At 43.5% G+C, this 140,726-nt stretch overlaps 12 protein-coding genes across 16 annotated transcripts in view; 3 read left to right on the forward strand and 9 right to left on the reverse strand.

Moving 5' to 3' along the window:
* Window positions 1–889, reverse strand: part of LOC120034083 (tripartite motif-containing protein 35-like) — a 3,145-nt gene extending 2,256 nt beyond the window's left edge. The window contains exon 1 of the mRNA XM_038980509.1: window positions 356–889. Coding sequence (XP_038836437.1) covers window positions 356–889 — 534 coding nt within the window. The remainder of the gene's footprint in view (window positions 1–355) is intronic.
* An 11,591-nt stretch (window positions 890–12,480) lies between these two features.
* On the reverse strand, window positions 12,481–17,322 carry LOC120034521 (PDZ domain-containing protein GIPC1-like). Its single transcript, XM_038981113.1, has 7 exons — window positions 17,146–17,322; window positions 16,244–16,774; window positions 15,963–16,148; window positions 15,492–15,672; window positions 15,150–15,262; window positions 14,980–15,061; window positions 12,481–14,497 (listed from the first exon to the last, which is right to left on the reverse strand). Exons 2-7 carry the CDS (start codon window positions 16,541–16,543, stop codon window positions 14,346–14,348), a joined length of 1,014 nt encoding a protein of 337 aa, XP_038837041.1. The 5' UTR covers window positions 16,544–16,774; window positions 17,146–17,322; the 3' UTR covers window positions 12,481–14,345.
* A 5,568-nt stretch (window positions 17,323–22,890) lies between these two features.
* Window positions 22,891–28,498, reverse strand: LOC120033920 (dnaJ homolog subfamily B member 1-like). 4 transcript variants are annotated; one of them, XM_038980315.1, is made up of 3 exons: window positions 27,939–28,498; window positions 26,724–27,331; window positions 22,891–23,470 (listed from the first exon to the last, which is right to left on the reverse strand). In XM_038980315.1, the coding sequence occupies exons 1-3, from the start codon at window positions 28,147–28,149 to the stop codon at window positions 23,240–23,242; spliced, it is 1,050 nt and encodes a 349-aa protein (XP_038836243.1). In that variant the 5' UTR covers window positions 28,150–28,498; the 3' UTR covers window positions 22,891–23,239. The 4 variants fall into 4 exon arrangements, with proteins under 4 accessions (XP_038836243.1, XP_038836244.1, XP_038836246.1 ...); XM_038980316.1 differs by lacking the exon at window positions 27,939–28,498 and adding an exon at window positions 27,490–27,620; XM_038980318.1 differs by lacking the exon at window positions 27,939–28,498 and adding an exon at window positions 27,498–27,619.
* A 1,696-nt stretch (window positions 28,499–30,194) lies between these two features.
* On the forward strand, window positions 30,195–37,441 carry LOC120034433 (very-long-chain enoyl-CoA reductase-like). The gene is made up of 11 exons (XM_038980993.1): window positions 30,195–31,358; window positions 32,227–32,278; window positions 33,127–33,171; window positions 33,333–33,436; window positions 34,349–34,464; window positions 34,740–34,845; window positions 35,072–35,144; window positions 35,624–35,667; window positions 36,068–36,125; window positions 36,477–36,565; window positions 36,988–37,441. Exons 1-11 carry the CDS (start codon window positions 31,197–31,199, stop codon window positions 37,159–37,161), a joined length of 1,023 nt encoding a protein of 340 aa, XP_038836921.1. The 5' UTR covers window positions 30,195–31,196; the 3' UTR covers window positions 37,162–37,441.
* A 219-nt stretch (window positions 37,442–37,660) lies between these two features.
* On the reverse strand, window positions 37,661–44,821 carry LOC120034400 (atherin-like). Its single transcript, XM_038980936.1, has 6 exons — window positions 44,386–44,821; window positions 41,872–42,223; window positions 41,083–41,274; window positions 40,867–40,951; window positions 40,154–40,268; window positions 37,661–39,517 (listed from the first exon to the last, which is right to left on the reverse strand). Exons 1-6 carry the CDS (start codon window positions 44,737–44,739, stop codon window positions 39,368–39,370), a joined length of 1,248 nt encoding a protein of 415 aa, XP_038836864.1. The 5' UTR covers window positions 44,740–44,821; the 3' UTR covers window positions 37,661–39,367.
* Window positions 44,822–45,545: 724 nt separating this feature from the next.
* Window positions 45,546–67,105, reverse strand: LOC120033914 (cAMP-dependent protein kinase catalytic subunit alpha). Its single transcript, XM_038980305.1, has 10 exons — window positions 66,456–67,105; window positions 56,647–56,708; window positions 55,994–56,122; window positions 55,610–55,708; window positions 52,960–53,042; window positions 52,670–52,796; window positions 51,509–51,604; window positions 51,113–51,235; window positions 49,064–49,228; window positions 45,546–48,723 (listed from the first exon to the last, which is right to left on the reverse strand). Exons 1-10 carry the CDS (start codon window positions 66,499–66,501, stop codon window positions 48,598–48,600), a joined length of 1,056 nt encoding a protein of 351 aa, XP_038836233.1. The 5' UTR covers window positions 66,502–67,105; the 3' UTR covers window positions 45,546–48,597.
* A 1,195-nt stretch (window positions 67,106–68,300) lies between these two features.
* Window positions 68,301–71,629, reverse strand: LOC120034493 (histone chaperone asf1b-B). The gene is made up of 4 exons (XM_038981082.1): window positions 71,113–71,629; window positions 70,223–70,338; window positions 69,615–69,791; window positions 68,301–69,119 (listed from the first exon to the last, which is right to left on the reverse strand). Exons 1-4 carry the CDS (start codon window positions 71,219–71,221, stop codon window positions 68,928–68,930), a joined length of 594 nt encoding a protein of 197 aa, XP_038837010.1. The 5' UTR covers window positions 71,222–71,629; the 3' UTR covers window positions 68,301–68,927.
* A 1,445-nt stretch (window positions 71,630–73,074) lies between these two features.
* Window positions 73,075–78,722, forward strand: LOC120034377 (protein crumbs homolog 3-like). The gene is made up of 4 exons (XM_038980906.1): window positions 73,075–73,393; window positions 74,349–74,575; window positions 76,691–76,734; window positions 76,849–78,722. The coding sequence occupies exons 2-4, from the start codon at window positions 74,476–74,478 to the stop codon at window positions 77,056–77,058; spliced, it is 354 nt and encodes a 117-aa protein (XP_038836834.1). The 5' UTR covers window positions 73,075–73,393; window positions 74,349–74,475; the 3' UTR covers window positions 77,059–78,722.
* Window positions 78,723–79,276: 554 nt separating this feature from the next.
* LOC120034119 (tubulin beta chain) lies at window positions 79,277–80,911 on the reverse strand. The gene is made up of 3 exons (XM_038980559.1): window positions 80,803–80,911; window positions 80,476–80,586; window positions 79,277–80,367 (listed from the first exon to the last, which is right to left on the reverse strand). The coding sequence occupies exons 2-3, from the start codon at window positions 80,534–80,536 to the stop codon at window positions 79,310–79,312; spliced, it is 1,119 nt and encodes a 372-aa protein (XP_038836487.1). The 5' UTR covers window positions 80,537–80,586; window positions 80,803–80,911; the 3' UTR covers window positions 79,277–79,309.
* Window positions 80,912–85,738: 4,827 nt separating this feature from the next.
* LOC120034053 (tubulin beta-4B chain-like) lies at window positions 85,739–88,666 on the reverse strand. The gene is made up of 4 exons (XM_038980465.1): window positions 88,514–88,666; window positions 87,712–87,820; window positions 87,202–87,312; window positions 85,739–87,101 (listed from the first exon to the last, which is right to left on the reverse strand). The coding sequence occupies exons 1-4, from the start codon at window positions 88,568–88,570 to the stop codon at window positions 86,044–86,046; spliced, it is 1,335 nt and encodes a 444-aa protein (XP_038836393.1). The 5' UTR covers window positions 88,571–88,666; the 3' UTR covers window positions 85,739–86,043.
* Window positions 88,667–91,092: 2,426 nt separating this feature from the next.
* LOC120034361 (zinc-binding protein A33) lies at window positions 91,093–93,730 on the forward strand. 2 transcript variants are annotated; one of them, XM_038980882.1, is made up of 6 exons: window positions 91,093–91,716; window positions 92,205–92,300; window positions 92,384–92,617; window positions 92,735–92,757; window positions 92,863–92,981; window positions 93,134–93,730. In XM_038980882.1, exons 1-6 carry the CDS (start codon window positions 91,312–91,314, stop codon window positions 93,703–93,705), a joined length of 1,449 nt encoding a protein of 482 aa, XP_038836810.1. In that variant the 5' UTR covers window positions 91,093–91,311; the 3' UTR covers window positions 93,706–93,730. The 2 variants fall into 2 exon arrangements, with proteins under 2 accessions (XP_038836810.1, XP_038836811.1); XM_038980883.1 differs by lacking the exon at window positions 92,205–92,300.
* Window positions 93,731–93,737: 7 nt separating this feature from the next.
* LOC120034360 (RNA polymerase I-specific transcription initiation factor RRN3-like) lies at window positions 93,738–99,047 on the reverse strand. Its single transcript, XM_038980881.1, has 17 exons — window positions 98,600–99,047; window positions 98,419–98,475; window positions 98,232–98,321; window positions 98,006–98,135; window positions 97,863–97,922; window positions 97,247–97,310; window positions 97,049–97,118; window positions 96,861–96,959; window positions 96,638–96,733; window positions 96,397–96,526; window positions 96,145–96,275; window positions 95,908–96,038; window positions 95,560–95,744; window positions 95,259–95,367; window positions 94,966–95,118; window positions 94,747–94,825; window positions 93,738–94,636 (listed from the first exon to the last, which is right to left on the reverse strand). Exons 1-17 carry the CDS (start codon window positions 98,693–98,695, stop codon window positions 94,484–94,486), a joined length of 1,833 nt encoding a protein of 610 aa, XP_038836809.1. The 5' UTR covers window positions 98,696–99,047; the 3' UTR covers window positions 93,738–94,483.
* Between the last annotated feature and the right edge of the window lie 41,679 nt (window positions 99,048–140,726).

The following is a 140,726-nucleotide window of genomic DNA, read 5'->3' on the forward strand; positions in this document are numbered from 1 at the left end:
TTACAATGTGTATTTAAAAAAATATATATTTTATCCAACTAGCAGATACAGTATCAATGGCTCTGGCTCCCTTTCGAAATGTCACTGTTGTGAAATCTGGCACATCAATAACAATCATGTTTCACAATAGTTATGTTTGATTGCTGACTGTACTGCTTCAGGTTTTATACTGTTGCTAAAACGAGCTGGATTAAGAACACATTTTCAAGGTAGTATGGTCAATATAAAGTAGTATATCTGAATAAAAACTGTGAAATTAAAAGATTATCTGACAGAATACAATATTTGCAACACCATAAAAGAGAGGGTTACACAACCATCCAAAAGTGAATGATACGAGACAAGCCATTCTAACCTTGAGCTCCTGGGCCCCCTCCTCCAGTGGGATCACACAGTGGCCCTGGTGCCTCTTAGACGTGTGACACACACAGCAGAGCACCTCGGCATCGTCCTGGCAGAACAGCTTCAGCACCTCCCCGTGTGTGTGGCACTTCGCCTCAGACTTCACTGGGATGCCCCCTCTGTCCGGCCCTCCGCCCGCCTCGCCCTGGCTCCTCTGCTCCCTGAAGAAGGTATCGGCCACGTTCTTCAGAGCCAGGCTCACTGTGGGCTCCGTCAGGGAACACTTCCTGCGACACACAGGACACTCGCGCCTCGCCTTCTTCTGGTTCCAGAACTGCTGCAGGCAGGCCCGGCAGAAGCTGTGGGTGCACTTGAGCACCACAGGGTCCCTGAAGATCTCGCAGCACACAGAACAGGTTAGCTCATCCTCCAGCATGGAGCTTGAGTGAGAGGACACGGCCCTGGGCCGCAGAGCCATGACCACCTTGGGGCTCTGTAAGAACGAAGGTTTCCCAGGCTGGGAGGAAGCCCGTGGACGCAGCGCCATGACTGGCTCCTGCACTGTAGCTAGAGACTACTGTGGTGTATTCCCTTTTCAGTGGAGGAAATATCTTTCAGCAGTGCTGTAGCATCTACTCTTTCCTGAGAAAAGCTCTCTGCCAGCTCTATCTCACATCCAGGAACAGACACTGGACTGACAGCTAAGGACACACAACATAGTAAATGAGGGACATGAGATCACATCCTATGGTTGACCTGGACTTGTAGAACAGGTCCTGCTCCGCCCCCCAAGGGAAAAATGTTTTTAAAAGCCAAATCACGTCCCCTGGCCTCCTACCTACTGTACCTGCCAACAACAGGATTCTAAGAAACTAGTCCTTAGTTATTATGCCTAGCCCAACTGACCTCCCAGTCAGAGTCAGTCTGCCTGTTTCTGGGTAAAGCCTGGAGCAACAGGTGCTGCAGTGGGAGTAGGGTTAGGAGGCCTCCGACTGGGCATAAACTGGTTGAATCCACATTGTTCCAACATAATTTGTCAGCGTATTTTGATGTGGAATCTACATGGAAAATACATTGGATTTGAAAAAAGTAATCAAAGTAAACTGTTGTTTTGAAAGTGAAATTTCAACCACAGGATTATATCATCATTGTAACACATTTGTAACGTAGACAAATCTTCCCACTGGGCACAGATGTCAATTCAACGTCTATTCCACGTTGGTTCACTGTAATTTCATTGAAATGACATGGAAAAAACGTTGAGTCAACCAGTGTGTGCCCAGTGCGTTGTATAAAATATGTTGAATTTGTATCTTTGAAATGTAGTCAGATGCAGTGGCTGCCCATCCATTAGGGTGTTAGGGGCGGTGCCCCACTTGTGATAGGTCAACAACAACAAAAAATCCACATATATATATTATATATATATACAGTACCAGTCAAAAGTTTGGACACACCCACTCATTCTAGGGTTTTTCTTTATTTTACTATTTTCTACAGCCTTTATTCAACTAGGCAAGTCAGTTAAGAACTCATTCTTATTTACAATGACGGCCTACCCCGGCCAAACCCAGAATACGCTGGGCCAATTGTGTGCCTCCCTATGGGACTCCCAATCACGGCCGGATGAGATACAGCCTGGATTCAAACTAGGGACTATAGTGACGCCCTCTTGCACTGAGATGCAGTGACTTAGACCGCTGCGCCACTCGGGAGCAGCAGTAATAATAGTGAGCAGAATAATAGTGAAGACATCAAAATTACAGTTGAAGTCAGACATTTACATACACTTAGGTTGGAGTCATTAAAACTAGTTTACATACACTAAGTTGATTGTGCCTTTAAACAGCTTGGAAAATTCCAGAAAATTATTTCATGGCTTTAGAAGCTTCTGATAGGCTAATTGACATCATTTGAGTCAATTGGAGGTGTACCTGTAGATGTATTTCAAGGCCTACCTTCAAACTCAGTGCCTCTTTGCTTGACATCATGGGATTATCAAAAGAAATCAGCCAAGACCTCAGAAAAAAAATTGTAGATCTCCACAAGTCCGGTTCATCCTTGGGAGCAATTTCCAAATGCCTGAAGGTACCACGTTCATCTGTACAAACATTAGTACGCAAGTATAAACACCATGGGACCACGCAGCCATCATACTGCTCAGGAAAGAGACGTTCTGTCTCCTAGAGATGAACGTACTTTGGTGTGAAAAGTGCAAATCAATCCCAAAACAACAGCAAAGGACCTTGTGAAGATGCTGGAGGAAACAGGTACAAAGTATCTATATCCACAGTAAAACGAGTCCTATATCGACATAACCTGAAAGGCCACTCAGCAAGGAAGAAGCCACTGCTCCAAAACCGCCATAAAAAAGCCAGACTACGGTTTGCAACTGCACATGGGGACAAAGATCGTACTTTTTCTGGTCTGATGAAACAAAAATAGAACTGTTTGGCCATAATGAACCTCGTTATGTTTGGAGGAAAAAGGGGGACGCTTGCAAGCCGAAGAACACCATCCCAACCGTGAAGCACAGGGTTGGCAGCATCATGTTGTGGGGGTGCTTTGCTGCATGAGGACTAGTGCACTTCACAAAATATATGGCATCATGAGGTAGGAAAATTATGTGGACATATTGAAGCAACATCTCAAGACATCAGTCAGGAAGTTAAAGCTTGGTCGCAAATGGGTCTTCCAAATGGACAATGACCCCAAGCATACTTCCAAAGTTGTGGCAAAATGGCTTAAGGACAACAAAGTCAAGGTATTGGAGTGGCCATCACAAAGCCCTGACCTCAATCCCATAGAAAATGTGTGGGCAGAACTGAAAAAGCGTGTGCGAGCAAGGAGGCCTACAAACCTGACTCAGTTACACCAGCTCTGTCAGGAGGAATGGGCCAAAATTCACCCAACTTATGAGAAGCTTGCGGAATGCTACCCGAAACGTTTGACCCAAGTTAAACAATTTAAAGGCAATGCTACCAAATACTAATTAAGTGTATGTAAACTTCTGACCCACTGGGAATGTGATGAAAGAAATAAAAGCTGAAATAAATAATTCTCTCTTCTATTATTCTGACATTTCACATTCTTAAAGTGAAGTGGTGATCCTAACTCACCTAAGACAATTTCTACTAGGATTAAATGTCAGGAATTGTGAAAAACTGAGTTTAAATGTATTTGGCTAAGGTGTATGTTAACTCCTGACTTCAACTGTATGAAATAACACATATGGAATCATGAAGTAACCAAAAAAGTGTTCAACAAATCAAAATATGTTTTATATCTGGGATTCTTCAAAGTAGCCACCCTTTGCCTTGATGACAGCTTTGCACGCTCTTGGCATTCTCTCTACCAGCTTCATGAGGTTGTCACCTGGAATGCATTTCAGTTAACAGGTGTGCCTTGTTAAAAGTTAATTTGTGGAATTTCTTTCCTTCTTAATGCGTTTGAGCCAATCAGTTGTGTTGTGATAAGGTAGGGTGGTATACAGAAGATTGACCTATTTGGTAAAAGACCAAGTACATATTATGACAAGAACAGCTCAAAAAAGCAAAGAGAAATGACAGACCATTCTTACTTTAAGACATGAAGGTCAGTCAATCCGAAACATTTCAAGAACTTATACAGTTTTTTCAAGTGCAGTCACAAAAACCCTAAAGCGCTATGATGAAACTGGATCTCATGAGGACCGCCACAGGAAAGGAAGACCAAGAGATAACTGCACCTCAGATTGCAGCCCAAATAAATGCTTCACAGAGTTCAAGTAAAAGAAACATCTCAACATTTAAAAAATGCACCTTTATTTAACCAGGTAGGCTAGTTGAGAACAAGTTCTCATTTACAACTGCGACCTGGCCAAGATAGAGCAAAGTAGTGTGACACAAACAACAACACAGAGATACACATGGAATAAACAAACATACAGTCAATAATACAACAGAGAAAGTCTATATACAGTGTGTGCAAATGAGGTAGGATAAGGGGTATGAGGCAATACATAGGCCATAGTGGAAAAATTATTACAGTATGGCAAATTAAACACGGGTGATAGATGTGCAGAAGATGAGTGTGCAAGAAGCGGTACTGGGTTCCAAAGGAGCAAAATAAATAACAATATGGTGATGAGGTAGTTGGATGGGCTATTTACAGATTGGCTATGTACATGTGCAATGATCTGTGAGCTGCTCTGACAGCTGGTGCTTAAAGCTAGTGAGGGAGATATGAGTCTCCAGCTTCAGTGATTTTTGCAGTTCGTTCCAGTCATTGGCAGCAGAGAACTGGAAGGAAAGGCGGCCGAATGAGGAATTGGCTTTGGGGGTGACCAGTGAAATATACCTGCTGGAGCGTGTGCTGCGGGTGGGTGCTGCTATGTTGACCAGTGAGCTGAGATAAGGCGGGGCTTTACCTAGCAATGACTTATAGATGACCTGGAGCCAGTGGGTTTGGCAAGTTGGAGGCCACGGAAGGAGAGTTGTATGGCATTGAAGCTTGTCTGGAGGTTAGTTAACACAGTGTCCAAAGAAGGGCCAGAAGTATACAGAATAGTGTCGTCTGAGTAGAGGTGGATCAGAGAATCAACAGCAGCAAGAGCGACATCATTGATGTATACAGAGAAAAGAGTCGGCCAGAGGATTGAACCCTGTGGCACCCCCATAGAGACTTCCAGAGGTCCGGACAACAGGCCCTCCAATTTGACACACTGAACTCTGTCTGAGAAGTAGTTGGTGAACCAGGCGAGGCAGTCATTGAGAAACCAAGGCTGTTGAGTCTGCCGATAAGAATGTGGTGATTGACAGAGTCGAAAGCCTTGGCCAGGTCGATGAATACAGCTGCACAGTATTGTCTGTTATCAATAGAGGTTATGATATCGTTTAGGACCTTGAGCGTGGCTGAGGTGCACCCATGACCAGCTCGGAAACCAGACTGCATAGCGGAGAAGGTACGGTGGGATTAGAAATGGTCGGGATCTGTTTGTTAACTTGGCTTTCAAAGACCTTAGAAAGGCAGGGTAGGATAGATATAGGTCTGTAGCAGTTTGGGTATAGAGTGTCTCCCCCTTTGAAGAGGGGGATGACCGCGGCAGCTTTCCAATCTTTGGGGATCTCAGACAATGAGAAGAGAGGTTGAACAGGCTAGTAATAGCTGTGTGAATGGTCAAATTGCTGCAAAGAAACCACTATTAAAGGACACTAATAAGAAGAGACTTGCTTGGGCCAAGAAACATGAGCAATGGTCATTAGACCACTGGAAATCTGTGCTTTGGTCTGATGAGTCCAAATTTGAGATTTTTGGTTCCAACCGCCGTGTCTTTGTGAAACGCAGAGTACGTGAACGGATGATCTCCGCATGTGTGGTTCCCACCATGAAGCAGGAGGTGTGATGGTGCTTTGCTGTTGACACTGTCTGATTTATTTAGAATTCAAGGCACACTTAACCAGCATGGCTACCACAGCATTCTGCAGCGACACTCCATCCCATTTGGTTTGCACTTATTTCGATTATCATTTGTTTTTCAACAGGACAATGACCCAAAAACACACCTCCAAGCTGTGTAAGGGCTATTTCACCAAGGAGAGTGATGGAGTGCTGCATCAGATGACCTGGCCTCCACAATCACCCGACTTCAACCCAATTGAGATGGTTTGGGATGAATTGGACCGCAGAGTGAAGGAAAAGCAGCCAACAAGTGCTCAGCATATGTGGGAACTCGTTCAAGACTGTTGGAAAAGCATTCCTCATGAAGCTGGTTGAGACAATGCTAAGGCAAAGGGTGACTGAAGAATCTCAAATCTAAAATATATTTTGATTTGTTTAACACTTTTTTGGTTACTACATGATTCTACACGTTTTATTTCATTGTTTTGATGTCTTCACTATTATTCTACAATGTAGAAAATAGTAAAAATAAAGAAAAACCCTTGAATGAGTAGGTATGTCCAAACTTTTGACTGGTACTGTAAATATATAAACTCAGCAAAAAAAGAAACGTCCTCTCACTGTCAACTACGTTTATTTTCAGCAAACTTAACGTGTGTTAATATTTGTATGAACATAACAAGATTCAACAACTGAGACATAAACAGAACCTGTTCCACAGACATGTGACTAACAGAAATGGAATAATGTGTCCCTGAAGAAAGGCGGGGTCAAAATCAAAAGTAACAGTCAGTATCTGGTGTGGCCACCAGCTGCATTAAGTACTGCAGTGCATCTCCTCCTCATGGACTGCACCAGATTTGCCTGTTCTTGCTGTGAGATGTTACCCCACTTCTACCAAGGCCCCTGCAAGTTCCCAGACATTTCTTTGGGGACTGGCCCTAGCCCTCACCCTCCGATCCAACAGGTCCCAGACGTGCTCAATGGGATTGAGATCTGGGCTCTTTGCTGACCATGGCAGAACAATGACATTCCTGTCTTGCAGGAAATCACGCACAGAACGAGCAGTATGGCTGGTGGCATTGTCATGCTGGAGGGTCATGTCAGGATGAGCCTGCAGGAAGGGTACCACATGAGGGAGGAGGATGTTTTCCCTGTAAAGCGCAGTGGTGAGATTGCCTGCAATGACAACTAGCTCAGTCCGATGATGCTGTGACACACTGCCCCAGACCATGATGGACCCTTCACCTCCAAATCGATCCAGCTCCAGAGTACAGGCCTCGGTGTAACGCTCATTCCTTCGACGATAAACGCGAATCCGACCATCACCCCTGGTGAGACAAACCATGACTCGTCAGTGAAGAGCACTTTTTGCCAGTCCTCTCTGGTCCCAGCGACGGTGGGTTTGTGCCCATAGGCGACGTTGTTGCCGGTGATGTCTGGTAAGGACCTGCCTTACAACAGGCCTACAAGCCCTCAGTCCAGCCTCCCTCAGCCTATTGTGGACAGTCTGAGCACTGATGGAGGGATTGTGCGTTCCTGGTGTAACTCGGGCAGTTGTTGTTGCCATCCTGTACCTGTCCCACAGGTGTGATGTTTGGATGTACCGGTCCTGTGCAGGTGTTGTTACACGCCCTGTCCGTCCTGTTTCCCTGTAGCGCTGTCTTAGGCGTCTCACAGTACAGACATTGCAATTTATTGCCCTGGCCACATCTGCAGTCCTCATGCCTCCTTGCAGCATGCCTAAGGCACGTTCACGCAGATGAGCAGGGACCTTGGGCATCTTTCTTTTGGTGTTTTTCAGAGTCAGTAGAAAGGCATCTTTAGTGTCCTAAGTTTTCATAACTGTGACCTTAATTGCCTACCGTCTGTAAGCTGTTAGTGTCTTAACGACCGTTCCACAGGTGCATGTTCATTAATTGTTTATGGTTCATTGAACAAGCATGGGAAACAGTGTTTTAACCCTTTACAATGAAGAGCTGTGTTATTTGGATTTTTACTAATTATCTTTGAAAGACAGGGTCCTGAAAAAGGGATGCTAATTTCATATTATAGGATTTAAGGTTTACTTTTAAAATGTCCAAAAAAGTTTGGTTAATGTGTGTACATTTTACTGTTTCAAAAATATATTGTTTAAAACAAGCTGTTCAATTACCTAGTGCACTGCCATCAGCAGCTCTAGGCTATTGGCCTGTCACCCACGGCTTGAATTGCATTGCCAGCTATTACATTGTTTGCTATTGTTGGGGGGGTGGGGGGACTTCAGCAATGAGAAAGCAAGATTTCATCACATGATTTTCCCAGCACAAAGTAAATGGACCTTCCTGGGGTGTTGAGGTACTGAACAGATAGAGCAAATTACAATTAAATAACCTGAACCGGACATTCATCATCAGTCGAAGGACAGAGGGATACACTTGCTATAACCTTCTTTCGAATCTGGTAGGACAAAAAAAACATGTCTCTGTGCCAGTGGCGATTTTAGAATGTACATCTTGGTGGGGCAAACAAAACAAAAATGATGTTGGTAACCAGTTTATAACAGCAATAAGGCTCCTCTGGGGTTTGTGATATATGGCCAATACACCACGGCTAAGGGCTGTGTCCAGGCACTTTGCGTTGCGTCATGCATAAGAACAACCGTTAGCCGTGGTATAGTGGCCATACACCACACCTCCTCGGGGGTTATTGCTTAAATAGACAATAAATATTGGCCAAGGATTTTAAGCTTTGGTTGATTTCAAATGCAATCTTCAAAATAATCATTGACATATTGGATTTAAGTCTCCATGTCAACCAAAAGTCTAAGTTAAAAGATAGGACTGAATCAAATCAAACTTTATTCAAAATGCATTTAAAGTTTGATTAGATTTCCTCCTATTCTTTAACTTAGATTGTTAGATTTGTGAATCCAACATATACATTTTATATTTGTAGACAAACTGGAATTTGTTGACAACCAAACACAATTCAATATCCATTTTGCAATAAAGTAAATAGCCTATTAACTTGTTAACAAAATGATATGTTGGATTCAATTCTCCAACTAAACCAAAAATAAAAGTTAAAAGAATAGGATTAAGCTAGTGGCTCAGATGAAACTATCTGGCATTGTCAACCAAACACAATTCAATAACCTAAAGTTAGGCTATCTTACAAACTAGTATTTATTCAACCTTGAAATGAGTAACACATCCATGGCCACATTTTGAGGTTAGACTACTGTAACTATAAAGTGCATTCAGAAAGAATTCAGATCTCTTGACTTTGTTATGTTACAGCCTAATTCTAACATTTATTAAAAATGTTTTTTTTTGTTCTTCATCAATCTACACACGGTATCCCATAATGACAAAGCAAAAACTGGTTGTCATAAATGTTTTCACATTTATAAAAAATATATATAATATTTACATAAGTATTCAGACCCTTTGGCAGCGATTACAGCCTCGAGTCTTCTTGGTTATGACACTACAAGCTTGGCACACCTGTATTTGGGGAGTTTCTTCCATTCTCTGCAGATCCTGTCAAGCTCTGTCAGGTTGGAAGGGGAGCGTCGTTGCACATCTATTTTGAGGTCGCTCCAGAGATGTTAGACCGAGTTCAAGTCCGGGCTCTGGCTGGGCCACTCAAGGACATTTAGAGACTTGTCCCGATGCCACTCCTGCGTTGTCTTGGCTGTGTGCTTAGTCTGAGGTCCTGAGAGCTCTGGAGCAGGTTTTCATCAAGGATCTGTGTACTTTGCTCCGTTCATCTTTGCCTCGATCCTGACTAGTCTCCCAGTCCCTGCCGCTGAAAAACATCCCCACAGCATGCTGCCACCACCATGCTTCACCATAGGGATGGTGCCAGGTTTCCTCCAAATGTGTGCTTGGCATTCAGGCCAAAGAGTTAAAATCAAATCAAAATCAAATCAAAGTCACATGCACATGGTTAGCAGATGTTAATATGAGTATAGCGAAATGCTTGTGCTTCTAGTTCAGACAGTGCAGTAATATCTAACAAGTAATCTAACAATTCCACAACAACGACTTTATACACACAAATGTAAAGGGATGGAATAAGAATATGTACATATAAATATATGGATGAGCGATGGCCGAGCGGCATAGGCAAGATGCAATAGATAGTATAAAATACAGTATATACATATGAGATGAGTAATGTAAGATATGGAAACATTATTAAAGTGGCATTATTTAAAGTGACTAGTGATCCATTTATTAAAGTGGCCAATGATTTGAGTCTGTATGTAGGCAGCAGCCTCTCTGTGTTAGTGATGGCTGTTTAACAGTCTGCTGGCCTTGAGATTGAAAAACAGCTTCCATTGGTCCCAGCTTTCATGCACCTATACTGATCTCGTCTTCTGGATGGTAGTGGGGTAAACAGGCAGTGGCTCGGCTGGTTGTTGTCCTTGATGATCTTTTTGGCCTTCCTGTGACGTCAGGTGCTGTAAGTGTCCTGGTGGACAGGTAGTTTGCCCCCGGTGATGTGTTGAGCAGACTGCACCACCCTCTGGAGAGCCTTTCGGTTGAGGGCGGTGCAGTTGCCGTACTAGGCGGTGATACAGCCCGACAGAATGCTCTCAATTGTGCATCTGTAAAGGTTTGTGAGGGTTTTAGGTGACAAGCCACATTTCTTCAGCCTCCTTCACCACGGTCTGTGTGGGTGGACCATTTCAGTGTGTCCGTGATGTGTACACTGAGGAGCTTAAACCTTTACACCTTCTCCACTACTGTCCCGTCGATGTGGATAGGGGGGGTGCTCCCTCTGCTGTTTCCTGAAGTCCACGATCATCTCCTTTGTTTTGTTGACGTTGAGTTCAATCTTAGTTTCATCAGACCAGAGAATATTGAGTCCATTAGGTGCCTTTTAGCAAACTCCAAGCTGGCTGTCATGTGCCTTTTACTGAGGAGTGGCTTTAGTCTGGCCACTCTACCATAAAGGCCTGGTTGGTGGAGTGCTGCAGAGATGGTTGTCCTTCTGGAAGGTTCTCCCATCTCCACAGAAGAACTCTGTAGCTCATTCATAGTGACCATCAGGTTCTTGGTCAAGACCAAGGCTCTTCTCCCCCGATTGCTCAGTTTGGTTGGGTGGCCAGCTCTAGGAAGAGTCTTGGTGGTTCCAAACTTAAGAATGATGGAGGCCACTGTATCTTACAGTGCACCTTCAATGCTGAAGAAATGTTTTGGTACCCTATCTGTGCCTCGACACAATCCTGTCTCAGCGGTCTACGGACAATTCCTTCAACCTCATGGCTTGGTTTTTGCTCTGACATGCACTGTTAACTGTAGGACATTATATCAACAGGTGTGTGCCTTTCCAAATCATGTCCAATCAATTGAATTTACCACAGGTGGACTCCAATCAAGTTGTAGAAACTTCTAAATGATGATCAATGGAAACAGGATGCACCTGACCTGAATTTCGGGTCTCATAGCCAAGTGTATGAATACTTATGTAAATAGGGTATTTGTTTTGTATTTTTAATACATTTGCTAAAACCTGTTTTCTCTTTGTCCTTATGGGGTATTGTGAGCAGATTGATGAGGAAAAAATATAATTTAATCAATTTTAGAATACAGCTGTAACTTAACAAAATGTGGAAAAAGTCAAGGGGTCTGAATACTTTCCAAATGCACTGTAAATGTCTTATTTAATCATAGAAAGCCTGCATGTTCAAGATTGCATGCAAAGGTTGCAGGTTTGTGACAATCTTCACAATTGCTGTAATCATCTGCACAGAATCTTGAACAGCATCAATAACTTAATTGCACCATGCACTTTTAATGTAATCTCAACTGCACTCCAGGTAATTTGGTTGTGCTATTAAATGAAGCACAGTGATAACACATTAGGTTGTATAAATACAAAACGGTACATTGTATTCCTATTTCAACTTTGTTGTGCATTTAAATGGTTGAAAGCGCAGATAACACATTTAGATGACAACTAAACCAAAAATCTGAAATAGTTTTTCCTTTGGAATTTGGTTATTAGATGGTTGAAAGCATAGTGATAATACATTGGGAATTCAACAAACTTCTGGCTGTCTTTGAGTGGGTGAATAAAGGTTGAAATCACATTGACCAACATCTCAACCAAATATTACCCACATTTCCTCGTTGAAACGACGTGCTGTGTCCAGTGAACTGTATGCAGTAAACATGGTTGTTTTGGGGATTCAGGCCGCTAAAGGCTGACCATGGCAAAAACTTCTAGAACGTAGGATGCTGAGCCAAGCATATAGAAGAGGCTGTATATATTCCGTCCCAGGACTAAGATTAGTGTCAGTGCAATTACAAATGAAAGCTTAGATGTGACTCTCAAACATTGATACGCCATATCAAATTCCCATTGTATATTGCATTCCCAAACTGTCCTACTATTGAGGGCTGAAGGGAGTGATTTGATGCATGTATTTTTTGAGGTGAGAACGTGACCTGATTACACACACACACACACACACACACACACACACACACACACACTCCAGGGGGTGATGTGTTTGTCTCTCTAAGAAGAACATGTTTCCATTAGCAGGTGAACAACTCAGCCAGCCTGTGCAAAATATCAGCTTGACTAAGGAAAATGACAAACATACTTTTAAAAAATAAGATTTTGCACTTTTTTCTGCTAAACAATCTGACATAATATAGTAATATGAATTACATCTAGGGAAATATTTCCTGTTGAAGAGTCCAAGGCAACATTTGTGTATTCAACTGAGGGAAAGACATGGAAGACATCGTATTTCATCATCTTTGTCATTATTATTGCCATTTAAATCAGACATTGTAATAGAAAGCCATAACAAAACAATGTCCTCAGGATTACAGTGCCTATTATCAGTATTTTATGACAGTAACCATCTAGATATACTTCAACAGCATTGAAAGACAGAAAAACAACCAAACAATTTACTACAAAAATATGTTGTTCATTCAGAGATAGACTATGGAAAAGATACAACCCCATAAAGTTATGAAAAGAGATATTTTCTATGTTGAGTAATTATTTTCTATATCTTGGAACTTTGACCCATATTGCATGTTTTTGTTTTTTTTCATCTATAAAGAAGTCACTAAAAGCCCAGATGACTTTGCAGAAAGTAGTTTGGTTTGATAATGACATCATTCTGTTCCTATGGTAGTGTCCAGGTTCTTTCCTAAAGTAACAGTGTTGGACTTGGTCCTTCATTTCATTGCAGAATTGCATAATGGTGCATTTTTCTTTCATTACTTAACCGCTCCATGACTTATGTGCATAACTATTTGGCTCCTTCATGTTGAGACTGTCTGGTCCCTAAAAAAATGCAGTCTATTGGAAATGCCAACGCTTTTGGCATGGATATCAGTTTTCATTTTTACCAACTCAATTAAAACAGAGGAAATTCCTCATCAGTTACACAACTATTTTTCATTTAAAACACCACTCCTTCAAAAAATCCTGCAAAAACATTCTTAAAAAAATTATAATAATTAAAGGCTCACAGTCTACCAATAAGACAGTTCTTTTTTAACATTTTTTTTTTTAAACAAGTACTTCAAATTCTTGAGTATTCTTGTAATACTGTAATATAACACTGCTTTTCTTAATACTGGAGTTTCCCTGGCAAAGGAGACCATTTAAGTATTAACCAATCAGACTATCTTTGTTACCAGACTGGGATGTGCTACATGTAAAGTGTAGCTTGTTTCTATACCTTATTCACTTCAGAAAAACTGATAGTGATTGTAGTTTGAACCATAGAAAAAGCTGCAGCTAATTTTGTAGTGACAGCCTACGCATTGTAAACCTTCAGCAGCCAAAACACTCCTTCAATAGTGACACTCAACGGCACATAAAACCAAAAGAACTCACAACGAGGAAACAAACAATAACAGCACGTGCTAATAAGACGTTTTTTCTGACCATGCGATTTGACCAGAACATTCTGGGCCTGAGCGTCTCAATACGCCCCTCTCTGAACAACACAGAACACACATTCTGTAGTCCAGTTCTATGCACCAGTGCTATGTAGTGAGTGACTGCTCCAGTGAAGTACAATGCACTTTTCTTATATTTTCTACAGCGCAGTGCAACAGTGCAAAGTGGGGGGAAAACATCACAGTTTGTTTGAACTCAAACTTCAAAAGGTAGGTGTATGTAAGCCGTGGTCCCTCACTTCTCCCACTTGTTGTTCTCGGGATTGTTCCTCAGAGGACTAGTGGAACAAAGACCTGGGAGTTAACATGTGACGTGTTCAAGGTCAGGAGGTGTGTCCACAACCACAAGACCTGGAAGAAAATTGAAAAGCACTTGCTGTTTGAAAACAATAACCTCCACGTATTGCATTCAATAGTCTTGTTTCTGATGAGAGTATTTTCAGCCTGATCGAGTGATCAGAGCTAGTGATCAGAGCCCTCTATCCTCTCCCATACACTGTCTCTACCCTCCCAAAGAGTCTCTCCCAAAAGTATCCCAACAAGAGTAGTAAACTCCACGTAAAAAATAATAAGTACACAGAAAACAATAAGTAAATCACATGATGGTAGTGTGGTGTTTCCTAGCAGTTCTGTTTGTTGCAGGTTGGTGCCTCAGCATTCAAAACCACACACAGGTTGTTGCCCTGCTCCCTCCGGTTACAGCCGGCCGACCTTGGCGTCCCCGATGGCACCCCAGACGTCAAAAACAAATTCATCCGGGAAGGCGAAGTCACCAAGAGTCTCGTCCAATGCCTCGGCAAACTCATCTGGGTTCTTTTTGTCCTTCCCCAGCTCCACCATTGTAGCAGCTGACAGTGAGGGAGAGCGGTCAGACAGGAGTCAACCACAGCACAACAAAGTAATAGGAAGTTAAATAGTTAACCAAATAGCTACCGAGACTATTTGCATTGACCCTTTTTGCACTAACGTTGCCTCATCACATACATGTAATATTATCTGACCTCTTTATTCCAAGTCAAATGTACATATCTACCTCGTACCCTGCACATCGACTCAGTAATGGTACCCGTGTATATTGCCAAGTTATCGTTACTCATTGTGTATCTCTTATTACATGTTTTACTTTTCTATTATTTCTCAATTTCTTTCTCTCTGCATTGTTGGGAAGGGTCCATGAGTAAGCATTTCACCGTTAGTCTACACCTGTTGTTTACAAAGCATGTAACAAATCAAATTTGATTTGAAGTGGCAACACACAAGTCACCACTTTGCTAACAGGAGCTGCATGTGTGAATCACATTCACACGTATACACACGCCGTCTCCCTTACCCAGCTCACTGTCTCTGATGCCCATGTAACTCTCCAGGAGGTCATCCACTTTCTCTGTGGCCTTCTCCTCAAACGCAGAGGGCTGACAAACAAATACCACAAACATAGTCATGACCTGAAACCATGTTTACCTTATTAACGGTAATAGAAGAACCAAAACACACACTCACCAGCTCCTCCACAGTGGCTGGGCCTTTGGAGCGTAAACGCAGGGTGCCCTTCCCTGTCCCCAGCTGGGTTCCTGAGCCAGCCCGGGCCCCTCCTGACCTCTGGCTGATCATGTCTACAGGTAAGGGAGACAACATAACATGTCAAAGGAGCATCAGGTTTCTGACCTCCTAATTCTATATCTAGCTAGTCAATGATAATATAAGAGCAATTAGTAAAAGGCATTACAAAGTTTGATAACTGCTGACTCATTCCTAAATATAATCTGTCACACCATAATATGATTCATAATTATTTTGTCAGCACACACAATCTCTCACACACACACATATACACAAACCCACCGAAGGCTTTCAAGGGCTCCACCATCTTGAGAACAAAGTCCTTCCCTTTGGGCAGCTCCTTGAGCATCTTGGCCACCTCGTAGTGTCGACAGCCAATGAGACTGTGGCCGTTGATGGACTCAATCATGTCTCCCACGTTGATGACCTGGATCTGATGGACCACGCTATCCTCCCTTATTCTCTGGAAGGGACAGGAAGAGACAAAGTAAAAATCCACAATTTCACACAATCAGCCAATTTGGCAGTGGCAAACATAAACAACTCTATAATGTGCATAGGCAACTAACTAACATCTTATATTCAGTCTACTGTACATTCCACACTGTCGCTTCAATTGAGGCTCTGCGTTTCAAACGCTCCCATTCTGTTCTATTTTTAGTCCTCTGTGTGTGATGCATTTCCTTCCACTGCCAGACTTATCAGAGGTGACAGACACAGACGACTCATTTCCTAGCCAGTAACCATGCCCACCTTGATGAAGGCGTATCCAGCTCCATTATCAGTGATGGTCAACCCCAGGGCGTCCTCCCCCTTGAACACCTCCACCTCCTTCCTCTGGCCTTTGATATGGGCGAAAATAAAGTCCTCCAGCCCAATCTGACCCCCCAGTAACTTATCCATGTCCACTTTGTGAGTGTTCAGAGTGCAGAACATCACCTGAAGAGTTAGAAAGTGAGTCAGTAAAGGGATAAACTGAAGCAAATCTCTCTCTCACACACACACACACACACATCAGTCGTCATATTGTTCACCTCTGGTGGTGCGATCCCAAAGGCCTCTCCGATCTTGGTGTAGAGCTCTCGCACGTTGCTGAACCCCTCGATGCGTCCCGTGGGGCTACCGTGTGCTAGCTGGGTGTGGAAGATCAGACGAGGTCTCAGGCTGGTGGGTGGGGGTGGCAGACCCTCCTGGGTGGTACCCTCCCCGAGCCCCACACCACCTCCATCCAGGCCATCCATTCCGGGGACATTAAGGCCCGCTCGGATCGGCTCGGCTTCCTCGTTCTCCACTAGTGGAGATGCTTTCTTCCTTCTACCCAATCCAAGAGGCATTTTTATCCTTCTGTGTGTCTGTCTGTGGAAGTGAACAGATGCTGCTTTGGTAGGTAGCCAAAGGTCCTGTCCAGCATAGGACTCTCTCAAGTCTTCTTCCACCTGATGATTCACCACTGAACCCCAGCTATCTCTTGATGGTGGTCGTTGTAGCTAGCTACTGCTGTTGTTGGGACAAAACTTGTTTCCAGCTAACTTCAAGTGTATGGCAACTAAACATTCAGAGTGCATCTGTGAACAGATTGTGACAGGTTAGTTAAACATTACTACCAAACCCCATAGCTGGTGCATCACATCACAATACACTGGAAGATAGCTTTCAAAAACGAGTACCAAAACGCCCAGGAGCTAGCTAGCTCACCCTTAAAACACTTATTCTGCCTACTTGTCTTGCCATCAAGTTACATGGCATTAGATAAGATGATAAACATCTCAACTTGAATCAGAGAATGCACTTCATTTTACACACCAATTATTTATTTTTTTAACAGATTGTCAGCTAGGAAGCTAACTTGTTAGCTAGTTAGCTTGTTGGCTAACACAATATTAGCTGCTAGCTAGCTGAGAATGAAGGAATATAGCAGTCAAGGTAAGCATCTTACCAGAGCTTTAGCTAGCTAACTCGCTGTACGAGGTGATTGATTCAAACCAGACGGGGAATGGAACATCAAAACACTAGGTTAGTTCTTGGTCCATAGGTTGTGAAAGTAAAGTTACATCGCATTTGAATCGCTAGTGTTGTGAGATACACTAAAAGGCTAATGAGAGGAAAGGATGATCTGATGGTATGTATGTTGTTCAGCAGGGGTGTTTTCATTAGATAGCACAGCCACAAAGTCCAAATTGGCTATGTCGAGAAGAAAAAAAAGGAAAACAAAAATGTGCTTTTTGGGTTTTATTTATGTTTGGGGTTAGGAATAAAGTTAGCAGTGAGGTTAAGGTTAGGTTTAAAATCAGATTTTAAGAAGAGTAATAGAAACAGGCGGGGTTTATTACTTTGCGGCTGTGGTAACAATTGACGACTGCAGGGGTGGGACTTCAGCACTGTATAATGGCCTCCTCCACTATAGGATTCCTCTCCTCGTCTCTAGCTCTTCGATGCCCCCTACTGTAAGGCAGGTTTTTTCAACCCTCTGTCCTAGGAATTCCAATAGTCCTCCTGGCATGAATAATTCATCTACACAGCCTGTAATGCATTTTATAATCTATCTAGTATAGATGGCAGACAGGCTTTTACTAAAAATGTTCACCTTTTGATTCTAACTTGTAACAGATTCAGTTCCCATATTTCTCTCACTCCGTTTAAACCCTGGATGTGGATGTGTGTTTTTCAGAAGACTGCTTGTTTGACAATCTGCTCCAAGTAGAACAAAATGCAATCTGTTAAAATGGTGCTTTGACCATAATCCAGTTAGCTAGGCCCTAGTTGGCAAAAATTGTGCATGTGTAAAATAATTGTGTTGTTAAATCAAACTTTGTCACATGCGCCGAATACCACAAGTGTGGACCTTACCGTGAACTGCTTACTTACAAACCCTTAACCAACAGCGCAAATACACTAAAGTAAAACATAAAATAAAAAAGTAACACAATAACGAGGCTATATACAGGGGGTGACCAATACAATTTGATACCAAGTCAGTGTGCAGGAAAGCAAAAAGTAGCCGGTTCACGCCCCACGTGGGGCAGAACTAAATCCACTCGGTTACTTTAAAAGTTTGACATGGGCCTAAATAAGACAGAACTACATCATTTTGTACAATTTTATTTGATATTTACAAGTGTGCCAGTCTTTGCAACAACTAAAATACCACAAAATGCCTAGGGGACCTCATTTGTTCAAAGGATAGGACAAATAAAATAAAAATGTTCAGTTTCATACAAATGAAAAGCAGATTGCTAACACCTATTTGTCAAATAAAATTCTGGGTGCATAATAATAATACAGAATGTCTGCAAATTTTATAAAAACTATTTAAACTTTTCCATCAAAGGAAAACATTTGCAAATAAAGCAAATATTTTTTTACAAAAAAGTTAAACCGAGATTACACATCTCTACATTCATGTTAAACCACATGTATCTGTTAAAATTAAATAAGAGTGGAACTCCACTTGGGAGTGGAATGATAAATGGGTAAGTGTTGACTGATCATTACAACCTCAATGACAATCAATCAAATTCATTACATTTTGCAACAGAAACCGTTTAGCGTTTGAGAACCAAACGGTGCGGAACCTACCTGAATTTGTCCAATAAAAACAATTTGTTACAAAACATTTTCCGTTTGGCGTAAACGTTTTGCAACAGAATCAGCGTAATGAATGCACCCCAGGTTAAAATATATATTTCAAGTACTTGAAAATGTAACATTATTTAAATAATTCAGACATATTTTAACAATACAACTGACTCACTACTTGGCTATTTTACAGTTTGTCAACTGTCATTTTTGGAATGATTTTATTTACCACAGATGCTTAGGCTTGCTTTATCTCAAACAATGTGCTTCAAAAATCAGTTCACTACATACTGTAGGCTGTGTTCACACAGGCAGCTCAATTCTGATCTTTTTTCCACTAATTTGGTGTTTTGACCAATCACATCAGATGTTTTCGCAGCAGATCTTTTTCAGAGCTGATCTGATTGGTCAAAATAGAATTTAGTGTGGAAAAAAGCTCAGAATTGGGGCCCGTCTAAACGCAGCCATATTAGACAAGTCATTGTTTGCTCTGCAGTGTGTAAGAAGTACAGGATATGACAAAATAAAAAGGATGAAGATTATCCTAACAGAAATGGTTTGCATAGAGGTTCCGAAGTAGCAGTAGATATTAGTTTCACAGCTTTAACAGAGTTAAAGAGAGAATTTAAACAGCTAAAATGCACTGCCGTTTTGAACAGCATCTAAAGAGTCACTGCAGAGTAAACACACCTACAAGTTTACTGGAGAATGGGCATACAAGTTCATCATACTTACAACAATAGTGATCCTCAAGCTAAATGTAAGGGGTCCTACAGAGGTCAAAACACATCACACCATCTTCTTATAGTATTTCACAATAAGATGGTGCACGTTTGTCTATACACACACACACACACAAACAAGGTCAATCTCACATGCGTGACATGACATTTGGCACAAAATAGATAACGCGCCCTTGAATAACTAAAATCTATACAACTGGAGAAGCTACACTACATGGCCAAAAGTATGTGGACACCTGCTTGATGAACATCTTATTCCAAAATCATGGGCATTAATATGGACTTGGTCCCTCCCTTTGCTGCTATAACTGCCTCCGCTCTTCTGGGAAGGCTTTCCACCAGATGTTGGAACATTGGAAGCAAGTCCCCGCAGCATTCAGCCACAAGAGCATTAGTGAGGTCGGCCACCGATGTTGGGCGATTAGACCTGGGTCGGTGTGCCAATTCATACCAAAGGTGTTCAATAGAGTTCAGGACAGAGCTCTATGCAGGCCACTCAAGTTCTTCCACACTGATCTCAACAAACCATTTCTGTATGGATCTTGCTTTGTGCACTGGGGCATTGTCACGCTGGAACAGGAAAGGGCCTTGCCCAAACTGTTGCCACAAAGTTGAAAGCACAGAATCGTCTAGAATGTCATTGTCTGCTGTAGCAATAAGATTTCCCTTCACTGGAACTAAGGGGCCTAGCCCGAACCATGAAAAACAGCCCCAGACCATTATTCCTCCTCCACCAAAGTTTACAGTTGGCACTATGCAGTCGGGCAGGTAGCATTCTCTTGGCATCCACCAAACCCAGATTGTCCATCGGACTGCCAGGTGAAGCGTGTTTCATCACTCCAGAGAACGTGTTTCCACTGCTCCAGAGTCCAATGGCGGTGAGCTTTACACCACTCCAGTCGATGCTTGGCATTGCGCATGGTGATCTTGTGTGGCTGCTCGGCCATGGAAACCCATTTCATGAAGCTCTCGATGAACAGTTATTGTACTGACTTTGCTTCCAGAGGCCGTTTGAAACTCGGTAGTGAGTGTTGCAACCGAGGACAGACGATTTGTACCTGCTTCAGTGGCCCTGTTCTGTGAGCTTGTGTGGCCTACCACTTCGGGGCTGAGCTGTTGTTGCTCCTATATGTTTCCACTTTACAATAACAGCACTTACAGTTGACTGGGGCAGCTCTAGCAGGGCAGAAATTTGACAAACTGACTTGTTGGAAAGTTGGCATCCTATGACGGTGCCACATTGAAAGTCACTGAGCTCTTCAGTAAGACCATTTAGACTGCATAGCTGTGTGCTCGATTTTATACACCTGTCAGCAATGAGTGGGGCTGAAATAGCCAAATCCACTCATTTGAAGGGTTGTCCACTCACATTTGGACATGTAGTGTATCAAGTATGTGGAATCTGTAGGGAGTTGCCTGGAGTGAATTCCTAAAATTGTTTATTCATACCTCATTCTCTGGGTTAGTTTGAACATGATTTGCAAGTTGTGCTCAAGAATCCCCAGTTTTGCCCCTCCCATTTAAGCTGAAAGAATTTTCTGAATTCTATTTGCTCTAGTTCCCCAACATAACTCAGTTTCAGAATCTCTCGCATACCTCACTGCAAAATAATACCGGTAACACCAAAGATATATTCAGACCCCTGGACTTTGTCCAAATTTTGTTACGTTAGTCTTATTCTAAAATGGATTAAATAAAAAATCCTCAGCTATTTACACACAATACCCCATAATGACAAAGCAAAAACTGTAAAAAAAATAAAATAAATGTTACCAAATGTATTGAACCTAGAAATACCTTATAAGTATTTAGACCCTTTTATGAGACTCCAAATTGAGCTCAGGTGCATCTTGTTTCCATTTATCATCCTTGAGATGTTTCTACAACTTGGAAGTCCACCTGTGGTAAATTCAATTGATTAGATTTGGAAAGACACATAACTGTCTATACAAAGGTTGCACAGTTGGCAGTGCATGTCACAGCAAAAACCAAGCCATGAGGTTGAAGGAATTGTCCGTAGAGCTCCGAGACAGGATTGTGTCAAGGCACAGATCTGGGGAAGGGTACCAAAAAGGGTCCCCAAGAACACAGTGCCCTCCATCATTCTTAAATGGAAGAAGTTTGGAACCACTGAGACTCTTCCTAAGTGGAGATGGGAGAACCTTCCAGAAGGACAACCATCCCTGCAGTACTCCACCAAATCAGGCCTTTATGGTAGAGTGGCCAGACGGAAGCCACTCCTCAATAGAAGGCACATGACAGCCCGCTTGGAGTTTGCCAATAGGCACCTAAAGACTCCCAGAACATGAGAAACAAGATTCTCTGGTCTGATGAAACCAAAATTGAACTCTTTGGCCTGAATGCCAAGCGCCACGTCTGGAGGAAACCGAACACCATCCCTTCGGTGAAGCATGGTGGTGGCAGCATCATCATGCTGTGGGGATGTTTTTCAGCGGCAGGAACTGGGAGACTAGTCAGGATCGAGGCACAGATGAACAGAGCAAAGTACAGAGAGATCCTTGATGAAAACCTGCTCCAGAGTGCTCAGGACCTCAGACTAGGGCGAAGGGGTTGTTGCCCTTCCATCAGGACAACGACCCTAAGCACACAGCCAAGACAACGTAGGAGTGGCTTCGGGACAAGTTTCTGAATGTCCTTGAGTGGCCCAGCCAGAGCCCGGATTTGAACCCGATCAAACATCTCTGGAGAGATCTGAAAATAGCTGTGCAGCAACGCTCCCCATCCAACCTGATAGAGCCTGAGAGGATCTGCAGAGAAGAATGGGTGAAACTGCCCAAATACAGGTGTGCCAAGCTTGTAGCATCATACCCAAGAAGACTCAAGGCTGTAGTCACTGCCAAATGTGCTTCAACAAAGTACTGAGTAAAGGGTCACAATACTTATGTAAATGTGATGTTTTTTAGTTGTTTTTTTTTATTCTAAAACATTTCTAAAAACCTATTTTTGCTTTGTCATTATGGTGTATTGTGTGTAGATTGATAAGAAAAAAAACTACTTGAATCAATTTTAGAATTAGGCTGTAACAAAATGTGGAAAAAGTCAAGGGGTCTGAATATTTTCCGATGGCACTGTATGCATTGTATTTATAAGTATATCTACATTCAGGTGCGTGTCACTGCTCCTGAGAGATATAGTTGATAAGTTGCCTGCAACAAATATTCTGGAAGCACTATCAAAACAACTGGATACCACACAAATTCCACATCAGTGCTGTTTGCCACAGGCATCTTCAACTCTACCTATCCCTCGGACCTTATAACAACCAGCTCCAGTCATCTCTACAGGGCCAGACCAACCCTTGCCCTATGCTCAAACATTATTATCCAATGTCTAGCACTGGGTCCCCCAGAAGTGTCTTTATTTTCCCATCCAATGGGAAATGGAATACTGTCAATAGGACATGTAGGTAATAAAATCTAAATGTTTTAATAATATTAAACAGGAAAAAATTATGAACCAAACAGAACAGCTAACATCAGAACAGAGACCAACATGTTACTCTGTCAATATCTCATGGTGGTTAAATACATAACTGAATTATCATTTGGATCAAAGGTTGAATCAAAATAAACAGGTATAATTCCCAAACAACTATTCTGTTCTTTGGCCTAGGGTAAGGACAACTGTAATGGAGAAAGACGACTGGCTGTCTTCGTGTTTGTTAGGTGTCTTCAAAAGCCACTTAGTCATTCAAGGAGGAAGAATCTGAGTCAGTGCATCGCGGGCACTCTGCCCCAAATTCTCAGGGAATTTCACTACAAACTCAAGCACCATGTCCCCCCTCTTCTCTGGGCACTTGGACAGGGGTAGTCCCTCTCCCACGATACGCTTCTTCATCCCAGGTTTGACCACGTCTCTGGAGGTCACAGTCACAGTCCTGCCGTCCAGAGTGGGAGCGCTGACCGTGCATCCACACAGTGCCTGATGGGAGAGAGAAATACAGATTGTCACAATTAGGTGTGTTATATTTTTAGTTAAAGAGTACAAGGCCATGGAGTTGGGCTGGGCAATATAGCGAACTAATTAGAAATTATGTTTTAGCGCGATGTTCCAAATGCCTGTATGGTAAGATTTTTGTTTTTATGAGCGTTTATGTCCGCTTGTTCTCATGACGTTGTCTTTTCGGTCTCGACTCCTTCGCACCGTCTGTGCTGTGTGCACCTACCCCCTCTCTCTCACACCCCTCACAACAACAAAGACGAAAGATCACTTCTTCCTCTGACAACAAGCAGTTTCAACTCGATATTTGCATTTTTTGGTTTGGTCGAACAGAATGGGTGAGATGGACCCTGAAACACATTGGGACATTTTATCGTAAGAGAACTTAACCTTTCTAACGATACCCTTTTTATGTCTCAACTCCCAACATTTAGCACAGAGCAGACCCTTCTAAAACGGGACATGATCAGTTTGGTGCTAGCGGTGCATTTTAGCCACGGACTGCGCTAGCTGTCTAGTCGGTGTTTTATAAACGTTTTGTAGGCTAAGAATGGGCTTCAAATTTGCATTGTCAAATTCATGAAAACGCAGTCATATGATATTAAAATGTATATGTTTCCATGTATATGTTTCCATGTGAATTAACTTACCATATCATATGCCAGTTTAACGTATTTGACGGCCAAAAAGAAGCACACAGCCGAAAAGTTACCACCGTTTCGTTAGAACTACATCTCCCACCAGCTACTGGCTGGCCATGTTCAGTAAAAAAAAAAATTAACAGCGCAATTAAATATAAAATATCAAACAGCCTGTAACTAACAGGTTTTTACTGTCCTGCGAGTCAACTCGAGCAGGCATGCTAACAACGCTGCAGGAGTTATAGTTCAAATGAGACTTCTCTAACTTTCGGCTATGCATCTTATTTCTTGAGTGAGATAAAAGGCATCGGGTATGAGTAAATCAATACACGAATATAATGATATATACTACCATTCAAAAGTTTGGGGTTACTTAGAAATGTCCTTGTTTTTGAAAGAAAAGCTATTTTTTTGTCCATTAAAATAACATCAAATTGATCAGAAATACAGTGTAGACATTGTTTATGTTGTAAATGACTATTGTAGTTGGAAACGGCCTATTTTGGGGGGGAATATCCACATAAGCCACAGAGGCCCATTATCAGCCACCATCACGCCTGTGTTCCAATAGCACGTTATGTTAGCTAATCCAAGTTCATAATTTTAAAAGGTTAATTTATCATTAGACAACCATTTTGGTGTGTGTACGCCTCACAAGTCCTCAACTGGCAGCTTCATTAAATAGTACCCACAAAACACCAGTCTCAACATCAACAGTGAAGAGGCGACTCCGGGATGCTGGCCTTCTAGGCAGAGTTTCTCTGTCCAGTGTGTGTTCTTTTGCCCATCTTAATATTATATTTTTTATTGGCCAGTCTGAGAATGGCCTTTTCTTTGCAACTCTGCCTAGAAGGCCAGCACCCCAGTCACCTCTTCACTGTTGACGTTGGGACTGGTGTTTTGTGGTTACTATTTAATGAAGCTGCCAGTTGAAGACTTGTGAGGCGTCTGTTTCTCAAACTAGACACTAATGTACTTGTCCTCTTGCTCAGTTGTGCACCGGGGCCTATTCTGGTTGGAGCCAGTTTACGCTGTTCTGTGAAGGGAGTAGTACACACAGCGTTGTACAAGATCTTCAATTTCTTGGCAATTTCTCACATGGATTAGCCTTCATTTCTTAGAACAAGAATATACTAAAGAGTTTCAGAAGAAAGTTCTTTGTTTCTGGCCATTTTGAGCCTGTAATCGAACACACAAATGCTGATGCTCTAGATACTCAACTAGGCTAAAGAAGGCCAATTTTATTGCTTCTTTAAATCAGAACAACAGTTTTCAGCTGTGCTAACATAACTGCAAAAGGGTTTACTAATGATAAATTAGCCTTTTAAAATGATAAACTTGGATTATCTAACACAACATGCCATTGGAACACAGGAGTAATAGTTGCTGATAATGGGCCTCTGTACACCTATGTAGATATTCCATTAAAAATCAGCCGTTTGCCAGCTACAATAGTCATTTACAACATTAATGTCTACACTATATTTCTCATCAATTTTATGTTTTTTAATGGACCAAATTGTTTAATTTTCTTTCAAAAACAAAGAAATTTCTAAGTGACCCCAAACTTTTGAACGGTAGTGTATATTGTAAAAACAACTAGCTGGAGCCGCCTGAGCGGTTGGCTATGAACGCCCTTACCCGCTAGTATATAATGCTGATAATTGGTTTTGACTCGCTACAGGCTGTCCAGCAAGAACAGTACGAATGCTTCTTAGTCTAGGACTTTTATCTTCACCACCACACACTATAGTATTCACAAACACACAGAGAAATCTTCAGTTTACAGAGGATGGACTTGTGGTTTTCTTGGATGCATTGTACCCACAATTTTACTAAAATAAACACACATAACTTGGTCACTCTGACCTGGAGTGGGTTGGGTCAGAGTCCAAATGTGCATTTGGGCACTCTAATTGGTGTAAACAAAGAGGCTGTGACAGACAGCTGAGAAGGGGAGAAATCACCCTAATAGGACTGTGGGGAGTCAGACATGGCCTGTTTTCTCTCTCTCACACACAACCTTGTTATCATAAATGTGATTATATAAGCTTGAAGCCCATTCAAAAACACAGTACGGGACTTGCAACAGGAGGTAGTAAATACTAGTACTTTCATACCGTATTGGCAACTTGTTCTCATTCTGAGAAATAAGCATCTTCTTATCCATGTAGGTAGGCCACAAAGTGGACAGGCTAGCATTTTGTTCAAACAGTTGGCGACTGACAGGAGGGTGTGTTCATAACAGTTAAACTGTTCGAACTTGTTAGCAAGCAAATAGATCCAAGATGGCTAGACTTCAAATATAAAGATTATTCCTGACTGTTTCAAATGTTTGAAATGCAGTGTACTGACCTTTAAATGGTGCAACAAAGCTTATTTAGAGAAAAATATATTTTTAATATATATTGTGAATCGCCCATAAGTTACAAAACAAATCGACATATGATTTTTAGGTAATTTCGCCCAACCCTACCTGAGAGCAGCAGAGAAATATCATTACCATGATTACAGAGAATACAAGTGAAAGAGTTTAGTGGGTTACGTTTATGACTGACACAATGTTTAAGAAATCACAAAGACCAAGCACTCACATCTCTGAGGGACACTCTAGCAGGGTAGATGATATCGGAGCCATCCCGGCGGAACACAGGATGGGGTTTGTCTTTGACCACAAACACCACGTCAGCAGGAATGTTAGTGGGCGTCTCATCTCCCTCCCTGGGGAAGGTGATCTTGGTCCCTTCCTTCCAGCCTCGCTTGATGTCCACTGTCAGGATCTTGTCCTCACTGCGCATGCTGCAGCCGTCCGCGTTCAGCCGCTTCCTGGAGATCTTCATCTTCTTGGTGCAGCCGGAGAACACCTCCTCCAGGCTCACCTTCAGCTCGTGCACCACCGGAGAATCTTTCTTCTTCTCACGGCCCCCGTGGGGACCCCCTGGTCGGGATTTGAAGGACCTCTGGTGTTGGTGGAACCCTCCCATTCCACCCGGCATACCCCCCATCCCTCCCATACCAAATGCAGCAAAGGGGTCATCAGTGTCCATGTCATCGTCCCCGTTGCGTGCGAAGAACTGGTCGAATGGGCTGCGGCCACCAAAAAACTCCGTAAACATGGCGTGAGGATCTCCATGGAAGGTGTAGTTGTAGTTGTTGGGGCCATTGGGACCACCACCCCCGCTGGCTGTGTGCCCCTTCAGGCCTGTAAGAGTGAACACAACATCAAAATTGCTATTTTAGAACACAAGAACAAACATCAAAATGTTTATTTTAAATCCCTTTGAATCACTTATTCACAACACACTTTCAACACTTCCAGACATACCATCTCTCTAAATAAATAATGCTAAAGCAAGTTACATTTCCACCTGTGTCTTCAGGGGTCACTGTGACAGAGCAGTGTTTCTGAAAAGGTGTTCTGCAATGTGTTAGAGACCATGAGCGGACGTGACAGAAGGACGGAATTAACGTTGTGATGTTAACAAACTAGCCCCACTGACAGTTTGAACTCAGAATAAGCAGGAAAGTTCCAGCAAGTTCTCGAGAGAATTGTAGTGCCTCTGACTGTTTCCGGCGCTCAGTTCCTTCCAATGTAATAACTACAATAGTTTCTAGGGCTACACTCAAAGAAAAACACAAACAGTAACATTTAAATAATAACGTTAGCTAGAAGTTGTCAAAAACAACGGCCACGGCTGATACAGCTAGTAACGTTACATTGTTGGCAAACCTGACAACGTCGATTGCGCAAGACAGTTTAGGTTACAATGGTGCACCACACTGTGTGGAACCAAAAGTTGATGCGTTACCTTCTTCTCCATAGCGGTCATATATATCCTTTTTCTTTGCGTCGCTGAGGACATCATAGGCCTCGGCGATCTCTTTGAATTTATCCTCAGCTCCAGTGGACTTGTTTTTATCTGGGTGATATCGCAGGGCCTGCTTTCGATACGCCTTCTTTATCTCGTCCTCAGAGGCGCCTTTCTGTATACCCAACACTTTATAATAGTCCTTACCCATTACAAGTATCTGTCAAGTAACGCTTGATATTCAAAAAAACATCGTCAATAATCTTATATCAAAGGCTGTCAACCAACCACACTGAAATGTAGTGTTTGAAGCTGGCTAGCTACTTAAAACCAGTTGACAGCTGCAAGCTCGCTACAAATCCGACCCTCCACGATTTTTTTGACCTATTAAACTATGGAGTTACATAAATATATCCCACTCTCTTCTGAATAAACCAATTTATGAGCCGAGATATCGTGGCTACTCAAAATACGCTTTTCACCATGTCGCTAGCTAGCCACCATGTAAGAAACTTCCAGAACTACTGGTGCTGATACTGCTGTGACTATCGCATTTCCACATTGACTGAAATCTCCGCCCCTTTCTACGTCATGCTTTCAAAATGGTCTGCGCTTTCAAGATCTTTGGGACGTCCCTACCCCATTGAAGTTGAAATGTATGAATGGTTAAAGTTCGGGTTAGGGTAGCCTCGTCGAGAACCAGGCGTGACAACGGGTTATGCTTGGCGTTAGGGTAGGGACGTCCCAAGGATTCCGAATATCACTAACCTTGTCAAAATCAAGAACTACGATTTACGCCCCACTCCCTGGCAGCAGTTGCTTACACATATAAGAAGGGATAAACTGCATGTTCAGGGATGGACAACTAGCGGCCCAACCAAATTTTTCTTAGTGCCCCCAAAAGGGTCACCCCATACAGAACCAATCAGTCGATATAATCGAGAACAATCATCAGAAATCACGCGATATGAATCGAACAGTAGGGCGCCGCCTGACCCACTGATTGCAATTGTATCGGGTAAAAGGGTAGGGCCGACTCTGACTGCATGTGTGGGTTACGATGTAGGTACACAGACCCGCGAGCCACTGTAGACCCTCATGATGAGTTCATATTTTTTTGTGGCCCCCACCCCAATTAAAGTTGCCCATCACTGATGTAGATAATAATTTCATCACATTGTGGGTATCTGTGGCAAAGCTTTATAAATTATTTCATTAGCTAAAATAAAATGAATGCATATTGTGACAAGACTATTGATATGTTGCATATCAAATGGCCACACGGTAGAATCATATAATAGTGTTACTCTTGCAATGCCTAATTACATATCTTACATATCCTACATATCTTTCATGATATGGAAAGATATTGGCTTTAAAATGACTACATGTCAGGGCTTCTGAAAAATAAAGAAGAGATAACTTGCAAAGTAAAGTGATAATAACGCTGACTACCACAGAGGGGCAGCATTGCAGCTTCTTAAATCACGGAAACTGTAACATTATTCTCACGCTTCACTGGAGAGCCCCATAGCATGATAACCTGATATGCTCCAGTATCAGTTTGGATTCCAGGCTAATAATACGAGCCCACCGTACCATAACATCTGTTGCTAATCACAACGTCCAAAAAAACAAACTTGAACATGATGTTAAATTGAGATTATGAGAGAGCCATTTGTTTAAATCAATTGAATTTGCTGGCTGCAACATGATAGGACAGCTTTTCCAACTCCTGTCCAGGTTTTCTAACTCCTGTCCAGGTTTTCTAACTCCTGTCCAGGTTTTCTAACTCATGTCCAGGTTTTCTAACTCCTGTCCACTCCAACACAGAGACTGATTTTCTGCACATAATCAACAAAATCAGCAGCCCCCTTTGAACAAATCCTTGTTAACATGACAGCAGATTTTTAAAATGTTTTTATTTAACCTTTATTTAACTAAGCAAGTCAGTTAAGAACAAATTCTTATTTACAATGACAGCCTACCCCGGCCAAACCCTAACCCGGATGACGCTGGGCCAATTGTGTGCCACCCTATGGGACTCCCAATCACGGCCGGTTGTGATACAGCCTGAAATCGAACCAGGGTCTGTAGTGATGCCTCTAGCACTGAGATGCCGTGCCTTAGACCGCTGAGTTACTCAGCTAATATATCACAACATCTTAATCCATGCAGATCAGAAAAGCTTACTGTGTTCTTGTACCACTTTGTGCTCCTGTCTGATGTATGTTGCTCGGTGGCCTAACCTGATTGTAAATATAGAATACAGATCTGCTGCCTGTGTGTGTTGAGATGCTCCTTTTAGTCAAATCTGAAGGACATGATCCCTGTCTGAAGGATATCTTGGGCAACATCTCCAAGCCCCCCAACTGACAGCCAGCACCTCACAGCTCTGAGAGCACTACAGCTGACAGCTCTCACTCCATTGGAAAATGATAGGACAGTATTAGGCCTTAATGTTTGTTCATGGTATTGGGAGAATACACACACTCTAAAATAAACATGTGTTTGTTTTGGTTTTTGTTCGTTCTCGAGGTCAGAGTGGTAGAAAAAAAATGGCACAGGTGGCCTGGGGGAGTGGCAAGTGTCGGTATGCAGAGGCCTGGCTGTCCACATGGATAAGGCCTATAGGGGGGTCAGTGTGAGACAGTGTGACTGAGTGAGGAGCAGAGCTCAACAGAGATGTGTCTTGGCTTTTCTGAGAGCAGAGAGGGATCTGTTTCTGAGTAGGGTTGTGTGTGGCTGACCAAGGTTACTGAGCTACTGCAGAAGAGAGCAGAGCAAATCGGGCTTCTTATATTTAGCCTTGCGACGTGCACGCTACGGATTATGTCTTGGGCGTCTCGGGTTTCGCCTTCAGTACGTTTGTGGGTGTGGAGGGGGTCCAGTAACTAGTGGGAGGCCTCTCTTCAGGTGAGAAGGTGGTGGGTTACTGACGTTTAACCCCCTCTCATTCTATGAACATCTCACAGGCAACCTCTCTCTCTCTCTCTCTCCCACCCTCTTGCTCTCTTTACCTCTTTCTCACACCCTCACACAGGAAAAGGCTGTTTATGGTGACATAGTCGTTTCCCATTCTGGAAGGCTATTTGGAGGGTACAGATAGTAAGAAAAACAGTCGCAGAGGACATACCAGTGTTAGACTACAGCTTCTAATCTGATACAAGTAGAGAACACTAACTGGGTTTTTGCAAACCATTGGAGGGACCTCATTTTAGTGCGGAGGCACATTGAGGTCGTAGTTCAAAAGGAGTCATGGATACACTGGCTTTAGAGGCGAAGGCAACTGGGCAAGAAAAGAAAAGTTCAGCCCCAAGACCAAGACCTAAACCACCCAAAAAGGCCAAAAGGATTGTTTACTTTGAGGTAGAAATCGTGGATGCAAAGACAAAGGAGAAGCTACTACTCTTGGACAAAGTAAGTGTGTGTGTGTGTGTGTGTGTGTGTGTGTGTGTGTGTGTGTGTGTGTGTGTGTGTGTGTGTGTGTGTGTGTGTGTGTGTGTGTGTGTGTGTGTGTGTGTGTGTGTGGCTGGCTGGCTGGCTGGCTGGCTGGCTGGCTGGCTGTGTCACTGTGTCTCATCAGTCACTGTGCACATTCAATATTGTATTTGATACTGTACACTGAGCAAAATTACATTTAAAAGTTTGAAATCATCAGTTGAGGTCTAATTACAGTCCTAGTAAAAGCCATGATACTGTCTGAAGTCAGAAGACACTTGTTAGCTTTAGCTCAAGAAGTTACAGAGTCATCCCTTTGACCGGACAGCCGGCTAATTTACAGTTCACAGACGCTATGGCTGATTCTACAGAGGTTGTGTTGCAGTTAGGAGGTGAAAATTCCCCCTGATCTTATAGGAATCTTCTGGGCGAGTTATGAGTTATGTGTCAACTCAGTGTCCTGAAGCCAGTGGGTGTCTTGAAGCCAACAGCAAGGACCATGTGTTTAGTGGCTTTTATGAATGTGAACATTTGTGTTGCAATGATAATTAATTACAGTTGAAATGCTGCATCATAGTCTCACAATTTCTTCAAGATATTTATTATGAGAACAGATATAGTTTCCTGTAACTGTAGGCTTCTTTAATTTGCCTTGGCTGTCTTAGCAGTGGGAATAAATATGTTCGTGTTATAACATGTACAGTATGTGGTATGGTACTAATTTCACAACTTGAAAACAAATATCAAATTTTAGTCAATAAATCTATCTTGGATACATTTATTAGACCCATGGCAGTAGCACTAGCAGTATGTTTGCCTATGGATGATTGATTGTCTTTCTGAACAGGTTGAGCCAACTTCTACTATTTTGGATATTAAGGCTTTGTTCCACAAATCAAGTGAGTATATGACAAAGTCCAGTTAAAATGTAGTCATTTAGCGGACGCTCTTATCCAGATCAACTTTCAGTCAGTGATGTAACAACATGAAATGTAAAACATTTTTGTAACATGATCTACTCTACACCAGGGATGGGCAACTTTGATGGGGGTGGGGGCCACAAAAAATCTGAACTCATCAAGAGGGGCCGCAGTTGCTCTTGACAGCGGAGAGAAAATATTAAAGTTTTAGAGTTAATTTTTGCAATTCTACACATTTTACCATGGGGCGTAACAGAAATGTTGCAGTTTTAAAGCAAGTTCGCTGATATTATACACATTTTTCCATGTGGCGGTGAGAAGATTTTGCAATTGTATAATTCATTTCATGCAATTCTACTCATTTTGTCATGGGGTGGAGAGGAAAATTGTTCCGAGGGCCTTCAAAAGGGGGGGACAGCTGTCCATCCCTGCTCTGCACTCTTAGAACAAAAGGTGCTTTCTAGAACCTAAAAGGGTTCTTCGGCCGTACCCATAGGAGAACCCTTTGAAGAACCCCGGTTAGTTCCAGGTAGAACTATTTTGGTTCCAAGTAGAACCGTTTCGGTTCCATGTAGAACCCTTTCCACAGAGGGTTCTACATGGATGAAACCCAAAAGGTTTCTCCTATGGGGACAGCCGAAGAACCCTTCTGGAATGCTTTTTTCTAAGAGTGTAGATATGTATGATCCATATACAATATGTCATGATAATTATGAGGTTAGTCTCGCAATGCCATCTTTCCAAGTCTCGTTAATCATTCGGCTACTGGAAGGAAGCCTTGAAATGGAGGCTATTATAAGCTTAATTAACTTCTGTCTTCTTGTCAGATCCCCAGTGGTACCCAGCCAGACAGTCCTTACGCCTGGATCCTAGTAAGCCCCACACCTCCCATGCATGATGCCTCAACTACCTACACAGACTCAAATGAGTGCTAGAAATTGCTATACCAAAACCGTATAAAGGTCTTATCTTCTGTGAAATGGTCCACAATGTCATGGCTGACTACAGCATTGTGCTCTGTCTTGCTCCACAGAGGGGAAGTGTCTGAAGGATGAGGACGTCTTGCAGACACTTCCTGTTGGAACCACGGCCAGCTTCTACTTCTCTGACCTGGGGGCCCAGATCGCCTGGGGCACTGTAAGCACATGCAAACACACACACACACACACGTGTTAATGCACGCACGCACATATGCATGCCCACAAATACACACACTCAATCACCCACAAGTGCACACACACACACGAATGCACTCATGCGCACAATCACACACACACACACAAACGCGCGCACACACCACACACACACATTATACTGCATATCTTGACATGTCTATACTGCATTTAAATATACACAGCCACACTCCCTCAATTAATCAACTATAGCCTTGCATATAAATATACACCCACACTGACAGATAGATTCACTGTCCTCTGGTTCGGTTTTCTATCACCTCCTAGCTCCTGTATCCTCTGTCCTAGGACACATAATCTCATGGCCCTATTTCCCCCACAGGTGTTTATCCACCTGACCTCCTTTTCACCCTCCATTTCCACAGCCTCCTCAACCATTCTCCACAACCAACCACATGCTGTAACCACGCTCCATATCCTCAATCCTCTCACCCCTCATCCACCTGTCTCTGAACCCCCAGTGGAATAGGGTGATGCCAGTGTTGGGGGGTAGCGGGGTCCACTCCTTGCAGCCTGAGATCAACAGTAGCGATCAGTCACTCGTGCTGGGCCTGGACCCATGCCAGAGGTGTTGATTCAGAGATCTGTTTCATCACAAACTGACTGTCAGCTAAGCTGCCATATCTCTAGGGGAATGCTTGTGTTACATGCTCACTTGTTTTCTCTAATGCTCAATTACAAATCATCTACTTTCCCTCCTCCCTTGGCACTCCGGTAGATCTGAAATGATCGGATAGGTAAAAGCAATATAATAAAACTTCCATCCAGTCAATCAGAACGCAATATGAAGCTAGTACAACCTACCGATCCAATCAGCACCTACATGTCTCACCTTTATGTCTTCCCCCCTTCTCAGGTCTTCCTATCAGAGTGTTACGGACCACTGCTCATCTACTTGATGTTCTACTTCCGCCTGCCTTTCATCTATGCCCCAAAGTATGACTTTAGCAGCAGCAAGCACTGGGTTGTACAGTGAGTGTCAAATTACTGCATTTTCAAGGATCTATTCTATCTCTGTCACTGTACCTCACACTCTCCAAGTGATGATTACAGTGACATAATTAGGTCTGGTTGACCGGTGATGGTGTTGACAGTGAAGATAATGTGTGTGCTGCATCAGAGAAGCATGACAGCCATCTCGGACTGTCATAGAGACCAGTGAGTGAATGATGTAGTAATCAAAGCTAAATATGTGATGATAATAAGACGTAATCTATACTATGATCACTTTTCCCCTCCTGCTGCAGTTTGGCCTGCATGTGTCACTCCTTCCACTATGTGAAGAGAATCCTTGAGACGCTGTTCATCCACCGAATCTCCCATGGTACCATGCCACTGAGAAACATCTTCAAGGTGAGGAGATTGAATAAGGGAATCTCCAATCTGATTCTAAAGAGGATATGTGATCCAGTTTGATCCAATGATATCTTATAATAGCAGTATTTTTTTCCCTTTTATTTAATGGTTTACTTTCATGTGACATCGTTTTTAAACTTATTCTCAGGGGTAAACATATTTTCTAATTAATGTGTTATTATTCTGATGACTTGTACAAAAACTGGTCTTGCTTCTTTTCCAGAACTGCAGTTATTACTGGTGTTTTGCAGCATGGATGGCCTACTACATCAACCACCCCCTCTATACACCGCCCTGTAAGTCCTGTCTACCCTGAGGTGATGTCACTCACATCTAACCCATCTAATGCACACTCATCTCTACTCTGTCTGCTGGTTGCCAGGATGTTACAGAATACAGATGGTCATCTCTACTATGTCTGCTGGTTGCCAGAATGTTACAGAATGCAGATGGTCATCTCTACTCTGTCTGCTGGTTGCCAGGATGTTACAGAATACAGATGGTCATCTCTACTATGTCTGCTGGTTGCCAGAATGTTACAGAATGCAGATGGTCATCTCTACTCTGTCTGCTGGTTGCCAGGATGTTATAGAATACAGATGGTGATCTCTAATCTGTCTGCTGGTTGCCAGGATGTTACAAAATACAGATGGTCATCTCTACTCTGTCTGCTGGTTGCCAGGATGTTACAGAATGCAGATGGATCTTTCCATAATCCCTAATGACTTTCAATGTCCTTTCCCATGATACATCACACCTGCTTGTGTGTTTACAGACTATGGGCAACAGCAAGTGAAGACAGCACTCATTATATTCTTAGTAAGTATGCTTTAGTTAGTGTAATGAAGAATATATTTAGTTTAATACCTAATGTTGTAATATAGTAATTGAGTTGTTTCTTTGTAGTGGAGTTGACGCTACACAGTAGGCCCATTAGGCACAAATAATAGTCTCACCACCTGACACGTTCAGTCTGGGGACGAGGTTACACAATAATAACGTCATTAACATCAGTGCAATTTAGATCGGAATTCCCAGCAGTGTAACAATAATATCTTAATGGCATTACTAAAGTTATCACATTGTTATTAGGTAAGTATAAGAGCAACTTAATGTAAAGTTTCACCAGGAAATGTCACCAGGTTTTCTTTTGTTTTTGGTTAGAGTTGTGGCATATTGAGCCCTTTGTCATGTTATTACGTTTTCCTCATCCTCACAGTTCTGTCAGGTCGGCAACTTCTCCATCAACATCACTCTACGCAACCTCAAATGTCCAGGTGAGCTCCTATAGGCTCTTGCTTATCTTATTCATGCAGTGCAGTCCATTATCAGATATGTACTTTGAAAGTTAGCACACAAGGTTCCTAGGTTCCTTCCTTTCTAGGGAGTTTTTCCTAGCCACTGTGCTTCTGCATTGCTTGCTCTTTGGGGTTTTAGGCTAGGTATTTGTATACTTTGGGGTTTTAGGCTAGGTATTTGTATACTTTGTGACAACTGATGATGTGAAAAGAGCTTTAATAAATACATTTGATTGACTGATTAATTGACGAGCACTGCTTTACAGGAGCCCCCATGTTACCCTTTACATGTTACCCTCTTTTTCTACATTCTTTCTCATATTATCCCAGGTTCGAAGGTCAAGAAGATCCCACACCCAACTAAGAATCCATTCACCTGGATCTTCGCGTTGGTGTCTTGTCCCAACTATACATACGAGGTGAGGCTTTCTAGTAAAGAATGGTGAGTTGATTGAAATATTTGTATTTGCACGTTTTAAACTGGAAACACTTTGAAATTCAGTGTTTCACTTCCCCTCCTGGGGGTTGGATATATAGTGATGCTGCCACCTTCTGGCCAATAGGTATCAAGAGATGTAACAGTACTACAGTGATGAGTTGGTGTGTACTGCACACAGGTGGCTGGTGCCACCTTAATTGGGGAGGACATGCTCATAGTAATGGCTGGAACGGAATAAATGGAACGTATCAAACAGATCAACACATGGTTTCCTTGTGTTTGATACCATTCAATTTAGTCCATTCCAGCCATTATTGTAATCCGTCCTCCTCTCACCAGCCTCCTGTGGTACTACATGTATAATATGTAGGAGTGTGTAACAGTGTGTCTGGTCCTCTGCAGCTGGGGTCGTGGATGGGCTTCACAGTGATGACCCAGTGCTTGCCGGTGGCTTTCTTCACCATCGTAGGCTTTGTCCTGATGACGGTGTGGGCCAGGGGAAAGCACCGAAACTACCGCAAGGAGTTCCGTGACTACCCCACCCTGCGCTCCCCTATACTGCCCTTCATCCTTTAGTCAGAGAGGGGCTGGTCCCACACATAACTTCACCCCTTTCAGCCCCACTGCAGTATACAGCTGGTGCTTCTGACTGGGTAGGTTGGAAGGAGTCGTTGGAATAGTTCAACTACACTGTGACTGGTTTTGGGGAGTTGAAAACCCCTTTTGATGACTTAAATGCAGATGAGTCTTAATCTGATGTAATGTGTACTACCGGTATCTACTGTACATGTCAATGTGTGGAGGCACAAATTAATGGAAAAAAATACACGTGTTTTACTAAAGTGGTGACTTAACTGTCGACTAAACTGTTCTGTTTGGTTTTGTATTATTTGTTGCATGTTATAGCTTGTCGTTTGAGTCAAGATTGAACGTGTCATTGTTTCAAGTCAATTTAATCTAACAGCATTCACACTGTGTGATGGTTGGGTTTCAGCCAGTAACACTAACCCATTGACATATTCGTCTTACCGCTTATTATATACAAAGAGATAATAAATATCACACTACAAGAGAGTGGAAAAGACAATAACTTTATTTTCCCCACTGGAAACAGGGCCAACATAGCAATTAACAGTGTGACATCAAACACGTAACAGATGGAAATATGGAATGTGACGTTGTTTCAAAAGCAGAAGCGACAAGGCAAAATTAAGAGACCTCATTGTAATCCTCTCAGATAACAACAATGTTGAATTTGATCAAGATGTCTACCATGTCGTGGGGAATTGTATGTTGCTGTGTTGAGGTTGTAAACAAAGAAAACGTATTAGTGCTACAATGACACTTCCTAAAGTTCTGAAGTTAATTTTTGGGTTGGTTAATTTTCCCTTTAAAAGAAGAAGAACAGAATTCAGCTGTTTCTCTCTCCTCAAGCTGAAGCAGGCAGAAACATTGGTCACATCTGGTCTGCCAGCCCATTTCAACTAGAATTCTGCTTCATACGGTTTTCATTTTGTAGATGAAATCTAGGTTCATCCACAGTAGATTAAATTAGATTAATCTAAAATGTTTAGAAATGACGTGAACATAAATGAAGGGAAGAGGAATGCAGAGGACAACCATACAAATAACATATTATGTTGCCTTAGTTTAGCAGGTACTACATATTGCTATTTCAAAATGTTAGTGAAACAGATAACAACAGTAATAAAACCTAGGTCAGTACTGGTGAAGCCATGAGAACATCTGGAGACTAAGCTCCATTTCCTTTGCTGGTATAATGAGAGATTGACAACATCACTGACCTTGATGAATCAACAAATTCATACTGTACATTCTCAAATTAAATCAGTTCACATTGTCATCATAAAAGAAAAACAACGTTGAGTTTCTAGATAAATGCAGGATACCATATGACGTCTTTAAAAAAATACTGTCTGAGTAAACAATGAAGAAATGCAAGAACCATATTTGCTGGAACAGATATTCCAAGTATACATGTTATTATTTTCTTGTGGAACTGACTCAGGGAGCACAGAAACCAGTCTTTTAAAGTAGGCTCCAGTGGTAGCCAAGTGTAGAGTCTGAGGAATGCAGAGAAAGTCTTTCTCACTGGCTGCCCTCCCCTTACAGAACAGGCAGCCCTCCCCTTACAGAACAGGCAGCCCTCCCCTTACAGAACAGGCAGCCCTCCCCTTACAGAACAGGCAGCCCTCCCCTTACAGAACAGGCAGCCCTCCCCTTACAGAACAGGCAGCCCTCCCCTTACAGAACAGGCAGCCCTCCCCTTACAGAACAGGCAGCCCTCCCCTTACAGAACAGGCAGCCCTCCCCTTACAGAACAGGCAGCCCTCCCCTTACAGAACAGGCAGCCCTCCCCTTACAGAACAGGCAGCCCTCCCCTTACAGAACAGGCAGACCTCCCCTTACAGAACAGGCAGACCTCCCCTTACAGAACAGGCAGACCTCCACTTGACTTCTATAGCGTCCTTAGGCAGGATCCTAACATTCCTATATGAGTTTAGAGAGGGATCCTATAAATGCAATACCACCAGAATGGGTCAGGTGACAGCAGTACCACACAGAGGTGGAATGGAAGCCCACGTACACATGTTGATAATCACTGTCAAGGCCCAAGTCACGACCACAGTGTCCTTTTCCCCAAACCTCCTTGAATGGTTACAGAAGGTTCTAGAGATCCAGTGAACACAGTATGTGTGTATACTGTATGAATACATCTGCTCCTCAGAGGAGTGTGTTGTTCTGTTCCCCCCAACCGTGGTCAGAGATCATCCTCCTCATCCAGGAAGTGGGTCCTCTGCAGCATCTTCACGTGGCGCTCGTAGATCTTTAGGGCGGGCCCAAGTCTGATGGACAGGCCAGTTAACACGTCACTGCGCTGCATCAGGAGCAAGGACTTTCCATCAATTTCCTGTTGCGGGCGGAGAACAGATGGAGTGATTGAACTAACATCTAAATGTGGATTGGGTTGTGAACTAGTTACATCAAAGCAAATGCCTCCTAGTCTAGGGGGTACAGGATCTGTTGCTTTGGTTTATGGATGAGCACTTTCATATATTTTAATGAAAGTAATGCACATGTCATGTATATATTTCATGTATGCTTTCATATCATTTAACTTATTATTTGCACAAGCCATTTACCCAGGTCAAGAAACAACCACCAGCCCAGGGATACTCAAATACATTTTACAAGATGGACACTTTTAGAAATCAACAGGAGGTCGGGGGCCACGGGTCTGTGTGGACATCCCACAGGCTGCCATTAAAGTGGCACTGCACTAGCCCATAGGAACTTCACTTCAAACAGAAGAATTGGATAGGTGGCACTGTAATGTAATAAGGTCAAATCTTCACCTTGCCTACTGATAGGCTACATGGACTGTTCACCATATTGATTATAATATACCCAACACTTTCACATCTCCAGGAGTGCCTGGGGGCTGTCTCTGGCTAGGTAGAGCCTGTCTCTGGACAGGGACTCTGCCTGAGCGGTTTTCTGAGTGTACAGATACCCCCCATGTGGCAGTTTGAGGGACTGCACTGACCTGTGTTCTGAAAGCTACAGCCTGCTCTGGAAAGCCTGCAGCAGAGATGTAGGTGGCCACGTCCGCCACGCTCCACAGTAATAAGTTCTGCCTCAGCGTCTCCTTCTTCACAGAGCTGTGGGGTAGAGGATGGGGGAGATAGCATGAGACACTGCAGACAAAATATAAGAAATGTGTCCTTTTGTTGACGCTGTTTCGTTTGAAGGTGCTATTTGAGGCTGTTTGTGTCCCTTGGAGATATGGATGCACATTGATTATGTCTGTATGATGTCTACATTGAAGTGAGTTAACGGCGGAGGAGGGGAGGAAAAGGTATACTTAAGGTGTGGTGGTTGAGGGATAAGGGATAGGTATATGGGGCGGCAGGTAGCCTAGTGGTTAGAGCGTTGGGCCAGTAACCGAAAGGTTGCTAGATCGAATCACCGAGCTGACAAGGTCAAAATCTGTCGTTCTGTCCCTGAACAAGGCATTTAACCCACTGTTCCTAGGCCGTCATTGTAAATAAGAATTTGTTCTTAACTGACTTGCCTAGTTAAACAAAGGTTAAATTGAAAAAAATTAATGTAGTTGGCTGGGGGGTGTATTTTGGGGTGGGAGGGTTAACAACAGTGTAACTAACATGTAATAAGGAACTTAGTGCGCCAAAGCTCTATCAAGGATGCAGTGAGTGTCCCCTGGGTACAAGCTGTTGTCAAATACATTAAGAGACTCACATTTCTCTGTTTTTCACATCGTTCTTGACATCGTCTTGAGCCATCACGTAAGAGGCAATGTCCATCCCCTTCTTGTATTTAACACCTGTAATAGATACAGTGGCCGGTAAACACAGTGTCTCTGATATCCTAAACATCCTCACTGGGAACACGATGCAAATAGAAAATTGAGAAACTAATATGAGAGACGGACATAGAATAGAGGAGAAAACCCACAGTCGTCAGAGGGAAAAGACAACGTCTTGGGCTGTCTGTCAGAACCCTTCATGGTCTCATCCACACAGTCAGGAACCAGTTGGTCTGAAGTGAGGCCACTCTCCTCCATCCTCACCCCATCCTCTCTCTTCACCAAGCTCTTCTGAACCCATGGACAGGTCCCCGGTGGCTGTACTATTGTCTTTAAAGCCCCTGAAGGAGAGAAAGAGAAGGGGGGGAGGGGAGAGAAATAGGGGGCGAGAGAAAGAGGAGATAAAGAGAAAGAGGAGATAAAGAAAGAAAGAAAGAAAGAAAGAAAGAAAGAAAGAAAGAAAGAAAGAAAGAGAGGAGCGGGGGAGAGGGGGAGTGAGAGATGCCCAGTCATACATGGGCATAAACACACACATCAGCTTGAAACTGTCTCCTGGCATTGGATGCTTACTCACTCACTATACTGTAACTCATTGCTAGTCAATACAATGCAAACCTACTCCTAAAACATGGTCTCTACCCACCATTAAGATACTACAGCAAGCACAATTATATGTTAGTGTTTTCTCCAAAACATGTGTAACATGATAGATTATGTCTGTCCCTCACTGAGCTTGAACCAGCAATCTTCTGTTCCCAACACCACAATGGACTCACAAAGCTGTTACCCATTGCTCCACAGACACCATGGCCAGTGCAGAGCAAGGGAAACAACTAGGCTACTTCTAGGTCTCAGAGCGGGTGATGTCACCACTGGGCTGTACAGCTAACTAGCTAGCCATTCCACATCGGCTACACTTATACACACAGCATACTAACCAGTTCCTGTGTTTCTCTGCATCCCTGAGGGTCCATGGTCAGCAAGGCAGAAGGCAGAGTCACACACACAGTCATTCTGCCTGAGGGCCAGGGGACTAGAGGGGGATAGAGGGCTGGACCTCTTACTGGTCTTGCAGGTAGAGGGGCGGTCAGACACAGGGCTGTGGCAAGGGCGACAGCTGCTGGGGGAGCAGGGGGCAGAGTAGGGGTGGGCAGCACCAGACCCCCCCTGCACAGCATCCTCACCCCCAGGAGAGGGAGAGGAGCCCTCATGGCCATCTTCATCAGCCCCCTCCTGTTCTTCCTCCTCTTCCATGGTGTTGTCTGTCTCCATTGACACTGGCACCTCATTCTGGAACACAACCATTGCAACATAAGAATTTGAAAAGATTCCCCATCCGTTGAGCTTTTTTTGTGTGTGTGAAAACATTCTAATCATACTCCCCCAAAATGATCCACACCACTTTATAATGTGAAAAAGAAAGATCAGTTGGTTACTACATCAGTGACATTAGTCAGGTGCCTAATGTACTAATAACATGCTTGAGAGTAACAGAAGGACAATTGATATTCTCAATACCCACAGAGAATATTAATTCAGATCATTTTTCATAAATTAACAATACAGTGGGAGTGTCAATCTGATTGACAGCACAATAGCTATAGGCTAGTCTACATCCTGAAGTATTGACCCGTTTAGATCAACTAGGACAACAGCTCTGCTGTAGTGATAAGTACAGCAAGGGAAGCAACATAGCCTACTCAGGCAAGGGAGGGGGAAGGGACAGCAGGCTACTGGAGGGGGAGGGAACTATTGGGGAGAGAGTGCCCCCCCTTTGTACTGTAAGTTAATGATTGAATAGAAGTGTATAATTGCATTCTTTACTTAACTTAAATAAACATTATTCAAATAATTTCATTTAAACTGATTATCATGTAAACTGAGCCATGATACCTACACATTTTCTTATTTTCGCTAGAGCAGCAGTCAGACAAACATTCATTGGCCGATTTTGAACACAACTAGGAGAAACTCACGAGCGTGCCATAAACTGTAATCAGCGGGTTGCAAATGTGTTTCAGCGCAGTGTGCATTAGCGCGAGTCGACTCCTGATTATAGGAGACATGACATAAAACCACGCTCATACAGATGTCGCAATAACCAGTCTTCATATGACCGCTGTCGACAATAATTGCCTTTGGAGGCCTTGTCCCCGTTGAGCACACAGGATGTTCACTCTGTTCGGAACTACAGCTGCGCTATTCGCCCACATTGTGTTCGGTATTCCAACCACAATTATTCATTCCAATATAGCTTAATATGGGCCACATATAAGTTTATAAGTGTTATTCACATATGCACACGGTTTATTGCACTCGCTTTGTCGTCGATGACTGTATATAAACGCAGAAATTAGCTTCTTCAGCCTGTGTGCGGTCTAAAGCTACAACTAGCGGAGGCGCGAGTACGAGCGCTCAACTCAGCAGAGCCCGCCCCACACCTCAGAGGCGCTTGAGTCAGACATTAAAGTTATTTTATTGAAGAATAGGCCTAGCTACCATACAAATATTTTGACGGTTAATCACGAGATCCATTATTGGGATATGCAGAATGTGCTCTTTGGATCTGTCAAAGATAGTTTTAATGAGATATATTGGCACAAAGAATAATACTTGACGCAATCTGCTACTTTTTCTTGTGGATAAATAATACGCTACAAGAACAGAGCGTGGACAACGTCACCCTTTTCTCCCATTTTAATACAAAAGTGCGCAATGGAGGAGTCGCACGAAAGACTTCCCACTTCAGTCAGATAGAGCGCTCCCGAATCTAGTCGGATGTGACCAATTCTAACCACGAAGCTCCCTCTATAGCACCAATACCTTCAGTGGGGCTACTTTGACTTTGGGTCAATTTTTCCTGCGACAGACGCTCGTGAAACCCATTAAATAACGTGGCTTCATATCTAACGGCGTGTTACTTATGAATACATCGACCGTCACCCCCTTAGTGAAATAACCCGAGCACGTCACGCACATCCGAGGTATGACTTTAGCTTCGGCCCCCCTTCACTGAAAAGCTGAGTTTGGGCTTGAAAAGAGCCTTCGGCTTTAGGCTGTGGTTGTTGCCAATTCTGGCAATCGAGCACGTTTTTTTGTCGATTAAAGCTGTAGAGCAAACAGCGCCCGGACAAACTCACTTCTACGCACAACCTCTTTTTTGTATTATTGCAAGCGCAGCTTCCATTGTTATTGGTAGGCTATTTTTCACCTCGGTCGCGCGAGGTAGCTACAGCCGCTCCCCGTCTGCGGCAGTTTGTTTCGGTGCACTTGCATTCATCACGCCACCCCTCCCTGAATAGAGAATCCCGCTCTACAACACCATTCCCCCAGCTACACCATATGCCTGCCTACTCATTATAATAGTGAGGACGTGGGTCTGTTATCTTCTCTGGGGAAGATGGACGGTGTGTCACGGCACGGGGTCACTGAAACAGGCTGCCTTGCGTTACCTCCAAATGCTCTGTCTCATCCTGGTCAATGGGACCGAGCGCGCTGTCCCCGTTGCTCAAATCAGAGTGGTTAGCTTCTTCCACGGCAGTTATTTTGGTCGTGTGATCATCCCTTTTCCTGCTTCTTCTGACTACTTTGGCTGCATTTCGATAGGAAATCGAGCCCTTGTAGTTAACTTTCAAGACTATTTGCTCTTGGATCAGTTTCTCGAGTTCCTCGCTGGTTTGTTCTGGCGCTGATCCATGTCGTCTCCGGACCATTCGACAAATTCTTTCAAGGTCTGGTCTGGCTTTTCGCGACCGCAGTGAGTCAATAGTGTCCAAAATCCAATCGCGGTACATGGGTTCAGACATTCTCCTGGTTGGGGTCGTTCGTTCGTTTTTGCCTCGGTGCGTCAACCTTGTTGCGATCCGCGGCCCGAGTCCGGCTTTAGAGAAAAAAAATTGAAACCTCGCTGTACGCTTGCGTTGTTGTGCGCTTTTAAGGTGACCCACTGGAGATAGAATCAAGAGCTCTACAGGAGATATTTAAGGTGGTATTTCGAAGTTAGTCCTAACGAGGCGCCCAAGTGTTCATTTATCATCACTTTAAAAACAAAACATTTAATACTTATAATACATTTGGGTAAAAAAAAATATATACGCTTCACATAATATACAATGGGTGAGTCTGGAAAGATAAACCCACTTTTCCCCCAGGATGTGATATTGTATGTGATAGCACTGTAGGCCTACACGATGCAGATGGATGAGGACCTGCTGTTATTACCATGGCGGTAGCTGGCTCCAGTCCAGACACATAGCCAGGAGCCATCTTATCAGTGAAGCTATTCTCCTTCATCCTCATCCCATCTGACATTTTCTGGATAGATGGCCAGAGGCTGAACACTCATCTGGAAGGCCCCTGAGGAATAGACAGATTGACATACATTATTTGTATAGGTGTAGGCACACACACAGATTGAAATCAGCTCCTTGCATTATTTGTTCATGGCATCCCCTCCACCAAGATGTTCCTACAAACAACCAGATGTACTGTACAAACAGCAATACATTTTCTGCCAACATACACACACATTGTTAGCAAAACAGTCTGTATAATCTACAAAATGTACTCATACAACTTTAATTTTAACAAGTAAAACTTTATTGGAATGATACATGTTGCAAAATATTACTTTATTATTTTTTATTTTTTTTAAACATACTCGTTGTGTCCTAAGGGTATCCGTCAAGTTCTCCAGAAGGTAAGATAAGACTGTCAAAGGCAGATATACAGTATTGTTTCCCGGGGGGGTACAATAGACTACACCATCACCGTACCCAAATCGGGAAGGAAAAAGATTCAAATGTTTGTTGAAAATACACTTAGAAAATATGAAAATTAAAGCAACGTTTTCTCCATGATGTAAAAAATGGAGACGTTCAATATGAAGAGTATGTAAAACTAGAATGCTAACAAAGGCAATCAAACAGAGTGAAAAGATGAACACAGAAAAGCTGATAGGGTTATAATGATGCCAGGGGAGTGGGTCAGTAGAAACAGGAACAAACATTTCATAGACATGAGGTCATGGGTCAGGAAAGCCAAATTACATTTTTAAAAGCTGTCACATCAGTGGTTCATGGAGCTTGTCCCACCACTCTAATCACTGAGTAACTTTTCCAGCACAAAACATTAAATGTTTGCAGGACCAAATGGTAAAAATCTTTCTGAACAATGGACCAACTTTCTAGTCACAACTTAGGCTTACATTATCACATTTCTTTAAAAAAAAAACATTTTAAATATAGACATGATTCGAGAAGTGAGGTGTGCTTCAAAGGGTCCTAGCAAGGCAGTGGAGGTGACAATACCTGTAGCTGGCACTGACCCTCCCTTACTACTAATGATGCTTAGAAAGACCAGAGGGATGCAACACAATGAAACTATCAGTTGGTTGTGGTATATGAATGGATGCAAATCTCAAATAGTCATTAAAACATGTCATAGGTCTTGGACATCTTGCATTTGTTGTTTTTCGTCACATGCAAGAACCGTGATTTAAAATACATAACATTTCTTCATAGAGCACAAGTTTGGAAGTCTGTATCCACTCGATACACGTTTATTTTCTTCTGTAAAGTAGCCTTCTTACCAGACCGCTCCAGACATTCAGCTGCAACCTCTAGGACGGCCAAAGAATCATTTTCAAAAATGTGATTTTGTGTACATTCAGTAGAAATAAGCCATACTACAATAGACTTAATGACAAAACTGATTGAAGGATAAATACTGTATATTATTAAACACAAGAAATGCATTTGCAAGAGGTGCACAAGGTGTGGTGCCTAATGAAGGCTGGTGGGGGTCCGAATCACTCAACATTTAGTGTTTACATAGGAAATTAATATAACCTTATTACCCCAAATAAAAGCTTGTGGGAAAACAAAGCCTTGTTGAAAATCAACTAAACCATGTCAATGTGTTGCATCATCACACCTGTCTACAAACCAGCCATTGGTGAGATTTGGGCTGCGATTGTCTTGCATCCAAAAATATGACATTGCAAATAAAATAATCACAGATTAGCTTTTCAAAATCTATGAATCAGATTGTTATACATTTTTTCTCATGAGAAAATGGAAAATAATTTGACAAATTTACATCCTGAATTCCAACAGTCATACATTGTGAGTGTCCATTTGAAGATGATGATTTCAGGGGATGTAGGAGTAAACAGGCCAGCAGCAGGTTGAACAGAGCTGGTGAATTAACATGATTAAATCAGCATTAACCGTTCACATCTAACTGAACGAAATGACAACATGATTTCGGGGCAGATAAAAAGCAGGCCTTGATCCATCCTACAAAAGGGGCAGGTGAGAGTCAGTTTGAACAATTTCAGATACCTCACCACGACCAGAGCTTTACATCCTTTCACATCTTTTCTTTTAAAAGTGATATTGTACAAAAATAACATGCATCATTTTGCTACTTTTTCCTGCGAATTAAAAACCACCACCTTCATAGTTAACTGACAAATATGTTTGCGTAAGCAATGTCCTTACTTTTGCGAATTTGGCAGAATTCATACTTGTTTGTTTATTTCTGAAATCTTCATTTCGGTTTCACAGCTAAGAGACAACTTTGGAAAAAAAGATGGATATTCACGTTTTTCTATAATATATCAACATACACGTATAAATGTGCTATGAATTAAATAAACACTAGTCAGAGAAGAGTGTGTGATCATTATGTTAGTCACTGCTTTTTAACCCACCCTTCAATACTAACACACAAGCACAGATTGACTTGAGGACACAATGATCCTCAAAGGGTTTTAAAATGCTCTAATAAATTCAGTTGAAGAGGAAAAGACAGACTTAATTAACATCAGAAATGCTCATGTACACAATTTCACAGGTCCCGAAAAAAAAGGTAGTAAGACCTAAATGAAAAGAGATAAATCATTGTTTCTCTGATCAAAAAGTGGTCAGCACTGCTTGAACTGCAAGCGATGAGAGAATCCTCTGAAACCAATAATCATGCCACAACGAGCGGACAGAAGGCGTGTGCAGAGAGTGTCAAGCTTTCAACTAGAAAGGGCACAAGGGCTGATGCCACCAATAGCCAAAGCTCTGCACCAATGCTTGACACGGTTTTGCAACCAGTTGGCATTATGATAGGCACGTCTGTTGGACTTGGTATTGCTTGGACAGATTCAGGATGGAGAGACAGAGGGGGGAGATTGGGGTAACAAGATAGGAGTGGGTTGACAATTACAAAACAACAATGAGATGCCCTCATTCATTGAGAAGCTTGTAGAGAGGACCCACTCAAGAGGAGCCTAGATTCAGTACCAGAACAGCAATGCCTCAACCTGCCTGCAATGACTCAAAATGTGTCACTACACCTCTGCCAAGATACAAACCAACTGAAGAGAGAGGTGGTTAGCCCCTGCCCCTTCTACCCTTGCCATAAACACAAGAGGGAAAACAGGACATGGATAAGTAACAAGGTGAGAAACAATCAGAAAAGGCAACACTGCTGGCTCTTTCAGGTCTTTTCTCTCGTTCTTTTTCACTCGCTCTTCATTTGGGGGGTGGGGTTGTTACATTGTTGATGTCGTAATTACAAAATGCAAGTTAGCAGTCCAGCTTATCACCTCTCCTCCCATTTCCGCCTTTTCTCTCTACATCCCTGGCTCTTTCCGCTACTCCTGGTTGGGCCTAGAACTCAGCAAACTCCTTGCCACATTTCTCTGTGAAGGAGACTCGGATTTCCTCTTCCTCATAGTCGTCAAAGTTGCTGGTGTCACCGGGGCCTTTGCACTTGGGAATAAACGGTGCCTCCACCTGAAACAGAGAGAATACTCAGATTCTTGCTTCTGTAACTTTCACAGTATCATTCCTCCTCAGTTTCTGACATATGCAGTTTGACAGTCACTGGTCATTCACTGGTTACAGACAACATGTTATTAGTCAAGTGGACCACATTCCAACTCTGTAAGACTATGTGAGTAATTCATGTGTAACATGTCTCCAAACAAGACCAAGCCAAATGGCATTAGCTCTGAATCATACCCCTTAAGCCATCCCTCCCTTTCCCTAACCCCACTCTGTCGCAACCAAACCTGCCTCTCTCCAGTGGCTATACAGTGAACAATAGAAGAGCCATGGAAGCAGGCCTTCTCACCTTCCTCTGGTAAATGGCAATCCAGTCAGTGGTGGCGAACCACTTGTGGCCCTTGATGTCGTTGACTCCGTTGCGCAGGTTGCCGAAGCGCTTGGTCAGGTCCACCTGGAGCAGGTTCCTCAGCAGGTCCTTCAGGTCCGAGCTGAAGTGGGAGGGAAAGCGCACCTGGGGACAGAGACACGTCAAAGTTGTGTTCAGTAGAAAACTTTCCAAAACAGAAAGGAACTATCTAAAGTCATCCGTTATAAAAATGTTAATTTCCCCTAACAAATATGACTCAGTTACAGAAGATCAGAGATTGCCCATAGACTCTGACAGGGCCTGTTTAGCCTTTCCCCCCTAATGATTAAGGTTAAGATTGAGGCTAGATAGGCTCAGATCTAGGAACAGCTTATGAGAGACTTCTTGAACAGGTATGTGGCTCACTGCAGAGAGAGGTCAGTGGGTCATGTGGACACCACAATATATTTACAGTGGGGCTGTAGAGTCATGATGATCTATGTAGAGGGGCATGGAAAACAGGTCAGAAGTGAGCTAGAATTCAGCCTAACAAAGTGCTGTGTATGTATGAAGACACCAAGGTCAGGGGTCAGAAGAGAGTAATGCTAATGTGAATATAGCAACAAAAGCAGGAAAGGCACAGTAGGACAATAACAAGGTTTCCATCCAACCATTTAATGCAGATGAATTACCTGACACATGAAGTCACAACTGGGATGATGGAAACAGGAAATGCTGGTACAATTTTATAAATGCAAACAGACAATTTGTTCGTTCGACATGGTGGGATCTTTTTGGGTCTCTAAAATGAATGTGTGAAATGGCAGTGGAAACGCCTTTATGCGCAAATATTGATATAATGACCATCATACTGAAGTAAACTTGGAGTCACGCAATGATATGTTGTGTGGTCCTCTCACTTCGACTCGGAAAAGCATGCAGGTTATTATGCTACAGATAAAATAAGTTATGAACTTCACAGGGTGGTGAAAGTAGAAGGTGATGAGCTTGATGCTCCTTTCCTATAAATATTGAGGGTCTTATTCTGGTGACATGATGATCGATGCTTGACTGCCGTTTGACCCCCAAATAATATTGCTCTTATCCATAATAACCTCATAATGTAGGTAGCCTACCTGCACTGTATCTGCGAGATGTTGGCTAGAGCACACATTCGCTATATAAACGCAACAGTTTGTGACAAAACCATCAGTAGAGTTGATCATTGATGGAAACCCATTTAACATGGATTTTTCCATTTCGGTACAGGGAATTGACCTCAAAAGTTACTATGTAGGGCCTCGGGTGGCGCTGGGCCTCCCGTCTAAGGCACTGCATCGCAGTGCTAGCTGTGCCACCAGAGACTCTGGGTTCGAGCCCAGGCTCTGTCGCAGCCGGGAGGTCCATGGGGCGACAATTGGCCCAGCGTCATCCGGGTTAGGGAGGGTTTGGCCGGTAGGGATATCCTTGTCTCATCGCGCACTAGCGACTCCTGTGGCAGGCCGGGCGCAGTGCACGCTGACCAGGTAACTAGGTGTACAGTGTTTCCTCCGACACATTGGTGCGGCTGGCTTCTGGGTTGGATGTGCGCGGTGTCAAGAAGCAATGCGGCTTGGTTGGGTTGTTTCGGAGGACGCATGGCTCTCGACATTCGTCTCTCCTGAGCCCGTATGGGAGTTGTAGCGATGAGACAAGACAGTAACTACTAACAATTGGATACCACGAAATTGGGGAGAAAAAGGGGGTTACATTTTTTTTTAAATATATAAATAAAAGTTACTATGTGCAGTACATCATCACGCACAGCCTTTTATTCACAACAAGTCTATTTGATAGAAATATCTCTGGTGGGAAAAAGTGCATATTGTTTTATGCATATTTTAGAATACTCACATGAAAATCTGTTTCAAATTGGATGGAAACCTAGCTACAGACAGCTAATTAGTTTGGAGGTAAATTACAATGAACTGCCGTATCTGACTGGTACTGAAAGCAGCTCTTAAAGGAAGAGTGTAATCTGGGTTTCTGTCCGATGTACTCTGTACTCACCTTCCCTGATACAATCTTCTCATAGATCTGAATGGGCTGGTCAGCGAAGAAGGGAGGATAGCCAGCAGCCATCTCATAAATCAGCACGCCCAGAGCCCACCAGTCCACCGCCTTATTATAACCCTGAGGGGGGGGGGGGGGGGGGGGGGGTAGAGAGAAAGAGGAGTGTTAGAGTCCCAGGGAAAGAGGCAGAACTAAGCACAAAAAGAAAGAATGGAACGTGTCATACATAGGCTCTTCTCTAGTCAGCGGTTGTAATCATGGTCAGAGTTGTTTGTGAGTGGCTGTAGTGACATGATCTTTGCTGTGTCATGGTGATGATCCCTATGTTGTGGTAAAAACCCCAGTGTTGTTATGGATACGAGGTGTGATGGCAGGCTGGGGGTGACCACTCACTTTGCTAAGGATGATTTCGGGGGCCAGGTACTCCGGAGTGCCACACAGCGTCCAGGTCCGGCCCTTCACTCGCTTTGCAAAACCAAAATCTGTTACCTGGGAGGAACACAGAGGTGTCTCAGCAATGACAATCAACAGTTCAGTTCTGACATTCGCTTAAAGTTATACTTCCAGGATTTTGGCAATGATGCCCTTTATCTACTTCCCCAGATTCAGCTGAACTTGTGGATACCATTTTTATGTTTCTGTGTCCAGTATGAAGGAAGTTAGAGGTAGTTTTGCGAGCCAATGCTAACTAGCTTTTGCATAATCACTGGAAGTCTATGGTATCAGCTAGCATGCGATCCCTTTAACACTTGAACCGCCTGGCCTTTCAGCCTACCAGCAGCCGCTAGAGAACGTTGCCGTGCGTTCCCTTTAGCATATGTATCAGATGCATATCAACCCACAAGGTGTAGCAAACATAAGCACAAAGTGAAATGTAAAAGAGAATTGTATCAACCTGCAAGGCACTGTCAAATTATTAACATGGACATCAATGCTGATAAATAAGCTTAACAAACTCATTACACTATTGTTGTTCTAGATTAAAATCAACTTCTTCACCCTTATCATTCAGTTAGGCCTCATTTAAATTAGATTGTGAAGTAACTTGCACAATTCTCACCCATTCCATTGATTTGTCATTCATTCAGTGGGTTGGCATCGTTTGCTTCCTTGGATAGAGTCAAGGATTTGTTTGGCATTTTTCTGAAGGCCTAGTGCAACACGTAGCGTGTTTTCGTTTCCCTTAAAATACATTAGTAATAGAGTTCTAGTAAATAAATCAGTCCCATAACGGCATCTTTCACAAAGTAAAACGTGAAAGAGAATGGTATCAACCAGCAAGGCGCGCAGTTAAATGATTTGCTTCTGATAAATAGGCATCAACTCATCATTACACTATTGTCTTTTTAAATTAAATCAACCTCTTCACCCTCCTTATCATTCAGTTAGTACACAATGTAATTTAAATGAGGCCTAAGGTTTATTTATTTAAGAACATTCACAAAATCAGGGCATGTATAATGCATTTCATGTGAGTATGTACAGCACATGCTTGTCCTGCATCAGTCCTACCTGTATAGCTAGCTAGCCATTTGACTACATGTGTGTTCTCACCTGTATGTATCCCTGGTTGTCAATGAGCAGGTTCTCTGGTTTCAGGTCTCGGTAGATAAGGTCCAGTGAGTGAAGGTATTCAAAGGTCAGAACAATTTGGGCGGCGTAGAAGCGGGCGTGGGGCTCACTGCAGGCAGAGAGAGCGAGAGAGGTCAGAGGGTAACGTGGACACCACAACATATTTACTAGGAGGCTGTTGTGGAGTCATGGTCTTTGGAAAATGGGGAGGGTTAACTACTGTAGCTATTTGGTTATATTTCCAACAGTGGGAGACAGGTAAACAGACTCACCTGAACCTGCCAATTCTCCTTAAATGTGAGAACATCTCACCACCAGGGACATACTCCATCACCATATACAGGTTAGTGTTGTCCTACAGAGAGAGAAATATTTCACACAGTTGAGTTGTGAACCTCACCTTCACACACAAACTTGGAAGTATGTTCACACACACCAGGGTTCCCGTTATGAAAATGTGGCGCCGGAATTTGACAGCATTTAAAATTGGACACATTTGAATTGGGAGCATAACCTGATCAGGGGGTCCACCCACAGTGCTCAGAATGACAGAAATCACATTTAGATTATGGTAATGAATCATAACAGAACATGCAAGTCCAGGATGCAATGACATGTGTCCTTACCGCACACTTTGAAGATGTTAAATTAACTGTCCACATGTACTTTTCCTCTGCCAACAAGACCAGTAACAAATAGTAAAATCACTAGCCTATGCACAGGCGGAGCGTGAGTTTAAACTTTGGGGAAGCACATATTCACCATAAAAAATTGCACCTTTATAATAAAGCATTCCATGCATCATCGCATTTGCAGACTTATGTAAGATAGCCTACTATTTGTAATGTGATGAGCATATTGGATAGTCATAATTTAGGCTAATAATATAACTCCATCAAATGTAAAAAAAAAAAAAAGAAGAAAAAAAAAGAAGAGTTGTATGCATGGCTGTGTGAATATAGCGTAGAGCCCTGGGCTACAGCAGACACCTTTCTTCTTTCTTTGCGTGGGAAAAACATCTCATTCAATTCTACTACACTTTATGTGACTGGAGACATTAGTAGAATCTTTAACACCACAAATGACAGGGTAGCCTACTCTGCTGCCATTGACAAACAGATCAATAAAAACCACGTTGTCCATAGAACAGGCCTATGAGAAGGGAGACAAATAGAATGAGAGGAGGAAATGATTGTCCAAAAACAAAACTTTAAGTGGCACTGACCCAACAATGATAGAGTGAATATGAGCAGTGCACAGTCACCGGTGATATGGCCGATGCGCTCCGCTGTTTCAAATAAGATAAACAGTAAGCCTAAGTTGAATTTTGATAACTAAAAGACAGTTGAGTCTTTTCATTGTCTTCTCTTTACAGAAATAGCCATAAGCTTTCCAAACTGTGTTTTCCCACAATTGAATTTGGAAATATTGCAATATGCCTAGATGGGCCTCTACTTTTCAATGACAGTGGCAACCCAAATTGCCCACGCTGCCTTTCCTTCCGACTATGGGCAATGCAATTTAAAACAATCCACAACTTATTTTATTTTAAGGCTAGGGGAAGCTAATGTTCCTCTGTGGCCAATTCATGCTTTAGTAGCCTCATTTGAATGATTGTATTTATTTCTTTCTGTATAGACAGGAGTAGGCCAATTAGGCTATATCATTTTGGCAATTTAACTCAATTTACTTCGGGAACAAGGCAGTTAACCCACTGTTCCTAGGCCGTCATTGAAAATAAGAATTTGTTCTTAACTGACTTGCCTAGTTAAATAAAGGTAAAATGAAAAATAAAATAAAAAAGCTTAGCTTCCCCTAGCCTTTTGGACGCACCCCCTATGTCAATCTACTATCCCCCATAGCAGAAAAAAAGCTTGTCGAGAAAGAAATAGCCCAAATAGAAACTCTGCGACAGTTGTGGGACGATAGAACCCAAATTCATATATCCTGTCGGCCTGGCTACATAAAAATACATTAAAACAGAAACGAATGTGATGCAACAGATCAGAACATTTAGCTTAAAATGTTGATCAACTATTAACAAAATTAGCGCAGCAATGCACCAAGGCGACGTGCATTTGACTACCGGACAATAAAAAACTAGTTGAAAAGCAATAGATCATGAGAGAAATAGTCTACTGGTTTCAATGCTATATGGAAGTCTTTATTAAATAATTGCCTCCGCAGTTGGATTTTGCCTAGGCTACTTTGAAGCAAGGTAAAACATACCTCATATGTAGTAAAACATTTAAAATATTAAAGTAGCTATAGGTTCTCAAAATGCAAACGTGCTGATGAAGCCTGCCTTCCATGCATTTGAATGGTGAACAGGAAGCACACTTCAATTACCAGTTGAGAAACAAAAATATTAGCTATTTTTAATCATGGCCCATTAACTATTTTTAACACACAATTTAGAATTATTGCGCAATGATTGGGCATATAAAAGCGCTGTCTGACAGATTTTCCTCTCAAAGGCTCTGTATCGGTATGCTGTGCGCGTGTGATAAGAGACATAATGAATATACACACGTGCCAATTTAATTCCACAAAATGATGCAAATTAACACATACCGATAATCGGTCAAACGTATTTACATCAACTGGTACATCCATCATTGAATAGGCTAAGAAACATTCATTTGCAAAGTTATTTTTTTTTCTTCTCCTGGACCATTGGCAAAAAAAAATTGAGCCTTTAATTATTTTATATATATATATATATATATATAAATATATATATATATATATATATATATATATATAAATTAAAAGGCTCAAAAAATGTTTGCCAATGGTCCAGGAGAAGAAGAAGAAAAAAAAAAAATATATATATATATACACACACACAAATAAATCCAAAAGCTGGCTATTACCGGCTAACGGAAACCCTGATGCACCCACACACGCGTCCAGCAGTACCTTGAAAGAGTGCTCCAACCGCACCAGGAAGGGGAAGCTGACGGCCTGCAGGATGCGTTTCTCATTCAGCGTGTGTTCTATCTGCTTCAGCTTCACCACCTGAGGGGAACAAAGCAGGACACCTTGTTAAGCAAGGAGAGCACCCTACATCTCTGACTAATGGGCTGAGAGACAGTAACAGAACCAGGGTTGAGGGGGTCAATTCCATTTCACATAAATCAACGCATGAGATTAATATAAATTTGCATTCATTAAAATAAAAATATCTACATGCATTGTCAAAGAGGACTTGGAGTCAATTCACTAACTGAATTTGAATGAAATCAAACCCAGCTCTGAAAACCATACAATGTACAACTGACTCCCTAAACCACATTACCATACCTTCTGTTTGTCAAGTATCTTCATGGCAAAATGCTGACCCGACTCTTTGTGCTTGACCAGCATGACTCGACCAAACGAGCCCGTGCCCAGGGTCTTCAGACGGTCAAAGCCATCTAAGGCCGCAGTGTTCTGGAGAGGAGAGCATGTCAGTTAGAACAGGGAAACAAGCCCAACACCCGCCAGAATGCCTATCGGGGTGCCAGAGTCAGGTCGAGTAGCAACACTGGACTCAAACTACCCATCAAACTGTCCTGTCAAAAACAACAGCAAAAGCAGGATACGATACAGATTGAGACATTCAAAAAGTGCAATGCGTCAGGCAACTTGTTAGTCCTGCCAGTGCACACATATTGCAGCAAAGGTATCAAGGAGTCATTCTTACATTACTACAATAGCAAATTAAACTTGTGTTAAGCTAAAAGAAAAAGGAGGGAAAGTGTTATGCTAAATGCTGCACATAATCAGTAAAGATATCATTCTATGTAGACCAAAGCATAAAAAAATGAAAAGTTCCAACAAATGTGATTCTAGTTAGAGCCAGCAGAGGGCCCACTTCCCTTCTCTCACCCAGGCGTGACTGACACGGCTGGTATGCTGGGGTCTTTCTGAGCATGTGCAGGCCTGTCATTCATTCCCACACTTCCCTAACTCACCTGTGCTGGATTCTCCCATTTCTTGAGGAAATCCTCTTTGGCTTTGGCAAGAAACTCCTTCACTGTAACAGAGCAAACAGATGGTTTAGCACCTACCCTACTTCATGACACACTGATTCCATCAGACACATTTAGATGAGAACGAGGATGTTGTGAGAGAGTTCAGCAGAGGTTCACGTCTAGAACCACTGACCAGCGCTATAATAAGACTTCTCTGTAAGGCTAAATTGTGATATTTAGGAGATGAACTTGAGCGTGTTAGAATGAGTCTTGTGTGTACCTTACCTGTGGCACAAGTACATCCTACGTGTAGCCTAGCCCAAGGCTGTCCATCTCCCTCACTCTGGCCACACAGACAGGGCTTATTTCCACTGATGTTGAAGCCAAATTGACTGAGCTCATGTTATCTAATACTTCCTCCTCCAGCCATGTCAGAACGGGAGCAGAGAGCCAATCAATACAGGCAGTCTATGTGAATGTATTCTGTGTGAACGCATTACTGTCTCTGTGCCAGTGAATGTGTGTGAGATTTTATCCACTCCAAAGTGACTTATCATAACCTTTATACAGTCGCACACTCTAGCTCTAACGCACGCATGCACACAGACACGGCATCACATGCAGAAGTGCAGCACATCTCTTATCTTTATTGGGCTGATCACTGTGTGCTTTGTGGGAACATGTAGATACCAGCCCTTCCTCATTAATCCCTGCTCATATCTATCTATGCTTCAACACTGAGGACAGTGGCTGGCTGCTACTTGTATGAAAGTACCAGTACCACTCAACACTGGCTTGCTGCTACTATTAAGTTAGCACCAGTACCAATCAACACTGGGGACACTGGCTGGCAGGCTGCTACTAGTAAGCAGTACTATTAATACTACTATAGGAGACAGAGGGCTGAGGGGAGGGGGAAGAGAATATGTACACTACAGTAAATCGATGGGTTTGTCAGAGGAAAGCTGAACATTTAAATCTGTCACCCTCTTAAACCAGTATGCAATTCCCTTTAAATTAAAAGATTAAACAGATCTCGAAAATCTTCCGTGTCAATTTATGGCTCATACTTGGATAGCCTAATACACCATCTAATCTGGAGAAAGCCACGCAATCCTTACATTCAATAAACATTTTTGTTTTGGCAAGCTGCGTGCTTGTCCCTTTCTTAGTAAAAACACTTAATTTGTAATATATTGTAAGAAATGGAATTCGTCACATATCATACAAAATGGATGATGTTGTACACAATTGTTGGGGAATCATTTTGGCTCGTGAGAACAACTTTCAAAACTACTGGATGAAATGATACAAAACCTCAGTAGCATCACTAAGTCAAAACCTCAAAGCCATACAAACCCTTGTGATCAACACTAATATCTCCTCAGTGGTTCTGCTTTTCTCCATTCACAAAGGGGCTATAAACACACACCTCCCCACCCCTCTAGCAGCTCTATAACAGCTCTCTCTGGAGAACAACTCCAACAGAAGAGGAAGGCCAGAGAGCAGCACTGACCAAAGTTCATATAAACATCACTACAACCATGTTGCTCCCATGCCAGAGCCATTGAGAAGAAAAGCAGACTAGTCTCCTGGGAGAGTACATTACCCAGTCACTTTGTTCCTTTATTCCCAGCTAAGTAAACCCCAACAGTCTCCCATAGAAGACACCCCTTCCATACTGTAGGCCTACAGCCAGAACTAAGGAGGGAAGTTACATCTAGCTATCAAACAGCTCAACAGTTACACCAACAATGGCCCAAGTGGAATTGACTTGACCTAGTGCAGCCTTTTTGTTAGATTTGCGAGGCTTGGCTGCCACGAATACCATCTGATGGGTGGAAGATGATTCCTAGTCCTTCTAGACTTCCTCTCCACTGCTACCCTCCCTTACCATCAGGGATCCCTATGGGCATCTCTGGTGCTGCAACCGCAGCCTCTGCAGCCCCGGAGACAGAGGTGGACCCAGACTCCCTCTTCCTGCTACCATGCCTCCTGGAGCTCTTCCTGTGGCTGTCTGAGCCTGACATCAGCCCTGTCACTTCTACGTCGCGACGTGCCTCTTCTTCCTCGTTCCTCCTCACAGTGGTTGGCTCATCGCTCCTTCTCCCACTACGTTCACGTCCAAAAACCCAGACAACCTTCAACCTCCTTGGTTTCTTCTCTCACCTTCTACATTCACTTTCCAGTTTCATCTGTCTGTCGTGTCCTGGCATAGAGCAGAGCTCACTCATCAGCCAGAGCCCCTGGTAGTCCAAAGCCAAACAAAGCCCACAGTGCTGTGCTCTCGTTACAACAACTCACACAGATCAATTGGACCTGTGCTCCGTTTGTATCTATATTTATTCTGCACACAGTTCTACCTCCTGCTCCCTATCCTGTAAACACACAGATCAACAGAGGGGCCTGGTCACCAGGGGGAGGGGCATCACCACAGCCAGGGGTTATATTTATGAAGCCCAGAGGGGAACTCTCCTATGGAAAAAAAAGTAATGACAGTCCTCTGCTCTGTCAAACCAGGAGATCAACCTGAATTCCTGGCACCATCAATATTACTCTCATCAACACAACCCATCAGTAGACCAAGGGTTTTCCCTGCTCAGATCATGTGATCAGGAAAACCTAAGTACCCAGGTGAGATGCCACAGCAGGACGGTGTGAAACCATTTCAGATGTTTCCAAAGAGGAGCTTTTCTAAAGAAAAACCACAGCAGTCACAAACCAACCACAGCTAAAACACATCCCCTCTAGTGCCCAATGCAACTCACACCACTGTGCCCAGGATCGATGTCCCGATCAATCCCATCTCTCCCCTGGGCTTGGCTGGGACCCTGTGACGCAGGCACAGGGGGTTAGATTGGGGCGCGCTGACCGAGCTTTCACTCTGGAGCCCGCCAAACCACATCCAGTCCACATCAGACCTCATTTATAGAGCACACAGCCCGCAGGCAACGCATTAGAGACAGTGGACGAGTGGAGCTGCACAGAGACGTGGGGGAGGGGGGTGATACAGAAAGCCACACTTGTTGTGGGGGGAGAGATATATAGTGAGAGAGGGAGATAGTGAGAGAGAGGAAGCGAAAGAGAGCGAGGATGCAGAGAGACATCTGTTGGGTGTGAGAGAGTCCAGAGGAAATAAGTGATAGGTTCACAACCCAGCCACTTCAGACCCCAGTCCTTACAGTCCTCGTGGTTTGCTTCTCTGGCCACTGTACTGTCAGGTACTTAGGTTCAGTCAGCACTTGGAGTTACTAGAGGTGAGAGTGACTGGGCATTCTTACAAGAGTATCTGAGCATGCCCAGAAGAACAAAGTGCCTTTAAAAAGAGAGTCAAGAAGTGCTGTGCTATACAAATATCAGCCTGGCCCGGTTATGCAAGCCAGTGTAAACCACCCCGCCAGCCACACACATTTATAGCCACAGTGAAAGCTACACCTTGACAGTGTAGCGTCACAGGGCCAAATGCATGTCATTTCATATAGAGAGGGACTGATTACTGAGCAGTACCCACACAGAGGGACTGTAGACAACGATGGAATTACATGTTCAGATATGCAAACCCAGATTGAAGGAAGCTAGGGTGAGAGTCAGACATCTTGTCCCCGAGACAGACACATGTGGCCCAGAGCCCATATAGAGGGAACCCCGCTGGACAGACACACCGACAGCTTTCCCAGGATACAGACAAATGGCTTCCCTGGAACTTTGACACAGCCGACACCAGGCAACAGAACAAACACGAGGTGCTAAATCAAAAAGAGCTTAGTATGTGTGTGTGGGCCACACAACATCAGTCCAAAACAACAAACCTAGCCAAAAACCAAAGCGAGTCTACTTTCGTAAAACCCGGACCAAAGCAGTCATCCTGCCCAACACACACAGCTATGTCTTACTATACATGTGATGACTTTTTGGGGACAAAAAAATAGATTCCCATTCAAAATCCTTTCCCTAAACCTAATTCTAACCCCAACATTGCCTTTTTACAAGTGAGAATCAGCAAAATGTCCACTTCTGAATATTAGTTGGTTAAGCATTTGTGTGAGAACTTTTGGTACTCACAAGTATAGTAAAACGCACACAGAGAGCACCGAATCCACAAGAGAACTGGAAAACAGTGTGATTGTGTGTACGGACGGCTGACACACCCAGTCACATCCCCCTGCCCCCCTCACGCCACTCCAACCAATCACTCCCCTCCCTCGTGAGTGTCGTGGGAACAGGCTCCGCCCCCTTGCTCCAGTCAAGTCAGTTCAGTCAGTCAGTCAGTCAGTCACTCACTCCAGCAGTGGGCCTCTGGCTCCTCCTGTGGCTGGCAGTGTCTGCCCTCCCCACCGCTGGTGTTTCCCAGACAGGGCCCAGCGCGCTGGAACAGCCTCCCCGCCAGCCTGTGCAGCACCGACATGGCACCGGCCTAGGATCTGTAGCAACTAGCAAGGAAAAGGTGTCCTTCAGAGAGGAGCCCTGAACTTCGAGACAAGTGGAGCACCACCGACCCTTGGAGGATTCTGTATAGGAGGTTGGATATCTGACTAGACTTGAAGCTGTCCTGCCATGTTATGTAGGTAGAGACAAAGCCTGACACTGTGCAGCAATGAATCCAGAGGCTCCTCCACTTCCTGCCTGAGCTCATACACTGTCCACCCTGCTCCTTCCTGTGGGCCCTGGCTCAGCTCTCCACAGCAACGCCTCCGCTATGTCCGTCTGTATCAGGGAAGAGAGGGCAGGCCGGGCTGAGAGACAGGGTCCACCTGAACCGGACCTTAAGCCTCACCGTCCTCTATAGTCTCGTCTCTCAGAGCGGGCTGCATGTTGTCCTTATCCTCTGGTTGTCTAGTTGAAAATAGCTGCCCTGCCGTGGTGGGCGCAAGCGTCTGAACCCCCGGTCTGCACCTGTCTCTGGGGATCAGGGCGGGCCAATAGCGAGGCCATCCAGGCCGATAAGGATGTCAAGCGTGGCATGTGGACAAACCTCTGACGGCCCTGGTACCTCCTCTGCCCCCGCCCAGGGGTCAGATCTTAGCAGTGTGCAGCTCTCCGCTAATCCCTCCATTAATACTACATCAATACCATTTAAAAACAACGCTGTGTGCTTAGACAACTGAGAGGCGGTGAAGCTGTGATCTCTGGGCGGCCTCGTTTCAGTGGGACACAGACCCAAAGACGAGAGTTAATGCTACCAGGCTGGTCCACTCTTCACATGTATGCTCTACAAGAAGCCGAGGCTCATTTCACAGATACCCGTTCCAACCAAGTGCCTGCCAATGTAACAGCTAGTGTTATGGATGCATTGCCTACACAACACTGTTTTTCCAAACCTGCTCCGGGACTGCCACTCCTCTACTTGTAAACAGAAATACATTTAATGGAGTTTGGATGGGATGCTGCATTGCATTCACCCTCCATGGAAAAGCTCTATTAGAGAAGGTGGTTCATTTCCATAGCAATACTGAACATTTCAGTTACAGAGGGTTAAAAGACCAGGATATCAATGAGGGAGAGACAGTCACCACTTATAGAGAAGCAGAGAGACAGTGGAACAGATAAGACCCTAGCCAGGGAGGAAAAGGGAAGCAGCGGGGAAACAAATGGATGGCACCGACTAAAAGCTGCGCAGAGCAGCTTGAGAGGGAGTCGCGACCCAGAGATGGGCAGGACAGCACACAGAGTGTTCTTGTTCTAAATGCTGTTCATCACATGATGTTCAAGAGACTCCTCAGCATCACGGTTCAGCCTGGAGAGGATCACACCACCCGCATCATATGACCCCGCCCCTGTGCCTTCAGTGTCCCACCACACCCTCCTCTCTCCTTCAGTCAAGTACAGTGTGGGATTCAAGGCTGATGACCACTACTGTGTTTACATTGGGGTTCCCCCGAGTAACATCCATTATATAAACAAACAGTCAGACATCTGGCAAAGTTTGGCTTCTTAAAGTTGTATAGGCTGGGGCAGGGATAAACACTGAAATCCCCAAAAAGAAGACCATAACAAGGACTATTCTGTCCTCTATTCCCAAACTAGGCTGACTATTTCTCCTGAAAACCTGCATCCAAAAAGGATATCTGCAGTGTGTTTAAGTCCTATACATAGCGATTTACACTGAAAGTAGAGGATCTTCCCCCTGCTACCTGACAGGAAGTAGTGTAGTGACACCGATTGGCCTAGATCAGGGAAGGGCAACTGGCAGCCTGTGGCCTCCCCTTGTATCAATTTTCCCCCAAACAATTTTTTAATAATATTTTGGGGAGGGGGGGGGGGGGGGGGGGGGGGGGGGACTCAGACAGGGTCTGAACTTACTTTTGAGCGTTAGAATCAAAATGTTATTTGTCACATGCTTCGTAAACAAATGGTGTGGACTAAAGGTGTCTGCATGCTTCCCAGCCGAAACAGTTCGGAAGAGTTTGTGCATATATTATGACGACATTGTGACGTTGTTTTTGGACTTCAGAGAAGGTTTTTCCCGGCTGTTCGGGCCCACAACATTTTTCCTGGAAGCAAGCAGAGTTCAGAGCCCCGTCCGTCGGTGATTGGTCAACAGTAGGGACTCTTCAATAAAGTATTTTTCATTAAACAAAATAACTCATTTTCATGCACATTTTTTAATTACAAAACACTGCACCAAACATCTTAGATGTAAAATTGCATGACTAAGATGTTCTCTGCAAAAACGTCAACATTTGACAGAATTCTTGAGTTAGATTAATTATAATTGAGGAAGTGTAAACTGGCTACGGCGTCTCAAAAAGGACAAATAGTACTATTGCCACATTTCTCATTTTTCAAGCAAAGGTCTTAAGGGAATATGCAAGCATCCTCGTTCGGCTAGGCGCCAGACGAACAGAGGCATGCTGGCGCCTTAACAGTGAAACGTTTACTTACAGGCCCTTCCCAACAATGCAGTGAAAAATATAGATAAAATAATAACACAAGGAATAAACACACAGTGAGTAAGGATAACTTGGCTATATACACGGGGTACCAATACCGAGTCAATGTGCTGGGGCACAAGGTAATTGAGATGGATATATACATATAGGTAGGGGTAAAGTAGCCAGGTAGCCTAGTGGTTAGAGTGCTGGGCCAGTAACTGAAAGGTTGCTAGATCGAATCCCCGAGCTGACTTGGTAAAATCTGTCGTTCTGCCCCTGAACAAGGCATTTAACCCACTGTTCCTAGGCCGTCATTGTAAATAAATGTGTTCTTAACTGACTTGCCTAGTTAAAGGTCAAATAAAAAGTGACTAGGCAACAGGATAGATAATAAACAGTAGCAGCATGTGAGATGAGTCAAAAGAGTTAGTGCAAAGAGGGTCAATGCAGATAAGCAAATAGCTACCTGGACTAACTATTTAGTAGTGTTATGGCTTAGGGGGGGGGGGGGGGGGGGGGGGGGGGGTGATGTACTCCAGTGATGTACTGGGCCATATGCACTACCCTCTGTAGCGCTTTGCGGTTGGATGTCAAGGGGTTGACATACTAAGCAGTGATGCAGCCAGTCGAGATGCTCTGAATGGTGCAGCTGTAGAACTTTTTTAGGATCTGAGGGCGCATGCCAAACCTTTTCTGCCTCCTGTACGGGGAAGAGGCTTTGTTGTGCGTTCTTAACAACGGTGTTGGTGTGTGTGGACCATGTTAATTCCTTAGTGATGTGGACACCAGGAACTTGAAGCGCTGGACCTGCTCCACTACAGCCCCGTCGATGTGGATGGGGGAGTGTTCGGCCCTTCGTTTCCTGTGGTCCACAATCAGCTCCTTTGTCTTTCTGGCGCTAAGGGAGAGGTTGTTGTCCTGGAACCACAGTGCCAGGCCACTGACCTCTCTAAAGGCGGTCTCATCGTTGACTGCGATCAGGCCTACCACCATTGTCTCATCAGAAAACGAAAACGAAGATGTTGGGAGTCATGCACGGCCACGCAGTTGTGGGTGAACAGGGAGTACGGGATGGGAGTAAGCACGCACCACTGAGGGGCCCCCCGTGTAGAGGGTTTGTGTGGTGGGTGTGTTGTTGCCTAACCTCACCATCTGGGGGCGGTCTATCAGGAAGTCCAGGATCCAGTTGACGATGGACTTGTTCAGTCCCAGGTTCCAGCGCTTAGTGATGAGCTTGGAGGGCACTATGATGTTCAACAATGAGCTGTGGTCAATGAAAAGCATTCTCACATAGGTGTTCCTCTTGTCCAGGCGGGAAAGGGCAGTGTGAAGTGCAATAGAGATTGTGTTATCTGTGGATCTGTTGGGGAAGTATGCGAACTGGAGTGGGTCCAGGGTGACTGGGATGATGGTGTTGCTGTGCGCCAAGCCATTCAAAGCATTTCATGGCTACAGATGTGAGTGCTACGGGGGCGATAGTCATTTAGACAGATTACCTTGGCGTTCTCGGGCACAGAGACTATGGTGGTCTGTTTGAAACGTCGGTATTACAGACAGTATTACGGAGAGCGAGATCACACAGTCATCCAGAACTGCTGGTGCTCTCATGCATGTTTCAATGGTGTTTGCCTCGAAGCAAGCATAGAAGGCATTTAGCTGGTCTAGTAGGCTCGTGTCACTGGGCAACTTGTGGCTGAGTTACCCTTTGTAATCTGTGATGGCTTGCAAGCCCTGCCACATCCAACGAGCATCAGAGCCGGCGTAGTATGATTTGATCTTAGTCCTGTATTGACGCTTTGCCTGTTTGATGCCTCGTCAGAGGTCATAGCGGGATCTCTCATAAGCGTCTGGATTAGTGTCCCGCTCCTTGAAAGCCGCAACTCTAGCCTTTAACACAATAGTAGAATACACAAGGTGCAATTGCAAAATGTGGTTGTTCATCAGCAGTTTCTCTTATGTCAGCTAACATTTCTTAGGTTGGTAAGTTAGCCTAGCGGTAAACTGTCTAAACTTGTTGTAATCATGGTTGAATTACCGACCGGGGTGGCCCCATCGATTTTGTTAGTCACTCAGTCATATATTAAAAACATTTCTCTCAACCTTATGACAAAATATGTAGAACTCCAGGAAATTAACTCTTAACTTAAATGTAGCTTAGGGCCCCCAAAAGGCTTTAGCTTAGGGCCTCCAAAAGGCATTCTTTGGAGCCTAGGCCTCTGACTGCAAGTGTGGGTATCGATGTGGTTACGCAGACCCTCGAGCCACTGCGGCCCCAAATGAGGAGTTCAGATTTGTTGTGGCCCCCACACCCATCAAAGTTTCCCATCCCTGGCCTAGATAAAGATGCAGTACTACCAAACATACAGGTGAAAGAGCAGTGTAGTAGTCAATTCAGTTGGAGTTTCACATCAAACTCAGTATTGACAGTCCTGCAGAGAACTATCAACTGTTGTACATGACCCCCAGGTATGACAGGTGGAAGCCTAGGCCTAGCATTTGTTATGAAAATAGGGTGCAGTAGGTAGATGTGTGTAGTGGTAATTGGCTGACATGGGCGTGTGTCAAATTGCCCGTCTGGTTTTGGGGGGTTTCCTGGCTACAACCAGACTAACCTTTTGGAAATTCAAGATAAAGGCTTTACCTTTGTCAATATTCAATAGCTATATAATCATATAAGCGCACAATCTTATCAACAAGAGGCCAAAGTGAAGAGGAGGGTCTGGGGCGCGTACAATTTACCATACAAGCTTACAAGGCTGGAGATTGGAAAGAATACATACATGTAATGACTAGGTCACAAGAGGATCTTGAATGCATATTGTATATTACTTTCATCCCTCCCGTGTAGCAATGCAGACATGTAACAAACCTTAGTTACTGTTAGTTGTCAAGCAGCTAGTACTACTAAGTTACTAGCAGGAAGTAAAGTAAACTCACCACTTTCCATCTCGTTGCCCTTCTTGGCGGTGGGCGCGTTGCCCATGATTGCAGGCCGATAGGGATCCCTTGGATCTGGGTTACTTTTGAGTTTTCACGAGCCTTTTGAGTTCTGTATTTGAGGAAGCTGGCTACTAGCTGGCTGTTATCATGGCTACCTAGCCAACAGTGAGGTGTCAATTGTACTCCGCTACTACTTTTCCTTTATCCGGGGTTGGGGGGGTAAACTAGTTAGCTGCACAGGCTAGCTAGCTGGCCAGCCAATGGCTAGCCAACGACCTAGCTAGCTAGCCGGTTTTCCCTCTATTTCGGTAACGAATGTTGCTTAGTTCTCCCTGGTACAATCTAGAACGTCGAACCGGTTCGGCGCGCCTGGCTGGCTAGCTATCGTCGCCTTCCTAGCTAGCTATCTATCTATCTATCAGTCACTTGCAGACCCCACTAAAGGCCCTTGACTTTCCAATGTATTCCGACACAAAAACCTTATATATATCCAATTTTCCAAGTAATTATTACTGCAAATCGATAGCAGCCCCTCCCTTTCCTTGAGCTCAGGTACGATGATTTCTCAGGTTTCAGATCCGATCAACTGTGGTTTACTTGCCAAAATCAACAGCCCTCCATTAATCCTCAGACTACAGAGAGACGAACTCTTGCTTCAGAGATCCGCCCCCTGAATATACCTCATTGGCCAATACTTATGTGACAGACAGTACGAGACAACTGTTGATTGGATATGCATCAGTAAATCCAATCATTGTGATGTTGTGATTTGTCTATTGGTATCTGTCAAATTGTATTTTTAGCCCGCCTTCTCAGACCAGCTATTAACGTCATCTATTATTTTCCTCTACTTTGCCAAATGGTTGTTTTTTTGCTGATTTTGGTTAACTCAATGGTCGAGAAATACAGGTATGATTCACCTCTTCCAAAAGTTCGTCTTATTCGTGCATAATAAAGTATTATCGAAATGCAAGGCCTGTAGCAAACTGGCCCTATACCGACCCCTCCCGCCCGACTAATCCGTGATTGGCTGTGCGACGTCAAGACGGGCTATTTTTAGAAAGTTGGTTAGAATTTAACGCACGCGGACTACATTTTCAGAATATCTAAAATAAATATGGATTATCTCGGAGTAAACCACTTGATACATTCCAAGTTATATCGGTAAATGTACATTTATATTGAGTAATTTAGCAGATCGACGCTTTTATCCAGAGTGAATTACATGCATCTTAAAACAGCTAAATTGAACAAAAATGTAAATGTTGTTAGTATGACTGGTAAGGAAACCAGTGTCATTTAGTTCTAATATGTCATATTGCACGAATCGTCCTAGATATCAGATTTTACCACCAGACAGCCCACATTCACATACCGCTTTTGCCATTATCTCCTATGCAGAAAATGAGTCATAGCTGTCAATAATGGCAAGCGTCCATACATGCATGTTTTTTCAGCAAACCGTTCACTAAAGGATTACAATTACATTCAGTGAACTCTGAAGTCAATGACAAGAGAACATGATTCAGTGAAAAGGGGAGATTTGCATGTTAACATTTTTACAATTTTGTATTGAACACAGCTGTAATTCAAATTGCATGGCAACAAGCAAGCCAGGCTATCAATTTCGAAATGTGCACTATAGGTGAGCACACTACACTACAGATATTTATGAATGTAACAAAAAGTTGAGGAAGCACCACCCATTATTTTCAATGCAAAACCCTTCAAAGTTGAAAAAAGGTGATTCTCCTAGAGTTCCAACATCTGCCATTTTCATCACGTCTCAAAGCTTGTCAGGGACAATCACACGCATCACATAACAAAAATATATTTATTTCAAAAACAAAATTGCACACAGGAAAATAAACATATGTACATACCATTATTAGCACCCCCCCCCCCATCCAAAAGTCTCCCAAAACACCAACAGGGAAAAGTGTAACTCAAATGCTATAAGGACCATAACCACTGAAACACAATGGCTCAGAAAGTACAAAAAAAATACCACCATTATTTCCCTTCCTGCAACTTGAGTCATTTTTTCCTCATTTTTGCTTCACTAGTGTCATAATCCTCTGTTGGTATTTACATCACATAATTAACAGCTGACTAGTTGGTGTGAATCAGTATTTCTGCCAATTAGCTGCTAACCATCTATGGAAACTTGGATACTTCAGCTGTCACCCTGTTGATAGTATTAAAAATGAAGGGATTAATTAGTTTTACAACTTTTTTCAACCATGTTATAGACATGAAAGTGAAAAACTTCCAATAGATAATAAAGATTACTCCAGAAAGATTGTCTTGGTTGCAAGACAATGTAGTCCAAGGTGGGAGTGTGTTGTTGACAGTTTCTGAGAATTAAGGGCAAAGCTGGCTGTACATCCAAGTCAGAATGTCCATGTCCATTCTTCTGCTTATAGTGCTTGGGTTGATCAAAGATTATGTGTATATGTATGTTTCCCTCTACAAGCAGTCCATAGAGTTGTCAGGTAGCAACCCTATGGGTGGGGCCTTGCCCGGGAGGCAAGTTGGGGGCAGCATAGAGTTGGGGGCAGGATCCACATTCTCTGAGTCTTCCATCCTTTCTGCACACCCTTCCCAGTTGATATGGAATCTTGTTACACGTGGGTTTGAAGCCAAAATATTTCTCTGGAGCTGGAAGACAAACAGCATTAAGGGGGAAATTGTTCAGTAGATGTACTTATATTTGCAATAAGACATGTTCCATTTTTACATTATACTAAAGCCTGAGCAGTACTGTGGCACACGTGCCCCTGATGAGTGAGCGGAGTTTGCACTTTAAGACCAATGTATTAATGGATATTTCGCCCTTCCACAACACAAAGGTTTAATTTCATTCCAAAAAGTTGTCCCCTCTCCTCTGCCATCATTCATTCCCCTTCTTAGATCTGATAAAAATTGGTAGGTGTAAGCAATAGCTCCACCTAGTTTACTCAATATTAATGTAACAGTCCTGTCAGATCTGTGAATGGTAGTGAACAAGAGCAGATGGGAGGGAACAAGTAAAGTGCAAGTAAGCATTTCGTTGGACAGTGTATACGTTATGTATCCTGTACATACGACTAATAAAACTTGAACATCTTCCTGGAAGGAAACAGTCAAGCACACCCATTGAGTTTCCTCCTTTACCTGTCCATAGTCAGGTTTTATGGGTGGGTTTTCCCGCAGCTCTGGATCAGTGTACTCGTTGTTGACGTAGTACCCGATACGAATGAACTCCTGTCCGCGGTATGTACAGGTGATTAGCGCCACAGTTACACCGACAGCATCACTTTCTGGAATCAGACCCGTGTTTGGGGCATCTGCCTGTTGACGGAGAACATACAGTAGATGAGGTGCAAGGAGGAAGGCAGGAGAAGAGCGGGGTAAGAGGGAGGGTGTAGTTTCTATATCTGGTTTCTCCAATACAGCACCAGTGTGTCACTAGTGATTATGTTATACGCTCAGTGTTATTTTTTGGGAACGGTTTCCATCGCTAGGGCTATCACTAAGGACAGAATCAACAACCTCTGCATCATCAAATCAGTTGCTTTGTGAAGGTGTTAACAATGGCCAACTGTGAACATGGGTTATGTAAATTCTATCTTAAAAGTACCAGTGGCCTGGCCTTGGCCCCAAGTCTGAGCAGGTCCACTGGGAGAGAGAGAGAAATGAAGAGGGGCAAGGAAAGCTGCAGCCAGAGTACTGCTGAAATAACATTGTTAGTTACTGCCATCTATAAATTTAAAAAAACTAACCTGGAACACAAACATGTGCCTCCCGGCTGGTACTGGGCCAACCAGAACAGAGTCAAGGGTCTGGTCATACTCTTCACTCTCTGCTGAACCCACATATATGATCTTCCACTCAAGATCTGCAACACAAAAAAGTATTAAATCAAATCACTGTCTTCCGGACCTACAAACTCAGTTCGAAACTGGAGAAAGCAAGGAAATCGCTGGACTGTGAAGACTGCTTTGGTCAGAATGCTGTTATCAATGACACCTGTGAAACGATTTGATTGTTTGGGTAGATAACGCTAAAGGCAAGTGGACATGTCAATGCGTGTTCTAGAAGTTAACGTTAGTTACCTCCGTCAGAATTCCCCGCCGCCGCCAACCAAATACAAACAAAAGTTGGACACCATTCTGGCTAAGTTAGCCAGCTATAGGCGAAGTAGCCAACTAACTAGCAATATCAACTAACGCCATCGTGTTGCTAAGCAATATCACAAAGTACAATGTGTTTTATATATATATATTATTATTTTTTATACGAGCCACCTCTTTGTTCAGTAGACATAAGGGATTAATTAACTATTGTTTGCCACCTGTCTAAAAATTACTTTGTTAATTCTCATCTGACGATTTATGGGAAGTTTGCTAACGTTATCTCGCTAGCTAAATTGCCTGTTTGAACATGAAGTAGCTAGTCTAGTTGAGAATCTCAGAGCTAGCTAACTAGCGAGATTCTCAACTAGGCTAGCTTCTTCATGTTCCAACTGGCAATTTAGCTAGCGATGTAACGTTAGCAAACTAGCCATAAATCGTCTGAGATTTAGCTAGCGAGCTAACGTTAGCAAGCTAGCCATAAATCGTCAGATGAGAATAAACAAAGTAATTATTCGACAGGTGAGCACAACACTTACCTTCTGGCAAGTCTTCCATGCACTCAAATGTTATTTCGAATTGAAATGGGTTTCCGAATCGACTCGGGTTATCGAGGACAGCGACATTTAGTACTTGAACCTTCGCCATTATTGCGGTTCCTGCTGCGAGTGACAGACACGCTGGCTGAGTGGATAGCAAATTTTCCCGGGGAAGGTTTCAGGCCTCAACAATGTAGCAACTAGCAAGCAATGTTCTCACGCAGTGTACACAAAGATAAATTCTATCACTGAAGAAATTCGGTTGTTGCATTTAAAAATGCATCTGATTTCGCAGGTTGACAGCTACGCTTTAGTGTAATTTTGAAATGACTAGGTATATATATATCTTGTTATGATAGCCTGCTATATGAGCTAATCATTTCAACAGAAATTGTATTTTTTAAAGAAAGTGCCATTAATTTAAGTATTTACTGTTATCTGGAATATTCCTCTGACTAGTTTTGTTCAAAACAACTATTTCAAAAACCACCCGCCAGTAAATTTCACAAAGCCACCAAAATGTCGAAGGAAATGGGGCGGGTGGTTTTCTGTTCTAAACGATGATTCGCTGGGTAGAACAACAGTAAAGCTGGCATGATTGGCAAGCAACATGTACGTAGTGCTCGAACAACGCCACAAGACGCGTGCAATTACAAAACGTTTCAGGTAGAAATTCAATTGACACGACCCTACCCCCCATCTTTGGCCAAAGCAAACAATCACAACCACTGTAACAAATTCAGCCACTCTTTTAGATGGAAACATGTCTACAACATTCCAGTCTGGAGTGAAGAGGAAAGTCGCAAGACTATTTCATTTTTGGTCCCATAATGTCTACACCACATTTGTGTGTGTTTCAGTGGATTTGTGTATATGTGTAGGGCTCTAGCAATTGATGGTGTATATGTAACAGTTTAACTTTATTGCGTCCCCTCGCCCCGACCCGGGCGCGAACCAGGGACCCTCTGCACACATCAACAACAGTCACCCACGAAGCATCGTTACCCATAGCTCCACAAAAGCCGCGGCCCTTGCAGAGCAAGGGGAACCACTACTTCAATGTTTCAGAGCAAGTGACGTAACCGATTGAAAGGCTATTAGCGCGCACCACCGCTAGCCATTTCACATCTGTTACATATACTTCAAGTTTATGTTGTGTGCGTCAATACATGGGAGACCATTAACCGAAGCACCTATGTGGCAGAGATACTTTCTGCACACATAATGATGTGACTAATCAGTGCTTTTTGCAGACTGCAGAATGTAGGCCTACATAACATACAATATTGGGGTGGTTATGGGTTGACAATCAACCACACCAAATACAAACATGGAAATAGATTCATACATTGATCAGATTGTGTTTTCTATGCCAGTCTTCAGTCACATTCTGGCATAGGCCTAGATGAAACTGCGATTAGGCAAGGATTAAGGGACCATGATTAGCTGTGCTTATGGTATTTCAGGATTCTTTTTATCTTGCTTTGAGGATAAGGTCAGCTAGAAAAATATAATTGCTCTCCACTAGAGGTCCTAAAACTGCAAACAAATTCTCACCATGCACTCACATGAAACATGTGTCCCTTAAAATACAGGATTTAAAAAATGCAGCCTTAAATTTCTCAAAATGTTCAGTGTTTACTCATTGGGCCTGAACATATTCCACAGCCTTTTATATTTATTTTGCAGATGGAAAAAAAGGTAGATAAACACTTTCAAGGCTTCAGACACACATCAATAGAACAGTGTAGAACTTGAGAAAGGGTCCCATAGAACTCTAATAGTAAAGGATCCATAATGAGTGAAAGAGCATGAGCAATGGGAGGAAGTAGGCTCCATTGAGCAGGTGGATTTTTGTCCACTAGTCTGGTGCCTCATCATACAAAGGGTATCTGTCTCCTGTGCCACAGGTTGATACTGGGCTCAGGTACTGTAACACGAGACTGAAGTGAACCATGTGACCATAAGGGCGATGTGAAGAGGGAATTAAAAAAAACTGTTTTACATAGTTAAACCTATACAGGTAGTCTACGGTGATATATATCAAAATAAACCCATTCAGACCGTAAAACGACTTTGCGATCGGATTTAGTTTGCAGATTATTTTTCAGACATTGTTGGGAGAGGTTTAATCATAAACACGTCCTGACATATGATCCAGTTTCGGTTCACCCACTCACTCGTTTAGGTGAGGCGGCGGAAGCGAGACGTTGTTTTTTTCGCAAGGATTTGGATTGATCCCGGTTGCCTAAAACGGATATCAACATTATTCGGTGAAAAGGTGTGTATAATGTTCTGTACAGGTCTGTCTATAATAAAATCCTATACTTCTTGTATTGTTAGATCGACTAATTTGTTGTGGAGCAGTAGTGCAGTTTCTCTTTACATAAAATGGCTTGGAACTATTGGAAATTAATTATGGGGCACTATAAATCCTATACTTTACAATACTTTTATAAGGCTTTACTTTTATTTCGATAGGATGCTACTTTTACAACATTTATTAAGAATATGATTTATGAATTGTCATTTGTTATCTCAATGCCCTCCCTCCCCACCTCCCTGAACAGGTGCAATTGTTCACATATACCACTAGTTTTACTAAGTCAGCCCACCTTAAACGTTTCATTTGGCATATAGGCCTATATGTCTCAAACAAATGATCCTGAATGTGCCTTGAAGGGACTGAAAACTTCACTCACATTTTTGGGGGGGTGGTCATGTTTCGACATGGTGCTGAATTAATCACAATTGTAATTTTACCTCTATGGTCAAATTTTAGTCATTTAGCAGATGCTCTTATCCAGAGCGACTTCCAGGAGCCATTAGGGTTAAGTCCCTTGCTTAAGGGGACATCGTCAGATTTTTAATCTAGTCGGCTCAGGGATTCTAACCAGCGACCTTTCAGTTACTGGCCCAACACTCTTAACCGCTAGACTACCTGCAGCCCTATCAATTTCCGCTTGGACAGTTTCTGACAGTCTGAAATGTTTATAATAACTTGATTCATTATGTTCTATTGTATTGTCATGGTATGGGATAATTGTTTCTCCTGGAACTTGCAATGATTCTATGCAGAATGAAGTATAGAAAGCTGTTATGATTTCATCTTCTCTTACATTTTGTCACTTTATGAACCAGACTCAATAACATTGGGGTTTCAATAGAGACTCGGGCTCAGTGTAGCTCCTTATGAACTGTTCTTTTTTTCTTTAACACCCCCTTCATCTCTCTAGAGCGGCCCTGGAGACTGACGCCGGTGTGCTTGTGCTGCTGAGCACTACTCCTGATGAAATGACCCCGACCTGATGTCCAGGCGTCCCCTTGCTGATGGTCTACCCTCTTTAGAACCCATTGGTTTGAATGGAGATGACACTGCTCCCAGACATCGCGGTCTGGCCTGGTCTCCTGGCTGGGAGTGTCCTACTCCTGGTCTTGGGGAGTAATCCTTCCAGGGTTGTGGGTGAGTCATGTCACTGCCTCTACAACCCCCCCCCCCCCCCCATCCTTCTTGTGAAATAACCCCATCACCACCACACTGGATTGTCTCTGACCACAGACAAACAATCTACTGTACGACTGCTTGTACGACTGAACGTTATGCACAAAAACACAAAAGCAGGTTGCACACAATTCTAGGCATTACTCAATAAAAACTAAAGCATGCAGTAACATGCCAACAGGTTGTACAAATATTTTGTAATGCGTGAGAGATTTGGGTAGGAACCATTGGTATGAAAAGCTCTGGTACTGTAACGGCTTTCTTCCTGGGATGAAGGAGAGGACCAAAATGCAGCGCGGTTATTGTTCAACATGTTTAATAAGACGATAAACGATGAACATTAACAAATACCAAAATAACAAACGTGAAAGCCGAGACAGTCCTATCTGGTGCAGAACACAAACACAGAGACAGGAAACAACCACCCACAATCCCCAACACAAAACAAGCCACCTATATATGATTCTCAATCAGGGACAACGATTGACAGCTGTCTCTGATTGAGAACCATATTAGGCTGAACACAGAAACAGACTAACTAGACACACAACATAGAATTCCCACCCAGCTCACGTCCTGACCAACACTAAACAAGCAAAACACATAAGAACTCTGGTCAGGACGTTACAGGTACACCCACTTTTCTTAATGCGGACATGTGATTTCTCTGATAGACGTATGGTAATACATAATGCTCGTATTTGAAATGCTTTATTACTTGTTATAAAGTACGTATGAGCCCTTATATGTTATATTTTACACTGCTATTCGTCAGTGCACTGAACTGTTAGTCAGGATCATTATCAGATGATAGTAAGACGTTATAAGGGGGTTGTATGTACTTATAGAACGTTTTCACAATGCATTATAGCTGTATATTACCCAGCAAGAAACAATAGATGAAGCAGCCCTTATTGGTTGTTCTGAGTCCTCTTCTGCTTTTCTGGTAATGAGACGACACTGAACAATGGCTGCACTCCAATGCAGACACCTCCAAGCTGTAATGTCAACTGTAGTTAGTTTGCTACAATAAACGTATCAGGCTGTGACTGCTACAGGAGGTTTTTCGGTGTCTCACTTTGAGCAAAAGTTGTGCATCTCCCCCAAACAACCTACCCTTGTTTTTTGTTATCAAGGTGTACTTTTGCCCCTGGGGGAGTTTACTATTTTACTATTTGCATTTGCCAATCATTAACTTAGTTTGACATCCCTAAATGGGCGTTGAAGTTTTCTAAGCAAGACATCTACTGTGAATTAATAGTCAATAATCACTTTGACACCACACTGACATGGTAACCAAAATATTATAGTGCTTTTCCAGATACTTCAACTAGTAAAACTGTTCAGGGGCTGAGCTTCACTGACCACAGGCAAAGGCCGCATTCCAAGTCCTCTCCTACATTCAAGTAGTTACTGTGCGGGATGTCACAGAGTAATCACATGGCTTGTCATGGAGAAAGTTCCTGAAAAAAGCACTGGACTTGAGGAACTCAGTAATCCCATCGCATTGCAATAGGCTATTATGTTGTCAATCTATCAATCTAAAAATGACATCAACTTCCACCTTTCTGTTTTGTTTCCCCCTCCCCCTAGGCTGTAAATAAATTACTCTTAACTGTATTTAAGTAACTTGATGTGTTAAAACGTTTGCTTATTTGTTTATTATGATCCCCATTAGCTTTTGCAGAAGCTGCAGCTACTCTTCCTGGGGTCCACAAAAAACACAAAACATGAAAAGTAACAAAACACTGATACAGTCACAAATGTAAAATACAACGATATACAAACAATACAACTAAAAAGAATACAAACAATACTCATATACATGCTTTTACATTTGCATGTTGTTCTGGTATGTGGTCATGTGTGGACATGTAGGTTGTTGCCTCAGAGCACCACACGTGTCATTTCTATCACCTGCACTTGGTATACAGTGTGTCATTTTAAAATAACCTGTTTTTCCACATTGTTCAATCCTATTGTGTTATGCTACATTGATCAAAGAGTGGGTCTATTTGTATTCTTGTAGCAAACTATTACAATGACCTGAGTGGTAATCTTTAATGTTTTCTACAGGGGACAACACAACTAATAGTCTACCCTCTAACACAACTGCCCCAGTGAGTAAACTGCTGCTATCTTTATCTCTGTTTTTGTTAGAGGAACTTAAACCAGAAGTATCCAGAGCTTTATTTGTGAGAATGACTACTACCCCTGTGTTGTTCTGCATCTAGGGACCCAACATTGCAGCTATTGTGGCCCCGACTGTTATACTGGGGCTGCTGGCCATAGCATCTGCTGTGCTAGTGTGGCTTTTCTGCGTGGTGAGGAAGAAGAGGCAGACGGAGGGGACGTACCGGCCCAGTGCTGAGGAGCAGACGGGGGCCAGCAGTGTTGAGACACCAGACACACTCAAACTGCCCAAGGAGGAGAGACTCATCTGAGCCTCTCAGAAGTCTCTCAACACCTGTCCTGTACATCCAAGCAACAGCAAAATCCTGATGACTGTAGAAGCTCCACCTAAAGAGCTGATGATTACCTAGATATTAGAGGGTCATGACACAACGTTGACAGATACAGGATGGGACGAGAGGTACACAGCACCTAGCCCTGGAAGAGGAGGGCCCAGGCACTGTTTACTGTACGTACTGCAAGCACATGGACTAGTGCTAGTACAGAACCCAGACACAGACGTAGGGATAGCTACTACAAATACCACAGCCTGTAACTAGAACAACTAGAACTGAGGTCCATGAGGCTCTGACTGCTTTCTCTATGGTGTGTTATTTAATAGCACTGGCATATTTGAATGGGATAGACATGTACACAATCATTCAAATGGTCATACTGGAAGAGGAAACAAACCATCACCTGCACTAGATGGAAGAAGACCAGTATTCAGTCCCTGCTCATACTCGTCTTTGGCAAATACATTTCAGTCTGAGTATTTCAGTCCTCTGTCTAGGCAATTTGGCACTCTCAACAGCTACTAAAAGACTGGATACAGTCTAACTGCTAAAATCGTAAGCAGACTGCTGTTAACTGTGCTACCTTGATACATGCAAAAAATTCTATTGGAATGTAATGTAAATGTTTGTATAAATTCCTTATAAATTCCTTAAATGTATAGCGTGCAATAATATTTGTTTAACCACTATGGATTGTCAGAAAAGCATTTCATTGTCTAGATTTTTACACTGATTACTTACCTCAATACATGTCTCACTACTGAATCAGTCCTGTATCAGTCCTGTATCCAGCTTTACAGATAATGACACTGTAAGCTAATATTATCTAGAAAACATTTCTCCCAGTGGGATATTCGCTGTTTGCGGATACTGTGTGCAGAACAAATAATTATGTCATTATTAATCATATTTAAGCACAAAATGAATGATTGTTTACATTTGAATAATTGTATTGTAGTATTTCAGAATTGTTACATTAATTTAACATGGGCTGAAATGTGATACTACATTAGATCATATATTCTATGTGTGTTCTTACCAGTATGCTGTTTGTATGTTGCAAAGCCTATGATGGGATTCAATTCTCATCATGTAGAGTTGTTACACAATGTCATGACATATTTATCTATTGTAGCCTACATGTTAAATAAATACTAATAGTCATTTTTAGAATTGGCCACCTCAGTAGATTTTCTTTGCATAATCAGTGCTGGACTTTGATCAGATGATGTCAAGACTTGCTTCTGTCTCTCTCTCTCTTGTGAAAACACAACCAGACTTCTATAAGGAATTAACGAGAGGGGAAAAGCAGAAGACAGAGCATCGTATCAGCTGACATCATGTATCAGACATCCCTAAAATGGTGAGTGTGAAGTGTATGAGAAATAACGCACTTGCTCAGCATGCAGACCTTACTAGTCAGCTTTCGGTGAAGCTGTGATTGACAAAATAGCTTCAGTCAGAATTATTAGCCAGCGGCAACTGACTGCAGGAGCTGGGAAGTGATGACTGCTGAAAACAATGCGGCCAAGTCTTTCTGTCTTTAACAGTCACTATACGTCAGTCTCATTTTGCCTGTTGTTACATTCTAGGAATGCATTCCAATAAAGAGTTTATTGCTACTAACTCATTGGCATGAACCCATAGTGGGCAGTGCAGTTTGTCTTCAGCCTATACTTAATGCTCCCTCACAAACCCAGTTTCCAACTGTGGTTGGCCTTTTCTGGTTTGTAAATCTGCTTTTACCTTTGACATTTTGGGCTCATGGCTTCAAATTGATATAACTTACAGTATGTGAACATACTGTAATTGTACATGCTGACTTTAACCCAGTGTGTCATTTCAATTTCATGTTGTACAGTAATCAAGTCTATATAAGACCATATTAATTATTTATAACACCCATCAAATAAAAACAATAAAAACATAGAGTAAGTACCAATTTAATTTGAACTTTAAAATCACTTGCTTTTAATTCCGCAAAGCAATGATGAGATGAATGTAGGAAAATGGAAACAATTCAGTGGATTTCCAACATACAACAACAAAATAATGTCAAAAGTTTACTACTATCTGGTAAGATCACTGTCTAATGTGGAAAAACATTAAATTAATTTAGGAACATCTGCCTTCTTCAGAGAAAGCAGATGGTAAGGATGAAGGGATGGAGTTGGGGACAGGACGGAGGGGAGTGATAGACTGTTTGGCAGTTGAGTGACTGGATGGTTTAGGCGGCTTCCTCTTCTCCCTCCTCTTCAAACTCGCCCTCCTCAGCGGTGGCATCTTGGTACTGCTGGTACTCAGACACCAGGTCATTCATGTTGCTCTCAGCCTCAGTGAACTCCATCTCATCCATACCCTCTCCGGTGTACCAGTGAAGGAAGGCCTTACGACGGAACATGGCAGTGAACTGCTCAGAGATACGCTTGAACAGCTCCTGGATGGCTGTGCTGTTGCCGATGAAGGTGGCAGACATCTTGAGGCCACGGGGTGGGATGTCGCAGACAGCGGTCTTCACGTTGTTGGGGATCCATTCCACAAAGTAGCTGCTGTTCTTGTTCTGGACATTCAGCATCTGCTCGTCCACCTCCTTCATGGACATGCGGCCACGGAAGATGGCGGCCACGGTGAGGTAACGGCCGTGACGAGGGTCGCAGGCCGCCATCATGTTCTTGGAGTCGAACATCTGCTGGGTGAGCTCAGGCACGGACAGGGCGCGGTACTGCTGGCTCCCCCTGCTGGTGAGGGGGGCGAAGCCGGGCATGAAGAAGTGCAGGCGGGGGAAGGGCACCATGTTGACAGCCAGTTTGCGGAGGTCGGCGTTGAGCTGGCCAGGGAAACGAAGGCAGGTGGTCACTCCACTCATGGTGGCTGACACCAGGTGGTTGAGGTCTCCATAGGTGGGTGTGGTGAGCTTGAGAGTGCGGAAGCAGATGTCGTAGAGGGCTTCGTTGTCGATGCAGAAGGTCTCATCTGTGTTCTCCACCAGCTGATGCACAGAGAGGGTGGCGTTGTAGGGCTCCACCACTGTGTCAGACACTTTGGGAGAGGGCACCACACTGAAGGTGTTCATGATGCGGTCAGGGTACTCCTCGCGGATCTTGCTGATGAGCAGGGTGCCCATGCCAGAGCCAGTACCCCCACCCAGGGAGTGGGTGAGCTGGAAGCCCTGGAGGCAGTCACAGCTCTCTGCCTCCTTCCTCACTACATCCATGACAGAGTCTACCAGCTCTGCTCCCTCTGTGTAGTGGCCCTTGGCCCAGTTGTTTCCAGCTCCGCTCTGGCCTGCAGACAAGAGTGTCATAAACCACTACTTCACTGACGGGACAAGATTACATTAGTAGACTACCATCAAATCTCATATTTCCACTGACTACCAAACCAACCACTCACCAAAGACAAAGTTGTCTGGCCTGAAGATCTGTCCGAAGGGGCCAGACCTGACAGAGTCCATGGTGCCCGGCTCCAGATCCACCAGGATGGCACGGGGGACATACTTCCCACCTGAAAAAGAAAATAAATATTGGGTGTACTGAACCAATTATTACTGTGCATATTTGCACTGTATTTGTGATAATAGGGTACCTCTGAATGCCAGTATTTTTTTTCATTGTTAATACAAGAGTCTATTTAATCAATTGTGCATGTTTCTGTTTGTTTCAATAATTGGAGACATTATGTGGTTCATGTATGCAATGCTATATAATGTGCATACTGTACCTGAGGCCTCATTGTAGTACACATTGATCCTGTCTAGCTGCAGGTCGCTGTCTCCATGGTAGGTGCCAGTTGGGTCGATGCCATGCTCATCACTGATCACCTCCCAGAACTGAGACAGCGAGAGAGAGGAGTTGAGATGCACGTCAATAGCAATACACAGAAGCATCCATTTAAAATGCAAGTTAGAATATACAATATAAATAAATAGATATAATGCAATGTCTTTTCTGTTGCATGGACATTTACCTTTTTGTGAGAAACACAAATAGCATGACTTGCATTAAATATTCCCTTTACATAATTATGTAAGCTTCTAAATGATTTAAATGAGGCATTAAAATTCCATTTCGATCTAAATATTAATCAGGTTGAATATGTTGTGTCATAAAAGAGAGGAGAGGAAGGTATTCTCGTACCGTTATCTCTCCCTTCCACCGCAGGTCCATTTAGGGACCCCAAATAACCATTGGGAATGAGTCAGCAGCAACAATAACAAATCTGCCCATTTCATATGCAACAGTGATTCAAACTGATATTAATCGGATATAGCTATTGTTTAGCCTATTTCTCTTATACACATATTTATTTTGTGCACGGAATGACCATGCATTTTTCATGCATGTTATATTATAGCCAATCGATAATGCACACAGTTCTGCACCAGCTTTCTCTACAAGTCTTATGGGTGGATTATCAGCGGTCTTTCTTCATTTTGCTACGCAGAGGTAAAAAAAAAAAGAGGCTTATCTAGCTCGCCTACAATCATTCACATGAAGCAATCTATTTTCTTGGTAAAATACAAAGGAGTCAACAATGATACCTTGGCTCCGATCTGGTTACCGCACTGGCCGGCTTGCAGATGCACTATTTCTCGCATTATGGATGGATGGACGGGCGTTGGCAGTGAGGAGACCGCAGTCGAGATTTGGCCCGGAGGACGCTTCTTCTCTTCTTCCTCAGCTGACTGCTTGATGGGCCCGCCTCTCCTTCAACTACTGGGCCGATTCGGTGGGCGTCATCCCCATGGTAACCAAAGACTGGAGGAGAGGAGGGATCCTAAGCTCGTGGAGAGAGCGGATAGGATGCTGTTATTTGGAAGTCTTCATCAATGAGTGTTCCAGAGATGCGCAGTCACCCGACCCTACTGACTGAGTGGTGTAGTGATGCGCAGTCACCCGACCCTACTGACTGAGTGGTGTAGTGATGCGCAGTCACCTGACCCTACTGACTGAGTGGTGTAGTGATGCGCAGTCACCCGACCCTACTGAGTGGTGTAGTGATGCGCAGTCACCCGACCCTACTGACTGAGTGGTGTAGTGATGCGCAGTCACCCGACCCTACTGAGTGGTGTAGTGATGCGCAGTCACCCGACCCTACTGAGTGGTGTAGTGATGCGCAGTCACCCGACCCTACTGACTGAGTGGTGTAGTGATGCGCAGTCACCTGACCCTACTGAGTGGTGTAGTGATGCGCAGTCACCCGACCCTACTGACTGAGTGGTGTAGTGATGCGCAGTCACCTGACCCTACTGACTGAGTGGTGTGGTGATGCGTAGTCACCTGACCCTACTGACTGAGTGGTGTAGTGATGCGCAGTCACCCGACCCTACTGACTGAGTGGTGTAGTGATGCGCAGTCACCCGACCCTACTGACTGAGTGGTGTAGTGATGCGCAGTCACCCGACCCTACTGACTGAGTGGTGTAGTGATGCGCAGTCACCTGACCCTACTGACTGAGTGGTGTAGTGATGCGCAGTCACCCGACCCTACTGACTGAGTGGTGTAGTGATGCGCAGTCACCCGACCCTACTGACTGAGTGGTGTAGTGATGCGCAGTCACCCGACCCTACTGACTGAGTGGTGTAGTGATGTGCAGTCACCCGACCCTACTGACTGAGTGGTGTAGTGATAGCTGCAGGCATCCTACAGTAAAAAAGACTCTCGTAAGTGAGCTGAAGGTATCATTGTCATCAACCCACTAATGATGTACACGAGAGATTTTCCCCAGTAACACAGTGGTCACAATCACGAGTGGTGAAGCACAAGATACAAACCACACACTGTGGACTGATGATATATTGGCACCAACCAAAAAAATACATATTTAAAATACCATACTGTAGATTGAGGCGGATGGTAGTAGGCTATTATTAAATCAATATTCTGAAACCGACTGTTGTCAAGAGAAACACCCTGCCAGTGTGATCAAACAGGTAGTCCCTCCTGTGAAGCGCCCTCCCATTATGTAAATCCAACAATTTACACAGGCTTCACAGGAAGAAACCTGGTTTGGCATTGATGTTGTGCACACTGTAAAGGTGTTGCTGTAACATTAACAGTAATTTACAGGCAGCTAGGGGTAAGTAAGTTAATGTATTTCATATTGTAGTAGAACTACTGCAATTTAAATACAGTGTCAAAATAAGTACTGTGTAATGACACAAGGTACAATGCCATAGAATTTAGGGTATTATACTGTAAAAAAGTAAATGCTACTGTAATCATAATTAATGAATGACATTCATTGAGGGGAGATTGGGTTTGTATTTCACAGTATTTTACTGTAATTACATGGGATTGGTGCAAGCAGGTTGGCTGCTAGGTAATACCTTTCTTTTGTATCGTCTGAGATCCCCAAAGATTGGAAAGATTCTGCGGTCATCCCCCTCTTCAAAGGGGGAGACACTCTTGACCCAAACTGTTACAGACCTATATCTATCCTACCCTGCCTTTCTAAGGTCTTCGAAGCCAAGTTAACAAACAGATCACCGAACATTTTGAATCCCACCGTACCTTCTCTGCTATGCAATCTGGTTTCAGAGCTGGTCATGGGTGCACCTCAGGCACGCTCAAGGTCCTAAACGATATCATAACCGCCATCGACAAAAGACAATACTGTGCAGCCGTATTTATCGACCTGGCCAAGGCTTTCGACTCTGTCAATCACAGCATTTTTATCGGCAGACTCAACAACCTTGGTTTCTCAAATGACTGCCTCGCCTGGTTCACCAACTACTTCTCAGACAGAGTTCAGTGTGTCAAATCGGAGGGCCTGTTGTCCGGACCTCTGGCAGTCTCTATGGGGGTGCCACAGGGTTCAATTCTCGGGCCGGCTCTTTTTTGTGTATACATCAATGATGTTGCTCTTGCGGTTGGTGATTCTCTGATCCACCTCTACGCAGACGACACCAGTCTGTATACTTATGGCCCTTCTTTGGACACTGTGTTAACTAACCTCCAGACGAGCTTCAATGCAATTACAACTCTCCTTCCGTGGCCTCCAACTGCTCTTAAATGCAAGTAAAACTAAATGCATGCTCTTCAACCGATCGCTGCCCGCACCTGCCCGCCCGCCTAGCATCACTACTCTGGACGGTTATGACTTAGAATATGTGGACAACTACAAATACCTAGGTATCTGGTTAGACTGTAAACTCTCCTTCCAGACTCATATTAAGCATCTCCAATCCAAAATTAAATCTAGAATCGGCTTTCTATTTCGCAACAAACATCCTTCACTCATGCTGCCAAACATACCCTCGTAAAACTGACTATCCTACCGACCCTTGACTTAGATGTCATTTACAAAATAGCCTCCAACACTCTACTCAGCAAATTGGAGATGCAGTCTATCAGTGCCATCCGTTTCGTCACCAAAGCCCCATATACTACCCACCACTGCGACCTGTATGCTCTTGTTGGCTGGCTTCCTTCATATTCGTCGCCAAACCCACTGGCTCCAGGTCATCTAAGTCTTTTCTAGGTAAAGCCCCGCCTTATATCAGCTCAATGGTCACCATAGCAGCACCCACCCGTAGCACACGCTCCAGCAGGTATATTTAACTGGTCACCCCCACATATCTCCCTCACCAACTTTAAGCATCAGCTGTCAGAGCAGCTTACAGATCATTGCACCTCTACATAGCCCATCTGTACATAGCCTATACAACTACCTCATCTCCATATTGTTATTTTTTTTGTCCTTTGCACCCCACTATTTCTACATGCACATTCATTTTCTGCACATCTTTCACTCCAGTGTTTATTTGCTAAATTGTAATTATTTCACCACTATGGCCTATTTATTGCCTTACCTCCGTAATCTTACCTCATTTGCACACACTGTATATAGACTTTTTCTATTGTATTGTATTATTGACTGTACGTTTGTTTATTCCGTGTGTAACTGTGTTGTTGTTTGTGTCGCACTGCTGTGATTTATTTTGGCCAGGTCGCAGTTGTAAATGAGAACTTGTTCTCAACTGGCCTACCTAGTTAAATAAAAGGTGAAATAAAAAAATACATTACAGCATATCAATGAATATTTGGTGTTTTGTATCACTTGCACTTCTAGAGGCCTTAACAAAGGCTTCCAACCCGGCAGCGACTACAGGGCAAAACAGGCCAAAGGGAAATGGCAAAATGCTTAAACATTAAAGGTTAAAGACTTGCTACCACTCTTATCTATCCCCTATATATTTTAAATTGATGGGGCACTGTAACCACATAGGAGTTAGATTGGTACAGCATTCTCACTAACAGGTGAAAAGAATTGTCTCTTACAAGGTACGCCTCAAAATATATTAATGAGCCATAAACAAAAAGTTTTTGGCGCTCCAAAAATACAGTACGGTACTGTATTCTGTGGAAAGGAAATACCGCACCATTCGAAATACAGCAGTTCTTTGCCCGCACACAACATTTCCCCAATGCACCATAATTTACCTACCATGGTCCAAAGTGTGTAAACTATTCTATCTGCATTCCTATGGGATATCTGACCTGCTGGTTGTACGTCAGTGCCACTTACCAATGTACAACCAGCAGGTCAAATGATGGACTGATAGTGTTTTTACATAAAGAAAAAAAACATTTTAAACATAGAAAATTATCTCAGGTATTGAAAGGGTTATTTAAGTAAAGCAACACACCTAGCATTGGAACACATTGTTAATTTATTCACATAATTCAATTTAGACATCTAGTAATCGAGTTACAGCTTGCTGCTTTCATAAGAAACCTCATGTTAGAATATCCTGACTTCTAGGATGAGCACTGAAAACCTTACAGGACACTAACTAGACTGAAGGGAACCGCTGAAGGGATGCTTGAGCACATTCATTTAATTATCACAAATCTGAGTTTCCTTTTCTTTAACATTAACTTAAATCAATCAAGTTGTGCTTTGGGCACAGGACGGAGGGGAGTGATAGACTGTTTGGCAGTTGAGTGACTGAATGGTTTAGGCGGCTTCCTCTTCTCCCTCCTCTTCAAACTCGCCCTCCTCAGCGGTGGCATCTTGGTACTGCTGGTACTCAGACACCAGGTCATTCATGTTGCTCTCAGCCTCAGTGAACTCCATCTCATCCATACCCTCTCCGGTGTACCAGTGAAGGAAGGCCTTACGACGGAACATGGCAGTGAACTGCTCAGAGATACGCTTGAACAGCTCCTGGATGGCTGTGCTGTTGCCGATGAAGGTGGCAGACATCTTGAGGCCACGGGGTGGGATGTCGCAGACAGCTGTCTTCACGTTGTTGGGGATCCATTCCACAAAGTAGCTGCTGTTCTTGTTCTGGACGTTGAGCATCTGCTCGTCCACCTCCTTCATGGACATGCGGCCACGGAAGATGGCGGCCACGGTGAGGTAACGGCCGTGACGAGGGTCGCAGGCCGCCATCATGTTCTTGGAGTCGAACATCTGCTGGGTGAGCTCAGGCACGGACAGGGCGCGGTACTGCTGGCTCCCCCTGCTGGTGAGGGGGGCGAAGCCGGGCATGAAGAAGTGCAGGCGGGGGAAGGGCACCATGTTGACAGCCAGTTTGCGGAGGTCGGCGTTGAGCTGGCCAGGGAAACGAAGGCAGGTGGTCACTCCACTCATGGTGGCTGACACCAGGTGGTTGAGGTCTCCATAGGTGGGTGTGGTGAGCTTGAGAGTGCGGAAGCAGATGTCGTAGAGGGCTTCGTTGTCGATGCAGAAGGTCTCATCTGTGTTCTCCACCAGCTGATGCACAGAGAGGGTGGCGTTGTAGGGCTCCACCACTGTGTCAGACACTTTGGGAGAGGGCACCACGCTGAAGGTGTTCATGATGCGGTCAGGGTACTCCTCGCGGATCTTGCTGATGAGCAGGGTGCCCATGCCAGAGCCAGTACCCCCACCCAGGGAGTGGGTGAGCTGGAAGCCCTGGAGGCAGTCACAGCTCTCTGCCTCCTTCCTCACTACATCCATGACAGAGTCTACCAGCTCTGCTCCCTCTGTGTAGTGGCCCTTGGCCCAGTTGTTTCCAGCTCCACTCTGGCCTGCAGACAGAAGTGTTATCACCCATTATTTCCTGGACAAGATTTTAGAAGTAGCCTACCACCAAATCTCATATCTGCACTCAACACACCAACCACTCACCAAAGACAAAGTTGTCTGGCCTGAAGATCTGTCCGAAGGGGCCAGACCTGACAGAGTCCATGGTGCCCGGCTCCAGATCCACCAGGATGGCACGGGGGACATACTTCCCACCTGAAAAATCAAATAAAAATCAAATCAATTTTTATTTGTCACATACACATGGTTAGCAGATGTTAATGCGAGTGTAGCGAAATGCTCGTGCTTCTAGTTCCGACCATGCAGTAATATCTAACAAGTAATCTAACAATTTCACAACTACCTTGTACACACAAGTGTAAAGGAATGAATAAGAATATGTACATAAAATAAGAATAGGGAAATGTTGGGCATACTGGGCATACTGAAACTATTGTTGCTGTACATGTTTTATGTATGTATTATTTGTTTGTATAAGTGTAATCAGTTAATTTTTCCTAATTAAAACAGCAGTTTATTTAATTGCGCATGTTTCAATAATTGGAGACATTATGTGGTTCATGTATGCAATGCTATATAATGTGCATACTGTACCTGAGGCCTCATTGTAGTACACATTGATCCTGTCTAGCTGCAGGTCGCTGTCTCCATGGTAGGTGCCAGTTGGGTCGATGCCATGCTCATCACTGATCACCTCCCAGAACTGAGACAATGAAAGAAAGAGAGAGAGAGAATGAGAGAGAGGAACGAGGGAGGGTACAGGGGGATGAGATGCAAGTCAATAGAAATACACAGAAACATCCATTTAAAACGCAAGTTAGAATATAAATAAATAGATAATGCAATGTGTATTTTCTGTTGCATGGACATTTACCTTTTCAAGAGTAACACAAATAGCATGACTTGCATTAAATATTCCCTTTACATAATTATGTTATCGTCTAAATGCTTCAAATTAAGCATTAAAATGCCATTTAGACCGAAATATTAATCAGGTTGAATATGTAATGTCATAAGAGGGAAGACGGTGGTATTCTAGTAGGCTACCATATCTTTCCCTTCAACGCCCATATTACAAGGACCCCAAATAACCATTGGGAATGAATCAGCGGAAACAATTTTTTAAATATTTTTTTTTCAGGACATGTCATATCGTATGCAACATCGATTAAAATGTAGTTTATCTTGTGCACGGAATGATCATGCATTTTTCGTCCATGGTAGCCTATAGGCCTATTTTAGCCTATCGAGGATGCAGTCTTATGGGTGGATTACAAGCGGCCATTCTTAATTTAGCTACGCACTACGCAGAGAACGAGAGGTTTATCTAGGTCGCATGCAATCCCCAAATGAAGCAATCTATTTTATTGATATACAAACAAGAGAAGAGTAATACCTTGGCTCCAATCTGGTTTCCGCACTGTCCGGCTTGCAGATGCACTATTTCGCGCATTTTGGATGGAAGGAAGGGCGTTAGCTGTGAGGATTCGACGGTGGAACGAGAAGGTACTGAGCTTGGAGGACTCTCTTTGTCTTCTTACCCAGCTGACTGTCTCATGGACCCGCCTCTTCTGCTACTACTGGGCCGAATCGGTGGTGCAACCTGACGTCATCCCCATGGTAACGAAAGACTGGAGGAAAAAGGGGGATACATCATCCTAGGCTCGTGGAGAGAGCGGATAGGATGCTGTGATTTGGATCTCGCCATTTTATTTATTTTATTTTATTTAACCTTTATTTAACTAGGCAAGTCAGTTGAGAACAAATTCTTATTTACAATGACGGTCTACCAAAAGGCAAAGGCCTCCTGCGAGGACGGGGCCTGGGATTAAAAAAAAATAAAAAAAATAATAGTAATAATAATAAATAATAATAATAAATACAATATAAATACAGGGCAAAACACACATCACAACAAGAGAGACAACACAACACTACATAAAATGAGACCTAAGACAACAACATAGCAAGGCAGCAACTCATGACAAAACAGCATGGTAGCAACACAACATAACAACAACATGGTACAAACATTATCGGGCACAGTCAACAGCACAAAAGTCAAGAAGGTAGAGACAACAATACATCACACAAAGCAGCCACAACTGTCAGTAAGAGTGTCCATGATTGAGTCTTTGAATGAAGAGATTGTTCCAGAGATGAATGAGTGTTCCAGAGATGCGTAGTTACATTTACATTTAAGTCATTTAGCAGACGCTCTTATCCAGAGCGACTTACACGACTATAGTCACTGAGTGGTGTAGTGATAGCTGCATGCATCCTACAATAAAATCTCTTGTGAGTAGCCTGACATTATCATTGTCATCAAGCCACTAATGAATGTTCAAAGATTTTCCCCAATAATATAAAGTGGTCACAATCCCATGTAGTGATACACAAGCTACAAACCACACACTGTGGACTGATGTTGAGAGTTTCAATTTCCTTGGTGTCCACATCACCAATGAACTATCATGGTCCAAACATACCAAGACAGTCGTGAAGAGGGCACGACAAAACCTTTTCCCCCTCAGGAGACTGAAAAGATTTGGCATGGGTCCCCAGATCCTCAAAAGGTTCTACAGCTGCACCATCAAGAGCATCCTGACTGGTTGCATCACCGCCTGGTATGTCAACTGCTCGGCATCTGACCGTAAAGCGCTACAGAGGGTAGTGTGAACGGCCCAGTACGTCACTGGGGCCAAACTTCCTGTCATCCAGGACCTATATAATAGGCGGTGTCAGAGGAAAGCCCATAAAATTGTCAGAGACTCCAGTCAATCAAGTCATAGACTGTTTTCTCTGATACCGCACAGCAAGCGGTCCCGGAGTGCCAAGTCTAGGACCAAAAGGCTCCGCAACAGCTTCTACCCCCAAGCCATAAGACTGCTGAACAATTAATCAAATGGCCACCGGACAATTTACATTGACCCCCCCCCTTCCCTTTTTTACACTGCTGCCACTCGCTGTTTATTATCTATGCATAGTCACTTGTGTTACTTTTTATTATTACTTTTTATTTTAGTCTACTTGGTAAATATTTTCTTAACTCTTCTTGAACTGCACTGTTGGTTAAGGGCTTGTAAGTAAGCATTTCACAGTAAGGTCTACACTTGTTTTATTCGGCGCATGTGACAAATCAAGTTTGATTTGATATTGACACCAAGCAACAATAACAAATATTTAAAATACCACACTGGAGGTGGAGGCAGATGGTTGATTTGTTTTTAACCAATATCCTGAAACCTTGAGTTTTCAAGGGAAACACAGGCTAGCCCCTCCAAACCCCTTTCTCCCCCTGTGAACCCCTCTTCATCCCCTTGGTAAATGCAATGAAACTGCACAGGCTTTTGGGGAAGAAACTTGGTTTGCCATTGAGGTTGTGGAAGGGGAAGATTAGGCCTACGGAATACCTTTTGAAGCTTTGCTCTATATGAGCATTCATTGGTGTCAAAAGCACTGGCATATAATTATTGCTTTAGATTACACAGTTATCCCCATTGTAAGTTTTATTTGCAAATTATTAATATAGTGCAAGGTACAAACAGGTATAACAGTTGAATACAATGTGTAATGATGTGTATGGTATTTACGTTAGGCCTACATTGTACCTACCTTTGTTATAACCATGTAAATATATATGTTTTAGGAACACAATGTAATGTGAGGCCAATTTTATTTTTTGATTTTACCAATAATTTTGGTTGATCATATTTTCATCCTGCTTCATGAGATATATCTTGACAGTCATCTTTCACTTTTCAGTCTTTTAAAGGCGTTTAACGTTATTGATTGTGTATCTCTATCCACAACCTTTAACAATGTTGCTATTCAAAACATGTAACAGGTTCTAGGCTAAACCAGTTTGCAGCTATTCCACATGTGACCAATAGGGCTCGACTTCCTGTTTCACGTTGCTGTCTGTCACGCAGTACTGTGTGTCTCTGGAGTCACACACAAACACAACTCAACAGACAGGAAACAGCCTGCACTTTTAAGGTCTGGCATTACAACAAGAACAATGGAAGAATAGGCACTTTGAGTATCTGTTTTGAAAATCAAAAGGGAGGTGATTTCTGAAAGACAAAGTAAATAATCTCCACGTTTATATGCTTGACATGGGAATGTAGTATTGTTTAAGCCAGAGGATATCTTCTTCACAGACTCCCGGTATCTGATCAGGTGAAGACATACATGTCATCCAGTGTGTGTCTCCCAGAGGAGGATCTCTCCTGTCCTGTGTGCTGTGACATCTTCAGGGACCCTGTCCTCCTACCATGTAGCCACAGCTTTTGTAAGACCTGCCTACAATGCTACTGGAACACCTCAACCCTCAGACAGTGCCCTGTCTGCAGGAGAAGAGCTTCCAAGCGCACCCCTCCCTCCAACCTGGCTCTGAAGAACCTCTGTGAAGCTTTGCAACAGGGCAGGATTCAGAGCTCAGCGGAGGGGAACAGTGTGCTTTGTAGTCTACATGGAGAGAGACTCAGATTCTTCTGTCTGGTGGACAAGCAGCCTGTCTGTGTAGTGTGCCAAGCCTCGAAAATACACAAGAACCATGACTGCGTACCCACAGAGAAGGCAGCACAGGATTGCAAGGTGAGAGACTGAATAATAATTGAAATGACTCTAGTATGTATATGCATGAAATAACTTGGCAATGTCTGTTTTCATAGTTAACGTTGCCATTTTCTCATGTAAGGAGCCTGTGGCCCCTGGCAGTAGAATGCTGTTAATCAGGTCTATCCTGACAGTATATGCGAGTGTACAGTATTAGCAGAGAAATATAGCAGAGAAATTCCAAAGTGTTTAAAGTATTATATCTGCATTCCTATGGGATAATATCTGCTCTGCTGGTTGTACGTCAGTGAGTGGTGTTGATGAACATACAGTGTGTTTGCAGAGTAAAACATCTTTAAACATAGTAAATTATCTCAGGTATTGAAAGGGTTATTTTAGTCAAGCGACACACCTGGCATTGAACCTATTGTTAATTTATTTCACATAATTGAATCTAGACGTTTAATCGAGTTACAGCTTGCTGCTTTCATAAAAAACCTCATGTTAGAAGACCCTCTGACTTCTAGGATGAGCTCAACGTAGCACTGAAAACCTTACAGGATACTCTGCACTCCCTCATTAGACTGAAGGGAACCTCTGAAGAGATGCTCGAGCCCATTAAGGTAATCTCCACAGATGTCATCTCAGTTTCCTTTTCATTAAAATGAACTCAAATCCATCAAGTTGTGCTCTAACTGCCCCTCAGAATCAGGCCCTGGAGACAGAGAGGCAGATAAAGGATCTGTTTGTGGAACTCCACCAGTTCCTGTATGATGAAGAGGCAGCGAGGCTAGCTGCTCTGAAGGAGGAGGAAGAGGAGAAGATAGGGCTGATGAAGAGTACGGTGACAAAGGCTGCAGCAGGGATGATATACCTCAAAGAGACTATAACAGTCATAACACAGGAGATGACAGATGCTGAAGACATGACATTGCTCCAGGTTTGTACTGGCACAATTTACATACAAATTAAATAAAGCCAGAATAATCATTTTTGAGGAGAGGATGGGATAAAAAAAAATATTCAGCCACAATATTACACTTTCTTTGTTTTTCAGAATTTTAAAGCCACTATAGAGAGGTATGTTGAAATCCCCCACCTCTCTCTGTCTAACATTGTATTTTTTCCTCCCTCTCGCTGCTTTGGAATACTGAACAGGACAATTGTATTATTTTGTCATTTCAGAGCCCAGTGCACAGGGCAGGGTCCAGAGACAATTTCAGGGGCGCTGATTGATGTGGCCAAGCACCTCTGTAATCTCAAGTACAGAGTCTGGAAGAAAGTGCTTCTGCATGTTGAATACAGTAAGTCAATTTCAATGGTTAACAGAGATGAGGAGATAAGGAGGTTAACTCCCACAGCATTTTAACCTGGTGGAGAGAAGCTAAAACAGTGGTGTGACCCAAACCCCTTTCCTGTCTCTAACCCAGTCTCTGGCCCATTTCCTCCTCTTCAGCTCCTGTGACCTTGGACCCAAACACAGCCCACCCCTGCCTCTTCCTGTCACATGACCTCACGTCCCTTCAGTACACCAGCCAGCCTCACCGTCTCCCTGACAACCCTGAGCGCTTCCACATGAGTGCAGAGGTCCTGGGCATGACTGGGCTTAGCTCAGGAAGCCACTGCTGGGTAGTGGATACAGGATGTAACAACGACTGGATTCTGGGCGTGGCCTGTACGTCTGTCACCAGGAATGCAGAGGTCCAGGCCCGGCCGGAGAACGGGTTTTGGACCATGTGTCTGCGAGACAGGGAGTACAGAGCGATGACCTCACCACCAACAGCCATGACAGTCACAGAGAAACTCAAGAGGGTCAGAGTGCAGCTGGACTGGGACAAGGGCCAAGTGTCTTTCTTTGACCCTGCTGATGACGATACACCCCTTTACTCTTTCTCACACAAGTTCACAGAGAAAGTGTTTCCGTATTTTTATACGCAAAGCAAACACCCTCTGAGAATCCTACCTGAGAGGACGTGTGTTACAGTGCAACAGAGTGGGGCAGGACATCCTTGTACAGTACCCGACTGATCATTTTTTACAATAAATGAATTTCTGTTAACTCACAAATAGTTTGACTTTTATTTACAGGGTAGTGTATGTCAACTATGTAATTGATACTCCATACATACAAGCACAAGTTTACAGAAATGTTTCCTTTTTCATCTACTGCATGTGACCTTCCTTAATAGTATCTGTTCTGGTTAAGAAGAATTTCAATAAGGGAACATGTTTACAATCTGTAAAATTATATAAATCATAAAAATGTGTTCAGACCTTGACACAAATTGTAGATCAGAGCCAACCAAAATCAATGAACCATTGAAAGTGTCAGATCATTTTTTTGTAAATACAGTTACCTTCACCGAGAACACAAAATCTTACGATTTTCCCATCCTAGATAAAAATACATTTTCTCTCCATAGTTGAGTTAAATGAACTTTTTCCACTATTAACCAGGTATAACATGTTAACTGCTATAACATAGAACCATTATTATAAAATGAATAGCTCTAGCCACGCATTGTACACTTTGTGTTCATAATCTTTTGCATCCTGGAGTAGGTTCTTGATGGGGTGGTGATTGTAGATGGTTCCGACTGATACTTCTCTTCAGTGATGATAGGGAAGGATGGACCCGTCCATTTTAAACAGCAGGGGGTCAAAATCAGAACGGTCTATGGTAAGATCACTTAATATTCCATTTGAAAATGTTAAAGCTGGGTGTCTCTGTATGAAGGCGCTCAGGGTTGTGGAATAGTCCATTTTTCAGGGGGTTGTGGATGAGTCCATGTTAAATACAGGGGTGTCAGAAGGGTCTCTGTAGGAAGGAGATTGGCGGTGAGCCCACACTGCTAGGGCTGTGGAGGTGTGACTCATACGAGCCAGGGGTCATACCCATCACCCCCTTTGTCTCCGGCGTCTCCTCTCGCAGGAAGTCATCCTCATCTGCATCCGAGCACTGAGACAGAGAGAAAACAGCCAATCAAACCACAAAAACAACCAATAGGGAGACACACAGCATCCAATCATGTGTGTGCCTGAGAGAATACAAGACTGTCTGTGTTTTACCTGTCTGACTCTCTTGGTGGTGACGGTGTCTGCTGGCTCCTCCCACACCTGGTAGAGGGGCTCGATGAGTTTACTTGACCTGGAGAGAAGAAAAACAAGATCAGAAATGGAAAATTAACTCTCTTCTTAGAGTTCAGGTTGTACTATTGCCATTTCCAACCAATTTCTCCTGTTTTGTGCCTACTGATAAGTGGTCCCTGGGAAGGGTTCATGGGTTACCTCTTGAGCATGTAGGGGTCGAAGGGGAAGAAACTGTCCAGGGGGTTGGTGTTGGTGGACACACAGTCGCCCCCCACGGAGCTGCGGACCACGGGGAGAACATGGCGGTTGTTCCTCTCGATGATGGTGTAGCAGAACACCAACTGGTACTTTCTGTGGATGGATGGATACAGGTCTGGGTCAAACAACCACTTCACATTTTTAGAAGCAGACAGAAACTAACACAGTGCTGTAGCAGAGTGTAATTGATGTGTGACTGGCTAAAAGGGTGGTTGGTTGGTGTACCACTGTACCTGGTGATGGCAGCAAACATGTTGGTGACGGCAGGCAGGCAGACCTTCAGAGGGTTGAGCTGACACATCACTATCCTCTCTAGGTTCAGACCCTGCAGGTACGCCAGCCCTGGGAGGAAAACAGACATACAGTTATATAATACTGGAAACTGGAAGAGAGTCCGCCCCCCCCCCCCCCCCCACAGACACACAGATTGACAGGCCAGTGAGATATATATACACACACACACCAACTGATACAATCAAAATAAAAATTGTATCTGTGTAAGTATGTGTTTTACACGCATGTGTAATCCCCTACCTTTCTTCATGTCGCCCTCCAGGATGCTCCTGTGTCTGAAGATGAGTGTGTAGAAGACAGCCTGGCAGGCGTTGTAGAAGGGCCCGTGTAGTGTGATGTCACAGTAGGCCCGGGAGCCGGAGTCCTGGCTGTCTATGTATAGGTGGAGCCAGGGGACCAGCAGGTCCAGACACGCACGCACCGTACTGCAGGACAGAGAACACAGTCAGAGAATCTTAGTTAGGGAGTTAGGAGGAACCAGAGAGTATGCTGCGTAGAACCAACCACACCCCAACATGCTCTAAGGAGCCCTTTCTAAAGAGCAAAAGTACACTTTGAATATTTAGGAGGAGAGAGGGTGTGACTCACGCGACGGGCAGGAAGTTGGCACGGGCCAGGAAGCTACCCATGTAGCCAGCGGCAGATTGGCGCAGTACTGCCGGGTGAGACGGGCTCTGCAGTAACCTCCACAGGTGTTCCAGAAACGCCTCTGCCAGAGCCTGAGTGGTCAAACACACAGCCAATCAATCGAGTTACCCACTCAACCGTTCTATAAAATGCCACTACTATAAAGCCGCACGGATGCACACTGTTGCGAGTACTGACCAGTCTGAAGCTGCAGAGGTAGAAGAGGGCGTATTGGACGTGACAGGAGGCGTGTGTAGGTAGGATAAGTTTATCAAACACACACACCAGGTCCTTGTATAGATCCTTAGTCCGCTCCACATCCAGACAACCTGCCAGAGAGAGAGTAGAGGGGGAGAGAGATGGAGGGGTGGAAGATGAGAGAGAAAGGGAGCAGAGTACGCACTTTCTTGTCATATGTCTAGTGAGTGTGTGTGAAGACCCTGTGCTCACCGTTGACGTGGCACATGTCCTTGATGAAGGCCAGCAGCACAACCATGAGAGTGTCCAGTCTCTCAGCGACAGGGTGGACCATCACATTGGTCCCTGCTGGACTGGACTTCACTGAACACACATCCTCATCCTGTGGTGATAGAGAGAGATGAGGGAAACGTCACACCACATTAGTCGCAAAATGGAGAACTATCAAACCAGTGACTGTTGTATGTAAAACATAGCAGATCTAGTCAGTCACCATGTCAAAGAGGCCCTCCTCTTCCTGCTCTCCTTTCATCTCCTGTTGCACAGCGTTCTCCTCCACCTCCTCTATCTCTCCCCGAGGAGCACTCACCTGGAACACAACACAGTGTTAGCACACAAAAAACACCTATTTCTCAGTGAAGAACTGGAAAGCCAAAACACACACACACAGGAGCAACTGTGGCTTAACAAACACACACACACACACACACACTTACGTCCAGTTTGAGCATCCTACTGATGATGAGTTCCAGGACGTCTCGTCGTAGAGAGGGGATGTACACCGCCACCCGCAGAAGGTTATGGACATAACACTCCTGGGGAGAGAGAAAGACAACCATACTGTACAACAATCTGACAATTAAAAAAAACAAATATGAGGCTACCCACCGTAGCCACTGCTTACCAGGGTTCTGGAAGATTTCTGCACAAAGGGAAAGTTTTCAATCAGAATGGGCACCAGGAAACGGCTGGTGCTGAAATGAGAAGGACGAAAAAAACATTTTGTTACCAGTTTGCATTGTGGGTCAACAATTCCCAAGGTCAAACCTGGATCTGAAAATGACCCAGCAACATGTTGTAGGATTGTCTTATGGCTACTTACGATGGGACATATCTGCCAATCAGCTGCAGGGCCTGATGACACTGGTCAAAACTTCTTGGAAGGTCTTCAAATCAAGAAAGAAGAGAAAGGGTTAAAACTGTGCACAAATTAAAAAACGATTTGCCGTTTTGAACTAACATCCAACGTTGAACAAGTTGGATCTGTGAACTGGGTGTCATTATACCCTTTATATTGGGATGGAACCTTTATATTGTAATGGAACGTTGATTCTGTAACGTTTGAAGTAAAAACTAATTGTAACATTGAAGTAAAAACTAATTGTAACATTGAAGTAAAACAGATTTATGAAGAGGTCTGTCAGCCTGACAAATCAGGAACCATAAGGGGTGGGACTCCTGCAGTGAAAGTCACCAGTGCTAGAGTCTCCATGCATTATCTTATCTACACCTCACCTCCCTTATCATCCTAACTCTTCAAGGACTTTAGAAGTGTGCCTAGTTTCCCTAAAAGGACGAGTGGAGCAGGCCTTTACCAACCGCATTCTCAGGTCACTATGAATTTACTGCAGTGTGTATTTCAATGAAACATTTCAGGGACCGTCCGTTGAACAATCTTGGTTTTCCATTGCAAACAGTAATGAAACAGTAACACCTACTTTCATCGTCATCATCCGAGTCAGAGATGTCCACTCCTCCCTCACAGATCTTCACTCTCTCTGGAAAGGAAGGAAAAACAATACGTCTTCAAAGTAGCCATACTGAGTTATCAGAATGTCCACGCAAACAGACAGGAACTCACTGGGTATGAAGTTGGAGACCACCATCTTGAGGCAGGCCCGGAGGTAGACCGTCTGAGCAGATACCAGGTTACTGAGGAAGGCCAGATACTCCTCCACTACGGCAGGGCTTCGACCCAGCCACGGCAGCCTCTGGTACAGAGACACAAGGGGTAGATACAGCATTAGAAAACTGTTCCTGGCCTGGGCAGTACTGTCCATCTCTTGATTCAAGTGTTCCATCCTCACCAGAGCCACATAGATCAGCTGCTCATGGTCTTTGCTGAGTTGTGTCACACAATTCCGGAACTCCTGCAGCCAGTTGATGATTTGGGCATCCTGTCAAAAAAGGAAGACATTCTATTATCATTAAGACCTCTGGAAACGTCCTTGTTACACTGTACATGTAGCATAACTGCTAGTCGTGCTCATTTACCTTGATATCTGGATCTGCCAGCTGATGTTTCAACAACTCATAGTCACTGGTGTCTCCCTTGAAAAACAACCAACCAGCAGCAAATACTGTCATATGTATACCAGGTTATAACTACATTCCAGATGAATCACATAAGTGTCTAAGGCATCCATGTTTGGTGTCACTGGATTGGAAATCTCACCTGTTTGAATTTCGCTAACGTGGCAACAACATTGCCCCCAAACCGCACCGTCTTCAAGGGGGGAGTGTTCATGAAATCTCTCCCCTCAATCTCCATGCTTTACACACAAGCGCGGGGGAGGGAATGATGGCAACAATAGCGCGCGAGTAAATTGATTGAGATACAGAGTATTAAGCAAGTATTGTGAACCATAAAGCATGACAACACAATACTATGCTTGCTATAAATGTGCTAGCTACCATTAGTTTGATGGTAATGCATTTACAGAAACGTATTTGAAAGGGTTCAGTTTTACCAATCAAATTAAATAGTGTTCAGATAGCTACAATTCTATTTGCTACGCAAAATACTGTTTCGATCGTGATACAATGAAATGTGCCTTCTCCATGCCGCTAACTTCACAACAGGAAGAGAAAATGGTGACCATTTTATTTACGGAAATGAATGGTAGATTCTTCTTCCTGTACTAGCGCCGTGGTCTTCTATGGTGCATTACTGCTATCTACGGTGGCGGAGCATAGGCATATTTGATAGAAAGAGTTCCATCAGAACATGTCACCTTTGCCATCGCTGCCTATCTGGATTGAGCGTTATCAATCCGACTCTAATACTGCACTCTAAATTTATGGGGAGGGATTATAACATTGGGCACTGCATGTGGGCTCCCGAGTGGCGCAGCTGTCTAAGGCGTCACTACAGTCTCTGGTTCGAATCCAGGCTGAATCACATCCGGCCGTGATTGGGAGTGCCATCGGCGCACAATTGGCCCAGCGTAGTCTCGGGTAGGCCGTCATTGTAAATAAGAATTTGTTCTTAACTGACTTGCCTAGTTAAATAAAAAAAATAGATCTACAATGCAACGCATTGGCTTTAGGTACATTTATTCCCACTGATTTACAGATATCTACTCAATACTCTCAGTCGCTATATCTCAACACTCATTCACTCAAAGCCCTACACATCCACTCAGACATACCTGTACACGCAGTATTGCATTTCGGTCATTGAAAATGTTGTGCCCATTAGGCACAAACTGGTTGAATAATTTCAACAACAAAAAATGCAATGTGATGACTTTGAATCAACAGTGATTCAACCAGTTTGTGTCCAGTGCAGTGGCAATTTTAGCATGTAAATGTTGGTGGGGCAAACTAAACATTTTTTTTTTTAGATCCATCCCAGCAAAGCCACTACACAACACAACAATAAACAATACATTAATTGCACTATAACGGTTACAAATGGTGCCCACAAACTGTTAGGGCCTACATAAAGCTGTCCCAACAGCAGTCCCAACACCAAACTACTGCTACAAATGGCTATCATCGGAGCCTTGTCTGGCAGCGAAACAGTTAATTCAGACTAATTTACTGCCTTTTAAAAACAACATAGCTGATATGGCTGACTTGCTTAACCAAATGTGGTTTCTACTGACAATTTAGATGTACAAACTATGGCATAAGTGGATGACGAGCGAATAAGAGGCAATTCGTAATTTGATTAAGACATTAATGAACGAGGTAGGATGGACGTAGACAATATAACTATTTTCTCAGCACTTTTGAAATGTACAGCAACAGAATTCAGAACATGGACCTTTCTTACAGTATTCTCCCTGTACACCGAGTCAGAACTGTAGGATAAATAAATGGGGCATATAAGCAGACAATGAAAACTCTTACAATATTAAATTATGACATTTTGCTAAAACAGGCTATAGGCTACATATACACCAAGTCAGAACAGTAGGCTAAATTATGAGGGGAAAAGGGACCAAATTATTAGGGTGAGGCACATGGGCTATTAACAGCTTACTACACAACATACACTTAGTATTACTTTCTTAGCTACAGTATACATATCTCCTTAGCATATTACATAATTTATGCAGCAGCATACAAGACATTTTTGGACTCACCTTGTTGTGCTGTGCTCACGGCGGTCCTTCTTGGGCAAACTTTGTCATCAAAGTCTGGCATTCTCTGGATTTATGGTTCTTTCAAGACAACTGGGAACACTGAAAAAAACAAGGTTGAATCATGTTGACATCAGTGATCTTCAGGTCAGCACTCTAGAAAGAGGCCCCAGTTCCCGACTTGCAATTCCGAGTTGGATGATCGTTCAAAACTTATTTTCCCAGACGGAGCTCCTTTTTTCCGAGTTCACAGTTGTCTTGAACTCACTGAAATTTGAGATTTTCCAGTTCCAAGTTTCCAGTTGTTTTGAGCGCAGCAGAAGTCATGCTGGATTGACAGCATGGCCAATGTTGAGTGTTTATCCTTTTAAGCTGGGAAAATTTGGACCACACACCCACTCCACTGAATAGCAGGCTAGTGATTTCTTTGCAATGCTTGCAGTTCGCCACTGATTACTTCCAAACCACTCATTGTTGAATTTGTGATTTCCAATTTTTTGTGTAATGTTCATGTCCAATGGCCGATGAGCACAGATACGGTTTATCTACAATTTCATATGATAATGATTGAAAAGGATTTGCCAGTAGATTGTCGACTTGATTCATGATGATGTCTCCTAGCTTGCTAGCTAAGATTTTAAAAGTCTGATGTTGACATGATCAGTCCAATAAAAGATACGGTAGATATGTGATTTGAATTCATTTTATCTGTGGCCAATAACCTTGAACCTTCTTGGATGGGCACTTCCAATGTAACTTTATGGCAGGACCCAAGGGGCTTGAATTTTCTATCTCTACCCGTAGATTTGGCGGTGACGTAGTGTCCCCATGAGTGACAAAACACTGAGCCAATCACAGAGCAACTAGAGAACACTACCAACCCCTACGCTCAGTATTTTTCACTGGCTGCCCCACCACCACAGAAAGCACTGAGCTAGGATGAAACTCCTGCATTTTGAAGCTGCTTTACTCAAGAAAGCAAAAAAGAGACCAAGTTTGTATGCGGCTTTATTAACTCAATGATTTTTTTTTTTTTTTACAATGTTTGCAAACTGATATGTGACACGTATTAATGCCAAAATAACATTCAAAACAGGCAACAAAAAAAATTATATATATATGTATATACAGTACCTTTGGAAAATATTCAGACCCCTTGAATTCTTCCGATTTTTTTAACGTTACAGCCTTTTCTAAAATGGATTAAATAAAAAAATCCACTCAGCAATCTGCACACCCCATAATGACAAAGTGAAAATAGGTTTTAAGAAATTATTACGCATTGTATACTCAATGCCAGTACACTAAACATATGAAAAGTTTCTCCCACCCCAGATCGGGTTGAGACATAAAAATCTAAAGTACCATCAATTGCAATTCTAGCAACGTGATCTACGTGATTCGCTGCCTGTGCAGCTTATTTTTCGTAGGATAACCTCAAGGGAGTTACGCACTAGAACAGGGTTCCACAACTGATTTTGGCCCACAGGTGGTTTTATTTGGCCCCCCAATCTTTCTGAGAGACAATTTTATTTATTTATTTTGTATTATTTTTGGGGGCATGAAAGACTGTAAAAACACCAGGAAATCAGCTCCAAGTGATTTTAATTTAAGAAATCTGTTCCCAAGTATTTTCAAATGTAAACAAGGTTTAAAATTATTATGTTTTAGTCAAACATTATATCTGTTTGGGCTTCTTGCAGGCAATTTGCAATCCACAAATTATTTGTAATTTTGTTCCGGCCCACCGACCTTCCCCTCAAGAAAAAAAACTGCAAGCGGCTGAATCTAGTTGATGATCCCTGCACTAGAATGTATGAGCACTGAAGTGCCTTTTGACTGCTGACCCCAACAGCCCAGTGGCCCTCCATTTCAAAGAGTGAGGACACTTAGTGAGTTCTTTTACTTTGGAATTGAACAAGTCAGCAAAAACAAATGTAGTGCGATGTTGACAAACACCAAAGTTCCAGAGAGATGTTCTGGATCCATTCCTTAGATACTTTAGTCCCCAGAGGTCTTAACCTGGAGAAGGACCATAGTATTATTTTGTGAAGTCGCCGCATCCCTTTGTTTGTCAAGTGACAACCCCCCCTATTTGTACTTGTTGATTACGCATGCAGGGAGCCTACCAGCTCTCTAACTGTTGTCCAAACCAGTTTTAGACCTCTTTTCCTAAGCTTTTGATGTTTTTTGTTGTTATCCCTAGTTTTGCTTAGCCCTGTTGTTTATATTCCAATACCCAACATATTGAACATGTATTATATAGTAAAGGTTGTATATCAAATACACCTACTGCAGTTGGAAAAAAAGCTTGCCCAGTTTTCCAATAGTTTTTTTTACTGGTTCCACTTCTGTAGTCCATCACTAGGTGGAGACATTGACCACAGTACCCCACACCCTGAGTATCAACCTGTACGGTTTACCACACCATCTCTCATTAGCGCCACCAGTTTAAGCGTTTTCTCCCTAATTGTCTGCCCCATATGAACTTGTCCATTCCCTTTGTGATAATTCTGAAAAATGCCATTGAAGGCCGAAAACGTAAATCTTTTAAACTTGCTTAATAAAAGTAGGAATTTTTAATGGTGAGTGAGCCTTGCGCCTTTTCCTTTCCAATGATGTTTACACATTTTTAGGTTGCACCTCAACTCACATTGGTTGAGCACCCTCTACTTCTTTCCAAATGGGTCCAGAGGCTGTCATAACCTGCTGGGGTAATGAGGGGGTGGATTTTTTTCTCAAAGATTTGACCACTTTCCAGAATTTACTTGGATTTCCAACACACTCAGATACACAATTCAAAAAGTATATTGACTTTGCTTATCTAACCAGAGTAAGACATCTATTTCTCAAATGTCTGAAGGACTGCCAGTCACAGGAAGAATCAGTCAATCTAGCCTTAGATTGACTTTCATTAAATATTTCTGACAATTCATGCGTGAACTATGGGTTAAATATGTCCTTTACCCTTCATCTCTTATGTGGGGGATTCTTATCTACAACAGAGTTAAACAGAGAGGTAAAACGTTTAAGGGCCTGATCCGAGTCAGAGATAGAGGGTGGTGGTGAAAGTGAATGGTGATGAGTTTAATGCTCCTTTCAATAAATGTCGAGGGTCTTATTCTGGTGACATGATGCTCGATGTTTGGTGCCGTTTGATAAATACAAATAATCTTGCACTTTTGTCCATAATAATCTCATCATGTAGGCTATACCCACTCTGTATGTGAGCTGTTGGCTAGAGCACAGGTGCCAATACGAGAGTTGCCACATTCGCTAAACCTATGCAACATTTTTTTGTGTGGCAAAACCAACAGTAGGCCTAGAGACGCCGTAGTGTCGTCCCCCTAGCTGATCATTGTCTGCGGCCGTAGTGTCGTGGTGTAATACATCGTAGTGTAATGAAACAGGCAGCGACAGTGAGCTCGCCCATGGAGGTCGGCGAAACCTCCACCTTCTGGCCGGTAGCCCTGCGTGACATCGACTGTGCCACAAAAGCATGCTGAAGTGGCAAAGTCGATATGCACGTTTATAAGCAGGGTCGCTAGTTATTGTTATTTGTGGTCGTAAACATAATTTTAAAATGGTGGCCTTCCTAAATATTAATTTACCATTTGGTCTCCTCTGTTTCAGTATGATAGGTTGGATAAAGGAATAAAGACAGACACCAATGTCAAGTTCAATAGCCTTGTTAAGCATTGTACAAATCCCTACGCGTGGAGTCTGGGGAACAGTCCAGCTAGTCGATTACCTATCAACTAGACTCCGTAACATCATCCTTTTCAATAGAAAGTGCAAACATAACGGCATAACATTGAGTTCTTAACAGTCAAGTCATAACAATTGAAAAGCATGACATTTTCTTTTTACTTCAGTTGTCATCTTCCTTTTTTATTTTTTTATTTTTAATTAACAGACAACAAGTTAAGTCTCTTGCTTACAGAGTAAGCCTGTCCGGTGGCTTGCACAGCCGACCCACCCGTGAGTAAGTATTGGCTCTGACAGGTGTAGGATTAGGGCCACGAGCTGGAGAGTTTGGTGGGGTATAAGCCTCACCTTCAGTTGGCTCATGTCTCAATTCTGCACCCCTTACCCTTGGGCCTGGACTGTGATCCAGCTCATCTAGGTGAGTGTATGGCATGTTCTGGTTTGTCTGCTCTGCTACGCGCAGATCCACCCGATTGCGACGATAGAGGGAGCCACCAACATCCACCAGGTAAGAACGTGGTGCAACTGTCTGTAGGCATGTGCCCAGCCTCCAAAGTCCTGTGTGGTCTCCCGGCAGCGGTTTCATCCTTATAGTTTCACCCACCTCCAGCTCTGGTAGGTCTCGAGCAGTCCGGTCATAGAAGCACTTAGCGAGCTGCTTTCTGTGACGCAGTTTGTCCGTGACGCCAACCATGACGCAGGGCTCAAGTAGCTTGTTAGCTACGGGGATAGTAGTCTTCAGATGTCTGGACAGAAGGAGTTGTGCTGGGCTGCTGTCCATGTTTTCGGTGGGTGTGTTCCTCCACTGTAAGATCACTTTCCATGGGTCGTTGCTGTCGCGCAAGGCCCTGCTTAACAGGTTTTTTGCAATCTTGACAGCTGATTCTGCCTTGCCATTTGCTTTTGGGTGTCTTGGAGAGGAGGTCACGTGGTCAAACTCCCATTCTGAGGCGAAACGCTTGAACTGTGCAGTGAATTGTGGGCCATTGTCCGTGATTACCTTGTCAGGCTGACCTTGCCTTGCAAACTGCGCCTTGCAGCGCTTTATGACCGTCTCTGCAGACAAGTCAGGGAGCAGTTCAATTTCCCAAAAGTCAGAGTAATGATCAACGATGAGAAGATAGTCCTTTTGTCTGTGGCTGAATAAGTCCATGCTGATGATTTGCCAGGCCCTTATGGGCAGTTCGTGTGACATTATGGTTTCCTTTTGCTGTTCATGAGCGTACTCGTTGCATGTGGTACAGTTGCTGACAAAGTCTTTAATTTCTGCTTGCATGTTTGGCCAGTATAATGTTTCACGAGCCTGGCGGTAGCATGCGTCACCTCCAACGTGACTGGAGTGTATGCGGGTAAGCATCTCTGGACGTAGTGATTTGGGAATAATGACCTTCTGACCTCTGAACAAGACGCCATTTTGCACACTGATCTCATCTCGAAAGATCCAGTATTCTCTCACTGTGAAAGGTGTCTCCTCTTTCAGATATGGCCAACCTGCGAGAGCCATGGACTTCAGTGACTGTAGGTGTTCGTCCTTGTCAGTATGTTGCCTGATCTGGGCTAGGCGGTGATCTGTGACGTTTAAGTAGTCTGCCTGATTGATCTGTTGAACATCTTGTTGTTCCTGCTGTAGCGAACAGATGGCCTGCCGCTGATAGGCAGTGCCTCTACCTGTACATTGTGCTGTTGCCCTGCTCAGTGTGTCGCTGATGTACATCTCTGGTCCTGGCTTGTAAATGACCTTCAGGCTGTAGTTTTGCAGAGTCAGGAGCATGCTTTGAAGCCTCTTGGGCGCGTTGAGGAGAGGTTTACTGAATATGGAAATGAGTGGTTTGTGGTCAGTTTCAGCGGTGACCAGCTCTCGACCATATAAGTAGTGATGGAATCGCTGGCAGGAGAAGACGATGCTGAGGCACTCTTTCTCAATTTGTGCATAGTTTTGTTCGGTGGGGGTGAGCGCTCTCGAGGCAAACGCAACGGGCTGGCCTTCCTGCATAAGGCAGCATCCAAGTCCCCTTTGGCTAGAGTCGCTCTGGATTGTGACAGGCTTCGTGACGTCGTAGTAGCGCAAACTGGCATGGATGAAGCCAGAGATTTTATCTCCTGCACTGCGGCCTCGTGCTTGGGTAGCCAGTGCCATGGTGTGTCTTTGTCCAGCAACCGGCGCAGAGGCTCACAGACTGCTGATAGGTGTGGCATGAACTTTGCAAGATAGTTTGCAAAGCCGATGAGACGCTGTACTCCTTTTGCGTCAGACGGGTTTGGCATGTCGAGGATCGCTTGGACCTTGTCTGGGTCCGGCTTCAGGCCTTTTGCCGAGAGAATGTGGCCATGGAAGTGGACGTCTTTCACCTTGAACTGCAGCTTCTTCAGGCCAAGACGAAGCTTAACTGATCGGCAGCGCTCCATCAGTGCCAGGAGCTTCACATTGTGGTCGCGTTCTGCTTCTTCGTCTGTTTCACCACAGCCTACGATCAGGATATCATCGGCGATGGGTTCAATGCCCTTGAGCCCAGCCAGTAACTCGTGCTGCTTGCGTTGGTATACCTCAAGCGCCACTGAGACACCAAACGGGAGCTTGAGCCAGCGTTTCCGACCCCAGGGGGTCCAGAAAGTAGTCATGAAGCTGCTTTCTTCGTCCAGCTTGCATTGAAGGAATGCATCTCGGGCATCCACCAAGGTGAAAATCCTGGCCTTGGGAAGCTTATAGAGGACATCCTCTAGTGTCGGCATGATGGAGTGGGATCGTTTCAGTGCTTGGTTCAGATGCTTTGGGTCGATGCAGACCCTCAGCTTCTCTGTTTTTTTCACTATGACCATATTGCTGATCCAGTCAGTTGGTTCAGTCACAGATGTCATGTGGCCATCGGCCTCATACTTGTCCAGCTGGGCCTTCACAGCCACTTTAATTGCAATGGGCACATTGCGAGGAGCACACTGGACTGGAGTGATGCTCTCATCCCCTTCAAAGTGTACCTCCCCAGGCACTGATTCAACGGGCATGTTGAATACATCGTCATATCTGCTGAGTAGTTGTTCTTTGGACAGGGGTCCATGCTGGACATGATCCACAATGTGCAGGTCATTTGGTACAGTGAACTGCATCAGTCCCAGGCGTTCGCATGTAGAGCCTGAGAGGAGAGGATTTTGACTGGTTTTCACAATCTCAAACTCCAGCTTGTGTTTGCGTCCCCGAAAAACACATTCGGTCTCAAAGGTGCCCATAGAGCTCATTAGTTCTCCTGAGTACAGCTTTAGTCTAGTATCGCTGGGCAATAGATGTGTGTCAGGTGCCAGATTGATTTTGTCTTTGTAGCTCATTACGTTGCATGTAGCACCCGAATCCAGTTGACATTGTTGTTGCTTGTTGTGTAATCGTAGTGTCACAAACCATTTCTTCCCTCTTGAGTGTACAGCCCCAATGGATTCATGCATGTAAATGTCCCTTTCACTGTTCAGCTCTGAACATTGAGTAACATCATCAACACAGTGAATCTTGCCCTCACTCACCCTTCTTTTGCTTTTGAGACACACTTTTGCAAAGTGATTATTAGTTCCACAAGCTCTGCATGGTTTTCCATAGGCCGGGCAGTGCTCTTTGCCACGTGTGTGTGTATTCCCACAGTATTTACATGCTACGGGGCTCTCTGTGTTCACCGTTCGTGGTGAATTACTCTGCCTCGATTGGTTTTGTCTGAATGTCTGCCTAGCAACAGCGTGAACAGTATCAACGTCGGAGCGTGGGGTTTCCGTTTCCATTGCTCTCATTCTCATGTCAGTGACTTCAGCAGTGCGGCACATTTCGATGGCAGTTACTAATGTTAAGCCTCTCTCTCTCAGTAGACGCCGGCGCGTATTCTCATTTGCAATTCCCAGTACTATTTTGTCACGAATCAATTCATCTTTCAATCCCCCGTATTCACAAGTGGCGGATTTCTCTCTCAAACGGGTTACAAAGTTGTGTACTGACTCACCCTCTTCCTGTTTGCAGCTTCCGAAAACGAACCGCTCGTAAATGACGTTTCTGGCGGGTTTGAAGTAATTCTCCAATGCATCCAATATAGCCTTTGCATCACACTGTTGTCGTGCCGTGAGGGTGAGATTGTGCCGGTAGATATGCCTGCATTCGCCGCCCATTAAACTCCTCAGCGTTGCCGCTTGTACCTCGTTGGGTTTCTCATGTAGACCGGTCGCCAGCGCATAGTCCTCGAATTCATCCCTGAAGTTGTCCCAATTAGTATTCCAGTCCCCTGTGAGAACCATGTGATTTGGTGGCGGAATGTTCGCTGCCATAGCAATGGAATAGGAGATGTCTTTGCCTTCAGTTATGGAGGTATGTAGTGATGCTAGCTAGCCAGCTAACAACGAGTTGATCAGTGTTGTGAGTAGGAAATGGCGTGTGTTCGCATATGGAACGTAACTGCGCCTATACTGTACTTAGCTACAAAATTAACAAACGTGTGTTTTCCGAGCCACTTCTGATACCATGTTTCAGTATGATAGGTTGGATAAAGGAATAAAGACAGACACCAATGTCAAGTTCAATAGCCTTGTTAAGCATTGTACAAATCCCTACGCGTGGAGTCTGGGGAACAGTCCAGCTAGTCGATTACCTATCAACTAGACTCCGTAACATCCTGCCACTCCCCTGCTCTATATCATCCCATCTCCACACCGTGTCTGCAACATACCTGTCGTGGGCTTGGCTATATAGGCCTACACACAGCTACACCGAGCTCTGTACATTTATTTAGGAAGCTCCGTGGTTGTGGGGGAGCGCAGCTCTAGCTCTATATGCGGTGCAATTACAGCAGTCAACTTCAAATTTAAAAATGAGGTTTTAACTGTTACTGTCCTGGCGTCGGACCTATTCGAGATTTGTTTTAGCCCCTTGCCGGAGAAGAGGGGTTTGTCTAGGAGGGATACAGCTTTTGTAAAAATTGACTTTTCATAGCATTTAGGAGAAGGGTTTGGTTTAGCTAAAATGCACAAAAAACTACTTTTGACGTCAATTTGACAAAAGCTGTAATCCATCTAGACATGACCGGAGAAGAGGCGAGAGGGAGGGGGCAAGAGTGCGCAATGACGGATAAAGAGCATGAAGGAGGCGAAGGGAGAACGGGAAGAAGAAGATCCGACAAAGATCAGGTTTGGTTTACTATTCTAAACACGTGTCACGCAATTTCGTACATTAAATAGCCCGTGTCTTTTTAGCATTATTTTATTAGCTGCTTTTGAGGCAGCGGTACTCTTCCTGGGGTCCAAAAAGTGAACAAAACAACGTATCAAATACAAAATATACATAAATATACACTGTATATATACAACAGTATGTGGACACCTCTTCAAATGAGTGGATTCGGCTATTTCAGCCAGGTGTATAAAATCTCCCTAGACACATTGGCAGTAGAATGGCTTTACTGAAGAGCTCGGTGACTGTCAATGCTGCACCTTTCCAACAAGTCAGTTCGTAAAATTTCTGCCCTGCCAGAGCTGCCCAGTTTACCTGTAATTGCTGTTATTGTGAAGTGGAAATGTCTAGGGGTAACAACTGCTCAGCTACGAAGTGGTAGGCCACACAAGCCCAATAATGTTTGTACCATGTTGTGTTGTCATGTGTTGCTGCCTTGCTATGTTGTTGTCTTAGGTTTCTCTTTAGGTAGTGTTGTGTTGTCTCTCTTGTTGTGATGTGTGTTTTGTCCTATATTTATATTGTATTCATTTTTTATTATTTTTTATCCCAGGCCCCGTGCCCTCAGGAGGCCTTTTGGTAGGCCATCATTGTAAATTAGAATTTGTACTTAACTGACTTGCCTAGTTAAATGAAAGTAAAAAAATAAATATAAATATAAATATAAAAGCTCACAGAATGGGATCGCCGAGTGCTGAAGCGCATAAAAAATGTTTGTTCTTGGTTGCAACACTCACTACTGTGAACGCTGCGTGTAACACATCCGGTGTCAGGATAAATAAAAAGCAAGGTCTGCTAACTTTCTTTAATTATGTTTAATTACCGCAAACAATGAATGGCAAATGCAATTTTCGTATATACGGGTTCGCTGTATCACCACGCAGGGTTAACAGGGAACTGGCAGGAAGTACGTAAACAGCTGTTCTTATACCGTGATGACGTAGTTCCAACGCGTCTGTTGGCCTATCACAGTAGAGGCTGGGCGTGGTTTAGACTTTGCCCCGCCTTTGCTGGCCCTCGGATTTGTCCACGCCCCTTGGCGCGTTCCTTTTGTCCACATCTGGTTGCTGGGTAGATTAGATCCGTCTTGTGTCTGTCGATTCTACACTGAAACAGTTCCTAATATGGTATTGTCCAGTATTCTAAACTCCTGGTTGGCCTAGAGAGATGCACCCCTCCCCTCTCCAGACTGTCCACAGCTTTTATGGCCTGTGTTGGTCAGTCCTTACACCTACACACACACCCCCCTCTGTATAGTTTGTGTGTGTGTGTAACAAAACAATATTCATCTTCAAACAATATGCTAACAGGCTATTATGCATAAACATAAATCCTAACAATTTCCCCCTTTTTACACCCTCATGGGGTGTAACCAACTTATATATCCATATACTGGGTTGTCGTTGAACCCAGGAACATGAAACCTTCAACCAGGAGGATAGTTTTTTTTTTTTTGCAAAACAATATATAAAACATCAGTGGGGTTTTAGATGCCCCCTTTTGACACCCCCAAGGGTGTCATCACAACATGATTACATACAGAATATAAAAAACATCAGTGGGGTTTTTAGATTCCCCCTTTTGACACCCCCCAGGGTGTCATCACAACAACATGATTACAGACAGAATATATATTTTAAAAAAATTAAACCCTCTGGTCTCTCCCTCTATACATCTTGTACCAGGTGGGCTCCTTGCCACCCGGGAACTTCAAACCTTCACAACAGGGAGGACAAACGTAATGACCTGGATAAAAAGTATATTGTTTCTTTTTATTAATTTTTATTTTTCTTATACGACCACTACACCCACAGCAAACCAAGGGTCATCCTCAGTCAGACCCATCTTTCTCCTGTAGTTTGACTCAGTATCAGCATCTCCATCCGGAGCATCAAACAAAGGCATCATACCAGCATCCTTCGCTACATCTGTAACAGATTTCTTTAAACAAGGTATGATGCAAGCAGCACAACACATTAACATAAGAAATACAACTACTAGGGTCAGAAATCCAGTAACCATCAATGTAGTGTACTTACCAAACCAACCATCCAGCCAGTGGAACAGTCCATCCTCCTCCACACCTGCAAAACCCTTTATCTCCACAGATAACTTTTCCAACCCGCTCAGAGCTTTTGAAATGCTCCCATCCGGACTGGTATTATTAGGAATAAACGTACAACACTGTTCTCCAAACATCTTACAAAACACCTCTCTGGTTGGCCAGAATCATGTCTAGTGCTAGCCTATTTTGTCTAGCGGTTCGAGTGGTGGCATCCAATTGTTCAGCCATCCCCTTAAGTGCGGTGTGGTGTAGTTAACTCATTGTTGATTATAGTAAATATAATTGATCCAGGCAGTTTGCTTATCATCAACAATAGCTGGGCCAATAATGGGCAACAAATGCCACAGACCATCATTTCTGTTTAACGCCTAGAATTAGTGGGGGACCCCTACAGGGAACCCCAACAGGTTGGTGTGGATGTTATCTGTACCCTCGGACCAAGGAGCGTCACGTTTCTGCCGTCTCCTGGGTTGGTCCCGCGCCTCTGTGTCATGTGTAGCTCCCAGGAGTTGGTTAGCTGTAACCGCAATAATAGTCAATGGTGTTATCAGACTGGCCAAAGCACGTGTGCCCTGCCAGTCTTCTTTCAAAATGGAGGTCAACCGCCTGACAGGTCCACACATCCACCATACATCAGCAACACCTCTATAGTTTGGTTCAGCCCTTCAACGGGCCAGGTGGCATTAATAGTGACATTAGTGATGCAGTAGGGAGCCTCCCATAGTCTATACCCCTACCTGTACCAGTGATACAGCTGTAATTTCCCCCATATGCCTCAACTCCCCACGGTGCCTTCTGGGGGGGACTTCTGGGAACACAAGACTCAGAGCTTTACACAGGGTCGAATTTAGCTTGTTATGGTAAAAACCCTCCATCATGCACATCCAAACTCCCCACTGCTTAGGGCAAATGGGTGAGTAGCCAGAACAGGTCTAGCATGTCCACAGATCACACAGTCTTTTCTATTAAGTGTTCTGGTGGTGTATCTCCTATAGGCTAACCACATGTTCTCCCTACCCTCATATCCAGTTTCAGTCCCCAATTGGTCACTGTCTGCAATATCCCTTACATTTATTACCTGTACCGGATTGGAGAGCTTAGGTGATGATGTGGCACACGGTCTTGAAGTGGTGGAGGAGTTCGGCTGAACCTGGCCTTGGCCTGTTGGAACTGGTGGTGGTTTTGGCAGTACTGTGACGGTAACCATCCCCATCGTATCCGCCCCGTTTCTTTCCAATCCCAGGGTATAGGTACCTGCATCGGAGAGCTTAATAGACTTGATGGTTAGTAAGATTTCATCACCTTTACAAACATCAGTCTGCCCCTCACTCCTTCCCCAGATAATGGGAAACCTGTCTACTTTTGTCGGGTTCCCTATGCTGTACGGGTAACCCCTCCTCCATTCCCAATAAGCACACCCATACCCATTACACAGGTACACTGGCACACTCCTATACACAGGTGTTAAAACCAAACATTTTGGCTCAATTCTCCTGGTTCCACAAATATCTCAATTTCTTCCCTGCTTATCCAGATTAAGTGATCCTTCATGCTTGGTTAATACAAAATCCTCATCGTCTAAACTATGGGTCAGGTTTCCCTCTTTAGCCTTCTCGGGGGCTCATGGTGTATCAGGAATATGGCTCCCACAAATCAGACAGCACAGAACAACCAATACTCCTCTATAGCCCCACCCTCTCCCAGAGAACACATCATCAGCCAGTGGCCAAGCCACACTTTCACTTCTATGAACGCTCACAGCGGGGAAAGGTCGGGTATAAGGAAATCTTCAGTAGAGAGTTGGCCCCCAGTACCCTGTTGGTTCTGGTTCTGCTCCTACCCCTGTGATTGTTCGACAGTGTCAGTGTGTCTTACCCTAATACAATGTGTGATATGCCCCCCAGGTAGCTCTTTCAGTTATCCTCACTGCGAATGCAGTCACCAGGTGTGCTTGGTATGACTCCTCCCACCGTGGCTGCTTCCAATCCTTTTTCTTTAGTGATTGGACCCAGACCCAGTCCCCTGGCCCATTTATGTGGGTAATCTCCTCCTGTAGTTCTCCTGTAGAGCATACAATCTTGGACATACGGGTTTGGTTAATTAACAGTTTTTTTAATGTGTTCTGCTAGAACCTCTGTCATTCTATCTGTTCTATCTGATTAGCTAGAATGTCATCCATTATTATCCTAGTCAACCATCTCTAGACATTTTTAACTAATAGGCCACACCACAAAGTGTCCTATTCCATCCCCCTTTGGATACATGGCTCCGCCCTTGTATCAATACTGGCACAAATCTAACAATTCTCTGTCAAGTGTCTTATCTACTTTAAGAGTTATCAGTTCTGCTCCTTAGTTCCTGAAACCAACCAAGTCTTCCCTGTGTTTTCAGGCCCATATGCTTAAAATGTCCAATGGCTCCATCTAGTGACTTTTCACCCTCACTACTATCCTTAACATTAATATCACCAATTTGTTCTATCAAATTACCTTAAACTCAGACGCCAAGGCCCTTATATTCTCCATTTTAAGTGGCTTTTCAAGGAGGTTGATCAGACAACCCTAAAAAGTCACTTTGGAAATCATACCCCCACTTTTATGTGTGTTTATCCCTTTAAGATATTTTTTCGCTGGGAAATTTAGAAATCCCCCTCTAACCCAAACCTTTACTACAAACAAAACCTAGTCCGTGATGGCCACCTAGCATTTTTGTTGCTAGTTTTTAGCATCTTTTTAGACTACCCTGACGATATTCAGCTACTTTTAACTTCTACCGCCTCAGAAACCCGGATCCGGGAGCACCCCCCACCACCCCCACCAGTAAAAAAGCTGAATAGCATAGCTAGCATAGCGTCACAAGTAAATACTAGCATCTAAATATCATTCAATCACAAGTCCAAGACACCAGATGAAAGATCCACTTCTTGTGAATCCAGCAATCATTTCTGATTTGTAAAATGTTTTACAGGGAAGACACAATATGTAAATCTATTAGCTAACCACGTTAGCAAAAGACACCATTTTTCTTTGTCCACCATTTTTTCTCTCCACCAGTAGCTATCACCAATTCGGCCAAATAAAGATATTGATAGCCACTAACCAAGAAAAAACCTCATCAGATGACAGTCTGATAACATATTTATTGTATAGGATAGGTTTTGTTAGAAAAATGTGCATATTTCAGGTAGAAATCATAGTTTACAATTGCACCCACCATCACAACTCGACTAGAATAAATACAGAGAGCAACGTGTATTACCTAATTACTAATCATAAAACATTTCTTAAAAATACACAGCGTACAGTAATTGAAAGACACAGATCCTGTGAATCCAGACAATATTTCAGATTTTCTAAGTGTCTTACAGCGAAAACACAATAAATCGTTATATTAGCATACCACATGTGCAAACATTACCCCAGCATTGATTCAAGGCAAAAAGAGCGATAGCATTATCACCACCAAAATATATTAATTTTTTCACTAACCTTCTCAGAATTCTTCCGATGACACTCCTGTAACATCATATTACAACATACATATAGAGTTTGTTCGAAAATGTGCATATTTAGCCACAAAAAAACGTGGTTATACAATGAGAATAGTAGCCAAACTGGCCCGAAAATGTCGGGCGCCATCTTGGACAGTGATCTAGTCTAATGAATAAATAATCATAAACTTGACTAAAAAATACAGGGTGGACAGCAATTGAAAGACAAATTAGTTCTTAATGCAATCGCTGAATTACATTTTTTAAATTATCCTTACTGTGCAATACAGGGTGCGCCAAAGCGAAGCTACCCCAAAGAAAATGGCGGAATATGCGTTTAACATTTTTCAACAGAACAACGATTTATCATCATAAATAGTTCTTACTATTAGCTGAACTTCCATCAGAATCTTGGGCAATGTGTCCTTTCTCCGGTCTAATCGTCTTTTGGTCGAAAGATGTCCTCTTGTCCTGTCGAAATGGCCACTAACGTTCGGCATGTACTGGAAAAGTGCCCAACTCTTGGAAGTGCGTCACAAAGAAATGCCAGAAAATCGCACTAAACGGATATAAATTGCTATAAAACGGTTTAAATTAACTACCTTATGATGTTTTTAACACCTATAACGAGTAAAAACATGACCGGAGATATATTACTGGCTAAACCAAAGCTTGGAAGGAGGCCAGTCCGACGTCCATCGTGCGTCAAGCGCAGGGAAGAAAAGAAATGTACTTCCGCCCTTTGGTCTTTTATAAAGTCCCAGATTGCGCAATCGACTCCATTCAAATTGTCACCACTTACTGACATCTAGAGGAAGGCGTAGGCAGTGTTTGTATCCCCATAGCATTCACAGGGACCTAAAAACTGACCTGGGAACAGAGGCCAAGATTTCTGAAATCTCACTCCCTGTCAGGAAAAGTGCTGTAGAATGAGTTCTGTTTCACTCAGAGACATAATTCCAACGGTTATAGAAACTAGAGAGTGTTTTCTATCCAATAATAATAATAATATGCATATTGTACGAGCAAGAATTGAGTACTGGGCAGTTTAATTTGGCAACGTCCAGAAAAAAAAAGTGCTAACAGCTCCCCCTATTGAGTAGAGGTTTTAAAATTCTAAATTGGAACTTTTAACAACTTCTGAAAAGTTGCTCAAAGCTATAATGCACGCATTTTCCCTCTAAATGACACAAACCATTTTCTCTGTCCCTTCATCAGTCACAACATCATTGCTTCGATAAACCAAAACCAATTTATCACCATTGTATCACTAATGTTGGATCTTGAATAGAATTTACAACATCAACTTTCTCTACTTCCAACTTTTTTTTTTAAAACCCCATGTACCTCGCTAAATTTATATCACAAGAATGTATTTTAGTCTCTCGGTACCAAGGCTGAGATACTAACTCGAGTCTCCCGCGCCGCAGTTGAAAAAGCTTCTCCGTCATAGCCAACCCTATCTGCGCCTCCCTATCTTGCCTTCTCCATAGCATCTGCAAGTTAACCCCTTCGTAACTCTCCCTCTCTTTTTCTGGCTTCAGACAACCACACTCTAGCCGTGTCTAGCCTCTCTACCGTCTGCTGTATCAACTTTATCATTAATTGTAATCTTTCTACATGCATACTCTCAAACTCGTACATTCCTCTCTACCCTGGGCATTAGATTCACCCAAACATTCCACCGGGTTCCCCGTCGACTGGGAGCCCCTCCTTCCACTCTCTATCACTCCTCTCCTTACCATTATCCCTCTCTAGAACAGATTTCAACTTCCTCAAAAACCTTTCTATTTCTGGAGACATTATATATCCCGTGCGTATACTCGCGTATGTGTGTATATTAATTTAAATGATCAACCTAATTGTTATATCTTTATTTTAAATTATCAACCTAAATCTACCTTTTTAATACACTCAATTCTGCAATGTGGATCCCCTAGGAATATACAGTCTCCATCTGAAATATTCTACGTGCTTTCATTCGCTAGGCAAATTGTCCCATATGAACTGTGTCCCTGACACTTCCTTTTAAAACATTCAATCTTGGTATTAGTACGCCGACTAAATACCCAATGCACCACAATTCACAATTACACGGCAAACTTATTTTTCTTATTAGACACAACCTTCGTCGTTATATCCACGTTTACCTCACACCTCACATACCAATAGATTCGTCGACCTATCCTCACACAAACTGGTAGATTTATTCTACCCAGTGCATTGCATTCGTTATCATATGGTAATTTAACCTCTATAGTCCCAGACTATTCTCATTTTTCCCACACTCGTCTTCACATCCACTCAATACATTTCACTTACACATTGCATTTTAGAGCTTTTGATCAAATAAAATTGCATTTGCCATTACCTGGTCCACGGCATTTTAGACTATTCGTATATTGGATATAAGGAATTTGGTAACTTACATCGAACAAGCGTCTCACAAAATAAATTTGGATAATGCCAATGTGCAGAACTTTAGTATTTTATACAATAGGTATCTGCTCACCCTTTATTTTAGTTTTTTTTTAGACCGGTCTTTGTGAGTAACGCTGTCCGACGACAGTAACTGTAAATTAGCTGGCTCGTCAATGTACAGTGAGTTCCTTAAACCCGGATGACGTCGGGGTCACCATGTGAACGCTGCGTGTAACACATCCGGTGTCAGGATAAATAAAAAGCAAGGTCTGCTAACTTTCTTTAATTATGTTTAATTACCGCAAACAATGAATGCCAAATGCAATTTTCGTATATACGGGTTCGCTGTATCACCACGCAGGGTTAACAGGGAACTGGCAGGAAGTACGTAAACAGCTGTTCTTATACCGTGATGACGTAGTTCCAACGCGTCTGTTGGCCTATCACAGTAGAGGCTGGGCGTGGTTTAGACTTTGCCCCGCCTTTGCTGGCCCTCGGATTTGTCCACGCCCCTTGGTGCGTTCCTTTTGTCCACATCTGGTTGCTGGGTAGATTAGATCCGTCTTGTGTCTGTCGATTCTACACTGAAACAGTTCCTAATATGGTATTGTCCAGTATTCTAAACTCCTGGTTGGCCTAGAGAGATGCACCCCTCCCCTCTCCAGACTGTCCACAGCTTTTATGGCCTGTGTTGGTCAGTCCTTACACCTACACACACCCCCCCCCCCCTCTGTATAGTTTGTGTGTGTGTGTAACAAAACAATATTCATCTTCAAACAATATGCTAACAGGCTATTATGCATAAACATAAATCCTAACACTACCGAGTTCCAAATGGCCTCTGGAAGCAAAGTCAGCACAATAACTGTTTTGTGGGGAGCTTCATGAAATCGCTTTCCATGGCCTAGCAGCCACACACAAGCCTAACCATGCGCAATGTAAAGCTCACCGCCATTGGACTCTGGAAACGCGTTTTGGCGGATGCCAGGAGAACGCTACCTGCCCGACTGCATAGTGTCAACTGTAAACTTTGGTGGAGGAGGAATAATGATCTGGGGCTATTTTTCATGGTTCTTACTAGGCCCCTTAGTTCCAGTGAAGGGAAATCTTACAGCATACATTGCCATTCTATAGTATAGTTTGGGGAAGGCCGTTTCCTGTTTCAGCATGACAATGCCCCGTGCACAAAGCGAGATCCATACAGAAATGGTTTGTCGAGATTGGTGTGGAGGAACTTTTATTTATTTATTTCTCCCCCAATTTTGTGGTATCCAATTTGTAGGTACAGCCTTGTCTCATTGCTGCAACTCCCGTACGGACTCAGGAGAGCGAAGGTCGAGAGCCGTGTGTCCCCCGAAACCCAACCAAGCCGCACTGCTTCTTGACACAATGCCTGCTTAACCCAGAAGCCAGCCACACCAATGTGTCAGAAGAAACACGCACACTTGGCGACCGTGTCATCGTGCATGCACCCGGCCCGCCACAGGAGTTGCTAGAAGACATCCTTGCCGGCCATGGGACAAGGACATCCCTGCCGGCCAAACCCTCCCCTTATGGACGACGCTGGGCCAAATGTACACCACCCCATGGGTCTCCCGGTCACGGCCAGCTGCGGAAGAGCCTCGACTCGAACCAGGATGTCTAGTGGCACAGCCTTGGACCACTGCACATCTCAGGAGGCTGTGGAAGAACTTGACTGGCCTGCACAGAGCCCTGATCTCAATCCCATCGAACACCTTTGGGATGAATTGGAACGCAGACTGCGAGCCAGGCCTAATCGCCCAACATCAGTGCCCGACCTGGCTCTTGTGGCTGAATGAAATTAACTTCTTTGGGACAGGGGGGCAGTATTGAGAAGCTTGGATAAAAAGGTGCCCAGAGTAAACTGCCTTCTACTCTGTCCTAAAAGCTAGAATATGCATATAATTAGTAGATTTGGGTAGAAAACACTCTGAAGTTTCTAAAACTGTTTGAATGATGTCTGAGAAAAAAATCCAACCAGGAAGTGAGATATCTGAGGTTTGTAGGTTTTCAAGTCTTTACCTATCCAAGATACAGTGGAAATGGGGTCATATTGCACTTCCTAAGGCTTCCACTAGATGTCAACAGTTGTTAGAACCTGGTTTGATGCTTCTACCATAAAGGAGGGGGGATTGAGAGGGGATTGAGTCAGAGATCTGGCAGAGTGCCACGAGCTGGTCACGCGCATTCACATGCAGGTAGCTTGCGTTCCATTGCATTTCTACAGACAAAGGAATTCTCCGGTTGGAACATTATTGAAGATTTATGATAAAAACATCCTAAAGATTGATTCTATACTTAGTTTGACATGTTTCTATGAACTGTAATATGACTTTATCTGAACTTTCGCCTGGACCTGCCAGCGCATCGTCAGTTTGGATTGTGTACTAAATGCGCGAACAAAAGGAGGTGTTTGGACATAAATGATGGACTTTATTGAACAAATCAAACATTTATTGTGGAACTGGGATTCCTGGGAGTGCATTCTGATGAAGATCATCAAAGGTAAGTGAATATTTATCATGCCATTTCTGACTTTGTTGACTCCACAACATGGCGGATATCTCTTTGGCTTGTTTGGGCTCTGAGCGCTGTACTCAGATTATTGCATGGTGTGCTTTTTCGGTAAAGCTTTTTTAAAATCTGACACAGCGGTTGCATTAAGGAGAAGTTTATCTAAAGTTCCATGCATAACACATGTATTTTCATCAACATTTTGATGAGTATTTCTGTAAATTGATGTGGCTCTCTGCAAAATCACTGGATGTTTTGGAAGCAAAACATTACTGAACGTAACGCGCCAATGTAAACTGAGATTTTTGGATATAAATGTGAACTTTATCAAACAAAACATACATGTATTGTGTAACATGAAGTCCTATGAGTGTCATCTGATGAAGATCATCAAAGGTTAGTGATTAATTTGATCTCTATTAATGCTTTTTGTGACTCCTCTCTTTGGCTGGAAAAATGGCTGTGTTTTTCTGTGGCTATGTACTGACCTAACATAATCGTTTGGTGTGCTTTCGTCGTAAAGCCTTTTTGAAATCTGACACATTGGCTGGATTCACAACAAGTGTAGCTTTAATTTGGTGTATTGCATATGTGATTTCATGAAAGTTAAATTTTTATAGATATTTATTTGAATTTGGCGCTCTGCATTTTCACTGGATGTTGGCCACGCTAGCGTCCCACATATCCCAGAGAGGTTACGTCCCCGCAGCAATGTTCCAGCATCTAGTGGAAAGCCTTCCTAGAAGAGTGTAGGCTGTTATAGCAGCAAAGGTGGGGCCAACTCCATATTGATGCACATGACTTTGGAATGAGACGTTTGACGAGCAGGTGTCCACATACTTTTGGTCATGTAGTGTACATTTATAATTTAGTCATTCAGCAGACGCTCCCATCCAGAGCGACCAACATTCTTCTTAAGATAGCTAGGTGAGACAACCACATATCACAGTTGTATCCCAACCACAAATCACATAGGCTATGTAATACAAATGTGAAATATAATACAAAATGCATAAAAATGTCTCTCTTCAGTCCCCGCTGTGCCATAAGGTTTTCTTTTCTTCTTTGGGTATTGGCAAGCCAAAATCGTGTGTGAATGGTAGCCTACTATAGCATATGCAGAAAGGGTTTTTCTGTTTCTGTGTTAAATATTTCACTGAATGCAGAAAGTATAGTATTATCTGACTTTTATTATAGAATAAATAACGTTTATCGCAAAAGAAAAATCTATTTGGATGGAATTTAGATGTAAAATTGCAGTAGCCTATGTCATTCCTCTCCATTTCGTGGTATTTCTTTATTTAACTAATTGCTCTCTTTTCTGTTGCTGAAATTCAGTAGGCTAAAGTGCTTAAAAAACCAGGAAACTTGTAACTTCATCTTGATCTTACAGTTCCACCTAACCTGTTATACCCTAATCTTGATATAGCCTACATTCATCAATGCCAGTAGCTTTACATTCATCAATGTCAGTAGCTTTACATTCATTGTCAAAAATCTACCACCTCAAGGCTCTATAGTATAAAGCTATTGGCAAATATTTTTTAAATAAATCTGCACATAATTGATCGTAAATGGCACATTATTCTTATGTGGTGACAGGGAGACAAGAATAGCTGAATTCTCAATCCTTGTGACAGTTACTTACTCATCAATGTAGACAAGGCATACTACTGTAGGCTTGCTGTATTTTGTTCATACCTTCTAACAAGGTTTTGTATGACTTTATTGCATTTTTTTGTCAACGTTTAACCGTTTTTTTGAGTGGCAATGACGGAATAATGTCTGCGTTGTTGTGACACGAGCGTCTCAAATCACCAGGGCAGGCTAGTCCATCTTTTTCATGCATGAACTGATAGGACGAGAGGTTGGACATACGACTAATTTAAGTTGTACAGCAGCTGCCAACTGTCCCACAAACAAAGTAGTTTATTAAAAAAACATGACTTTTAGTGCCCTCTAGTCTCTTGACATACAAAAGCTGAAAGGTTTTTCTAACCCTATTTGAAAGGAGTGAAAAAGCAAAACTTTGTGTGACAATTGGCCCATAAGTTCTGTATATGTATGCAGCCTCTAATAAACTAAACATGAGAATTTAAATTACACAATTTGTGTCAGTCACAAAAGATAAGGCATGATAGCCCACATGCTGGAATGGTAGTACTATGCATTCCATTCATTGTTCCTGAGAAATAGAAACAAGGGAGAGATAAGACTGGACAAAACTCTGTTCAAGAGAGAGCAAATAGAGACAAAGACCACGTTTCCATCCACAGTTTCTATGGGACTATTGTCATAACGAATAAAAAATCACTACAGCTGTGATGGAAACAGGAAGTGGTGGTATAATAATATAAATGTGACAGACAATTTGTTCGTTTCACATGGTGGGATCTTTTTGTGTCTGTAAAATTAATCCGCATGAAATGGCTATGGAAAATGCATTTATGTGCAAATATTGATATACAAGCATTATATTGAAGTAAACTTGTATTCACTTCAATGAAGTGTATATGTTGTATATGTATATGTGTTGTCCTCCTATGACTTGGATGCAATTTATTACCCTACAGATTATGTTATGATGAACTTCACAGAGTGGTGAAAGTGCACAGTGATGAGTTTAGTGCTTTTTTCCAATAAATATCCAGGGTCTTATTCTGGTGACATGATGATCGATGCTTTGATTTATTAGGGTCCCCATTAGCCAATGGCAACAGCTAGTCTTACTGGGGTCCGACATATAACGAAAAATACATTACAGACAAAGACTTTACAATTTAAAAACATTAACATGTAGTGTGTGTGTGTGCATCTATCACTTACACATACATGTCAGTACATACACACAACAAGTAGGTCACATGGGGGAGAGGTGTTGTGCTGTGAGGTGTTGCTTTATTTGTTTTTGGAACACCAGGTTTGCTGGTCACTTGTGCTATATAAGATGGAAGGAAGTTCCATGCACTAATGGCTCTGTATAATACTGTATGTTTCCTTGAATTTGTTCTGGACCTGGGGACTATAAATTGACCCCTGGTGGCCTGTTGCTTGGTTGCCATTTGACAAATACAAATATTCTTCTTTTATCCATTATGATCTCATCATGTAGGCTAGCCTATCGGCACTTTATCTGTGAACTGTTGGCTGGACCACATGTGCCAAGACGAGAGGGGGCACATTTGTTATTTGAAAAAGCAATGAAAACAAATGTAATCTTATACTTGAAAATGTAAGTGAAAAATTACCATTTATGTGCACCAAGGTTATTTTAGAAGGGTATAATGCTTTGTTTTTGTTTCAACTGCTGATTGGCCCTTTAAATGATAAAGTCAAACTCAATGTGACTTGGATTCAAAAAGAATAATGCTATGACTGGTGGAAGGAAACTCTCTCTCGCCCATGTTTACACCAATCCAATGCTTTTTCACCTCAGTAGGACATGCAAGAAGAATCAAGTTGGCTACCAAGACGATTACCCCATGCGGATAAATTATATGAAGCATAAAAAAAGACAAGAACAAGATGATGGAGATAATTTCATAAATGTCGACAGACAATGTGTTCATTCCACATGGTGGGATCTTTTTGCCGGTAAAATTAATGACGTTAAAGGAAACTTGGAGTTACATAATGATATGTTATGTGGTCCTCCCACTACAACTCGGAAAAGCATGCAGTTTATTATGCTACAGAGGAAATAAGTTATGATGAACTTCACAGGAGACATGATGATCGATGATTGGCAGCCATTTGACAAATATAAATCTTGCTCTTGTCCATAATAATCTCGTAATTTGCTAATTAACGCAACAGTTTTTATGACAAAACCATCAGTAGTCTACAATTTGAAAATGTGATGGAAATACATTGAACAGGCAGAATGTAAACGCTCACAGCAGTAGAAATCCTATTTTTCGAGCTGAAAGACAATGGCCAGAGCTTACCCATGATGTTGCACAATGATTTAAGTCCATAAGTCCTCTACAACAAGGTTCACAGAATGATAGAAAGGACAGTATCAGTTGGTTATCAAAGCAAGCACTCTATCATGTAGGAACTATCATGTGAAATCATTACCATGTTTATCTCAGTACCACAAGGATGATGCAAGTGAAGTTTAGTCTAGTGCTGTAGGTTGGTTATTTTTTAACGCAACAGGTAATCATTCTTAGTCATTAGTTAATGTAATGAGTTTATATACCAATTCTGGGGTCTATTTGACTAATGGTTTACGTTATGATTTGTGAAATATTTTCAGCATTAGTGTGTATAGCTATATTGCGGTCATCATTGACAAAATAAAGTCCAGGAATTCAATATTTGTGTGTAAATGATTTAAATCTCAGTTGAGACACTCCACATCAGCGTTCCAAAATACGTCAATACAATCTCACAGCTGTAATACGCAGACTGTGCAAGCGGCAGGACTTCCGGGTTTCTAATTTCCCTGAATAATAGATCCACTTTTCACTATGTTCATACCACATAGTTGCCCTATTATGTGATTATACAGATATACTAATCACAATATTTATTTTGGCTTGCCCATATTTTTTATATATTTTTTGCATTAGACAATAGTCATTGCTCTGGCACCAGTGGTGGCAGGTAGCCTAGTGGTTAGAGTGTTGTACTAGTAACTGGAAGGTTGCAAGATCACATCCCTGAGCTGACAAGGGGATTCCCTGAACAAGGCAGTTTAACCCACTGTTCCTAGGCCGTCATTGAAATAAGAATTTGTTCTTAACTTCTTGGGGATATAGGGGGTGCTGTTTCGCATTAGCATAATTTGCTCTACAGATTAAACTGCCTAGTACTCAATTCTTGCTCGTACAATATGCATATTATTGTTATTATTGGATAGAAAACACTCTCTAGTTTCTATAGCCGTTTGAATTATGTCTCTGAGTGAAACAGAACTCATTCTACAGCACTTTTCCTCCCAGTGTGTGAGATTTCAGAGATCTTGGCCTCTGGTTCCAGATCAGTTTTAAAGTCCCTGTAAATCCTATGAGGATACAAACACTGCCCACGCCTTCCTCTAGATGTCAGTAAGTGGTGACAATTTGAATGGAGTCGATTGCGCAATCAGGGCCTGTATAAAACAGTACAAGGCGGAAGTGGATTTCTTTTCCTGCTGCGCCTGACGCACGAAGGACGTTGGACTGGATCTCTTTCCAAGCTTTGGTTTAGCCACTTATATATCGCCGGTCATGTTTTTACTCGTTATAGGTGTTAAAGACATCATAAGGTAGTTAATTTAAACCGTTTTATAGCAATTTATATCCGTTTAGTGCGATTTTGAGGCAATTCTTGGTGATGCACTTTGAAGCTTTGGGCACGTTTCCAGTACCGGTCGAACGTTAGTGGGCATTTCGACGGACAAGCGGACATCTTTCGACCAAAAGAAGATTAGACCCAAGAAAGGATACATTGCCCAAGATTCTGATGGAAGATCACCTCATAGTAAGAAATATTTAAGATGATAAATCGTTGTTCTGTCGAAAAATTTTAAACGCATATTCCGCCATTTTCTTTGGTATAGCTTCGCTTGGCGAACCCTGTATTGCACAGTAAGGATAATTTTAGAAATGTAATTCAGCGATTGCATTAAGAACTAATTTGTCTTTCGATAGCTGTCCAACTTATATTTTTTTAGTCAAGTTTATGAATAGTTAATCATGAGACAAGATCACTGTCAAATATGGCGCCCGACATTTTCAGGCTAGTTTTGCTAGTATTGTCATTGTATAACCACGTTTTTTTTGTGGCTAAATATGCACATTTTCGAACAAACTCTATATGTATGTTGTAATATGATGTTACAGGAGTGTCATCGGAAGAATTCTGAGAAGGTTAGTGAAAAAATTAATATATTTTGGCGATGATTACGTTATCGCTCTCTTTGGCTTGAATCGATGCTCTGGTAACGTTTGCACATGTGGTATGCTAATATAACGATTTATTGTGTTTTCGCTGTAAAACACTTAGAACATCTGAAATATTGTCTGAATTCACAAGATCTGTGTCTTTCCATTGCTGTGAGCTGTGTATTTTTAAGAAATGTTTTATGATTAGTAATTAGGTAATACACGTTGCTCTGTGTATTTATTCTAGTCGAGTTGTGATGGTGGGTGCAATTGTAAACTATGATTTATACCTGAAATATGCACATTTTTCTAACAAAACCTATCCTATACAATAAATATGTTATCAGACTGTCATCTGATGAGGTTTTTTCTTGGTTAGTGGCTATCAATATCTTTATTTGGCCGAATTGGTGATAGCTACTGGTGGAGAGAAAAAATGGTGGACAAAGAAAAATGGTGTCTTTTGCTAACGTGGTTAGCTAATAGATTTACATATTTTGTCTTCCCTGTAAAACATTTTAAAAATCTGAAATGGTGGCTTTATTCACAAGATCTGTATCTTTCATTTGGTGTCTTGGACTTGTGATTTAATGATATTTACATATTTAGATGCTACTATTTAATTGTGACGCGATGCTAATCAGTGAGGGGGGGGTTGGGGGTGCTTGTCAGTTGGGACGCTAGCGTCCCAACTATCCCAGAGAAGTTAACTGACTTGCCTAAAGATAAATAAAAAGTAAGTGTCACATAGGATACTAATGACATCCATAGTGCCACCAACTGGTCTGGTGCAGCCATCAAAGGTTGCAGTGACTTTATATTTACACAGCTTCTAAGGACATATACATAAGGTTTTCATACCAAAATTTCATGGTCCCATGTGTAACGGCAGTCTAGCTCTTCCTCCTCCTCAGACGAGGAGAGGCGAGAAGGATCAGAGGACCAATGTGCAGCGTGGTAAGTTTCCATGATTTAATAACATGAAAACTAGACAAAATACAAAACAACAAACGTACTAACCGTCACAGTCCCGTGTGGCACAAACACTGACACAGAAAACAACCACCCACAAATCCCCAACACAAAACAAGCCACCTATATATGATTCTCAATCAGGGACAACGATTGACAGCTGCCTCTGATTGAGAACCATATTAGGCTGAACACAGAAACAGACAAACTAGACACACAACATAGAATGCCCACCCAGCTCACGTCCTGACCAACACTAAAACAAGCAAAACACATAAGAACTATGGTCAGGACGTTACACCATGTCTTCCGGTTCAGCTCTTATATCCCTGGTGTCATCTAGTGGTGTAGTGTGGCCCACTTTAAATGCAGCAACTAATCATTCTCAAATTCATTGAGTCTATATACCAAATCGGGAGTTAATATGATTTATCATTCATGAGAAGAAAATTTATGTTTTTTTTGCATTAGCATATGTGCTAACATGCAGATAGGTACAATGTGGCCATATTTGAATGCAGCAACACCTTTTTTCTTCTCAAAACCATTAGACTGATGTAATAGTCTAAATACAAAATCTGGAGTGAATCTGACATATGGTTCATGAGAAGATGATGATTGCAGATGATTTTGAGTATTAGCGTTACATATATAATGATTTAGTAGTTAATAGTTTATTTTTATGTCAATAGCAAATTCAGTGTGGTTCATCTTAGGTACTGGCCATAATAGTGATGACACAAGTTGATAGGCCACTGTGGAGTGGATTTACAGTGGTTTCAAATGGACAATCCCTTAGCTTTTCTCAAACTAAGTTAAGACGTACCAAGGGACTACATTCCAAATTTGGTGCCATTTAGTCCTATAGTTCATGAAATATTTTTAGCATATTAGCGTCTGTGCTAATAAGTATCTACTGGTATAGTGTGGTCCTCTTTGAATGCATCAATGTTATTTTCTCAAACTCTTTAGGAACTATTGTGATGAGTCTAACACATTTGGAGTGAATCTGACTCTTAGTCCAAGAGAAGAAGATTTTTTATGATTATTTTAAACATTAGTGTCTCGTAGTCAAAAAAGTGAATTGTTAAGCTTCCTCCTTTTTTATGATATCAATGCCAAGCATATGCTATAACATAGTAATGTTTTTGATGACCCTAAAATATTTCAAGTTGACAGGCCATTGGAGTGTATTTACAAAGGATTTAAATGGACACGTAAAATCGGACTTCCTGATTTATCGATAACTCAGCCATCTCTTAAGGCCGGCGTGATTTAGGGCTTCTAACCCCTTTTAAACATTGCTTGTTTAAGCTACATACTTCTTTGTTGTACCATTTGGATTTGTCTATTTATTCTACATCAGTTGGTAACAACCATTATGTGTTATTGAAAGGGGCTGAGCTAGAGCAGTTATTGTGAGACAAGGGCGGACCCAGAAGGGGCCCTGGGCCGGGTCTTTTTTTACAAAAACGCCTGTAGAGAAAGAATGGTTTGCGCTTTTAATAGTTTGTAGATATCTATGAAAAAGCTGAGGCTCTCATGAACACGTGTAACATGTTTTTTTCTATGACGCTCACAAGCTACACAATAGTTGTTAGAAGGTAAGGGGTTCTTCGACATAGACTATCATAGGAAATGCCAGGACATAGTGTCTATAATACATTAATAAGCTCACGTAGTTGCTGTCACAACCTCCACACAGTTGTCACTGACTAGTTGGATATTCATTTCTCACTGAAGAAACTATTTTTGTACTACAGCATTCAAATTCATTTTTATCAGGTTTTTGTTTTGGCGGACCTTTAAAAAAAAGAATTTGTTGACATTTGTCAATAAAACTCATGATTGCAACTGTTTGTCAAATTGTTTTGTGTTCTATGTGTAGCCCTGGTTGTCCTGAAAAGAAAATGGTAAAACAGTCCAGTTCATTGTGAGGCAAAATAAAAGGTCTGGATATGCAGGTAAATGAAGGTCAGAATTATATTTTCTTTAGCTTTTATCAAACTGTCAAATTTGATATTATTTGGTTCAGAATACGTTTTCCAAAATGTCCAAGATGGAGGAAAATCTATCCTGACGGACCTTATGGGTCCTTGTGACAAATGTATTCAGCATGCGGAAACAGCCTACATACAAAGTTTAAAGTCTCTAGGTCAAACGGGGCAACAGATATGAGGGTTTGTGAGACCACTTATAACAGCGACCCCTGTAGGCCAATCGGTGCCATTATTTTTGGCCAAGTTACTATGTCCCCTAGTTTCTGTTTGCCAAATTAGAAAAAAGTTAAGAATCTATGCTTAAGTTATTTGACCATTTCGATGAGAACTAACAAAACACTTAAAATATGAAAAATGGAAATGTAGACTGTCAATTACAATGATTTAGTTAACACACCCTGTCCACTACCTAGCATCTGAAACAAAATACGGTGTTGCGAATTGGGAATTCACAGAGCCATGCATTTTTGTCTTACCTGGTCCGTGAGAAGATTCTAGCTAGTGTATCCCTCTGACTGTTATTCGACTGTTGTTGGATGTGGCTGTCCAGTTTATCAAGTCCCAGATCCCATCCAGCAGGCTCCCAATTACTTTTTATGATTTTTAAAATAAAAATTTAAGTTCAATTTTCTCTAGCGCTATCAGTTGACTACCTCATAGGGCAGATCAGAAGAACTGAGCGCACATTTCAGCACCCCAGGATGTCCATTTACTTTGCAGTCCCCCCTCATAGCAAATAGCTGACAAAACAATCCAAGCACTGGACGCACAGCCTGGGCACCCGGAGCTCTTGCTGGTTAGAGTAGTAACTGAGCAGCTTGTTTTGTGTACACATTTACTGCACATTTATGAGCATTTTAAACATAAGTGTGTTATATAATTCGTTATTTATTAGAGAAACACTTTTCCATCATTTGTCGCTACAAAGAAAGTTCCTGTCAAACAGAAACAGTTTGTGGATCTTTTAGAACCTTTCTCCTATTTAGTTTCCCTTTCCATTACACGTTTCCCTTTCCATTACACGTTTCCCTTTCCATTACACGTTTCCCTTTCCATTACACGTTTCCCTTTCCATTACACGTGTCACAAGTTATTTTTGCGACATTGCTTTTGTTGAATAAACCTGGGTCATTGGAAACCTGCCTTGTCACGTCCTGACCATAGTTCTTATGTGTTTTGCTTGTTTTAGTGTTGGTCAGGACGTGAGCTGGGTGGGCATTCTATGTTGTGTGTCTAGTTTGTCTGTTTCTGTGTTCGGCCTAATATGGTTCTCAATCAGAGGCAGCTGTCAATCGTTGTCCCTGATTGAGAATCATATATAGGTGGCTTGTTTTGTGTTGGGGATTTGTGGGTGGTTGTTTCCTGTCTCTGTGTTTTCTCTGCACCAGATAGGGCTTTTTCGGTTTGCCACGTTTGTTATTTTGTAGTATTTGTAAGTGTTCACAGTATTCGTCTTGTTAATTAAACATGTTGAACACGAGCTACGCTGCGTCTTGGTCCGATCCCTGTTACACTCTCTCTTCTCGTGAAGAGAGGGAAGGCTGCCGTTACAGAACCACCCACCAATCTCGGACCAAGCAGCGTGGCTACGGGCAGCAGCAGCAGCAGCGGCCCACTACACAGGACTCCTGGACATGGGAGGACATTTTGGAGGGAAAAGGACACTGGGCTCACATTGGAGAATATCGCCGCTCTCGTGAAGAGATGGAGGCAGCTAAAGCCCAGGAGCGGTGGTATGAGGAGGCAGCACGGAAGCGTGGCTGGAAGCCCGAGAAGAAACCCCAAAAATGTCGTGTGGCGAAGTCAGGTAGGAAACCTGCGCCCACTTCCCATGCTTACCGTGGAGAGCGGGAGTACGGGCAGACACCGTGTTATGCGGAAGAGCGCACGGTGTCTCCTGTACGTGTGCTTAGCCCGGTGCGGTACATTCCAGCTCCACGTATCGGCCGGGCTAGAGTGAGCATTGAGCCAGGTGCCATGAAGCCGGCTCAACGCGTCTGGTCTCCAGTGTGTCTCCTCGGGCCGGCATACATGGCACCAGCCTTACGCATGGTGTCCCCGGTTCGCCAACACAGCCCAGTGCGGGTTATTCCACCTCCCCGCACTGGTCGGGCTACGGGGAGCATTCAACCAGGTAAGGTTGGGCAGGCTCGGTGCTCAAGGGAGCCAGTACGCCTGCACGGTCCGGTATATCCGGCGCCACCTCCCCGCCCCAGCCCAGTACCTCCAGTTCCGGCACCACGCACCAAGCCTACTGTGCGTATCCAGAGCCCTGTACGCACTGTTCCTTCTCCCCGCACTCGCCCTGAGGTGCGTGCCCTCAGCCCGGTACCACCAGTGCCGGTACCACGCACCAGGCCTATAGTGCGCCTCGAGAGTCCAGTGTGCCCTGTTCCTGCTCCCCGCACTAGCCTTGAGGTGCGTGTCTCCAGTCCGGTACCACCAGTTCCGGCACCACGCACCAGGCCTACTGTGCGCCTCAGCAGGTCAGAGTAGGCCGTCTGTCCAACGCCGCCTGCACTGCCTGCCTGTCCAGCGCCATCTGAGCTGCCTGCCTGTCCAGCGCCATCTGAGCTGCCTGCCTGCCCAGCGCCGTCGGAGCTGCCTGCCTGCCCAGCACCATCTGAGCTGCCTGCCTGCCCAGCGCCATTAGAGCCGCCCGTCTGTCCCGAGCCATTAGAGCCGCCCGTCTGTCCCGAGCCATTAGAGCCGCCCGTCAGTCAGGAGCCGCTAGAGCCGTCCGTCAGTCAGGAGCCGCCAGAGCCGCCCGCCAGTCAGGAGCCGCCAGAGCCGCCCGCCAGTCAGGAGCCGCCAGAGCCGCCCGCCAGTCAGGAGCCGCCAGAGCCGCCCGCCAGTCAGGAGCCGCCAGAGCCGCCCGCCAGTCAGGAGCTGCCAGAGCTGCCTGCCAGTCATGAGCTGCCTGCCAGTCATGAGCTGCCCTCCAGTCATGAGCTGCCCTCCAGTCATGACCTGCCCTCCAGTCATGAGCTGCCCTCCAGTCATGAGCTGCCCTTCAGTCATGAGCTGCCTTCCAGTCATGAGCTGCCCTCCAGTCATGAGCTGCCCTCCAGTCATGAGCTGCCCTCCAGTCATGAGCTGCCCCTCAGCCCGGAGCTGCCCCTCAGCCCGGAGCTGCCCCTCAGCCCGGAGCTGCCATTAGTCCGGAGCTGCCCTTCAGTCCAGAGCTGCCTCTCTGTCCGGAGCTGCCCTTCAGTCCGGAGCTGCCCCTCTGTCCTGAGCTACCTCTCTGTCCTGAGCTACCTCTCTGTCCTGAGCTACCTCTCTGAACTGAGCTGTCTCCTCAATTTAGTGGGGACCTTGGTGAGGATTCCTAGGCCAAGGTCGGGGGCGAGGGTCGCCACTCAAAGGACGCTAAGGAGGGGGACAAAGACAATGGTGGAGTGGTGGCCTCGTCCACCGCGGACAGATGCCCACCCAGACCCTCCCCTTGAGTTTTAGGGGTGCGTTCGGAGTCCGCACCTCAGGAGTGGGGTACTGTCACGTCCTGACCATAGTTCTTATGTGTTTTGCTTGTTTTAGTGTTGGTCAGGACGTGAGCTGGGTGGGCATTCTATGTTGTGTGTCTAGTTTGTCTGTTTCTGTGTTCGGCCTAATATGGTTCTCAATCAGAGGCAGCTGTCAATCGTTGTCCCTGACTGAGAATCATATATAGGTGGCTTGTTTTGTGTTGGGGATTTGTGGGTGGTTGTTTCCTGTCTCTGTGTTTTCTCTGCACCAGATAGGGCTGTTTCGGTTTACCACGTTTGTTATTTTGTAGTATTTGTAAGTGTTCACAGTATTCGTCTTGTTAATTAAACATGTTGAACACGAGCTACGCTGCGTCTTGGTCCGATCCCTGTTACACTCTCTCTTCTCGTGAAGAGAGGGAAGGCTGCCGTTACATGCCTACTGAGAGAGGAAGGTATTTCTCTTGTCTAGTGATACCTTTAATCTTGTCCGCTCATTTTCCTCTCTCTTATGTAATCTGTTGAATAGTGGTGCTTGAGTAGACAGTCAATATTTGTATAGAGAGAGGGTGTGTGTTAATTTTATTTGACCTTTATGTAATAAGCAGGGAGTCATGCTGAAACTGCGCTCTCTTTCTCAGATGAGCCCAGCATGAAAACATCAAACGATTACACTATACTGTACATATCTACAGTATATACACATGGAAAAGCAAACTCAAAACACGAAAACCTAAATACAATCATGAAACAAACACATTCTTCAGTAAAAACCCCCTGTAACATCCGCCTGAATTGCACTAGAAGGACTAACTTTAAGGATGTTTGGAGATCATTCCACATGAGAGGCGCAAGAAAACTAAAAGCAGATTAACCTACATTTGTAGATTTTTTTTAAATTAATTTTTATTTCACCTTTATTTAACCAGGTAGGCCAGTTGGTAAGCAGATAAGCAAAGCAGTGTGACACAGACAACAACACAGAGTTACACATGGAATAAACAATAAACAAGCCAATAACACAATAAACAAGTCAATGACACAGTAGAAAAAAAAGAAAGTCTATATACAGTGTGTGCAAAAGGCATGAGGAGGTAGGCAATAAATAGGCCATAGGAGCGAATAATTACAATTTAGCAGATTAACACTGGAGTCATAAATGAGCAGATAATGATGTGCAAGTAGAGATACTGGTGTGCAAAAGAGCAGAAATGTAAATAAAAACAGTATGGGGATGAGGTAGGTAGATTGGGTGGGCTATTTACAGATGGACTATGTACAGCTGCAGCGATCGGTTAGCTGCTCAGATAGCTGATGTTTAAAGTTGGTGAGGGAAATAAGTCTCCAACTTCAGCGATTTTTGCAATTCGTTCCAGTCACTGGCAGCAGAGAACTGGAAGGAAAGGCGGCCAAATGAGGTGTTGGCTTTGGGGATGATCAGTGAGATATACCTGCTGGAACGTGTGCTACGGGTGGGTGTTGTTATTGTGACCAGTGAACTGAGATAAGGCGGAGCTTTACCTAGCATAGACTTATAGATGACCTGGAGGCAGTGGGTCTGGCGACGAATATGTAGCGAGGGCCAGCCGACTAGAGCATACAGGTCGCAGTGGTGGGTGGTATAAGGTGATTTGGTAACAAAACGGATGGCACTGTGATAGACTGAATCCAGTTTGCTGAGTAGAGTATTGGAAGCTATTTTGTAGATGACATCGCTGAAGTCGAGGATCGGTAGGATAGTCAGTTTTACTAGGGTAAGTTTGGCGGCGTGAGTGAAGGAGGCTTTGTTGCGAAATAGAAAGCCGATTCTAGATTTGATTTTGGATTGGAAATGTTTAATATGAGTCTGGAAGGAGAGTTTACAGTCTAACCAGACACCTAGGTATTTATAGTTCGGAACCGTCCAGGGTGGTGATGCTAGTCGGGCGGGCGGGTGCGGGCAGCGAACGGTTGAAGAGCATGCATTTGGTTTTACTAGCGTTTAAGAGCAGTTGGAGGCCACGGAAGGAGTGTTGTATGGCATTGAAGCTCGTTTGGAGGTTAGTTAGCACAGTGTCCAAGGAAGGGCCAGAAGTATACAGAATGGTGTCGTCTGCGTAGAGGTGGATCAGGGAATCGCCCGCAGCAAGAGCGACATCATTGATATATACAGAGAAAAGAGTCGGCCCGAGAATTGAACGCTGTGGTACCCCCATAGAGACTGCCAGAGGTCCGGACAACATGCCCTCCGATTTGACACACTGAACTCTGTCTGCAAAGTAGTTGGTGAACCAGGCGAGGCAGTCATTAGAAAAACCAAGGCTATTGAGTCTGCCGATAAGAATACGGTGATTCACAGAGTCGAAAGCCTTGGCCAGGTCGATGAAGACGGCTGCACAGTACTGTCTTTTATCAATGGCGGTTATGATATCGTTTAGTACCTTGAGTGTGGCTGAGGTGCACCCGTGACCGGCTCGGAAACCGGATTGCACAGCGGAGATCGTACGGTGGGATTCGAAATGGTCAGTGATCTGTTTATTAACTTGGCTTTTGAAGACTTTAGATAGGCAGGGCAGGATGGATATAGGTCTGTAACAGTTTGGGTCTAGGGTGCCACCCCCTTTGAAGAGGGGGATGACCGCGGCAGCTTTCCAATCTTTAGGGATCTCGGACGATACGAAAGAGAGGTTGAACAGGCTGGTAATAGGGGTTGCAACAATTGCGGCGGATAGTTTTAGAAAGAGAAGGTCCAGATTGTCTAGCCCAGCTGATTTGTACGGGTCCAGGATTTGCAGCTCATTGTTGGCCGGGGTTGGAGTAGCCAGGAGGAAGGCATGGCCAGCCGTTGAGAAATGCTTATTGAAATTTCCGATTATCATGGATTTATCGGTGGTGACCGTGTTACCTAGCCTCAGTGCTGTGGGCAGCTGGGAGGAGGTGCTCTTGTTCTCCATGGACTTTACAGTGTCCCAAAACTTTTTTGAGTTAGAGCTACAGGATGCAAATTTCTGCTTGAAAAAGCTAGCCTTTGCTTTCCTGACTGACTGCGTGTATTGGTTCCTGACTTCCCTGAACAGTTTCATATCGCGGGGACTATTCGATGCTATTGCAGTCCGCCACAGGATGTTTTTGTGCTGGTCAAGGGCATTCAGGTCTGGAGTGAACCAAGGGCTATATCTGTTCTTAGTTCTGCATTTTTTGAACGGGGCATGCTTATCTAAGATGGTGAGGAAATTACTTTTAAAGAATGACCAGGCATCCTCGACTGACGGGATGAGGTCAACATCCTTCCAGGATACCCGGGCCAGGTCGATTAGAAAGGCCTGCTCGCAGAAGTGTTTTAGGGAGCATTTGACAGTGATGAGGGGTGGTCGTTTGACCGCGGACGCATAGCGGATACAGGCAATGAGGCAGTGATCGCTAAGATCCTGATTGAAAACAGTGGAGGTGTATTTGGAGGGCAAGTTGGTCAGGATAATGTCTATGAGAGTGCCCATGTTTACGGATTTAGAGTTGTACCTGGTGGGTTCCTTGATGATTTGTGTGAGATTGAGGACTAGCTTAGATTATAGGACTGCCGGGGTGTTAAGCATATCCCAGTTTAGGTCACCTAACAGAACTAACTCTGAAGCTAGATGGGGGGCGATCAATTCACAAATGGTGTCCAGGGCACAGCTGGGAGCGGAGGGGGGTTGATAGCAGGCGGCAACAGTGAGAGACTTATTTCTGGAGAGATTACTTTTTAAAATTAGAAGTTCGAACTGTTTGGGTATAGACCTGGAAAGTATGACAGAACTTATGATAGAACTTTGCAGGCTATCTCTGCAGTAGATTGCAACTCCTCCCCCTTTGGCAGTTCTATCTTGACGGAAAATGTTGTAGTTGGGTATGGAAATCTCATCATTATTGGTGGCCTTCCTAAGGCAGGATTCAGATACGGCAAGGGCATCAGGGTTGGTGGAGTGTGCTAAAGCATTGAGTAAACAAACTTAGGGAGGAGGCTTCTGATGTTAACATGCATGAAACCAAGGCTTTTTCGATCACAGTAGTCAACAAATGAGGGTGCCTGGGGACACGCATGGCCTGGGTTTACCTCCACATCACCCGAGGAACAGAGGGTACGTGCAATAAGGCACCTTGGGGGTTTGTGATGAATTGCCAATATACCACGGCTAAGGGCTGTATCCAGGCACTCCTTGTTGCGTCGTGCTAAGAGCAGTCCTTAGTCGTGGAATATTGGACATATATACCACACCTCCTCTGGCATTATTGCTGAAATATAACACTGTTGATTCAGCACTGGAGAATATGCTGTGTACAATGATGAATCCACCTGTGCTATCTTAGTGACATTATTTAAATATTGTAATGCAGGGCCTTGTTATATTGGAGTCGTGGCTTAGTGGGGGTGTGGCTTTTAGTTATTTTTTTATCGAGTTGAGAATTTTTATTCACCCGCAACCTGCATTCAGAATGACAGTCAGGGTTAGGAACCTTGGTAAAAACATATCTATTTTTGTCCCTACTGATATTAGCCCATGCAAACACATTGAATAACAGATTTACTACATGGAACAACAGATATTCCACCCCAAAATCTAAAGGAAGTTTGTTCTGAAGTGTCTGTCTTATCTGATAGATATATATTTATAAGAAAGATCAGGAAACATTTAAAAAAAACATGTTTTAACCCCTTATTTTTGGCACTAAACAGTCCCAATATATATACAGTACTTCCATTCATTTTTTTTCAACTGCTACTGGGGGACATTCAGATGAGTCTCACCTTTCCACATATTCATGTGTAGCCCAAACCGTTCAGACGCTACAGACAGAAGTTGGCCGATCGGCTGTACCGACTTCAGATGAGTCCCAAGACGCTTGTGGGTTGTAGAACAGAGCACATCGTGTTCGTGAGAGTCTCATCTTTCCATAGAGGGGTTGCTACAGACGATTTTGTGAGAAGACGGATTTTCAGGAAGTCTCATGATCAGACAAACACCGCAATAGCGCTGTCACTTTTCACCGCAGATGTGGAGGTGAGTCAGCTTAAACCGACAGATTTTTATGGGATTTTTGTATTATGCTAATTAGATTTCCACGGGGGCACGGACATCAACTTTAGGGGGTGAAAGGCCTCAGGCGGCCCCTAAAATCCTTAGCAGCCCTTGAACAGTAACATGTCCATGCAGTCCACACACAAACACACACACTTCCGTACAATGTGTATGATGACTTGGCTTTTTGCTAATTGCTACTATACATCCAGTTTCACATAAAATTCAACATCTATAGCCGAGATAGTTACTCTTAATCAACTCTTTCTCTCCCAGAGCTGGATCCCCAACATCATCAGGAAGAGAGTATGCACCACATTCGTAGAGGACTCTTTAAGGTACAGCCTCTCTCTGGGTCACTGAGTTGTCCCTTTATCTGACACAATATAGTTACAGTTACAATGCAAAATGTGTCTGGTCTATGCAAAGCAAATTAGGTGTGTGTGTGTCTCTCTCCCTGTCAGCAATGGGGCATTGTGTCAGTGTGGGGGCATGCGGGAGACTCACGGCTCCAACGCTATGGGAGACTATTTCGGAGCCGCCATCGTTAGCCAGTGGGACAGCTCCCAGCACTCCTCAGAGTACCCCACCGACGCCTTCGGAGAGCTGGAATTCGCAGGGGCTGGCAGGAGACACAGCCATGTGAGTAACACACACATGTAAGAGCATGCACATATCAACATACGCACACACGTGCATGCATACACTTGCACATATGCAAGCACACACACACTCATGCAAGGGCAAACTAACACACACACACAACACTGGTGTCTTTGGTTTGGCCTCTGGCCCTTGTTGATGACCTCATGGAGGACGGTGTGTTTATTCAGCCGTCTCACACACTCAATCAATCAGCCCAGGGTATTACTAAGGAATAAATAACATTAGGACACACATACATATCTGTCAGTATTGTGACTGGCTGATTCATGAATTAGGTAGCTGGCTTAGTGCCTGTCAACTCATAACTATCAATTGACCCAGCTATGTTACCACATGATCCTACTGAGAGATTGAGTTCATGCTAATCTCATGATGCTAATGTAACAGTATAACTTTAGTACGTCCCCTCGCCCCGACACGGGCGCGAACCAGGGACCTTCTGCACACATCAACAACGGTCGCCCACGAAGCATCGTTACCCATCGCGCCACAAAGGCCGCGGCCCTTGCAGAGCAAGGGGAAACCCTACTTAAGTCTCAGAGCAAGCGACGTAACTGATTGAAATGCTAGTAGCGCGTACCCGCTAACTAGCTAGCCATTTCACATCCGTTACACTCACCCCCCTTTCAACCTCCTCCTTTTCCGCAGCAACCAGTGATCCGGGTCAACAGCATCAATGTAACAGTATAACTTTAAACCGTCCCCTCGCCCCGACACGGGCGCGAACCAGGGACCTTCTGCACACATCAACAACGGTCGCCCACGAAGCATCGTTACCCATCGCGCCACAAAGGCCGCGGCCCTTGCAGAGCAAGGGGAAACCCTACTTAAGTCTCAGAGCAAGCGACGTAACTGATTGAAATGCTAGTAGCGCGTACCCGCTAACTAGCTAGCCATTTCACATCCGTTACACTAATGAATAAGTCACATAGCCATTCATTGACACTAAATGACAAATATGTGAATGTAGTTCATTTCAGTCTTTTGCTCATCTACATCAAGTCTGGTTGGGCTGTATGTTGCAGAACGTCTGTCTGGCATTCTATGGAACCGTGGCGTGCGGAATGTTCTCACCTGTACTGATATCTCTTCACTATCGATTAGCTACACCATATAGGCAAAACAAGCAACTAGCAAGCAGCACTTTATGTAGCCTCTTGAGCATCATAACTTTGTGTGGGGATACTCATTGACCCTTCCCCACCTTCTTCTCCTTTTCTCTTCCTATTGGTCAGTTCTTGCATCTGTCATGTGACACTCCACCTCAGATCGTGTACAGTCTGATGACGACCCACTGGGGGGTGCCCTCCCCCAACCTGGTGGTTTCTGTTGTGGGGGGTGGGGGTGCGAGAAGGTCAAGACCTGGGTCAGGGAGGTGCTGAGACAGGGGCTGGTCAAGGCGGCACAGAGAACCGGTGAGACACACATACACACAAACAGACATACCATGGTGTGCTGTGATTGAGGCTGGTCAGAGCACAGCTGAGGACAACGCCCACTCTGTTTTATCTATTTGTTTAATGATAATTCATTCATACACTCTTAGAAGTAAAGGAGCCTGGAAGAACCTTTTGGGATTCAAGAAATTGCCACACAGAGGGAACCTTTCCAGTCCAAAAAGGTTTCTTGAGGAACCCCTGTGTAAAGGTTCAAACTGGAACCTTTTTGTAATGGGAGGGGTACAATTTGAATCTTTTTAATAATATATTGTAGAGGTGGCAGCCTATTAGAAGATTGGAGGTGTGGCTTATTGGGGCCGTGGCTTTCAGATAGTTATTTTTGGCCACCTGTTTGAATAAATGTCATTATTGTTCATCATGTTAAGTTTGTACACTGAAAATTGATATTTTCCTTAAACGCTTCCTGATGACCCCCATTGGGAGGAGGACCTCCCGTCCTATGATGATGGGATAAGACCCCTCTACGCAGGAGAGGAAGAGGAGATGGAAGATGAGGCGCAAGCCAACAGATCATCTTCCGTCCTTAGCGGGCATCGATAGCGGACGACAAATATTCGCTGCCCGATGTCTCCAAATGTGCAGCGGCTAGACTCAACATTGAGTGGCACGAACCCGTGGGGGACTGAGACGCAGAGGGGGACTTTTATGATGGGATGCGTCTCCCCTCTCGTGCTGTCCCAGGCAAGCAGCTCTGGTAGCACTTTATTTGGATAGTCCATCTGTAGAGGCTCTACAGGCTATCAGTAACATTTCAACTAATTATCTACTAATCCTAGCTCTAATCCTAACTTTAGCCCTTATCCTAACCTTAAACTTAACCCTTACCCTTACCCTAGTCTGTATTCTATACCTAACCCTAACCTTAGCAAGCAGTTGCTTATCAACAGTTTGTTGATAGTATGACCATCTGTAGAAAATCCGGACTATGCAAATAAAGTGTGCCTGCAGCTCCTCCCGGCTGTCCCAGCCTACTTGCCGGAACCAGCGCTACTGGGTCAATCCCCTTACCTCCAGGGTCCAAACCAGGCATTTTTCCAACATGGAGGTCAAGGACATGGAGGACCTGGGTATTTGAGCTTTCACTGGCCAGCCACCTCAACCCCAATGCCATCACAGAGCTCAACCTCCGTGCCTCTAGAGGCGCCATCCAATGCTGTGGCCGCGTCATCAATCTTGCGGTGGTAGGAAAGAGAGCCTTGTGCCTCAACCAATCCGTTCTATCCGACAAGGAAATAGAAGACTTCCTTGAAACTCTAGTAGTGCCTAAGGTACTGTTTGGGCCTTCTGTTGCCACCATGCAGCAGAGGTGCAAACTCTGCAAGAAGAAAGTC

Source organism: Salvelinus namaycush, chromosome 41, assembly GCF_016432855.1.
Source record: "Salvelinus namaycush isolate Seneca chromosome 41, SaNama_1.0, whole genome shotgun sequence".
NCBI classification, from domain to species: Eukaryota; Metazoa; Chordata; class Actinopteri; order Salmoniformes; family Salmonidae; genus Salvelinus; species Salvelinus namaycush.

What these genes read in the sequence shown, in the direction of transcription:
- LOC120034521 (XM_038981113.1), bottom strand. Translation starts at nt 16,543, where the DNA reads ATGCCTCTTGGATTGGGTAGAAGGAAGAAAGCATCTCCACTAGTGGAG. An exon ending in CTGGATACGCCTTCATCAAG is followed by an intron (nt 15,673 to 15,962) that starts GTGGGCATGGTT and finishes TGTCCCTTCCAG; the next exon opens with AGAATAAGGGAGGATAGCGT. An exon ending in CATCAGAGACAGTGAGCTGG is followed by an intron (nt 14,498 to 14,979) that starts GTAAGGGAGACG and finishes CCTCACTGTCAG; the next exon opens with CTGCTACAATGGTGGAGCTG.
- LOC120033920 (XM_038980315.1), bottom strand. Translation starts at nt 28,149, where the DNA reads ATGGGTAAGGACTATTATAAAGTGTTGGGTATACAGAAAGGCGCCTCT. An exon ending in TGACCGCTATGGAGAAGAAG is followed by an intron (nt 27,332 to 27,938) that starts GTAACGCATCAA and finishes TCACTCTTACAG; the next exon opens with GCCTGAAGGGGCACACAGCC. An exon ending in CTAGAGTGTCCCTCAGAGAT is followed by an intron (nt 23,471 to 26,723) that starts GTGAGTGCTTGG and finishes CTCTCCCATCAG; the next exon opens with GCACTGTGTGGATGCACGGT.
- LOC120034433 (XM_038980993.1), top strand. Translation starts at nt 31,197, where the DNA reads ATGGATACACTGGCTTTAGAGGCGAAGGCAACTGGGCAAGAAAAGAAA. An exon ending in AGCAAGCACTGGGTTGTACA is followed by an intron (nt 34,465 to 34,739) that starts GTGAGTGTCAAA and finishes CTCCTGCTGCAG; the next exon opens with TTTGGCCTGCATGTGTCACT. An exon ending in CACTGAGAAACATCTTCAAG is followed by an intron (nt 34,846 to 35,071) that starts GTGAGGAGATTG and finishes CTTCTTTTCCAG; the next exon opens with AACTGCAGTTATTACTGGTG.
- LOC120034400 (XM_038980936.1), bottom strand. Translation starts at nt 44,739, where the DNA reads ATGTCTGAACCCATGTACCGCGATTGGATTTTGGACACTATTGACTCA. An exon ending in ATGAGACAGAGCATTTGGAG is followed by an intron (nt 42,224 to 44,385) that starts GTAACGCAAGGC and finishes GTTGTGTTCCAG; the next exon opens with AATGAGGTGCCAGTGTCAAT. An exon ending in CTGTAGCTTTCAGAACACAG is followed by an intron (nt 39,518 to 40,153) that starts GTCAGTGCAGTC and finishes CGCCCGCAACAG; the next exon opens with GAAATTGATGGAAAGTCCTT.
- LOC120033914 (XM_038980305.1), bottom strand. Translation starts at nt 66,501, where the DNA reads ATGGGCAACGCGCCCACCGCCAAGAAGGGCAACGAGATGGAAAGTG. An exon ending in AATGGGAGAATCCAGCACAG is followed by an intron (nt 56,123 to 56,646) that starts GTGAGTTAGGGA and finishes TCTCCTCTCCAG; the next exon opens with AACACTGCGGCCTTAGATGG. An exon ending in AGGAGAATTGGCAGGTTCAG is followed by an intron (nt 52,797 to 52,959) that starts GTGAGTCTGTTT and finishes CTCTGCCTGCAG; the next exon opens with TGAGCCCCACGCCCGCTTCT.
- LOC120034493 (XM_038981082.1), bottom strand. Translation starts at nt 71,221, where the DNA reads ATGGCGAAGGTTCAAGTACTAAATGTCGCTGTCCTCGATAACCCGAGT. An exon ending in GGCACATGTTTGTGTTCCAG is followed by an intron (nt 69,792 to 70,222) that starts GTTAGTTTTTTT and finishes CTCCGTCAACAG; the next exon opens with GCAGATGCCCCAAACACGGG. An exon ending in TAAAACCTGACTATGGACAG is followed by an intron (nt 69,120 to 69,614) that starts GTAAAGGAGGAA and finishes TTTGTCTTCCAG; the next exon opens with CTCCAGAGAAATATTTTGGC.
- LOC120034377 (XM_038980906.1), top strand. Translation starts at nt 74,476, where the DNA reads ATGGAGATGACACTGCTCCCAGACATCGCGGTCTGGCCTGGTCTCCTG. An exon ending in TAATCCTTCCAGGGTTGTGG is followed by an intron (nt 74,576 to 76,690) that starts GTGAGTCATGTC and finishes TGTTTTCTACAG; the next exon opens with GGGACAACACAACTAATAGT. An exon ending in CCTCTAACACAACTGCCCCA is followed by an intron (nt 76,735 to 76,848) that starts GTGAGTAAACTG and finishes TTCTGCATCTAG; the next exon opens with GGACCCAACATTGCAGCTAT.
- LOC120034119 (XM_038980559.1), bottom strand. Translation starts at nt 80,536, where the DNA reads ATGGACTCTGTCAGGTCTGGCCCCTTCGGACAGATCTTCAGGCCAGAC. An exon ending in GCCAGACAACTTTGTCTTTG is followed by an intron (nt 80,368 to 80,475) that starts GTGAGTGGTTGG and finishes TCTTGTCTGCAG; the next exon opens with GCCAGAGCGGAGCTGGAAAC.
- LOC120034053 (XM_038980465.1), bottom strand. Translation starts at nt 88,570, where the DNA reads ATGCGCGAAATAGTGCATCTGCAAGCCGGACAGTGCGGAAACCAGATT. An exon ending in GAAACCAGATTGGAGCCAAG is followed by an intron (nt 87,821 to 88,513) that starts GTATTACTCTTC and finishes TCATTGTCTCAG; the next exon opens with TTCTGGGAGGTGATCAGTGA. An exon ending in GCCAGACAACTTTGTCTTTG is followed by an intron (nt 87,102 to 87,201) that starts GTGAGTGGTTGG and finishes TTCTGTCTGCAG; the next exon opens with GCCAGAGTGGAGCTGGAAAC.
- LOC120034361 (XM_038980882.1), top strand. Translation starts at nt 91,312, where the DNA reads ATGTCATCCAGTGTGTGTCTCCCAGAGGAGGATCTCTCCTGTCCTGTG. An exon ending in AGATGCTCGAGCCCATTAAG is followed by an intron (nt 92,301 to 92,383) that starts GTAATCTCCACA and finishes ACTGCCCCTCAG; the next exon opens with AATCAGGCCCTGGAGACAGA. An exon ending in AAGACATGACATTGCTCCAG is followed by an intron (nt 92,618 to 92,734) that starts GTTTGTACTGGC and finishes TTTGTTTTTCAG; the next exon opens with AATTTTAAAGCCACTATAGA.
- LOC120034360 (XM_038980881.1), bottom strand. Translation starts at nt 98,695, where the DNA reads ATGGAGATTGAGGGGAGAGATTTCATGAACACTCCCCCCTTGAAGACG. An exon ending in AGAAATCTTCCAGAACCCTG is followed by an intron (nt 96,960 to 97,048) that starts GTAAGCAGTGGC and finishes CTCTCTCCCCAG; the next exon opens with GAGTGTTATGTCCATAACCT. An exon ending in ATGTTTGCTGCCATCACCAG is followed by an intron (nt 95,119 to 95,258) that starts GTACAGTGGTAC and finishes ATCCATCCACAG; the next exon opens with AAAGTACCAGTTGGTGTTCT.